This window comes from Heloderma suspectum, chromosome 4 (genome assembly GCF_057233095.1).
Source record: "Heloderma suspectum isolate Gila_16-S chromosome 4, 16-S_ref, whole genome shotgun sequence".
Lineage (NCBI taxonomy): Eukaryota > Metazoa > Chordata > Lepidosauria > Squamata > Helodermatidae > Heloderma > Heloderma suspectum.
This window is the reverse complement of record NC_139461.1, coordinates 100,545,555-100,689,733: the sequence shown is the minus strand read 5'-3', so window position 1 is coordinate 100,689,733 and position 144,179 is coordinate 100,545,555. Positions and strand designations below refer to the sequence as shown.

The window sequence follows — 144,179 nt, the reverse complement described above, 5'->3', positions numbered from 1 at the left end:
CCCTCCTCCTATTTTCATAGAATCATAGAATAGTAGAATCATTTCCCCCCTCCCCAACTTGGTTTTTGTAACATTTTGCCTGATGAAGAGATCTGGAGATCTTGGAAGCTTACAAAGTTTTGTGGCCTTTGAGTTCACCAAATAAGGGTGCAATCCTATGCAAGTTTAGACAGAGAAAAGGCCTACAACTCCTGGCTGCAAACATACATAGGATTGTGCCCTAAAGGTCATAGATCATAGAATCATAGGGTTGGAAGTGTCCTACAAGACTATCGAGTCCAACCCCCTGCTCAGTGCAAGAAGCCTGATTCCCAGGCGGGCTCTCATCCAAGCACTAACCAGGGCTGACCCTGCATAGTTTCCGAGATCAGGCGCATCCAGATTACACTAATGTGGATTTGGGAATTTTCATTTGACTCCTCATTTCCTCTAGCTACTGATTCATACTCAACTCAGACTGCATTTCATTGCAGTGTGAAAATCTATAGACTCAATATATCTAATATATCCATATATCATAAAGTACCTGTGGTGGTATATTGCAGAAAATTCTTAATAGTTGGAATGTATGAGCGTATGAAGTTTTGGCCATTTTCTAGCAAACCATTACTTTCATTTTACAAACTTTTTGTGTGTGATTTTGATCTAGACATCTTTTACTGTGCATTTACATTTACTATAGGTTTGCCTGCTCCAGTCCTGTCTCGACAGCTGATCAGAGCTAATGGAGGTTTCCTTCCAAGCTATATGCCTCTGTCAGAAACACAAAAGCAGGTTTGCAGCTTTTTGACATAACCTGTGGCTGTCTGGAACAGAATCAGTATGCTTAGGATCAGGATTTCCAGAGCAATCCTACTTGGGGCAGAAGGGAAAATCTGCTGCTGCGCCATCACAGCATCCAGAATCCTGCTGGCACACAACCAGCCAGGGCAGGAGTTGGGACAGTGCTTTCCTGCCATGCTTCCCTCCCAGTGGTTCTCCTTTTTAAATGTGTTCCCCTTCCATTGAAATCAGTGGGAGAGAAAGGGTAAAATCCAACGAGTCCTACTTAGAGTACACCCATTGAAATGAATGGGATTTGTATGACTAACTTAAGTCCCATTCATTTCAATGGGTCTATTCTAAGTCGGACTTACATTGGATGATTGGACTTACATTGAATCCTCAAAAACCTAGGATAGCCTGAGGCTGGCATTGGTAAGCCACCTGATTTTGAGGCTCTACGGGGAAAGAGGAGCTTTAGGTCCATTGGATCCGAAGCTGTCTCTGTTCCACCAAGGAATGCCCTGTTTCAGAGCCTACTGTAGGTGATATATTCACACAGGAAAAGCTTTCCATGGCTATAACTGGGGCCTCTAAGGTGGACATGCCCACACTGATAGCGCTCCTGTCCTCTAGCAGAGGGGCACCTCCACCCCACTGTAACCCCTCTTGGATGGCTGTCTGAGGGGCTTAAGATTGCTCTGCTTGTTCCATTATTAATATCACTGGATTGCTTTGGATTGTTCCATCAGTTTCAACAATTTAACTAGTTTGTTTGGAAGAAGGAAGGATTGTATTGATAATATACATGAAGATTATAATGATGAAGTGCATTTGTAGTTCTCAGTTTATATGGGGTATAATCCCACTTTAATCCTCACAACAATCCTGTGAGGTAGGCCAGACAGAGATAGTTATTGGCTGAAAGTCATCCAGGCTTCGTAGCTGAGGGGAGATTTTAACCTGAAATGCCAGTCATCTTTCAGGAAAGCATTTGAGTTCAGAACCTCCTTTTAAAGAAATGGAAGAGTTGACTGAAACACACCTGTTCAAACAACCTGGATGTGTACACCCATTATCCTTCTGTCAAAGGAAATGTATGGTGTTGTTCTATGCTGATCCAACCAAAGGAGAGATGCCTGGGTTAGTTAGATAGACAAAATGGCTCCTGTTTTGAGCTCTCAAGTCCATGTACACAAGAAACATAAGTAAATCAATTCAAGCTTGTTTCTAGAACCAGAGTGGGTTTTTTTCATGTCATGTTAACTGGGTCAGTGCCCTGTGGAGATTCCTCTGACAGACCAGAGACTAAACTTAAAGTTGTCAGAGAAATTCAAAATGGATTCAAATTACTTTGGATTTCTATGGATCTGACCTATGGATTCCACAGTGGAATGGAATTTTCCAAGTTAAGTGGATTCCACAGACTTGTGGACCATTTCTTTACTTTCTAGAATTACATGCAAATTTAGTCATATGGAAATATGAAAGTTGCTGGAAAATACACTAATATATATGCAATTAAAAACACATACAATGCAGTTTTATACATCTCTTATCTCTCTTCAGCCTCTGCTATGTAACAGTTTCTTTGTGTGTGTTCTGCTCGTTGATTATACACTAAGCTAAGAACAATATGCAGAATGTTACATGCCAGCGAAATGTCTGTAAATTGTGGCACATTTTTTGCGTACTTTTCCAAAGAGGTAAAAAACTGATTTCGTCAATGAGCAGATGCCAGAACAAAGACACCTGACAACCTGCAAAACACAGATGGAACAGATTAAACAAAATCCATACATCCCTAAGCACAGGTAGCACTGACAAAAAGACTGGCTTCCACAAAATACCCTAGCTCAGTGATGGGCCCTCCAGATGTTGTTGAACTGCAGTTTCCATCAGCCTTAGCTAGCATAGCTAATGGTGAAGGATGCTTGGGAGCTGCAGCCCAATAATATCTGGAGGGCCACACATTCCCCACCCCTGCTCTATGTAGTGAGCAAGGAATTGATGCCCCTTTCTTGTAGCAGCTCCCACATAGTCACACTTCTGATTTACAGCTATAAATCAGAAGGCACTGTGGGGAAAAAGGAGTTTGGCATATGGCACAAATGAGCCAAGCAAAAGCTGTTGCCTCAAAAAACTCAGAAAGGAATTCTGGATGTGTGTGCCTGTGTGTGGACACGAAGATTGTAGCTGCTAATTGGACTAATTTGTTGGTGCTCACAAAGTTTTCCTTCAGGCTAAAATGGAATAGTCAGAGCAAACATTCAAAACTCTAAAAAAGAGGGGGAAAGGAAGGGTGCGGGAGACTGAGCTGAGTTGCACTGTGTGGCAAGCCCATTAATATTTCAAAGCTACAGGCACACATAGGGTGTTAGTTTGAGGAGTTTCAATCGTAACATAATTAGAAGCAATAGGTTTTGTTAGGCTGCATCAACATAGTTAAGTTACATTACTGTGGCTGCTTTTATTATTGTTGTAGATTTAATGTAAAAATGCTGCTATGCATGACGAGGAAGCTGATTTTGCATGCCACTTAAAAGGTTTCTAAAGCAGGTTAACTGGCGGCACATGAAACCATGGTTTGTGTTTACATTAAAGTGCCCAGTCGGCTCATCAGGAGCACATTTTGGGCATAGATTTGGAAATCAGATTTCTTTGACATTTTTTTCTCATGAGAAAGCATTGTTCAGCTCGAGGCAGACAGCCACATGGAATCAATTCTTGTGGATATGTTTATTACTGTTTCACTGCCCCCCCATTTGTTTATTTGTGTATTTATCATTTATTTACATCATTTTTAACATCCCAAAGTGGTTTACAAATTAATAAACCTACATAAACCAACTAAACACACCAGATTTAAATAATGGAAAATAACTGAACAAATCAACTACAAATGGCAGAACAACAACAAAGAAGTTTTGAGCTGCTTTTGAAAGGAAGGTAAGAACAGGGCCATATGAATCTCCTGATGAAAGGCATTCCAAAGTTCTGAGGATGCAACACAGAAGGCCCTGTTTCTTGCAGAGGCTAATGCAGCTTCCACCTGTGATGGAGTCTACAGAAGAGTCTCATTAGTAAATCTCAGTTGTCTGTGGAGTGGACTTATACAAGAGGATGCGTTGCCTGTGATAATCCAGTTCCAGACCATTTAAATCTTTGAAGTGGAAAAAAAACCCAGCAGCTTGCATTGGGCTTGGAAATACATCGGTAGCTAATGCAGCTGTTTCAAATAGGTGTTATATGAAAAAAGGGGCTTGATCCCACTAACAATCAACTCTCTGGATTGCGCACCAGCTGAAGTTTCCAAATTGTCTTCCATAGAGAATGAAGGGCAGTTCAATGAACAGTGTATTATAGTAACCCAATCTAAAGGTCTCTAAATCATGAAAACCTGTTGCCAGGTTTCCTTGTACTGCAACGCGTGTGTAAAATCAGATCACAGTAAGAGTGACTTGTCAACTCACTCCCAGATATCTCAGATTTTTTTTTTATTATTACATTTATATCTCACCTTTTTTCCTTCAAGGAACCCAAGGTGGTTTACATAATCCTTCTCTCAATTTTATCCTCACAACAACCCTGTGAGGTAGGTTAGGCTGAGAGTCAGTGACTGGCCCAAAGTCACCCATTGAGCTTCATGGCTGAGTGGGGTCTAGAACCAAGTCCCAGTCCAACACTCTAACCACTACACCACACTGGCTCTCAAAGAAACAAGGGAAAATATGGTGTTTTTTTTTAAATGATAAGCAGTCTAGAAATTATGTTAAATAAATAATGTCAGCAATGTGTCCAGGCTGGTAACTGTGGACAGCAGATACACCTTAACAGGCTGGATTAGGAGGTCCGTGGTCGCTGACTTCTAACCTATGGCCATGCTTTGATCAGTTTCACCCTCTGGATTTCCAAATGATCCCTCCCATTTCCAACATTTAAAGAACTCTTTCTAAGAGCTGAGCTTGACAGGTCAAAGCAAAGAAAGATGCAACAAGCTAGCTTTTGTGCAAGTTATTTAATGCAAGTTTTGCAACACCTGAACTGTTATTAGTGCTTGTAATGTTAATACAAATAAACTTGGCTAATCCTAATGTGCTACATAGCTCTGTTTGAAGGCCATTGAAAACCTGCTGCCAGCAAGCTAAATGGGAAATTGCTATATGAGAATGAAGGCAGCAGAATAATGAAGACTGAAGTTTATTGTTCAGCCGTAAAGCGTGGCAATGCTTGAAAAATGTTTTATGTTAGTTTTGTATTTAGCAAAATCTAAATGAATAAAAGTAATAAAATACCACCCACCCTGGTGGTTTTGTTGTTGTTTTTTTACTATGGTTTTATAATGGACCAAGCAGAAAGGTCACTTGGGGGATACAGGAATGCCTTCCTGGCCTGTCTTCTTCCTTTGGATTTAAAAAAGTTGGTATTTAAATGTAAGGACTGAACTTTATGCAGTAAGCAACAAGATACTATTTTATGAGGCTGGACCCAAAGCTAGGGAACCTTTGATTGAAGAAGTCTTCCTCCAATAGAAGGAGTCTTTCCATCATTTGCAGGAGTCCTTCTATCAGAGGAGGGAACCTTTAAATCCAACACATAGTGCTTTTCTGCAAGAGGCATTTATTGCGTAGTCATCATTCTCTACTCTACTTTGACTTAGATTCCTGTATTGAGCAGGGGGTTGGACTCGATGGTCTTATAGGCCCTTTCCAACCCTACTATTCTATGATTCAAGGTTGTTTGAGGGTTCTTGAGACAACATCATGACCCTCCAGTTTCACTTCTGTGTCTAACCAGCACGTTTGATGAGGTTTTTTTAGAGCAGGAAAAATGCAACATTTAATTGTGAAAGCAAAAGAAAGTGTGATTTCTTCTTGTGTATTTGTGCTATTTTGCTATGCCACAGTGCCACCTAGAGCGGAAAAGCAGAAGGGAAACACTCATTGTGTAGTGCTTGGATCTCAATTCTGTGACAAAACCCGAAAGTAGATACAGCAGATGAACAGCCTCGATAGTCTTTAAGAGAGAATTGGCACGACACTCATGATAGAAGAGATTGCTTTCGCATGGAAACTTTAAAATGATGAGGAGAGAAATGACAGGAGTCAGAACAAGTAAGGAGAAAATTGCAGCAGTCATTGTAAGAGACAGCAATCATATAGACCAGCTTTCTCCAACCTGGTGCCCTCCAGATGTGTTGGACTATACCTCCCATCATCCCAGGCCAGCATGCTGCTGAGTGGGCATGATGGGAGGTGCAGTCCAACACATCTGGAGGGAACCAGGTTGAGGGAAGCTGGCATAGACTAAGATTTTATAATATTCCTAATTTGAAGTGAGTTCTTGAAGGATACTTTTAATTCACTTCAGTGAGAATAGAGCAGGTGAACCATGAATACATTTGCAACTTCTGAATCTAGAAGATAATACAATTGAAACTAGAAGTGCAGAGACTAAGCTAGAAGATAAGCCAGGATAAGGATCTCCTTGGAGCGTTTTCTGAATTAAAAGATGCATGTATGAAATCATCTCTGTGCTAAAAATTATTCCATTTTTAAGATAGGTTGGCTGAGAAGGAGATATAATTTCCATACTTTCAAACTGCATAGTACATTGGTCCTCCAGAATTCTTTTGGATTTCACCATTTATTTTAGTATAGTTAACGGTGTCAGCTTCCTGGTCTAAGTCCAAAACAAATTGGGGGTGATAAAATTGGAAAACATTCTGGATTTTGTAGAAACTAGACCACCTTGAAGATCACACACTATTACATCTTAGGACTCAAGTTAACACTCACCAGTCTTTAAAAGCTAAAAAAAGTGTTAGGATAATTGTGCTCTGTGACAATTACAACTAATTATCTTTGTTGTCGTTTTAGGAAAGAACGTCTCGAACTTCATTGTAACTGTATGTAGAAACACAGAAATAATACATTTGAGTAAAATTAACTACTCTAAGTGTTGCTGTTAAGAACTCAGAATGACTCTTTTTTTTAATGCACCAAGACAGAGTAGATTATAAACTAACAAAAGGAAGAGCCACATGAGACAGTGAGCTAAGAAAAAAGATAGGTTCTCTAAAATAACATTGCTTGTAATAGGAAGGTCTATAAATATTGTTAATAAATAACATTATAAATAAATAAATAATGGTGCAATCCTAATGAGATAGGCGGCCACCTCCGAACGCAGAGGGGACCGCCTATCCAAATTTGTATTTGGGCAGAGGGGCAGAGGAGAGAGAGAATGATGGATAAGAATGTCTTGCTGGAGATAGCTGAAATAATGGTGCAGTAGTCTTTGGGGCCGCCAACAGTGTTCTGGGACAGCATCTGTTTGCCACTGGTGATGCTTTGTTTGTATAATGGCAAATAAAGCAAATATTTCAAGATGCTTTGAGTCTCCAATGCTCTCTTATCCAAAGGAAACATACCCAATAGTGGTGCACCAAGGAATATTTCACCTCTTGGGGATGTGACAATGTGATGATTGTAACAATACATCAAATCAGGGGTAGCGAACCTCTGGTTCCAGATGGTCAGAAATGATGGGAGTTGTAGTCCAGCAACATCTGGTGGGCCCCAGGTTCCTGACCCCTGAATTAAACAAACCACCACCACCACCACCACCACCAAGAATCAATATGTTCCAGTGATTAGAGTGTTTGACTTGGACTTTGGAATCTGGTTTAACGCCCTCCTCAGCCAGGAATAGAAGGGGCATCGTCCAGCCAAAGTTAAGCACTTTTACTGCACAATCCTATACGTGATTACTTAGAAGTACGTCCCACATAGTTAAATGGTGCTTACTCCTGGCTAAGCGGATAAGATTGTAGCGTTAGGGCACATCCTATGCATGTTTAGGCAGAAAAAAGCCATACAACTCCCAGCATCCCACCAGCCAGCCATTTCAAAAGCTCTCTTATGCCACTAGAGCTGTCAGAGTATCCCCATCCTAGTTTAGTGCCAGCACAACTTTGCACAGGAATACAATACATGAGAATGGGTGGTGCTTTTCAGGGCTTCTACAGGATATTGCTCTGTCCCTGTTTCTCTTCCCTACAGTGCTGCTGCAGCTGGAGCTTCATGTTGCTGCTATGCCATTGCAGCAGTGTAGGATTGAGCTACCTGTCCAGTTCACATTTTTAAGAAGATGAAAGATCCATGGGATACGGAGGGAGGGGCAAGAAGGTGTGGTGCAGTTGGGTAATTTTAATACTCTGGATTTAATAGTTTTATGGGGGTGGGGTGGCATCTTTAGATGGCAATGTGTATTTCTTCACCTATTTCAAAATGTTGCAAGCCAGTCCCATGTCTGGGGCCCTCCTGCTCATTCTGTTGAGTGGGGCCCTGGACCTCTGCCCCAAAGTCCTGCCCTGACAGCACCACAGACAAGAGGATGTGGATTCAGACCTCCATCCGTTGCCCAAATAACTAGGCTGGCCTTGACTGACAACCAGCACTAAACAAGTATTTGTAGTAAAAATTCCTTTTTTAGTTGAACATGGTCATTATCCAAACCTAAACAAACAGGATGGCTATCAAAACCTGAACTTAATGTAATATATTTTATTTATTTATTTATTTATTTATTTCATTTCTATATTGCCCCATAGCCAAAGCTCTCTGGGCAGTTTACAGAAGTTAAAACATTAAATAGAATATAAAGAGCTTAAAAGCCATTTACGTAAAAGTACACAGACAATATACACAAACAGCATATAACTAAAATAATGGTTCACAATAGGCTGAGGCAAAAAAGTCATCTGCTTATTTCCTCCAAACATTAAGAATATTTCCCCAAGCAATCGTTCTGGCTCTAATTGCTGTGAGGTGATTTTAAATTTAGTCTTACACAAATGAATTCAAGGTGGGGCTGAGAAGTGTGCTTTTAGCCCCCTGCCTTTCAAGTGTTGAAAAGAATCTGTTCGCTGTGCTATAACTTTTTATTAGCACAACATGCTTTGTTCTCTATAGAGGTTTTTAAAGAGCAGAATATTCTAGAAATCCAGCTGACCAACGATACAACAAGATTTCTAAAAGCACTGTGTACAGGAGATTTGGTTTAATCCTGAATGGAAACCATAATAATCAGGTTGCTATACAGAAATTGCCCTGTTTGTTATACAGAACATAAGATTACTGCTCTGGTTGGGGGCTGAAGAATGAAATTAAGGTAGGAAAAGTCATCACATGGCTGAATGGCTGGTATTGCTGAAGTCTGACAATGTTCATTTCAGGCCTACCATTAATGACCCAAATAGCATTTAAACCACAGAGGAGTAGTTGGTTGTTAGCTATAATGTTCGGTCTGTTCAGCAACTTGCCCTTTCCTGGTTTTTATTATATTAGGATTTTTGCCTACCACTATAACAGGGCCAAGAGCATTACATTAAATTGGACTAGTGACAGGAAATATAGCATATAATGCGGGGACATACTCATAATTCCACCCACCCCCTCAGTAAACTCTCCTTTTTGTGTGGGACCATTGGAAAATATTTTGTACTTCATTAGGCCTATTATTAACACACTGCTGGCCAACTCTGCATAACTGCTACTACTGAGTTAATAACTATAACCATATTCTGTTTAATGACATAAGTACTTTGGGCATTTATGTGTGGGCTGAGAGCAGGAGGGCAAACTGGCCGGACATTTTAAATTATTAGCTGTAGGCTTATGAATCCATTAGAGAGCCTCTACCACAGAGTACTGAAATATAACTCTACAAAAAGTCAGTTTCAGTAAGTTTTTAAAGTAACAATGAAACGGAATTGAACAATTTGAATGGTTAAACTGTATAGAGGATAATTAAAAAGAAAAAGAAATGGAAATGATAAAAGAGGAAAACGACATCTGGCACTGGATGCATACTTGTACAAACAAAAGCAGGGAAATGTGTTGTTGTTGTTGTTGTTGTTGTCGTCGGGAACCACTTGCCTTTATGTATGGTTTCACATAGTACAATGAAGCCACGAATAGCTCTTCCATCGTCTGGCTCTAAGGATGACTCCCCTGCAGCTTCTCCTATCTGTCAGCCATGCAAGAAGCCATGAGACTGAAGAAACAGACACTGGCTCTTTAATAGCTACAGTCAGCATCCAGTGGAGATCAGAAAGACCAGGTTCTGTCGGCCTTCTTAAGGACTCAGTTGACTGCAGTCATTTGCTGGGTTTGATATGAAATCAAACTGGATTGGCAGAAATGATGGGAGAATAGGCTTGTTGGGGGGAAAGACTTTTCTTTCTCTCCAGCCCTGGATGTTTTTAGGATTTTTGATCAACATGGTCTGATCCAGTAGGTGGTGGTTATAGGGCCTTTTGGGCCTTGATCCACCCTTAAATCCCAAAATAAGTTCTCTGTCTGGGACAGCATCTCCTTATGGAAAAATACTCTAGTTAGCACTTTATGCAGTGTACTATCCAAGGTTCTGCGTTGCCTGATGTCAGTATTGCCTTGCTTAGTGTGACTGATGTGCAGTCCGCTGCCCCTGGACCTTACACCCAGCCAGGATATCAATAAACTGAAACTCGACCCCATGATTCTGTGGATAGTTGGTTCATCTCTTCAGATAAATGGCATTCAGTGTGCTCTGGATAGGTTTGCACTCCCCATAAAGGTATAAGTTTATAGTCCGTAACATCTCCTAGGTCCAGATTTGTCACTGGAGGCCCAGGTAACTTCATTGGCAAAGAGTCACTTTCATCAGCTTAGACTGATGCATTGGCTGTAGCATCTCCTAGACAGAGATAGCCCAGCCACCATGGGCATATTAATAAGAGGCACACATGAGCATGTGCCCTGGATATTCTGGGCTGTGCTTTGGATCTTTAGACCTGTCCCAATGCTATCATCTGCCTTAATAGAATTGTACTTCTTCCCTCTCAGTAGCCTTGCAGTTACTAGGAGACCTTCGGACTCACTTCTTTAGCAGACAGATAGGGAGTGTAGCATGAAGGCATAAGTCTTTTAAACTAGAATGGAGAAATTTTGAAGAGGAAAGGGGAAGGGCAGGAAGAGCTCCCTATGAAATATTGGTATCTGATTTAACTGCCCCAAACTGGAAACTTTGGCTTCTGCAGAAGTTCTGTAGCTTCAGCACAGCAAATGATTTAATCGGCCCCCATAAACTTCTTTCTCCCCTTTCAGGCAGCAGATTATACCGAAAGGAGGGTTAGGACTATGTGTGATTTCATGATCCAGGAAGTGCTGGCGCTTTTACATAGGTTTCACCATTTAAAAAAACAAACCAACCCCCGCCCCAAGAAAAAGCCCTCAGTCACCTCACCTCACAGAGTTAATATTACTATGTGCAACCCTCCACACCCTCCTGTCCTAAATTCCTCTGAAGTGCTACCCCTCTGAAAAGAGCCACTTGGCTTGGGGAATTCTTCTCTCTTCCCTCTCCATTTCCAATCACCATTCTTCTTTTCCTCTTCTCCCCTCCCCTATCTTGTTTTTTCTATTCTTTATTCCATCCAGAGCATGTTTTGGGGAATTCTCAAGAGGGGAGGGTTGTGGGCAAGAGAAGTTCTAAACTGTATTTGACTTTATACAAACAGACAAGAGGATTTGTTTTTCTCCTTCTCACCCCGGTCTTTGAGAAAAGTGGACTCATATGACTGCAAAGGAAGGAGTCTTGGGTTTTTGTTTGTTAGTTATCATGATCCAGCAGTAGGAAGGCTGTAGCTCAGTGGTAAAGCACATGCTTTCCATGCAGAAGGTCTCCGGTGCAATCCTTGGAATCTCCATGTAGGGCTAGGAAAGAATCCTGCCTGAAACACTGGAGAGCCACTGCCAGTCAGTGTCAACAATAATAGGCTAGATGGACCAAGGGTCTAATTCAGTATAAGGCAATTCTCTATGTTCCTTTGAACAGAATACTGGAATAAAAACAGGAGTTAAATGTATGGGGTGGAGGCGGGGGGGGGAATTAATGCTGCTCGTTTATACAAAACTTTCTATGTCTACTCAGAAGTAATCCAATTATGTTCAATGTGGCTTACTCCCAGGAAAGTGTACATAGGATTCCAGCACAAATTACTTTTGCGGGGAAGTTTGCAGCCTCATCTTCTGCATGTTTACTTAGAAATGAGTCCTGAGTTGTGACATGGTATGGCAGGCTTAGTAAACTTTTCAACCAGTTCCAATCCACTGAATTGACTACACTTTCAGGCAAATCCTATGCATGTTTTGTCATTTGTGTTTTTTCTTTTTTGCATGGATTCTAGCTTCAGTGGTGATGGAAAGTCACTTAGTATGCACTCAGAGATTCTCCATAAGTTAGCCCTAGTTTTGAAAATAGATTCCTTGGCTGAATCCTGGTGAAGCCTTGGCACAAATGAAGTTATGAGGAGACAGCAAAAGCTTGTGCATCATAAGGATGAGGTAGAGGAGAGCTGCACAAAACAAAAACATAACATCTGTTTTTATTAAGAGTTGCTGGAGGACAGAAGAATGAGAAGGACTTGTTGTGTGGAGGGGAACAGAATGGGGAGGAGAAGGCTGTAAGTGCTCAGTGGGGAGAGGAAGGCATTCTGCTTATTCTCAGAGGCACTCTTTGTTTCACTGTTAATATTGATGAAATGTAAATAAATTCTAGTAATTCTAAATGTGCATGCATATATATAATGTGCACTGAATTCGGATAATTCAATTGGGTACTTTGTCTCAAAATAACATAATTTGGTTTAGTTTCTCTAATGCTCCAGGAGGATGGAGGGAGTGTGGTTGAGTGACTGACAGGTCCAGCTTCTAATCCTTGGGCACATTTTACCATGGGCTCCCATCACTGTATTTCAGGGGTGGGCAAAGATGGGACCATGAGATGACCAGTCCCCCAATGCCACCACACTTCACTAATGAAAAAGCCTTAAACTAGATTTCAAGCATCATAATTCCCTAGTCCCTGCTTCTATCCTTCTGCACCTTTGCAGATTTCTTGCTTGGGGACACCTCTATGACATGTAGCATTTTTATACAAATTTACCAAAACAACAACAACCATGGGGTGGGGGTTCAAAGGGAAGGGGAAACAAACCAATTCACCCCAAATTGGAGAACTCCCCTTCTACATGAACTGCTGTACTTATCCTTCTGAAACTTTGTTGGTTTCTTACTTAGGGACACCTCTGAGAAACCTATAATTTTCAAAACATTGGTCCACAAGGAACATAGGGAGATAAGTATGTCCTCAAAATATCAAGGCTATTTTTGGACAAAAAAATCCTGTGGTTATCATTCAAAATTTGGCGGACACAATCCCCTCAGATGGGCAACTAATCCTGAAATTTTCATCCAATTCTGCAAAGAAATGTAAAAAGTCATTGACAGTTCCCTTTAAAGAAAAAGAAAATATAAAGGGACGTAACACAAAACCCCTGCACCTATTTTTCTGACACTGAGGAGGTGCAATCCCTCCTAAAAGCTACTATGCCTGCACCTATCACCCAGTTCTGGCAAAAAGAAAAAAAAGTTATAGTGTTGTTGTTTTTTAATTTCCCATGATAGTCAACAGGAAGTACAAAGCCTCAGTTTTCTGAACCTTGACTTGCATTAGATACCAAGTCAAAGTGGACCAACTCTAAATTGGACTGAGCAGAAGTGGGATGTTTTCTGAAGTGCCAAATCAGGGTCTGAGTGAATGGCAGGGGGGGGGGAGTGCACACCTCTTCTCTCTCTCTCTCTCTCTCTCTCTCTGCACACACGCACGCACGCGCACACACACACACACACACACTTGAATTATGGGCCTGTACCCAGATCTGTTAAGAACCTAGCAATTCCCCTGCTGGTCACAGTTACACATGCTCTGGTAACATCTAGGACTGACTGTTCTAATGCTTTGCTGTACATGGGGGCTGCCTTTGAAGGTTCTTCAGAAATGGCAGTATGTTCAAAATAAAGCTGCTAGGCTGTTAACTGGGACCAGTCAATGGGAACATATCTCCCCAGTACTGAAAGACATTCAGTGGGTTCTGGGCTGTTTCCAAGCACAAACACAAAGTGTTTGTGTTTACCGTCAAAACTAGTATGGGTTGGGACCCAGGTACCTGAAGGAATCCTTGCTCCCAAAACAACCTACCTATGCACTGTGGTTATATTTGGAGACTCTCCTCCAGGTATCCTTGTCATCCAAAGTAAGGCTGGTAGTGATGAGACGGAGAGAGCACCTTTTCAATGGCAGCAGTCCATTTGTAGAACCCCGCCCCGCCCCGAGAGGCTTGTCTGGCAATAACATTGTTATCCTTACTGTGCTCAGCAAAGACATTTTTATTCTCCCAGTTTTTAAAAGATTTTTTTTCATTTATTTTAACATAATTTATGTATGTTTTTTATCTTGGAGCAGAATCCAGTGGGGTGCTTACACCCCCACCTGTTCTTTTCCACCCCACCAATTCCCTTCTGCAAGTGGTGGGTCCTGCCAATTCCATTGCACAAGTGGGACACACCATTTACACAAGGGAGATTTATCTCCGAAACAAAGGCCTGAACTGAGTGGAAACACTCATTTCTGGAAGGAGGCAGGTTGGTGGAACTCACTTAGGCGAGCTCCACTGACCTGCCTCCTTCTAGAAATGTGCATTTCTGCTCGTTTTGGGTTGCCCTGGAAGCACTAAATCGCTGTTGTGCAAGCAGCGGGGGCTGCATGCAAAACACAATTGGCGGGGTATAACAGAATTGGTGGCATGTAAGAGAATCGGCGGGGGTGTAAGCGCCCTGTTGAATATTGCCCTCTGTTTTGGAAACTGCCCTGAAAGCTTTCTAGAAATCTTTTTAGCAAGCAGACAAAACAAACAAACAATTTCTGCATGTGATGCTGCTCTTTTAGTGTGTGGGGGTTAAATTCGGTTTTTAATGTTTTATGATAGATGTCAGTGTTTTAATATGTTATAATTTTGTTTTTAACCTGCTTTTCAGGGTGCACTGCCTTCAAAGTATAGAAATACTTTAAAAAAATAAATGTAAAAATGCAGGACCAGGAAAGAAGTTGGCAATCTGAATGTTAAAGGGCTTGGAAATGTTCTGTTAAAGCAGGTTGGTAGAGTTTGCTGTCAGGCTACAACTGATGTAGGGCCAGGGAGAAATTTTCCCTGATAAAATGGGTTAGCATAGTCTGTCCATCCATCCGTCCATCCGTTCCTCTCTCTCTTTTAATGGGGAATACTATAGAGGTAGGAGAGTGGTGCTTTTTGCTTTCTATAGTTGGCTCGCTTGTGTAAGTTGCATGGATTTGCCCTGGCACATTTTGTCCACAACTGGTCTTTGGCTGTGGCACTCCATCCTTCAAATTATTAGGGATATTCCCATAGCCAAACTAATGCGCTTTTAGTATGGACATGGATTAGGCCACAACCACACAAACACTCCATTTCACAAACTTTAGTATGCTTGTTTTCATTGATTATATGGCCAGCACTTGGAACACATGCTCTAGCCATCCAGTACAGAAGCTTCAGATTCAATTTCTCTCAGTATTATCCTCCAGACATCTCAAGCTCCTGCATAAATCGACATAGTAGTCAATCTTATCTGTGCAGAGCTCCATATTTGAAGGCATCCATCACATTTATTTCTGATAACTTTACTAGTCAGATAATAGCAACATGGGGTATTTGTGGAGGAGGAAATCCTTCCAGTTCTGATGCATATCAAATAATAATGTTATATGTCAGATAGGAAGGGATATTTAAAGAGGCTGTGATGACTAAGAGAAAAAGATAACATCTTTAAAAAAGAAAAGAAGAAGCATAGCACAAAGTTTTAAAGACGTCTGTCAGAATAAAGCAGTTGATATAACATTTGATACCATGAATACAGTTTGATCCACAATTCTGTTAAGCTGAAAAACTAGAATTAAAGTTTGCCTATAAATCAAATTCTCTTAAAACCAAGATGGATTGTGGATCAGCATGTTATACAGTGGAATAAGCAGATGAATCTGATTTCTTCATCTAAAATATTTCAGCACTTGCCTCTAAAAACTAAGACAAACAATGAAAAAGGCACCACTGAGTCTAAATAGCAGCATATATTTAACATTAGCCATAAAAATAAGGGCAAAGTGTTATTTTCATGCTTTTGCTGCTGGCTGATTAAGGCAGCCAAGATTGGGTTTCACCAGTTGGATTGTGGAGATTACTAATAGTTCCTTGAGAGCAGAGATGCTTCTAGATGAGGCCTTTATCATGCAATTGCCCAGCCTCATTCACAGAACAATGAGCATGTATATTTGAACATATTTTTTGAACTGTTTAATAATTGAACAATAACTGGAGAGCTTCTGTGCCTCTTCAGTTTGGGATGGAACTTTTGCTACCATGATATATGTTATAGTCTTCCACTTCATGGGGGCTTGTTGACCCAGCATCCCCACATTCGGATGTCACTGCTTGCTACATAAAAATATTAGGGAGCTTTCCTAACCACTAAGCAAATAATCACAGAGCTAACATATACAGACATGTGCTATGTAGTACAGACATGTACTACATGCCACAGAAAAGAAAAACTGTCTTAAAAAAATTTAGTGGTATGTTTCTCAGGAGTAGAACACATGAGCTAGTGAGTCTTTTTAATGTTTTGATATGCAGTACTTTTTTTTAAAAAAAGAGGGATGCTTGAAGTAGTTATTGAAGTTATCCTATTGTTTGGAGGCATGGGGAGGCTGGCTTTAAAAGCTTCGGTTTTGCCCAGTAGTGTTGCTTTTTTGTCAAAACAGAAAGAGATGTAATAATGCAATGCAATCCATAGAAGTGGTTCTGTGGTTCCCAGTGCTCAAGAATTACAGCACCCAGAATAGAATCAGCAATAGCAATCTTGTTATTTCTTTACAGCCTGGAAAATAAGTGTCTTGATTAATTTACAGTTGCCTACATGTGTGTAGCACTTACTGAGGGAAAGAAACTGAGGTACTAAAATCATATTTTGTTCAGAACATGTATAGGTAAGTGACAGATCTCTTCAGGTACAGCGTGCTGTAGCCTAGACTGAGCTCTGGTCAGTTTTTAGATACTTGAACCAATGAAATTCCTTTTGTTTGTGGCAACTTTCACAACTAATGGTGAAACTGTTGGGACTACGGTTTTGAATCGAGGCACCAGCACGGGCCTGTTCCTAGGAAAGCTCTGGACATAGGAAGCTGCCTTACATCAGCTCAAACTCTTTTTCCCAATCTTATCTATGACTAGCAGTAACTCTCCTGGGTCTCAGCCAGAGTCTGTATTTCCCATCATTTGCTACCTGAGCACTTTTCTTTACTGGAGAGATAACTGGGATCTTCCAAATCTTAAATAGGAGCCTATGTTCATAATAGCACATGCCAAAAAGAGTTTCATGATCTATAAAACAGAAATGTATTATTTTCTGACATTGTACCCTTTTGTAGAGAGTGAAATTGTAACCCATGGATGGCACTGGCACCAGCCATGTTGGACAGCCTAGATCATTGCCTAGATAGTTCGATGTTTGAAGGCCCCACTCATCTCCACACCTGGAATGAACTATAGTATAAGCTTTTCTCTGCCTCCATTCTCTCTTGGCACGCAGGAGATGAGAAGGGTCAGTGGCTTCAAAACACCAGCAGTGATACAAGTAAAGCAATGTTTCTAAATGCATTGATTCCTTGTGTCCAAGCAGTGGGTGCCTATGTACCCTGTAAAAGCACAGTACTTGTGGTACATCCACAAATTTATTTATTTATTTAAAATATTTATTGGCCGCCTCTCGGGGCAGAATCCCTCCCAAGGCGGCTCACAGCAACAAAACACATAAAAACAGTTAAAATATTTAAAGTGATAAAAATATAAAAACAATAAAAACAACAATAAAGGCCAATAATAAAACCAGCAACAATGTTAACATTTAATAACATTAAATCTCTAATTAACGCTCCTTGCTACTCTTTATTTACTTGGGACACCAGCAGGGAGGGTGGATTAAGGGCTACAGAACCAAAGAAAGGGTGAAGTCCTGTGGGGGAACGAAATGGACCCTAGCTTGGAGTAGGTCCCACTACAGGCCTCTTACCCAATAGCCCACAAAATATCTAGAGCAGGTTGAAAGTTGATCCAACTTGGAGACAAAGGAAAGGATCCATTGGTGTCTGTACACTAGCACTCTTGCTGTTGCGTTAACATTAATCAATACTTGTGCAATGTTAATAACACTTGCTAGCGCAATTGGAAATTAGCCACCACCAGCAACAAAAGGGGCTATTTTTGTTTAAAACAAGGCATGTATGCAATGTGTTTTTCCAGCAAAATCATGCACCTGGAAGCCTCCCTTGTTTTCAAGGAAAATAGCTCCTTTTTTGCTGCTGCTGTGTTGCCAAATTTCCTTTTGTGCTAGTATGCAGTACTGATGCTGCACAAGCATTGGTTTGCACTAGCACTAGGGTGGGCAGCTTTGGGAGTATGGGGGTCATTTTTGCCCTCTGAACCCCCCTTGGTGGGTGCCAAAATCTGGACAAAAATATTAATTAAAAATTAAAAATGGTATCCAGAGCTGTTACAGAGCCCACAAACAGTCAAAATTACCTTGTTGGCACTCCATAGAAACTTGGAGTGCCATTTTGTTTGCATACACACACACACACACACACACACACACACTTATATATATTGGGGGTCCCCCTGAATTCGGGATGTGGCAGGGGTATTTTAATATTTTTACTGTTCACTGCTTGAGAATTTTTCAAATATAGAGCTGTCTGTAAATACAATGAATGAATGAATGAATGAATGAATGAATGAATGCATCGTTCTCATTATAGTATAATTCCAACCATGGTATTGTCACAAAAATTATAGTTTCCATTAAACAGCAGCATTACCATAATCAAGGAAAGCAATACTCACTCCCCATGAACCCAGGGCAAGAATTATGAGGCTCCTTTGTGACATTATAGTGGAGAAGCATGAATGTGACGTTTAGCATGAGAAGTGGCAAGTATGGGGATGTCATAAGATCTGGATATCCTGAGAGTAGCATCCATTCATGGTGATGTAATGAAGCATTTACTTTTGGGCACGATAATTTGGAATCTGGACATTTTGGACACATCAGGGGAAAAAACTTGAAACTAAAAGAAAATTATCTTGCCGGTTACTGAGCAGGACTTAACTGATCTTGGCGATGTCATTTCAAAACTGAAGTGGATTGATAAGTATTACAGTAAATCTATCTGGGCTGTTTATTATTTTTACCTCACCCTTGCTCCAAGCTGCTCAGAGCAGCATTTTAGCTTCACAACCATAGACCAAGGGATAGAAATTTACCCAAGGCCAGACAATGGGCATCACAGCAGAGTGGGGAATTTGAACCTGCACCAACACTCTGGGCACCTCACGGTATGCTCCATTACACCCTGCTTCACTCTGTGCCATAATCTACCCAGATTGATTCAACAAACTTTCTCAACACTTTCTCAGTTTGGCAAATTGGTCCTTAGACCAGAAAGGTACAGGGTTCTATCCCAGCTCAAATATAGGCCCGCTTCATGTGTAACTCTAAGCCATCCTGGAGGATAAGCCATAATAGGTTGGTTGTTCACTCACCAACCCACATTATTCCCAACAGATGATCGGGTGTGCAGCAGCTCAGCATGGTTTGTTTCCCCCTCAGTCCCCCAGCCTGCTCCCCACACATATCCCAGTGTCCTTTGTGGCACAACCAGTCTTGTCTCCTTGTCCTGGCCCCCTCCTCGCTCCAGTCACACTCACAACCCCTTTTCAGAGCTACCTTTTTTCGTTCACCACCTTTTTTCTTTTTTTTTCTTTTGGTGCCTCAGAATTGTGCAAATGGGTTATATTTATTATTATTATTATTATTATTATTATTATTATTATTATTATTATTAGTCTTTCACAGGTATGCAGGAGTGCAGGTTCGGCTGTCCAATATGTGTAGTCTTACCTGGTCAATTTCCTTGTATTTTTCAGCTGTGGAAGGGAGTGCTGAAGGGGAGTAGGTAACGTACAAGGAAATTGACAAAATGAGATTGCATATAGGCTAATCTGCACAGAGTTGTAAAGGACTGGGGGAGAAACAATAGTAAGAGAAAGGAGGAGCCCATTAGCACAATTCAGAAGCACTGAAAATGGAGAAAAAAACATGAAGGAAGTGCACCAAACAGATCGGGGGACAATATCTCCCACTTGGCAATGACATCTTCTCACTTTTAAGTCTTGAACTGACACTTGTCAGTGTTCTTGGCACTTTCAACACTACCCCGAGTCCCCATCTAGTCCAGAAATGGGAGTCCCCACCTTTTCGTGACTCTTTTTTGGAACTATAGCTGTGGAAATTTTTCACAGCTATATAATACTTACTATAGCTGTGGAAATTTCAGCTCCATTTAGTTCCAAGCCACACTTTATGCAAATATTCATGACAGTTAGAAAACAAAACAAAAAAACAACTCTTGCAGGGTGGCTGAATGTGACAGAGGAAATGTGGCCCCCACAACAGCAGTACTTACACCTGCCCCCCCCACCCCATGGGGCCCCATTGACTCCATCTCATGCAGCCACCATCTAAGTTTTTTTTTTAAAAAAAAACAACTGTCAGGGAGATTTGCACAAATCCACTGAAGCACAGTAACTGCTTCAAAAAGGAGATGTGAAAAGTGGGGGAAGCCAATAACGCCCACTTCTGGGCTACCTGGAGACTTGGGGAAGTGTTGAAAGGGCAGGGAACACTGATAAGTGTAAGTTCAAGGCATAAAAGCAAGGTGCTGATGTCACAGTAAGCCATGCTGACACTAACGTGGCTCATAAACCACTATGGCTTATCATGACATATGAGCCCAGGCATAGGCTCTCTCTACACCAGCCTAAAATCCTGCATTTAAAACGGGGCTTTCTACTTCTGTTTTAAATGCAGGATCACGACGACTCCCTTTTTCATGTGCTTCCTTTTCCCTCACCCCTTCCCCTTCCTTCTCCCTGTATCTGACTCTTCCATTATCTTTCATTGATCTCACTCCTCTTCTTGTTGCTTTTCCCCTTTTCACAGTGGAAACTAAAGCGGAACACAATGGGGTAATTTGATAGCTCATTATCTACAATCTATTTAAAAATGGAACAAAGGGCATTTAGTGCAGGAGACGCCTTGAATGATCGCGGCGTCATGTAAAGAGCCCGCAAACTTCCATGAAGGAGCAACCTCAATCACAGGATAAAAGCTCAGTGTGAAGGAGCCCATAGATTTACTGAATGAAAATGCCGTCATTTCTCAGGCTCAGCTCCCCAAATCTAAAGCATGGGTAGCGTGATTTAATTACCATGCAGGGTGGCTGAGGGAAAGAATGAGGCAAACACTGAAGAAAAGTCATTTGCTTGATTAAAGTCTATAAATGATTCATACAAATTAATGTAGAATGTAATGGCTCCCAATTAGCTCCTAAAATATTTGCTGCTGTAAATTAGCAGCATTTTACAGCTGCTTTGTAAGTATGTTTAACCAAAGAGTCTAGTGCTGAAATACATGCTGTGGAATTTTTTTTTTAATAAGAGAAGTCTGCTGCAGAGCAATTCCTGAAAAAAGGGCTTGCCGGCGTAAACGCCAGGCGGTTTGGCTCTTGTTGCAATGTCAGACAGCTCCACTTGCTGTGCCTTTTGGAAATGGCGTACGTTAGACAACAAAGCAGTCTTCCTCTCAGGGGGTATTCAGAGAAATTACGAACATGTCCTGATGACTGAGCAGCACAGTCTATGACTCTCCTAAACCCATTTCTATGTTCATATGTAGGGCAGTAGAAACAATTAGCCTTAAAAAGCAAAAGCCACTACCTGGCCAACATCCCTTGGTATACTCCATTGTTTTTGCTGCTGGCTTCCTTGTCTAGCCCTCTTGTTTGGCCTGCCAGTTCGTTTACATTTTTAGAAGTGCTGCATAATGCTAGAATGATGAATAGCTTATGAGGTCTACCTTGACTTTCACTATTAAGCACTCTGAACAAAAGTTAAAGGGCATAGCTGTGAGGACGGTTGCTAAATTACTTGATCAAAACAACGAACAGTGCAATCATATATATGTCTGTTCAGAAGTAACCCCACTGAGTTCATGGGACTTACTCCCAGGTAAGTGTGAACATGATTGCAGAAGAGTCTTGTGGCACCTTGTGTTTTTGCTGCAACAAGCAAACACAGATACTCTTCTGTAAATATTCTATGAAGCAAACTGAGGCAAATATGTGGCAAATGGAACTGGGTAACAGCTGATGCTTACAATTATGTCACTGTGATCACAACAGAGCCAAGTGGAACAAATTATACTTTATGTTATACAAAGGATCAGAAAATGTATCTCATAAGCAGATCTTGAAAAAAGTTAGATTCTAGTTTGAATCTACAATGGGATTATGGAAGATTACTTACCTTACACCTTGAGGTGTTGTCTGTTCATCCACATAAAGATTAAGAAGGGTGTATCTGCATCAAGCAAGCATTCATCTCCTAAAAAACTATGTCTTTTGATCACATTCCTACTTGTTGATCACAAGCATTGGTCATGTGAAATGGCTCTGAGAAGGATCAACAGGCATAAGGTCTTCTGTCAGAGATTTTTTTTAACAGTAAAATGGCCACTTTAAAAAATCATATGGACCACTATTTTGCAATCCTAATTGTAGGCATGGGCCCCTGATCTAGATTGGGCCCATAGCTGGGTGAAGGGGCTAAAGACCCCTACCTCCCACACTCAGGTCCTGATCCAGGCTGGGCCCCTTAACATTCACAAGCTACAGTCATTCAAAATACCTTCATAAATCAATGGGAAGATGTCAGTGGATCCCATGTAAAAAAAGCATATTGGGCTATGGCACTTGGCCACCAAATGCCTTATTGTGCAAATTAGGATAAATCATGATGTCAGTCTGGAAGTGAAAGAAAACAAAAGCTGACAGACAAACTGTAGTAAGCTGCCTCAATTACCTAGAAAAGTTATTTCACCAGAAGACAGTGTCTGCTGCAATATTCTGCAGCAAACTGGAAAATATCAGTGAAAAATACCCTGGAGGTAGCTTTGTATAGGTAGACAGAAGCAACATTATGGCTTCAACCCTATACCCACTTACCTGGGAATAAGCCCTGTTGAACTTAGTGGGACTTACTTCTGAGTAGGCATGGACAGGATTGTGCTGTATGTCAAAACATTTGTTTGATTAATCAGTTAAGAACCTTTTGCTGAGTTAAAAGGTTGTTCCTGATTAATTGGCCTGCAGATTTTTTTTTTCTAATTAAGGCATGTCAAAAGTAGTAATTTCAAAAGCGGGGGTGTGTGTGTTGCCATCATAGAAGAGATAATTCTTTTGTGAACAGCAGAGAAATGCTTCTTTTAAAATGGTGCCTACTGCAATAGATGTGCTTGTTCTTTTCTTCAGAGCTACAGTTATGCATATGGGAGCCAGTGTGGTGTAGTGATCAGAGTGTTGGACTGGAACTCGGAAATTCTGTGTCATAGTTGCTACTCGGGCATGAAGCTCACTTTGGGCCAGTCACTGACTCGCAGTCTAACCTACCTCATAGGCTTGTTTGAGGATGAAATGGAGAGAAGGAGGACTCTGTAAGCTGCCTTGGGTTCCTTGCAAGAGGAGGGCGGGGAAGGTGAGATATAAATGTAATAGTAACAATAAAAACATGAGTAAAATTATAGTTCTGAAGAAAAGTGCATATTTAGATTTAATCAATTAATCAATTAACTCATTAAGGGCACAATCCTATGGTCTCTGGAAAGGTGTCCCAGGAGCCATTCCATAATGTAGACCTTCCTTTCCATGAGCAAAGAGGGAGATTTCTGGGCAGTGGAGGGAAGGAAGAGAAGGGACTCTGCTGTCAGAAGCCTCCTCATTCAGTTGTTGGAATGATCCACCTCCATCACTTCTCTACCACCATTGCTCCCTGTCTGCCATTGCTCCTCCAGGCTCTGACGGTGGTAGGGGCTGAAAAGGGATGTGTAGGGGGAAGAGAAAACTCTCTGGAAAAGACCCTGATGCCTGGAAAGACTGAAGGCAAAAGGAGAAGGGGACGGCAGAGGATGAGATGGCTGGATAGCGTCACCGATGCAATGAATATGAACTTGAGCACACTCCGGGAGAGAGCGCAGGACAGGAAGGCCTGGCGTGCTGTGGTCCAGGGGGTCACGAAGAGTCGGACACGACTGAACGACTGAACAACAACAACAACAAGGAGGAAGTTATCCATGCTCTGATAACTTCTTGTCTGGATTACTGCAATGCTTTATAAATGGGGCTGCCTTTGAAAATGGTCTGGAAACTTCAGCTAGTCCAAATTAGGGCAGCAAGATGGTTAACAGGGACTGGACAACAAGATCATGTCACACTAGTATTTTTCCAGCTGCACTGGCTCCCAGTCCATTTCTGGCCCGATTCAAAGTGCTGGTGTTAACATTCAAAGCCCTTAACAGCTTGGGGCCAGGTTATCTGAAGGATCGCCTCCTCCCATATGTGCCTGCCCAGACCCGAAGACCATCCTCAATGGTCCTTCTCCATGAGCCCCTGCCAAAGGAAGTGAGGCGGGTGGCTACCAGGAGGAGGGCCTTTTCTGCTGTGGCACCCCGGCTGTGGCATGAGCTCCCTAGAGAGGCTTGTATGGCACCTACGCTGTATTCCTTCCAGCGCCACATGAAGACCTTTTTATTCTCCCAGGCATTTTAGCATTTTAGCTTCCTAGTCTTTTAGCTTTGGTGTTTTAAATCTGTATTTTAAATCTCTGCATTGCTACAAGGTTTTATTCTGGTTGTATCATTATATTGTGGTTTTAATGCTTTTATATTTTATATTGTTTTATCCTGCTTTTCTTGGAACTGCCCAGAGAACTTCGGCAATTGGGTGGTACAGAAATAAATAAATAAATAAATAAATGAATGAATGTTCAGGAAAGACTTTGGGTCTGCTGGATCCAATCCCATCCCACCCACATGCCCTGGATAAGGGGGTGGGGGAACTTTGCCAACTCATTTTCCCTCTCATTGGAAACAATGGGATGGAAAATTTAAGAAAAGCCAGCCACAGCTGACAAAAAGGGTTAAAAAAAGTCCTGCCTTAGCCAGTGCAAGCCTTATAGAGCAATGTATTTGGTGGTTCTTCTGCCTCTCCTGCCTTAGTAGAATTGCTCCTAGAATGAATCGATTATGAGTTCTTTAATTGGGAAATAGCAGTCATTGTCTGCTAAGATGTGAAAGCGCTTGATTAGATTATATATAAACCATTTATTTTACTATTATTTTCTATAAGTCTGGAATTGTTTTTAAAATATGGATGCTATTGGCTAGCATGGATGCTTTAAGTAAGCTGGATTGTCATTCTACAGCAGCCTCCCCAAACCTGGTGCTCTCCACATATTTTGGACTACAACTCCCAGCATTCTTGGCCACTGGCCATGCTGGCTGGTGCTGATGGGAACTGAAGTCCAAAACATCTGGAGGGTACCAGATTTGGGAAAGCTGTTCTACAGCATTATGAGGTGTTTCATAGCAACAGCACACCGTTTTAGCAGCCCTCCAAACAAATGCTTGTGTTAGCTGCAATGTTTTGTGAAAGAGATGGGTCTTTGTTATAGCTAGTACAAATCAATGAGGGAATATAGAGGAGCACACAGAAGCAATTTAAAAATTAAAAAGGGGAATCTTAATATGCAACAGAATTACTCTGGGAAAGTCAGTCCTCTGAAAGTACACCCAAATGCTTTGCTGAATCTTGCATTTTAAGTAAAATGGAATGGGCACTTAGATTCAAATTAATTATATAGTTTGAAGTCAAGGACTGTTCAAACCAATCAGATTATGATGTAACTGTCTTTGTACAAGGCCCAGAGGGTGAAACATCATTGCAAAGCTGTGGTTTGGAGAATTACTTCTAATAGATGAAAGTATCATGAATTACTTCTGGTAGAAGATACTGTTACTGTAACAATTTACAAAGAAAACACATTACAAATCACTCTTGGAATGTTATACATCAGTGGGTCTGAAACTTTAATCTGATGTCCCTTTCAGGTGGCCTCCAAGACCACAATGACAGTTAAATGCTGAATAAGCAGAGGCCTCTTGTGCATGTTCACCTCATGCTGAAGAGGCAAGCCTTTTTTATTTTAAATTTTAAATTGAAAAGCTGCTTGCCTGTTCATGAGTGCAAGGAGCTACAACGGAAACCCCAACGAAACTACCTGTTGTGGGCTTGTTTACCTCTCATATTGGTTTGTCAGACCACAGTCACAAATGACAAATGTAGCAACTGACTAAGCCTTTCAAGCATCTACCCATGTGATGATTGTAAGGCAAGAAAATGTGGTGGTCCTCAAAATGAAAGCAAACCAGATCAGTGGTCTTTTACCTGAAGAATAACTGCTACACATCATAAAGTTATTACTCATACTAGGCCCCAATAAGGATAAAAGGAAAATATTTTTGATGTTGTTTAAAATGACATCTTCTGAATAAGTGTGTAGTGCTTAAATAAATCATTCCACAAACATTTTCAAGAACAGCCTGCCCTCATGATTTCCTTCTCTGTCATGTGGGCTGATGAAAAAAATCTAAGGCTGATCTACACTTACATTACGCTTCCAATGAGGTTTCATTCACCATCTTTCACATTATGCCGTCCCCGCTTCGTATTGGAACCGCAACTTCCTGCTTCCCTGCTACCGCTTTCAATACCCTGATATTGAGTACTCTGGTATTTCCCACCCATGTGCTCTGCTCTTCCATGTTTGTCACCATATAAGGTCATAGTCCCCTCCCACTCCTGCCCATATATGGCAGTGTTTGTATTTCCCTCCTGTCCAATCACAGCTCTCAACGCCCCCATGAGGTCTTCCAGCTACTGATTGCATAGCTTCCTCAGCACGCAAAATTTCATCACCAACAAGCAAAGGGCTGGATGTACGTGCACTTGTCTGATCTCGGAAGCCTAGCAGGGTCAGCCCTTGTCAGTACTTCAATGGGAGACTGCCTGGGAATCAGGCTTCCTGCATGGAGCAGTGGGTTGTTCTATGCCTTCAAATGACACAAAGTTTTACCTCCTTCTAAAGCCGGCTTTGGCTTAAAAAAAAAAAAAAAATTAGGGCATTATCTTCAAATCTTCAAAGAATCGTAGCTTCTCCAGCCTAATTTCTCTGCACACTTGCCCAGGCAAGCGTAATTTTTTTCAAAGTCCCCTCCATGCTCGAAGCATGGAAAGAAACACACACACATATCCAGGCAGGCAATCATCACTATTCACGGACTAACATTAATAAAAATGTCAGTGGACAATTTTAACGTCATCTCATGCGCGGTGGACAAAAACAGGGCAGTCTTCGAAGCTTCAAAGATGCTAGCAGTCCCCCCCCAAACCCAAGCGCTGGGTGCTGCCGCCGCTACCCCTCTTCCTCACGCTGGCTGTCAAGGGCTGGCATGGGGAAAAGAGCATGGGGAGACACCCCCCAGCCTCTCGCCCTGGCCTCCAGCAGGTGGGGGCAGGAAAAGAGGATAGGTGCCTCCTTCTTCCCTCCACCCCCACTTTCTACAGTGGCAGCAGCAAGGGACTAGCTGGTCGTTTTCCCTAAGGCCAGGAGAACTTATGGAAAATGACCAGCCTCTCTTGCGCCACTGCCACTGTAGCAATGATGGGGGGGAGGACAAGAGGCGCTGCCTTCTTCCCCTCTTCTTGCTGAGGAAACTGGTGTCCGGGGCAGGGGGGGCAGAATGGCAACTTCTTGCTGGGCTTCGAGCCCCAACAGGATGCTCGCACCATCCCTACACACACAGGGATAGAGGAAGAGAGGGACGGTGGGCGGGGAATCAGCAGAAACAGGAAGAGTTTCTGCTCTTCCAATGAGAGCCACCTTCTTTAAGAGCAGGAAAACAGCACAGTGCTTAAGTGTGACCTGTGCTTGCGCATTTGATGAAGTACTGGAACAGGGAAACAGGGTGAGTGTGAATAATCACGTTTTAATGCGATGGCATTTAACTCGCCAGCCTACCTAATTCAACGTGCTAGCAGACACAATGTAGATTCTTCCTTATTTTTACATTTCAGAATGTAGGTTCCAATCTCCTTGGTTTTATTAACTTCAATGCATCAAGACATATAGCCAGGTTTACAAAGGGAGCTCTAATTTCTGCCCCCCCCCCCAAGCTGCTGCACAAAGAAAATTATAACTTGTGGGATACGTCTGTTCTTGCTACTTTTCTCATAATTTGTGCATGAATACCTTGTACAAGCTGCATCTTATCCTTTCTACTCTATGTATTCCCATTCTGTTTCTGGGTATTACTGCTAAGATAAGAATCCAGGTCTTCCTGCATGCACTGTCTTCCATATCTGTGTAGGTTAAGGTTACATCTTACAGTTCCCTCATCTTAGTCATGGCCAAATGGCTTCCCTTCCACTAGTTTTGCCTTGCTTAAAATAATGCTTAATATTCACTTTCCTATCTTTACTCATTTACACGAACAGACACCACATTCTTCTCGTCATTGCTGCTTTTCACATATTTTATACAGCCCCATCCGTTTCTGAATCCTACAGAGGTGATCACCTTTTTTTGGTTGCATATATTCAGCACCATTAAAGGCTGGGTTAATGTTCTATGCAACCTTTCCCAATGTGGTGCCATCCAGATGTGTTAGATGGGAGTTGTAATCTAACATATCTGGAGGGCATCTGGTTGGGGAAGGCTGTACTAAGACTTAGGGCCAGTTTACATAGGTTGCATATTTTCTTCAGGTTATATTTCCCATAGATTTAGGGTGGCCAGATGTCCTACCTTACAGAGGACAGTCCTTGATTTTGGAGAGATCCTCTCTTTGAAGGTGTCCTCTTTTTGAAAAAATGGTCCATTCCAAGTCTGGTTTAAAGTCAAAGAACCCTAAGGAGGGGGAGTACTTGCCTCAAGGTTGTCCAGCAACTGTTGTTATTGTTGCTATTATTATTTTATTTATTTCATTTCTATACCGCCCCATAGCTGAAGCTCTTTCAGCAGTTTACAGCTGTTAGCACCTGGACTGAGGTTGAGCAGGCATACAAAGGTCATCTAGTCAGTTCTCTCTCAATGGTGAGAAGTATTGTATTTCCATTTAAATTATAGGTTTTTTTCCTTCTAAATTTGCACCTATACATAGATATTTGCATATGAAATTTTATGTAAATTGATGTCCTCTTTTTTTGGTGAAGACTTTCCTCTTTTTAAGCTAAGCTTAAGTGGCCACCATACATGGATGGGATCACATGGGGAACTTCAATGGGAAAGGCATGTCCCTTCTGGCAATGCCAAGGTAGCTAAGGTAAGTGTTTAATTTTTAAAATCTAAATAGCAGCAGTGGGGGCTGCGGGATTGCAGGATTGGGACCATGTGTGCAGGGAGGGGGAATCATCTCAATTGCAGTCCTGATGGAAATTGCCCTTCCATCTGAAGCTTCCCAATGGAAGCTTCCCTTCTGGGGCTAATAGCAGCCTTCGTTGTGTGTGGGATTGCAGAGTGGAAGGAAAGGGTTAAACTCCTCCCCATATGACATGATCCCAGTTCTGATCCCCCTATAGCTGCTGTTTAGACTGTAAAAGCTAAGAATACTAATTGCATTTGCATAATTTACATATAACATGACCCTTTATTTGTGGTCCTGGAGAATCTCCCCTTTGTATTCTATCTGTTAATTGTCCTATTGCGGTGAATGTCTGGAAAACATTTTTCTGGTGTTACTGAAAGATTGCAGCTCTGTTACTGAAAGATTGCAGCTCTTGGTCTATGTTACAAAAAGACAGGACTATTTGTTTGCTAGCAATAACGAGCATGTTATGCAGATACTGGCTTCTCTTTGTCTTAGCTCTGGTTAAAATACAATAGACTTTTATTCAAAGTCATGTGCTTGACTGCCACTTCAATTTGTCTTGAGTATACTGTTATGTTCATCCCACTTCTCTGAGTGGTGAGACATTCCAGGGCCCAACTCTTACCCAGGTTTGGTTTCCTTTGGAAGGAGGCTTTTTGATGTTTTGTAACATTTGTGCTGGTTGTTTGTTGTTGCTGGGGGGTGGTTGTTTTGTTTTTACAAACATATCGGTTAAGCATAGGTGGAAGCACAGCTTAAACACACCATCAGATAGCCAAAGTCCACTGCTCCCACGTCAGATCTTCAGGGGAGGCAGCCAGCCCCCCAAGATGCTTATAGAACCCAAATTGCAGGTTCACACAGTCATGGAGGGAAAACAAGCCAGGGTGGTTTATTTTCCTTCCCCATGTATGCCAGTTGTGAGCCCCCTCATTAGCATAATTTCCCTTACCAAACATGGATTATTGCAACGTCTAAAACTGGCAAGGGTGGGTGGCTGCGATTGTTTACAAACCACCCTGAAACTCATGGCTTATTTTAGGGGTTTCTAGGTGGCTTGCAACGGCACCCATCAAGGCTTATTTTCCCTTTGTGACTGTGTGAACCCACCCTGTGTCTTTCTCAGTGACCTGGTTTGCATGGGTTGTTTTAGGGTTACAGGTGACTTATCAACTACCCCAACAACCCACCCTCGACAGCTTTGCATGTAACAAGAAGCTATAATGCACCCTGCTGCACCCTGAATATTCAAATTGGCGTCTGCTGCGAGGAAAAGCCCTGTGGGGAAATTCACCAATGGTGTTTTTTTGTTATATGTGAACTGGGCCACTCTCTCTGACCTGGTTCAGATGACAAGACAGCCCACCATGGATTAATTAACCCCCCAGGTGTTCATGGCTCTCTCAAACTGCAGGCTATTGTCCTTTTCCCACACAGGCACCTTGTCCCTGTCCCCTCCCCCTAGCTAGAGGGAGGGAGGGAGAAACCAGATGAGTAATCTCTTCTGATCATCACCTAGTTTTCTACACTCCCATGGCAATACAGCATAGAAACATAATGGACTATCAACACTCTTTCGTGAAGTCTGAAATGTTAGCCAGGTGTTGCCTCAGGACAACTCACACTGATAGTTCTTCTCACAGAAATCTGATTAGAAACCCATAAATAGGCCTGACCTTATGAAGAGTAGTGCCCTGGGCAAGGAGCACTTTTGCTACTGCCCCCCCCCCATCAGCTTACAGTTTTCTGTTGTTGTTGTTGTTGTTGTTAGCGTTTATAGTACTTGTAGCACTCATAGTGCTTGGTAATGTCTCAGAGTAAAGTTGTGTTCTGCTGATTTTTATTTAGAACAAATGATATCCAACTTGGAATTGAAAAAGGAACATACTTTAAAGCGAATGGATGGCAATTCATGTATATACAGTACCAGAACCTCCTGTAGAACATTTTAAAAGGTTAAATATACTTACTGCTTTTCTTTGTCTTGGCTCCCTGCTAGGGATGTATGAAACGACTTACCTGTTTCATTTCGTACATCCGCGGTGGGGGGGAGGCGCTCCATCCCTCCCCCCCGAAATCCTTGATGGCCGGCTCCACTCCGCGGAGCCGCCGGCTGGGGCAGCCTGCAGTGACATCCGGCCACTGCTGGGCTGCGCAGGGACACAAATAGCAGCCGCTGTAGCCGCCCCCATTTGCGTCCCTTTTTTTTTGCCGTGATAGGCTATGTAAATATTTACGTAGCCTATCAGCGCCTCCACAGGGACACAAATGGCGTCCCTGCATTAGCCGTGATAGGCTATGTAAGTATTTACGTAGCCTATCATGGCTAAAATAGTGAAGCGAATGGCGGCTGCAGACGCAGACGCCATTTGCACAGCAGCGCGAACGGCAGCAGGTGAGTGCTCCATTTCGCGGGCCTTTCGCAGGGGTGGGGGGTGGGCTTCATTCAGCCATGGGTTTCGGGGGGCCGAATGCACTGGCATTTGGAATCACTGAGATCCGTGGCGGAATTCTCCGCCATCCCTACTCACTGCAGACAGTACACTCAACGATCACTGAAGCTCAGCTCAGTGCCCCCTTCAGCTTGGTGCCTAGGATGACTGCCCAGCTCGCCCATCCCTAGGGTCAACCCAGCCCAGCCCATAACAATACTTACCAGAGTTTACAAAATTGGAAGGAAGGTTTATGCTGTTGTCTTCTTTTAATTACATGGCACTTTTGTTATGGGACATGATAAAGTGCCGTATGTTCATGAAAATGATGTCGTTTGAAGGTTCCAAGTTCTGCTACTGTTATTTCGGAAGCTGAACCATCTGCCTTGAAGTTGGAAGCAGCCAGAGTTCCCAGTGCTTCATGACCTCATCCTTTATTACAGAAACCTTGTCTTTGGGCAAAACAGTGCAATGAGTTCTCATTTTAGCTCAAAGAAAGAACCTGCCAAGACACTGAAAGCACTGAAAGCTGAGGAAGTATGAGAAACAGCAGAAGTGCAAATGAGAAAAGATTGTTTATGGGAAATGAACACTATGCTTTGTTTTCTAGACCTGTTTATGAGTGGCAGAAATACAATTTTACTTCTCTTGAAAAAGGAGGCAGAGCTCTCTTCATTGCAAACAGAATATAAATGCTAACCTTCGCACCACATTCTGCTTATTGTCATCCAGTGTGATATAGCCATCTGCTGATTTGGTTAGAATCTCCTCACATGTTATAACTTGTGGGAAAAGAGACAACGGGAAATTGCTTATCCCCACAAGCTATAATGAAGAAACTAGTCCTTAATCTTTATTTATTTCATTCATATCCTGTCTTTTCTAGAAGGAGCTCAAGGTGGCATACATGGTTCCCTCTTCCTATTTCATCCTCATGATAATCCTGTGAGGTAGGTTAGGGTTAGGTTAACTGGCTCAAGGCCAACCAGTAAGCTTCACAGCAGAATTGCGATTTGAACCTGTCTCCCCACTCTAACTACCACACCATATGGCTCACCAACAACTAACTTTCCTTGCATATTAATGATGTTACACAGATTTAATAACCCACCATTTAGAGTGAATACCCTAAACACCACAGTGAATACCAGGGTGGCCTACTATAACCAATACCAATTAAAACACCAAAACAATCCAATGTAAAATATATACTCATATAAAATAATACCAGCACAAAATATGATTTTTTTAAAAGTCTTGAGAGTCCTCCTAAAACATAATAGAGAGGGGGCCATGTGTATCTCTCTGAGAAGTGTGTTCCAAAGTGACAGGTCCAACTCTATATTTCTTTCATATTGTTCCAGATGTCAAAAAGAGAAATAAAATAGGGGGCAAGAAGATATAATGCATTTCCCTTAGACAGGATAGGATGTTCTAAACAGCTTTTGGCTGACAAAACGAATGGCCAGTACAAGGCAACTGTCTGCCAATGTTTGACTTGAGTTAGCAGCTATAAATAGTGAAGATGTACAGTTGGGGCGCTGGTCACTGAAAACTGAAGGGCAAGCACAGGAATATTAGGTGGGTGACAGGAGCTCTGCTCCAGGGTGAGGCAGCTGCCTCAGATAGCAGACGTTGGGAAGCAGTGGCAAGGTGTTGGAGGGCAGAGCTGTGCATGCCAAAATCCACGCCCTGGACCACCTAAACTAGCCTGCTGCCCTCAGGCACAGTGGAGGACAGGCACTGTCCCATCGCTGGTGCTGAACTAAGATTCAAATACCAGTTAGGTTGGCTTTTGTACACGGAAGTGTGTGTGTGTGTGTGATTTTGTCTTTCACCTCAGTCAGCAGGCTGTCCCTTTTCTGCTCCATAGAGCGGCTACTTTAATCTCCAGCTTTAATTTTCTGATAGTTCACTGCAGGAGGTGTATCTAATTCTTCCCCGAGGTGTACATTCAAGACTTCAGATTCAAGCTTTCCATCTTTGTTACTATTTTGCTTGGTTGCTCAAAACACGGACATTCCCCTGGTTATTTTTGCTGCAAACCATAATAGCAAATATGGAAAAAGCTGTGTGCAACATTGTTGTTGAATTCAGTCTCCTTGGTGAGGTAAAGTAGTTGGGAGTTTTTATTTCTTTTTTATATTAAATGCATCAATATAGCTGAAGTCTACCTAATAACACATAATAAAACATGCTTAATAGGAAAATACTTTGCAGAATTAAGCAAACAGAAAATAAAACTTAGTACATGAAAACTATTAGAACAGACCCCTGCCTTCACTAGGGGGCACATTTGTGCCTGGCATGGATGTGTGTGTATGTGGGGGAGGGGGGTTGAAGTGGTTCGCAGTGCAGCTGGTGGATGGTCTGTCAGGAAGTTGGGCTCTGTAGGCCTGAAGTACTGCTAGCTTAGAGAAACCCCCTCTGACAAATCAGGTCAGTGCTGGGTTGCTTAGGGGTGGGACACCAGAGTGGACTGGATTGAGGAGACTTCTCTCTGGTCTGCACCTAGAAGATAATAAGGGGGCAATCTAGATAAAGACACCATGGTAATTTTGCCTTCCCTCTCACCTGTCAATATGACTTGAATGTGTGGGTATATTTGCTGTGGACTTTGATTGGCTCCTGTTTGATGGGGCTGGGAGGGATTTAAAAAAAAAATTGCTCTCCAGTTGACAGCTGGAAGTATGAGTACTTTCTCATAGCAATGGATTCCTCTTCTGGTTATATGGTTGTTGTCATGGTGATTTGTTCTTGGATTTTCTCTATCAAAATTGTGTTTTGGCAGTGGGCAGAGATTAAAATAATCCTGTGAGAGGCCAACGTGAGGGGCCAAGGTGACTTGGGGCTACCAGGGTAATCCACCAGAGAAATGGTTGGTCAGCTGCCCCCTCCATCTGCCCCCTCAAGCCATTGTTCCTTCTGGGTCACTGAGTGGTCAAAGTTGTGGTATGTTCCAAGTCAGTCCTGTGTGTGGTTCTTGTTCTTCCTCTTCCTGTGCACCTTCACCCCCCCGCCCCCCCAGCCCAGCACCTTACTTCAGGCAAAACGAGATAATGAGGGAGTGGCTAGGAAAGGAGATAACATGTTAGTGCAGCCATTAGTGAGTAAACGTTTATGGAAAACGCCAGTGGAGATGTATTCTCAGTAAGATGCTGAAAGTAACTTAAATTGCTCTCCAGGAGATATTATATTGGCAGTTGTGCACTAAGAACAGAAATTTAGTAGGCACAAGATACAAGATTTGGAAGTCATTCTATTATTTTTATTATTATTATTATTATTATTATTATTATTATTATTATTATTATTATTATTATTATTATTATTTTAACTAGTTATATGCTGCCCCCCAAGGCAGATTACAACAAATGATAATTAGTTTTATATACATAGCAGGATGAAATGCCTTCATATAAGTAGCAGGGACATGATGCTTCCAAATGATTTACAGTGCAAGCCACTTGCAATACTTCCAGCCCAGCCCCACAATATTCCACTTACCCATTCATCTTGGTTGTGCTTATCTACCCAAGTTGCTACCAGCCTTGATGCCTTTGCCACCTCGGCCTCCATCTTCCTCCTTGGATGGTCTGATGCCACATGCTGTGAAACATTCTAATGACAGATAACTTTCAAGTTCAGACTCTCTTGACTTTCTGTTCTCCAAAACCCTTCACATCTGCATGCCAGGCAGTAATTCAGCAGGTCATGGAGATGGAGCTAAATACAATGGAGAAGCTGCTGCTGCTTCTCCCTCTGGTGGTCTCAGCAATAATTCCCATTGATAAGGAAAAAATGCTAGAGAAGAAAACAAGATATTGGCATTTCTTCTTCTTTTAGCATCCAGGCCAATATTAAAATACAAGCAAATCATATTTATTGATGGATCCCCCCTGCCTCCCTCACCCCGCCAAGAGTGTGACATTTTAAACTCTAGCTTTAGCCAACATGTTAGCATAATAGCTTGACCTTGGAGGTGGATATGGGCTGCAGTGTTATGTATCCTTACATGGGAGTAAGCTCCATTGAACACAGGACTTGATTCTGAGTAGACATTTATAGGTTTACACTGTAAGGCACCATAGTAAACATACTTATCAGAGGCATTGCTAGGTACTTAAAGACTGAGAACACACATTTTCATAAAACATTTATATGCTAATATGCATATACATGCAAATTTGGGCTGCCTTGATTCCAGGTCCTTTCTCCTCTCCCTGCAGTTTCTTCTTCCTCTTTTGCTGAGCTGTGTAACCTGCAAACTCTTCCCAAAAACTGCCAGTTCCCAAGTAAAGAAGTCTCCCTTTCTTCCCTCCTAAACATTCGCTTCTAGATCCTCAGCTCCAGACTTATTTTAGCAAGTGCTTCACAGATCTGTCTAGTAAACACTCAATGCTGTCCTTTCTCTCCCATGCGTCCCCCACCCCCGGCCCAGTGCTCTTCTCTCCCTGCTCAGATGGGAGAGCCTTTGGGCCCCTGACAGATGCCAGGCTGCTTTTGGCATCATGAACTAGTTTGGGAGCGTCCTCCCGCCACCCAAACCATGGCAAAAGGTAGGATTATCACATGCTGGGGTGCCTTGTATATGCCACTGCCTCAGCTCTACTTTCCACTCATGGGGCACTCATGACGACATCAGCTGCAGTGCCTGCCTGAGCCTCTACCACCCCATATCTGAATAAGCACGTGGGAGGAGGACGTGGAGGACTGGGCCATCATCACCCCATGCTCAGGGAAGAGCATTCTGGTTGAGGGCTGTCCACCTCCATTTACCTGCTGTTGCCAATACCACCTCCAGAAGCATCAAGGCCAGGGCCGGCGTCAAGGGTAGGCATGGTTGGGCACCTGCTGAGAGCCCACTCCACAGCAACAGCCCACTGACAAGAGCCTCCTGGAGTTGCTCCTCCTCTTCAGTATTGCAACTTGCTTGTTCACCTGCCTCTTGCTTTGGCCCAGACAAAGGTGGAGGTAAGGAGGAGGAGCGGCAGATGCCACGGCCTGCTTGCTCCCTGGCTGTCTGCCTGTCAAGCAAGTGAGTGGTAGCAATGATGAGAAAAACAATGAGGAGCTATAGTAGTGGGCAACAATGGTGGTGAGAAAACTGACTCACTGAGGGAGGGGGTCTTCTGAGGATAAATTGCCCAAGGGCCCTCAAAAACCTGGAACAAGGCCCAGTGCACCTTGGGCACAAATTGCATTATCTCCTCTTCTTCATTTGCCTGGATCCTGGGCAGCAGTGGGACATCCCGATCTCAGTGGGCCCAGCAGCTCAGCTACTGCTGCCATGTGTACCACCATTTGAAGAGAGACTCAGATATTGGTGGGAAACGTCTTTCCATTTCCAGGGACAATGTACGAGAGAAAAAGGCTGTCCCTATAGATCCATAGGGGCAGCCATTTTCCCCCTGTACAGTGATACAGAAACCCTGGAAACAGAAATAAGAGTTTCCCTGGGGCATTTGAGGCCTCTGTTCATGCTGCACGGCAGTGTAGCAGCCTCAGCTTCTCACCTGCTGCACAGGAGATTGGTGGTACTGTGCTGCTCTTGAGCTTGGCTCCCATCACCTGCACAGCTGCCACACAGCTGATTGGTGGTGCTGTGCTGCTTTCTTGTCTTGTGCTTGGTTCCTGTTAGTGCCACCCTGGACAACCACTGCTGGCAGACTCATGGCATGAAGCAACAGACCCAGGTCCCAGGCTCCCTGGGCCCACCCCTAACCAGGCCCTGATACTTACTAGTGAGCTACCTCTATTGAGTTCAAATGTGCTCATGTCTGAGTGCATATGCTATATTGTACTGCAAGTTTCTTCCTTCCTTTATGCACACAACTTAATAGTTGAAGTGTAAATTTATTTTCTTCGTTTCAGAATTGGTATGCAGCATTTCAGGGTAAACCCTCTCAAGCTAGCTCACATAAAAACAGAACATAAAAGCAATACTACAAAATTAATCATATATCAATAAAAAACACAAAGCCAAAAATCAAACATTAAAGCATTAAAAAGCAGTAAAAATGATACAGAGCACTACACATATTAATTAAAAGCAGCTTAAAATATAAATGTCTTTAAAGTCCATTTAAAAGCCACTTAAGTGCGGGCCATATGTACCTCCCTAGGCAGGGAATTCCATAGCTAAGGGGGCCACCACAAAAAAAGGTCCTTTCTCTAATGCCTGCCAATCTGATAGATCTTGATGATGGGCCCACAAGCAGGGCCTCTGAGGCCCATCTTAAGGCCTAGACAGGTTTATATGGGTGCAGGCAGTCCTTCAAATAACCTGGTCCAAACCATAAATTAGCTGTAAGTTTTCTGCGACGCACAGGAGTTTTTGCAGTTATAATTAGGTCTTGCCCTCCTGTGTCATGGTGATGCTGTGGTTCATCTACTCTCTTCGTTCTTCACTACCTCCTGCTTGAAAAGGGCTTACAAAAGGCAAGGGAAGAAGCTAGGTGGACAATGCACAGCAGTGCCAGGCCTCCCCCCACCCCCATCCTAGAGTGTTTTTCAGAACAGCATACCTTCATGTCTGGCAGCCCTCCTGCTCACTACAGGCCAGAGATATTTTCAAGGCATTGAAAGGAGGTGTTGCCACGATTAAATTGTTCTGTTTCAATAATATCTCATATCAGAGGCTCTCTTCCTAATCTAGGCATGAAACAGCATGGAGAAAGTTCATAGGGATTGCATTGCTTACACCAAACAGAAACATCCTCAAAGAGCAAAGTTGACAAAAGCAACTGCAGTTTAAGTATTCCGTGTACAAATCTGAATACAACCACAGGAAAAAAGAGCCTGTGTTGTGCTGGTATTTGGTTCATTCACCTTTATCACATGCCGAAGGAGGAACTGTTTGGAGTTCCCACTTTTAAAAATGTATCTGGCCAATCTTAAAATGTTAAAAGTAAAGAACTGTGGATGGTACCATTTTCAGCCTGAAAAGTATTTCAGCCACAAAGGGTTGAATAAAAATATGTCTTTGCTGAGGTAGCTGGTTCAGTTTACGGACGCTGCTTCTTTTTTGCTGGCAGTTACAGCTCTGGCTCCAGTCAACATAGTCAAGCCCACCACTGTTTTCTAGGACAGCAACTCAAGTCACAGCCCAGGAGAATGTTAGCTGAATAACCTTATAGTGTTGAGCCAACAGAAAGTTTCTGTATCAAGGGATGGCACCATGGGGGCTCCCTTGTGAGCAGGCACAGTGTGCATCCAGGCACAAGGACAGAAAGGGGAGATTGTACAGACAATTTCCCCCACAACTGCCGCTGATTGCTGCCGAGCATAAAGCCAGCACTGTGCTGCAGTGCCTTGCAGCGGTGAAAGTTGGAGAGGGCAATGTTGAATTAGGCAACCTTTATTAATGCATGCGCATGGCTTCCAGATTTCAGCCACTCAATTAAAACTGTCGGTTTAATGTTGAAGATGCTTCAGTGGCACATTTATTTCTTGTGTCTTGGAAAGAAGCTGTATTTCCTTTGTGGTCAATCTGGGCTCTCAAAGTATTTTTTTTAATGTTCTTTCAAAAAGCCTTCTCCAACCTGTTGCACCACAGATGTGCCAGACTATAATTCTCATCGTCCTCAGCCACCATGGCCAATGGCTGTGCTGACTGGGGCCGATGGGAGTTATAGCGAGACATCTAGAGGGCACCAGGTTGGGGAAGGCTGATTTAGGGTTTGGATTGGAAATCTTCAGTGGGAAGCAGCATGGTGGGGGCAAAATGCTAAATACCCATCCAACAAGACTTTCCTCACAGAAAACAGAAGCGTAGTGTAACTCTTGTGTCATATCCTCTTTACGTTTATATCTTCTTTACATGTCTTATGGGTCTTTCAGAGGTAGCTCTTGCTTCTGCTCACAATTAATCAGGCTTTTTCTTTGTTTTATAATCAGTTGTCTCATAAACATACCTCTGGTATGATGCATCTTCCTTGCTTCTGTTTGGGACTAGTCCAATAGCATCTGGGCATTTAGAGGGTCCTGCAAAAATACAGTGGATCAGAAAATATGGTTTCCAGGTACAATGCTATCCTGTGTTTAAAGTACTGTTAAGTTCATCTGGTTAAGAGCTGTGACCTTGGGGAAGGAGGATACCCTCCAACTACAAAAACTCAGTTGGGTCCTAGGGAAAATCACGTGTCCATTCTCCATGTGGATTCCATGAGGTGGGGCTTACAAAAGTTACTAACAGAGGAAAGGGAAAGTCGTCCTTTGGCAGTGGCTTTCAGTCAGTTTCCAGGCCCAGTTCAAAGTGTGGAATTAACTTTCAAAGTCCTTAAGAGCTTAGGGCCAAGTTACCTGAAAGCTCTCCCATATATACTTGCCCAGACCTTAAAATCATCTTGAGAGGGCCTCCTCCAGGGACCACTCTAAACGGAAACATTTTGTGACATGATTTGGGCAAAATCCGCATTTTCACATAATCGGATTAGCTCTTTCCACGGTACATGCGGTGCTGTATTCCTCTGCTTTTGAAGGGTATACGGGAACTGAAGCCACATTAGTTGGGGTGGGGTGGATGAGTCCTGGTGCAACTAGAAATGAACGTCAGCAATTGCGTAGGTGTGGAGCAGCCAATGAGCGGAGGGTTGCTCCCCCTCCCTCGTGTGTTCAATGCAGTGCAATGCAGGACTTGCTAATGAGTAGATGTTCATGACAAACCCTATATACCCCACATACACACACACACATTTATGAGGCGGGCAGGCAAGCAGGCAGCTGTTGCTGCCCGGAGGCTCAGCAGAATGAGCAAGAGTGCAAGAGGCGCAGAGAGCATGGAGCTGGCAAGGTGGGAGAGTGACTAGCACATTGTCTTTGATGTATATTAACCGCCCAATCAACAGGCTTCCCCCCACACACACATGGGCTCAATGTAGTGCTTCTGAGTTCATGAAAATCATCTGCCCTGGCATCCACGCTTTCTTAGCTGCACAGCTTCAAATCAACAGGCATCCACCGTTTCTCAGCTGCGCTCCTTCATAGCTGCACAGGTTCAAAACAGCAGGGCTGGCTCCCCCACCCCCAACTATTTAAAGTGAGAGACAGCAATGTGGAACTGAAGGCAATGAGTTACTTCCATGTAGATATGTTTACCCCTCTGCTCTCCTCATGCCCCCACCCCACACTACTTTCCCTTCTGCCAATCAGCACCGCTTCCACCAGCCCATGCCAAAGCCAGCTGAGGTCACACAGACTCCTGAACAGCACTGAAGCTGCTGTGACAGGAAAATCCAATACAAAATGAGTTTGGGAAAAAAAAGGGATTTAGGGCAAGAAATGCCGGGCTAGCTATGGAGAGCAGTGTGTGTCATCTGACACTATCGATTTGGGGGTGGAGTAGAACCAGAGTAAAAGCCCTATGTAGATGGGGTCCAAGTGCCCTACCAAACGAGGTGAGGTAGGTAGCTACTAAGGAGAGGCCTTTTTTTGTGGTGGCACCCCAATTCTGGAAAGCCCTTTCCAGAGAGGCTCACCTGGTGCCTATATTGTGGTCTTTTCACAGGTGAAGACCTTCTTATTCTCCCAGGCATTATAGTTCTTTAGTTTGGTTGTTTTAAATTTGTTATTGTAGATAACAAATTTTTTTAGACCTTTTAGCTGGTTTTTACTTTGATTTTATACTGTAGTTTTAAATTTGAAAAAAATATTTTCTATTTTATCATGCTGTATTTTATGGTTTTAATTGTTGTGAATTACCAAGAAAGTTTTGGCTATTGAGCGGTATAGAAGTAAAGTAACTAAATAAATAAATAAACAAACTCAGTGACATGTTTTAGTGGAGAACACAGAATGTTTTACTATAAACAGAACTTACCTTCTGAGTGAAGGAGTGTCCTATATATATACGGTATTTCACCAATGAGGTCAAACCTGGAGGGTAGCTTCTTGGATGGCTTTGGACAAGTCATCATTTTTCAAAACAACTTACCCCAAAGCAGAATGGGCAACTTGGTGCCCTGCAGATGTTTTGGACTATAATTCCAACCAGCCCGCTGTCAAGGCTAGTGGTCATGGATGATGGGAGCTGCAGTCCAAAACATCTGGTTCCCTGCCCCTGCTCTAAAAGGTTGTAGTGAAGTTAAAACACCACCCTAAGGTCACAGGAGAAAAAGTATAAACTATTTTCCAATCTTTTATTTAGGGGCTCATAACATCTAGGGTTGTAAGATTCATAGCAGAGAATGGACCTTGTTCCACCTTATAATTCAAAGGAAATATAACAGTCATGACATAAACATAGGGATTTATATTCCGCATTTGACAGAATTATTTTATTAGAAGAGAGGATCATAGAAACATAGAATTGTAGAATAGTAGGGTTGGAAGGGGCCTACAAGGCCATCGAGTCCAACCCCCTGCTCAATGCAGGAATCCAAGTCAGATGGCTGTCCAGCCTTGTCTTGAATGCCTCCAGTGTGAGAGAGTCCACTACCTCCCTAGGTAATTGGTTCCATTGTCGTATTGCTCTAACAGTCAGGAAGTTTTTCCGGATGAAATCCTGAAGTTTCCAGAGGACATCCATGAATCCAGATATATGGAGAACATCACCACCAACAAAAATAGATCAAAATTTGGAAGTAGTTCAGGCTCAAAGGTTTTTGCAAAGTTAAGCACAGATGTAAACTGAAAAGGCTTCCAGAAAGACTCCCTACTGCAGAAATGGCTCCCCATGGCAGAAATTCAGCCCCCAACACATGTAAAGTCGCAGGCTCAGGGTAGTACGGGATGGGGCATTGCTAATAGGCTCATCCCATTCACCCTGTCACGGGATAGTGATCAGATGGGACAGGGGAGCACAACTGAATAGGGCAACAGTGAATTAAAATAGGGTAGTACTCAGATTAAAATTTGTGTTTCAGCCCGCAATCATACCTCACTGTATTTCTAAAGGGGCAACTATTTAAGGCCTTCTACAACAAGAATTTAGGTTCTTTTAAAAGCAGAATGAGTGTATAAATACCTCACTGGAGCATCAAAAGCACCAGATGATGAAAAGATGATAGTGATGCACCTCTACCTTTAAGTTATGAACATGAATGACTTCTGGACATAAACATTAGACTCTGAACCACAGACTGATGAACAACTAAAGCAAAACAAACTTCAAAAACATTTAGCTGCTGTATGTTTTCTGTGAGCGGACGATCAAAAGGATCTTTGATCAGTGCTCAGAAGGAAGACAATTTTAGTCCCATACATAGTGGGACCTCCAGCAAAGGAGATCATTACCTTGTCATGGTGCTGGAGCTTGAGCACCTCAATGACGCCATGAGCTAAACCGTGAAGGGACACCCAAGACGGGAAGCTCATGGCAGAGAGGTCAGACTAAATATGATCCCTGGGGAAGGTAATGGCAACCCACCCCAGTATGCTTGCCGTGAAAATTAAATGGATCAGTACAACCAGAGATATGTCAGGATACCATTGGAAGATGGGCCTCCCAGGTCGGAAGATGATCAAAATGCTACTGGGGAGGAATAGAGGATAAGATCAACTAGCCCCAGATGTGATGACGCAGCTAGCTCAAAGCTGAAAGGACGGCTAGCAGCCGATGGTGCTGGTGGTGAACGACGAATCTAATGTTCTAAAGATCAACACACCATAGGAACCTGGAATGTAAGATCTATGAGCCAGGGAAAATTGGATGTGGTAATTGGGGAGATGTCAAGATTAAATATAGACATTTTGGGTGTCAGTGAACTGAAATGGACTGGAATGGGCCACTTCACATCAGATGACCACCAGATCTACTACTGTGGACAAGAGGGCCACAGAAGAAATGGAGTAGCCGTCATAATTAATAATAAAGTGGCTAGAGCAGTGCTTGGATACAATCCAAAAAATGACAGAATGACCTCAATTCAAATTCAGGGTAAGCCATTTAACATCACAGTGATCCAAATATATGCCCCAACCACAGATGCTGAAGAAGCAGAAGTAGATCAGTTCTATGAGGATGTGCAGCACCTACTGGATAATACGCCAAAAAGAGATGTTATTTTCATTACAGGAGACTGGAATGCTAAAGTGGGTAGTCAAACGACACCTGGAATTACAGGCAAGCATGGTCTGGGATAACAAAATGAAGGGGGACATAGGCTGATAGAATTTTGCCAAGACAACTCACTGTGCATAACAAACACTCTCTTCCAACAACCTAAAAGATGACTTTATACATGGACTTCACCAGATGGTTGACACCGAAATCAGATTGACTACATCTTTTGTAGCCAAAGGTGGCAGACATCTATACAGTCAGTAAAAACAAGACCTGGAGCTGATTGTAGTTCAGATCACGAACTTCTTATTGCACAATTTAGAATCAGACTAAAGAGAATAGGGAAGACCCATAGATCAGTTAGATATGAGCTCACTAATATTCCTAATGAATATACAGTGGAGGTGAAGAATAGATTTAAGGGACTAGATTTAGAAGATAGGGTCCAGGAAGAACTATGGACAGAAGTTTGCAACATTGTACAGGAGGCAGCAACAAAAAACATCCCAAAGAAAAAGAAAACCAAGAAGGCAAGATGGCTGTCTGCTGAGACACTGGAAGTAGCCCAAGAAAGAAGGAAAGCAAAAGGCAACAGTGATAGGGGGAGATATGCCCAATTAAATGCAAAATTCCAGAGGTTAGCCAGAAGAGATAAGGAATTATTTTTAAAGAAGCAATGCGCAGAAGCAGAAGCAGATAATAGAATAGGAAGGACAAGAGACCTCTTCCAGAAAATTAGAAACATTGGCGGTAAATTCCAGGCAAAAATGGGTATGATCAAAAATAAAGATGGCAAGGACCTAAAAAAAGCAGAAGAGATCAAGAAAAGGTGGCAAGAATATATGGAAGATCTGTATAGGAAGGATAATAATATCGGGGATAGATTTGGCAGTGTGGTCAGTGAGTTAGAGCCAGACATCCTGAAGAGTGAGGTTGAATGGGCCTTAAGAAGCATTGCTAATAACAAGGCAGCAGGAGACGATGGTATCTCAGCTGAACTGTTTAAAATCTTGCAAGATGATGCTGTCAAGATGATGCATGCCATATGCCAGCAAATTTGGAAAACACAAGAATGGCCATCAGATTGGAAAAAATCAACTTATATTCCCATACCAAAAAAGGGAAACACTAAAGAATGTTCAAACTATCGAACAGTGGCAATTATTTCACATGCCAGTAAGGTAATGTTCAAGATCTTGCAAGGTAGACTCCGGCAATTCATGGAACGAGAATTGCCAGATGTACAAGCTGGGTTTAGAAAAGGCAGAGGAACTAGAGACCAAATTGCCAATATCCACTGGATAATGGAGAAAGCCAGGGAGTTTCAGAAAATATCTATTTCTGTTTTATTGATTATTCTAAAGCCTTTGACTGTGTGGATCATAACAAATTGTGGCAAGTTCTTGGTGGAATGGGGATACCAAGTCATCTTGTCTGCCTCCTGAGGAATCTGTATAACAACCAAGTAGCAACGGTAAGAACAGACCACGGAACAACGGACTGGTTTAAGATCGGGAAAGGAGTACGGCAGGGTTGTATACTCTCACCCTACCTATTCAACTTGTACGCAGAACACATCATGCAATGTGCTGGGCTTGATGAAGCCAAGGCTGGAGTTAAAATTGCTGGAAGAAACATTAACAATCTCAGATATGCAGATGATACCACTTTGATGGCTGAAAGCAAGGAGGAGCTGAGGAACCTTCTGACGAAGGTGAAAGAAGAAAGTGCAAAAGCTGGGTTGCAGTTCAACCTCAAAAAAACCAAGATTATGGCAACCAGCTTGATTGATAACTGGCAAATAGAGGGAGAAAATGTGGAGGCAGTGACAGACTTTGTATTTCTAGGTGCAAAGATGACTGCACATGCTCACTGCAGCCAGGAAATCAGAAGACGTTTACTTCTTGGGAGGAGAGCAATGACAAATCTTGATAAAATAGTTAAGAGCAGAGACATCACACTGACAACAAAGGTCCGAGAGCTGGACCATAAAAAAGGCTGAGCGAAGGAAGATAGATGCTTTTGAACTGTGGTGTTGGAGGAAAATTCTGAGAGTGCCTTGGACTGCAAGAAGATCAAACCAGCCCATACTCCAGGAAATAAAGCCAGACTGCTCACTTGAAGGAGTGATATTAAAGGCAAAACTGAAGTATTTTGGCCACATAATGAGAAGACAGGATACCCTGTAGAAGATGCTGATGCTAGGGAAAGTGGAAGGCAAAAGGAAGAGGGGCCGACCAAGGGCAAGATGGTTGAATGATATTCTGGAGGTGACGGACTCAACCTTGGGGGAGCTGGGGGTGGTGACGGCTGACAGGAAGCTCTGGTGTGGGCTGGTTCATGAAGTCACGAAGAATTGGAAGCGACTGAATGAATAAACAACAACAAAACATAGTGGGACAGATAAAGAAATGCAGGTTGCTTACCTGTAACTGTAGTTCTTTGAGTGGTCATCTGTGCATTCACACATATGGTCTCTGTGCCTGTGCTGAGCCTCATTCGGGAAGCTTCTATAGCTGAGGAACATTTTGGCGGGAACCCTCTCCCCACCATCTACTGCACATATCCCAGCAGGTTGCCACCCATTCCCTCAGTTCCTTGAGACCGCTTAGTGTGGCCTCAGATCTGAGGGAAAAACAATCATGCCTCAGTACCAACATCTAGTCCAACATTGACACCAAAACAGGGATGGTGGGTGGGTTGTGTGAATGCACAGTTGACCATTCGAAGAACTACAGTTACAGGTAAGCAACCTGCATTTCTTCATGGTCTCTGTGCATCACACATATGGGCGATTAACAAGCTCACTTACCAGTGGTGGGTAGGTGTCTTACACCAAGACTGATAACAGCTTGGCTCACCCAAAAGCAGTCTGAACATGTGTTGACATCGAGTTTTGTAGTGCTTCACAAACATTGATGGTTTCGACCACATCGCTGCCCTGCATAAATCTGACAGCGGTAAGCTTTTGGTAAAAGCTGTAGACGTTGCTACTCCATGAGTGGAGTGCACTTCGATGTGAGGAGGGCATTCCAAGCCAGAAAAATCATAGGTCAGACCAATGGTTTGCATGATCCAAGAAGCCAGTCTTTGGGAGGAGACAGGAGAGCCCTTCTTGGGACCACCATAACAAATGAAAAGGTGCTGTGTGGTATAGAATGGTGCTGTCCTGGATTTGTAAAAATCCAATGCCCTCTTGACATTGAGAGAATGCATCTGATCTCTCCAGGTCAGAAGAAGGGTCCTGGAAGAAAGCTGGTAATTATATGGTTTGGTTGACATGAAAATCAGAGACCACCTTCAGTAGAAAGTCAATGTCCGGTCTCAGGTCAACCTTGTCCTTGTGGAAAATCATGTAAGGATGATCCAGTCGTAAGGCACCAATTTCACTAACATGCCTAGAGGACGTGATAGCAACGAAGAAGGCAACTTTCCATGACAGCAGGCAAAGGTCTGTCATGGCCAGAGGCTTGAAGGGTTTCGAGAGGAGGGCGTGCAAGACAACAGAGAGACTCCATTGAGGAACCAGAGTTGTACTGGAGGTGTCGAGTTCTTTAGACCCCACAGAAACTGGCAAGTAGTAGGGTGAGTAAAGAGGGGAAAACCTTGAAATGACCCCCTGTAACAAGAAAGAGCCACCAAATAAACTCTTATGGGTGAAAGTTTTAAACCTTTTTGAAACAAACTATGCAAGAAAAGAACATTTCCAACCGATGCCTGAAGAGGACCGAAAGCATGAAGATTAGCAAATGTCAGAAAAGACAACCACTTTGCAGCATAGGACCACCGTGTAGCTGGCTTCCGAGCCGCATCCAGAACTGCCTGAATTCCGAGTGGAACTCGAGGAATGGTATTCATTGCCAAATCCTCGAAGCCGTGAGCTTCAGAGTGTTGAGATCCAGGTGTTAAATCCTGTCTCGGTCCTGAGAGATCAGGTCTGGAACTTGCAGAAGACGCAAGAACTTCCTAATTGACAGATACAGTAGGGTTGGAAACCATGGCTGCCTTGGCCATCAAGGAGCAATTAGAATGCAGTCCGCCTTGCCATATGCTATCTTCTTCAGCAACTTGGAGAGGAGAGGAAATAGAAGGAACAGATAAAAAGTTCCCCTTGCCACTGTATCTGAAACGCATCGCCCAAAGATGATCGACTGATCCCCGCTCTTGTACAGAAATGACTGCATACCGCATTTGCTGGGGTCGCAAACAAGTCCATTGTGGGACGACCCCATTCCAGGAAAAGACGATCCAAGACACAAGCTGACATCTGCCACTCATGAGATGACTGGTACACCCGATTTAGGGCATCTGCCAAAACATTGTCTTGTCCAGCAATGTGAAGGGTAGTCAAGACAATGTCCTGCTGAATTGTCCATTGGAAAATGTCCAGGGTGAGGTTGACAAGCATGCATGCTACCTTGCTTCTGGATGTGCGCCACAAAACTGCCATATTGTTGGTCAGAATTTGCACATGTTGTCCTTGAAGGTAAGGCTCAAAAGCTCACATCACCTTCCAAACCGCAAGAAACTCTAGGAAGTTTATGTGGCACTTCTTTTCCTTTGCAGACCAGATGCCCTGAGTCGCAACAGGCCACAATCGGCTCCCCATCCCAAGAAAGACACATCTGTCGTCAGGATTCGTGTAGGAGATGGCTGGACAAAGGGGACTCCTCGGTCCAAGTTGGACAGCTGCATCCACCAGAGAAGGGACGTCAACACATCATTTGGGATCATGAGTCGACAACACCAAACATTTGAGGTGGAATCGAAATTTTGGAGCAACCAGTTCTGCAGTGGTTGCATCTGAAGTCTCACCCATTGAACAACTGCGACCGTAGCCGCCATGTTTCAGGAAAACCTGAATGGTGCAGGTGATGACCCATCAATGAAGGAAGACAGTCTCCATGAGAGTAACCAGATGAGCCAGCCGGTTTCAAGGAAGGTAAGCGTGTGCGACTGTCAAGTCTAGACTGTCAAGTCTGATATATTTAAACTATTATTTATTGTTGGCCTTGATATTGTTAGTGATACGCTCCTCAAAATGCTTTTTTTGCATCTCTTATTGTCTGCTTGCATCTCCTTTATGCAAGCTTGTGCTCCATTTTGTTTTCTTAATTTGGGCAAGTCTTCCATTTTCTGAAGGAAGCCTTCTCTGATAGCTTCTTGACTCTGCTCATTAACTATGCTGGTGACCTCTTGGACTTCGTGCTACCCTTCCTAACCTGTGGTATACAATGGATGTTTTGGGAGTCACAATGCTGCAGCTGGGAGAATCTATAGATCACTGCAACCCTATTATCAGTGTAGGGGTTTCACTCCAGCCCTTGGCTATTCGCACAACAGTGGTTGTGGTAAATACTCCTTATTAGTAGTATATTGTATCATAGTCAAGTCTTCCCTACAAGAGATGAAAGAGAATGAGTAGATGGTCCACTTACCATCTGGAGATGCATAGTTACATAATTATAGCTCTTCTTAAAACATAGCTGTGTTAAGCTGCTTCCTGCCCATGATTAAATGGGACAGGAGTCATGGGTGACATCTTTTTGTCATCTTGGCACATGGGAAGGCAAGTGGGTCAAAGTCTGCACAAGCCCATGCCTTGGCCCCAATATTTTCTTCACCTTGGTCTGGAAGGAGGACCATAATGTCTATTTATAATGAGGGTGTGTGTGTGTGTATGTGTGTGTGTGTGTAATGGAATGTGAGTTGTGGAGCCAAATCCATTGACAAAGAATATTTTAATAGCCAAACCATGGGGGAATCTATAGTTGGTTGGGAATAATGGGGCCACAAAATTCTCCCACATACTTCTGCAGATTTATTTTTCAAAAGCACATACTCAGCCTGGGCATACAGCCAAGTGAGCTACAAGAATACAGATACCTTATCTAAAGTTCGGAAGTATATTGGAATCAAGGGTGGTCACCAACCCATTTAAAGTAGAACTTTGGGATGTAGAGCAAATACAGATGACCGGGGCAGGGAAAACATTTCCTTGCTTTTGAACTTCTGAAGAGTCTTTGTACAGCCACTTCCCTTATGGTTTCTTTGGCTGTAACCGAACAGTCCAGTTATTGGTCTGTAATGGGGATTTCTGTAGCCCGTGTACAGTAATCATAACTGAATTATTATAGAGTTGCCTCAGTGCCTTTTAACCTATAATAATGTAAAATGATAAATCTTTTGTGGAGAGCACCTAAAATCCAGATAGACGATTTCACTGCAGGTCAGACTTGCTTTACAAACGTTCCCTTTCAGCATAGTTGAGCTATATATTCAGCCATAAATTATTTTTTAAAGAGAAAACTACATTTCTCTTCATATTAATAAAGCAAGATTGTAATTATTTATATAGTACCATAAGTGTATATGGTGCTTTACAGGGTGCTCACCATCTAAATTTAGATGGGGGAAGGGCAGGTGAGGAAAGGGTGACAAGGAATGAAGGCAAGGACATGTAGTAAGGCTTTATTTCTGTTCGAGACCAGGCATAAGGGCTAATCGAGCTGCTAGACCAGGGGTGGGCAACTTTGGAGGGTTTGTGGGCCAATGTCTGCTCCTTGGAACCCACCATGGACACAGTCCTCCACAGCTGCCAAAGCCCTGGGGGAGCAAAATTTTGCATTAAACCAAGGCATGTGCCCCTGCACACCTTGTTTTAAAATGAGTATGTGCCTTTATTCTACCACCATTATGATGGCAGCCATTTGGAGGTGTCAGGTGCTGCAAAAAAGGACTGGGGGCCGTATGCAGCCTGCTTGTTATCCATCCCTGCGCAAGACAAAACACTTTTTTCAGGCAAGCCTTAGGCATACAAATTGGTCTGCTGAAGGGATTTTTAATTGGTTAGGTGCTGTTTATTTCTTTTAGTGTGTTTTAAATTTGTTTTTATGTTATGTTTTTAATTAATATTTTGTTATAATCTGTATTTTATTGTTAGTCCCCTTGAGTGCCATTTTTTGATGGAAAAGCAGGGTATAAATAAATGAAATAGGCAATACTGATCTAAATAATGAGCTAGAAGTCCCCCACGTCACATGATGAACCGCTTTTGAAACAGAGGGGAAATTTCAAAGGTAGTATGTGTCACAGCATGTGGACCAGTTGTTTAAACATTCTACTGGGCTAGTGCAGGCCCCTTGCATAAAGGTAAGTACGAATTTGGGCCCCACCAATAGCTGACCCATTGCTGACCTACATTAATAAAACAAAGTTATTCTCCCACCCAAGTGTTGCTTGAATCGTACCGTTGAAAATAATAAAACAAAATCTGTTCAAACACATTAGATAAGAATCCTGTGATAAAACCGGTTTATAAGTATTCCCTGTCAATTCACATAGCAAACTTTACAGGAGGAATAGTTATAAGCTTGGAATGAGTAAATTTCCATCAAAGACATTTTGGTCTCATTCCAAAAGATGTTGTTAATTATATTCATTAGAAGTGCAATCCTGGAAAAGGTACATATCTTATGAAAGCAACCAAAATAGAAAAATTAGCACTGCTACTGATGAACTGAGAACAGAGCTTACAAAATGTATTTTATTAATGAAAAGAATCTGTTTTGTAGATCAAATATGAAATAGAATGTACAAAAACTTTACATCTGTTCTTTCAAAGAAATAAAATGCTATCTAGAATTAGCTTGTAGCCATTCCTTCCAAACACAACACAAAATGAGTATGTTTTTATGGCAGCACAATAGTGCACGGTGTCCTGTGCTAAAACTGCAATTTTTAGAGAAGTTAAAAATCTAAATGGTCTCCTATATAATACAACTAATCCACAAAGTAACTTAAAACACAGAAGTCAATCATCATATACTCTTTTAGAAGCAAGTGGCAGGTAGGTCAAGTGCAGAGTTCACAAAGCTTGCATATAGCATTCTCAGTTCCTATACAAATATAAATTGTTCTTTATTTTTTTTAAAAAATCTTTCTATTTGATAACATCTCACTGTGAAGAAAACATATCCCGATCAGGATCCTTTTATCTCATCCATGCAATACATTCCTTAGAACTTCTTTCTTTCTTGTACCCAAAGCTGTCATGGCAATATTTTTTTAATGTTCAGCTGCAAATCTTTGCACTATTCTCTTATAGAAGAAGCTTCTGCACAGCTTATAACATCTCTTTGGCATATAACACCAAGTCCCCATTTAATACTTTTCCTTTAAAAAAGTATATATTCTTTTAGTAAAACACCTTAAAAACATCTATTCCAGATTTTGTAAAATAATGCATTATCACCTCCTGTCTTACTTTGCAAAATATGCACCATCTTTTGGAGGGGACAGGAAATGCCCACCACTGGAATTCTGAGTGGTTGCAAAAAGAAATACATAATTACAAATTCCCTCCCTTATGTAGGTTACATAAAGTCATTCAGTTCAGCTTCTAGTGCTGCGGCCATTTCATCTGCCTCTGAGCTGCTGCCCTCCTCATCTTCATTGCTGGACCCTTTACTTGATTCACTGGCACCATCATCTTCATCTAGCTTTCGCTTGTGACCCCTACAAATGTGGACATAGATAACAATCATGATTAAAACACTGTTCTTACCACCTAACAGTATAAATTCTCCAAAGGAAGAAAACAAGCTACCAAAAATATTGTAAAGCTTTTAGAAGATATATAGAACAATATGTTTATTATTATTTAGCATTTATGAACCGTATAAAATTTTCAAATGCTGTAAAGATATTAGAAGACAAGACAGTCCCTGTCTGCAGGCTCACAGTCTAATAGACAAAATTAAAGGAAAAAGAAATGTGAGAGGGAAGAGGAAAGCAAGCAATTCAGGCATCAATTCTAGGACTTTCATAATCCCAGCAGTATCATCTGATCAGGCCTTTAATTGCACATACACACACAACCCAGCATCCCTTAATCTATTGGCCAATGACTGAGATGAGTAAGTGCTTCCCTTCAGCGCTGCAATAGGCAGAGGAGGGAATCTGTGACAAAAGTTTTTGCTGCTTTCTCTGCCCTGCTGGCTCATTGTGGCTAGGGTGGGGGTGACTTTTTTGGCCTTTTCTCCACTGCAGCCCTTTAAAAACACACACTCTCCCTTTGACATCATGAGAAGAAGGATCAACTATGCATCTCCTGGGCTGTCACAATTTCTGGACTACTTTGAGGGAATGGAGTTTGGGTTCCTGCAGTTCCAAGGCTGCCCTCAATCTATCCCTGACATGCCCTGTGTCCCCTTAATGCTGTTGCAGTACCAACAGTGGAGGAACGATGGCAGTGGAGTATTCCGTCACGGCAACAAGGTAACATCTGGCAGCAGATCTCCTTCTCCACCCATGGACCTCCCTCTGTGCTCACAGAGAGGAAGATCTGCAATATCTTAAGACCTCTGGGATGCCCTCTTAGGGACTGTAAAGTAGGGGTGAACGTGCGTGTGAGAGACAGCCCACACAGACATATGAATAAAGGCTGGATTTGACAGCACTACCATGCAGTGGGGGAATTCGTCCTAGTCCCCCGCAGGCAAAGCATCTTCTGCTAAAGCTAGCTGTCAATGAAGGAAGTAACAGGACTATGTTTTCAAGAGATGGGCATCACTTGCAGTATAGTGATATACTTGGAGTTAAACTAAAAAAGAGAAAATATATATTTTTTGGCTTAAAAACTATCATTCTACTTCAGGCTGCTCTTTCATAAAGTGTTGTAGCAAGGTATTTTATTGTCAGATCTTGCCCTATACTGGAGAATTAATATGCTCGGCTTCAGAGAACACTGACCTTGTTCCTTTTGTACATTTGAATTAGTATCTCTACTCTACATTGAACTATTCCCAGATGGTATGAAGCCTAGACTTTTAAGGTCCAACAGCAGCTAGACCAAGTAATACAAAGTATAAAATATATGTATCACCGAAAAACATATGAACGCAACAAGCACAGAGGCAAAATTATAGTAATGAAGCTAAACCCACCCTATCACAGTGCCCCCAGTGAAATGGGGACCTGGCCATTCTTTCCTGCTAGTCTGGGACTCAGGAGATTTGGGTTCTAGTCTCCACTAAGGCCATGAAGCTCACTGGGTAACTTTGAACCTGTCATTGACTCTCTGCCTAACCTATTTCATAGGGTTGTTGTGAGGATAGAACAGAGAGGAGGAGGACCATGTAAACCACTTTGGCTTCATTGCAAGAGGAAAAAAAGGTGGGATATAAATGTAATCATAAATAAATAAATCTCTTATCCCTGGTGCCCACATAAAAATTAAACATTAGTGTCCAATGTTTAAGGATCCAATAGTGCATTACTTTGATATCCTTATAGTATTAAAGTATAGATCCTACAGAACATTAATTTACTTAGAAAATGGACTCATGAAAAAAAAATATCCTTGAATCTAAATATTCTAAGGAGGTGTGTCAGAATTTCAATATCAAATGGCTACAATAACAAATAATAATTTGAGAAATCTTGAAGTTTGTTTTGTTTTCTATGAAAAGAGATTAACTCTAGTTATTTCAATCAAGTTGGTACAGAAAGCCAGTTCCAACTTTACTATTTGAGTGTGAACTGTTTTGGATGGAGCTGTTGTTGTTGTTGTTGTTGTTCAGTCGTGTCCGACTCTTCGTGACCCCATGGACAATAGCACGCCAGGCCTTCCTGTCCTCTGCTCTCTCCCGGAATGTGCTCAAGTTCATGTTCATTGCATTGGTGATGCATTGCATTTGTCACCGTCCCACCCCCAGAACCGCTTCCTTTTCCCTGTCTCTGTACTCCATTTTCAAGTGCAGAGACATAGCTAGCGTGGAGAGAACCATGCCGGCTACAAGGGGGAGGGGAGCGCAGTTTCTGAGGTCCGAGCCCAGAAACCCAAAAATCCTATGTCCCCCAGACGCTGTCTAAGGGACATAGGATTGCTCCCTAAATATACTTGGGGACTTTAGTATGTGGCAGCTTGCAAATTCATCTCTAATATTGAGCCTATTTGTGATTATTGCATTTCATAAGTATACCAAACAGTGTAACTGGATGTGCAAAATTATGCATAATATATATTTATGTCCTTAAAGCAGTAAAGTTTAGGTCTGATAAGACAGTAAGTATTACCTATGCTTCAACTTATTCCAACATTCCTAGGGTTTTTTCCCTCGGGGTGAGTGGAAAGCAGTGCCTTTTTCATCGCTCCAGTTACTGTAAATGTTACATCTCTAGCTGTACTTCCACACTGTTGTTGTTGTTGTTATGTAGCAACTTTGCAACCCATGAGGGAGATCGCCCCCTTTGCTGGTCAAAGCATACTGGGTACTTGTCCCCTGAAGCTTTACTGGAAAATGCTTGGCAGTTTAGTAATCTGAATTTAATGTTCTACACTTATTCAGAACTGTACTGTGCTTGGTTTTATATAAGTTGAAACATGGTTATGTGAAACACGCGGACCACAATACCAAAGTTCAAAGTAGAATCCTACTTTGAATATGTAGATTAGGTTAGTGCCAGTTATCAATTATGCCAGCTTCGGTTGAATTTCTGATGAGCTGCACAGCTTGTGTAAGTGATGGGATAGTAGTGGGATGAATCTAAAAGACAATGGAGCTGTCATACATTGAAGTAAATCAGGACATGGTGAATACACTGTTTCTGGAGAAACAAGTAAAACACAAAGGGAGAAATTATAAGGAGGTAGATCACAATATAAGGAGAAATTAAAGCACTGGAGTTCAGCATAAAAGAAGGCTACATGGAGTGTATATCTTGTTTGCTGAGATTCCGATATAGTTGTTGGATATAAATACTCAAGCACTTATCAGATGTCCTTAACCTGCTGAGCATTTGTTGTTGTTCAGTCGTTAAGTCATGTCTGATTCTTCGTGACCCCATGGACCATAGCACACCAGGCCTTCCTGTCCTCCGCTCTCTCCCGGAGCGTGCTCAAGTTCAGATTCATTGCATCGGTGATGCTATCTAGCCATCTCATCCTCTGCCGTCCCCTTCTCCTTTTGCCTTCAGTCTTTCCCAGCATCAGGGTCTTTTCCAGGGAGTTTTCTCTTCGCATTAGGTGGCCAAAATATTTGAGCTTCAGCTTCAGGATCTGTCCTTCCAATGAGCACTCAGGGTTGATTTCCTTTAGGATTGACTGATTTGACCTCCTTGCAGTCCAGGGGACTCGTAAGAGTCTTCTCCAGCACCACAGTTCGAAGGCATCAATTCTTCGGCGCTCAGCCTTCCTTATAGTCCAGCTCTCACAGCCATATATTACTACTGGGAAAACAATAGCTTTGATAATACGGACCTTTGTCGGCAAGGTGATGTCTCTGCTTCTTACTATGCTGTTTAGGTTTGCCATAGCTTTCCTCCCAAGGAGCAAGCGTCTTTTAATTTCATGGCTACAGTCACTGTCTGCGGTGATCTTGGAGCCCAAGAAAATAAAATCTGTCACTGCTGCCATTTCTTCCCCTTCTATATGCCAGGAAGTAATGGGGCCAGATGCCATGATCTTCGTTTTTTTAATGTTGAGTTTCAAACCAGTTTTTGCACTCTCCACTTTCACCCTCAACAAGAGGCTCTTTAGATCCTCTTTTGCTTTCTGCCATTAGAGTGGTATCGTCTGCATACCTGAGGTTGTTGATAATTCTCCCGGCAATCTTAATTCCGACCTGGGATTCATCCAACTCGGCGTTTCTCATGATGTACTCTGCATATAAGTTAAATAAGCAGGGCGACAATATACAGCCTTGTCGTACTCCTTTCCCAATTTTGAACCAATCGATTGTTCCATGTCCGGTTCTTACTGTTGCTTCTTGACCCTCGTACAGGTTTCTCAGGAGACAGGTAAGGTGGTCTGGTACTCCCATCTCTTTCAGAATTTGCCACAGTTTGTTGTGATCCACACAATCAAAGGCTTTAGCGTAGTCAATGACGCAGAAATAGACGTTTTTCTGGAATTCTCTTGCTTTCTCCATGATCCAGTGAATGTTGGGATTTGATCTCTAGTTCCTCTGCCTCTTCGGAACCCAGCTTGTACTTCCGGTAGTTCTCGGTTCACATACTGCTGAAGCCTAGCTTGTAGGATTTTGAGCATAACCTTGCTGGCATGTGAAATGAGCACAATTGTATGGTAGTTTGAACATTCTTTGGCATTGCCCTTCTTTGGAATTGGAATGTAAACTGACCTTTTCCAGTCTTGTGGCCACTGTTGAGTGTTCCAAATGTGTTGGCATATTGAGTGCAGCACTTTAACAGCATCATCTTTTAGGATTTTAAATAGCTCAGCTGGAATACTGTCATCTCTGCTACCTTTGTTGTTAGTAATGCTTCCTAAGGCCCACTTGACTTCACTCTCGAGGATGTCCGGCTCAAGTTCAGTGACCGCACTATCATGGCTATCAGGGACATTAAGATCTTTCCTGTATAGTTCTTCTGTGTATTCTTTCCACCTCTTCTTAATCTCATCTGCTTCTGTTAGGTCCCTGCCTTCTTTGTCCTTTATCATGCCCGTCTTTGCAAAAAACGTTCCCTTGATATCTCCGATTTTCTTGAAAAGATCTCTAGTCTTTCCGATTCTATTGTTTTCTTCCATTTCTTTGCATTGTTCATTTAAGAAGGGCTTCTTGTCTCTCCTTGCTATTCTCTGGAACTCTGCATTCAGTTGGATATATCTTCCCCTTTCTCCCTTGCTTTTTGCTTCCCTTCTTTCCTCAGCTACTTGTAAAGCCTCATTGGACAGCCACTTGGCTTTCTTGCATTTCTTTTTCTTTGGGATGGATTGAGTTGCTGCCTCCTGAACAATGTTACGGACCTCCGTCCATTGTTCCTCAGGCACTCTGTCTATCAGGTCTAATCCCTGAAATCTATTCCTCACCTCCACTGTATATTCATGAGGGATATGATTTAGGTCATATCTGAATGGTTTAGTGGTTTTCCCTACGTTCTTCAATTTAAGCCAAAATTTTGCAAGAAGGAGCTCATGATCTGAGCCACAGTCAGCTCCAGGTCTTGTTTTTACTGACTGTATGGAGCTTCTCCATCTTTGGCTGCAAAGTACATAATCGATCTGATTTCGATATTGACCATCTGGTGATGTCCATGTGTAGAGTCACCTCTTGCCTTTATGTGGCAGGTAGGAGAGCTTTAACTGTTTCCGCCTGCTATGAAGGACAATCAGGATCAGGGGGCTTGCCTGCAATTTCTGTTGTAAAACAATGATCCATAAAGGAAATTGATGACTATTTTATAATAGAAATTGCAGGTGCAGGGAGGGGTGGCTGATTCTGGATCCATCCCATAGCAGAGGAGGGGAAGATTAAAGCCCTCCTACTCCCCATGCTAGTGTCAGGGTGGACACTGAGTCCATAGAATCCCACAGTAGTTCTGATTCTGAGGAATCGCTCCTGGGAGAGGAGCGTGCTCATCTTTCCCAGGGCCAACAGCTGACAGAGATTCCTCCCACCTACATTCCTAGCTTAGATAGCAGTCCTGGGAGTGACAGAGTGAAGCAGACTGGCTGGACACGTGATGCCAACGCAGGGAGCGGCGCCAAATGGAAGCCGCGGAAAGGAGGCATAGCGCCCGGTTGGCACGCAAACAATGGTTGCGCCCAGAGGATCCAGGGGAAAAGGGGAGGGACTCTCCCTAGCCCTTAAATTCAGGGTCTGCCAGTGATTCCCTTTCAAACGGGGACCAACTGTTCCAACTTAGGGCATAGGTACTCTGCTGCTCATATCTAGTTGCTAACAGCAGAGCTGTTAAGTTGTAAAAGAGGAATAAAGCTTTGGAAAGAATCCCTTTGTCTGTGTCTGGACTTGGCTACTGGATTAGAGAGGCCTCCAAGGAGCCCTTGACAGCTAGGAATCCAGATTGGCGGCTCCTGTGCCTATTCCAGAGTAAAAAGAATAAAAGCTAGCGGCTACATCTTTAAAATAATGTTTGTTTTGGCCCCAAGATAAAAGTGTACAATGGTGCACTTGCCACTTGTTTCCTTTGTGTCTCTTGGAGAACACTAATGGTTGAAGGGAAAATGAGAGGCTGTAAAAACATGGGAAAATGTACTGAGGAGCCATGACTGGCTGCAGACCCTGATACATATTTACAGATAACAATTTCATTTTCAACATTACAGGTATTCACTGAGGCACTGTGTAGACAAGCACCAAACCTGTCTGTTACAATTCCGCCTTGTAGTGGTTGGCTACTCATCAGCATGGGGTGGGAGGAGTCCCATGTTGCACTGTGGGCTGTGTTTTCTCTTCAGAGATCTATCTCCATTAAGAAGCTCTATATCATCTCTTAATTGATAGTGACCTGGTTTGGATGACATGCTGTGGCTCGTCGTGGGTTAACACACGACAAGCTGCAGGTGCCAAGTTGAATATGCAACCCCTGCTTAGGGGTTGTCATGTCATGTGAACCCAGTGAGCATGGGTTATGTGAGGGTTAAGCAACCCTCGCATAACCCTAAAACATATTTTAAATAACCCATGGTGGGCTGTTGTGTTGTGTAAACAGTCCCACTGGGAAAATGAAAGCTGGAAAGCTTTCCCTGCTTTTCCTACCTCGTTATCTCTGTTACCCTTGTGCCAAGTATGACAGTAATCAATGAAGGGAGGGGTACATATGATGGTATACATTTTCTAAGGCTGATAAAATACATGGTAATTATAGTTAAACATTTTCTTGGGATATCTAAAGGAAAATATTATCTCCTGATGCAAATTTGCAATTACCTAGGGGCATGACCTTATTACGTAAGTGGGTAGATGCTAAAAAATCTCTAACATCAGTTATTTTATCACTGTGTAGGAATTAATGGCATTATCACACATCTGAAATACCCAGTGCAAGGAATGCAATTAACACCTATACAAAGATCCTTTAATATTTTGCTCATAAAACTTATCACCATCAGTTCTTCCATATCAACCACTCTCTTCCTTTTGACTGCCCACAAAAAACAACATACCGGTGAAATGGCAATCAAAATTTTACTTATAAATATATGAATTTAAACTATCCCAAGGGCATTATAGGAAGAAAAATTATAGGCCATGGTCTATTAAAATGGCACTTTCACCCCCTCCTTGTATAGCATTATATCAAGAGGCTTAAGATCAAGGCTAGCCTAATTTCAAGTTTTTAAAGGATCCTGGAGAAGTGACCTGTGTGTGTGTCAGGAGAGAGGAGAGAGAGGAGAGAGAGAGGAGAGAGAGAGGAGAGAGAGAGGAGAGAGAGAGGGGAGAGAGAGGGGAGAGAGAGGGGAGAGAGAGGGGAGAGAGAGGGGAGAGAGGGAGAGGGGGAGAGGGGGGAGAGAGGGGAGGGGAGAGAGGGGAGGGGAGAGAGGGGAGAGAGGAGAGGGGAGAGAGAGGGGGGAGAGAGAGGGGGGAGAGAGAGGGGGGAGAGAGGGGGGGAGAGAGCGGAGAGAGGGGGGAGAGAGCGGAGAGAGGAGAGGGGGGAGAGAGGGGAGAGAGAGGGGGGAGAGGGGGGAGAGAGGGGGAGAGAGGGGGAGAGGGGGAGGGAGGGGGAGAGGGGGAGGGAGGGGGAGAGAGGGGGAGAGAGGGGGAGAGAGGGGGAGGGGAGGGGGAGGGGGAGGGGGAGGGGGAGAGGGGAGAGGGGGGAGAGAGAGGGGGGAGAGAGAGGGGAGAGAGAGGGGGGGAGAGAGAGGGGAGAGAGAGAGGGGAGAGAGAGAGGGGAGAGAGAGAGGGGAGAGAGAGAGAGGGGAGAGAGAGAGAGGGGAGGGGGGAGAGAGAGAGAGGGGGGAGAGAGAGGGGGGAGAGAGAGGGGGGAGAGAGAGGGGGGAGAGAGAGGGGGGAGAGAGAGGGGAGGGGAGAGGGGGAGGGGGAGAGGGGGGAGGGGAGAGGGGGAGGGGGAGAGGGGGGAGAGAGAGGGGGAGGGGGGGAGAGAGAGGGGGAGGGGGAGAGGGGGAGGGGGAGAGGGGGAGGGGGAGGGGGAGAGGGGGGAGAGAGAGGGGGAGGGGGAGGGGGGAGAGGGGAGGGAAAACTCTGCATGCACAGGAGAGTGCAGGTGTGTGCGTGGGGGGGTGTGCGTGGGGGGGTGTGCGTGGGGGGAATGTGTGCGTGGGGGGAATGTGTGTGTACTGTGCATGCGCGTGCACATGCGAGGAAGGACAGAGGCAAGAAGTTGCCCACCCTTGACTTAACACCCTCTCTGCTGTGTTATGCTTTAAAAGTTTCTAGCAGTTATAGATTTAGAACCTCTCTCCTGCTTATTGTAACACTGCCTGTTAGAAGTAATTTAATTTCTTGGGTTTCTCAGAACTTTTCACATTAAAATCTCTTACTCTCTCACTTTTTTCTTATGTGTGTGTTTTGATGTATTACTCAAGACTCTTATGTTTTTATTACATAAACTTTTATAAGAATTCCTTACTTGTGCATGGATTCACTTCAGTCAGTCCCTATAGTACAATTCAGTACATATTATAGTGAAAACAACTTGTTCAGCAGCAGTTTGTGCAGATGTTTTTAAGAGTTTACATTGTGCCAAAGAGCCATTAAATATTACAGTGGTATAGATTAATGCACTTCAGTTGTTACAAACAGCTGAATGGTACTTTTAGAGTTCATTAGGGAAACCAGAGAACACTAGATTAGATGCATTTCTGATTTGCTGAACTATTTTTGTATTCTGCAGACTGCTGATGCTAGTTTTAAAATCAGGTTGCTATTTTATGCAGATCTAACAGCTTTCCACATTAAATATTACTGTACCCATAGTCTTGTAGCACTTGGAATCAGTATGACACACAGAATCCTAAACAGATTACAACAGGCTACGAAAAGAGAGGGGAAGCAAGGCACATCACAGTAAGGGTCAGTGAACAGGGTGATAGGAATCCAGTAATCTACTTACTGAGATTTCCTGAAAATGTGGATGCCTGTTTCGGACAAACCTTCATTCAAGTGTTTGCTTCTCCGCTGATTTCAAAAGTACTTCCACAAGGCAAACAATAGGTGTGATCTGTCTATAACACATTCAGATGTCTCTAGCGACGTATGCCACACAGTAGAGAAAAAAGGTGATACCCCCTACACCAATCCTACTCTTAAACTGAACTAGCAATTTTACCTTGAGGTCACATTATCGTGATATATTTTCCTTGTAATATAACCTTCTGCAAGAGTATCCACGCTTATGTGATTATAATGTGGAAAGAAGGGTGCTATGATCACCCTACCATAGCAGATAAGAGTTTACTCATTGCGTTTCTTATTTAATATGGTTGTGATCAAATTATATTAGATATGAAGAATGTTTCTTAGCCACACTCAAGAATGATCAAGAGATGGGGAGGGTCATAGAAATAGCAGGGATACTGCTGCCAACACAAAACATGATGGTAGAAGTACCTTGAATAAATACTGTGGGACTAACAGGTGAGGGGAGCTGTCCTCAACATCCCACTCCACAATCTTAATCCAAGGTGCAATATGAGCTCATATTTAAGGTTTATTTTGAGTCAGCAGGTCTGAAAAGATTCTAGCACAACCATGGCTGAATATCAGATGAGCCAAGATCTTTATGGTGAGGTTGGAATATTGATGCATATTCTACGGCATCTTGTATGTATTTTTCATTACATTTATGAAGTATCTAGGCTTTTTTTTATTGTATCGCCACCCGCTAGAAATGATTTCTTCAAAAAATTCACTTGTCCATCTCTACTGATTTTTATTTAGGTGTGCATTTGAGCGTATTGTGATGTTTTTGGTTTTATCACTGTAAATTTGGTTTTTAATACCTGTGAATCAACTGTAAATTGCCTAGAGTCATACAAGACATGCAGGTTAATTTTTAAACACATTTAATAAAAGTGTTTTTGGACTAGTATTCCAGATGGGGGGAAAACCCTCTAGAAGTAATTCTAAAAGTTATATATTTTCTGTCAAAATCACAGGATTAGTTTAACATACGTCTACTGCCACTATCCCCTTCATGGATCACTGCCTTGTTGTGGCGAAGGGGCTTGCGTAACTCAGTGAAGCCATAAGCTATGCCGTGCAGGGCCACCCAAGACCAACAGGTCATGGCAGAGAGTACTGACAAAATGTGGTCCACTGGAGAAGGAAATGGTAACCCACTCCAGTATTCTTGCCAAGAAAACCCCATGGAACGTATCACAAGGCGAAAAGATATGACGCCGGAAGATGAGCCCCTCAGGTCAGAAGGTGTCCAATATACTACTGGGGAAGAGCAGAGGGAATTTCCAAGTAGCGCCAGAAAGAGTGAAGTGGCTGGGCCAAAGCTGAAAGGATACTCAGCTGTGGATGTGTCTGGTGGTGAAAAGAAAGTCCAATGCTGTAAAGAACAATATTGTTTAGGAACCTGGAATGTAAGATCAATGAATCAAGGTAAGCTGGAGGTGGTCAAACATGAGATGGAAAGATTGAACATGGACATCGTGGGAATCAGCAAACTAAAATGGACAAGCATGGGCGAATTTAATTCAGGTGACCATTATATCTACTACTATGGGCAAGAATCCCTTAGAAGAAATGGAGTAGCACTCATAGTCAACAAAAGGGTGGGAAAAGCAGTACTGGGGTACAATCTCAAAAACGATAGAATGATCTCAGTACGAATCCAAGGCAAACCATTCAACATCACAGTAATTCAAGTCTATGCCCCAACCACTGAGGCCGAAGAAGCTGAGGTTGATCGGTTCTGTGAAGACCTACAACACCTTCTAGAACTAACACCAAAAAAAGGTGTCCTTTTCATCATAGGGGACTGGAATGCTAAAGTAGGAAGTCAAGAAATAACTGGGATAACAGGCAAGCATGGCCTTGGTGTACAAAATGAAGCAGGACAAAGGCTAATAGGATTTGACAAAGGACAAAGGTTTTGCCAAGAGAACACACTGATCATAGCAAACACTCTTTTCCAACAGCACAAGAGGCGACTCTACACATGGACATCACCAGATGGGAAATCAACCCTGAGTGCTCATTGGAAGGACAGATCCTGAAGCTTAAGCTCAAATATTTTGGCCACCTAATGCGAAGAGAAAACTCCCTGGAAAAGACCCTGATGCTGGGAAAGACTGAAGGCAAAAGGAGAAGGGGACGGCAGAGGATGAGATGGCTAGATAGCATCACCGATGCAATGAATCTGAACTTGAGCACGCTCCAGGAGAGAGCGGAGGACAGGAAGGCCTGGTGTGCTATGGTCCATGGGGTCACGAAGAATCAGACATGACTTAACGACTGAACAACAACAAATGCTCAGCAGGTTAAGGACATCTGATAAGTGCTTGAGTATTTATATCCAACAACTATATCGGAATCTCAGCAAACAAGATTTACACTCCATGTAGTCTTCTTTTATGCTGAACTCCAGTGCTTTAATTTCTCCTTATATTGTGATCTACCTCCTTATAATTTCTCCCTTTGTGTTTTACTTGTTTCTCCAGAAACAGTGTATTCACCATGTCCTGATTTACTTCAATGTATGACAGCTCCATTGTCTTTTAGATTCATCCCACTACTATCCCATCACTTACACAAGCTGTGCAGCTCATCAGAAATTCAACCGAAGCTGGCATAATTGATAACTGGCACTAACCTAATCTACATATTCAAAGTAGGATTCTACTTTGAACTTTGGTATTGTGGTCCGCGTGTTTCACATAACCATGTTTCAACTTATATAAAACCAAGCACAGTACAGTTCTGAATAAGTGTAGAACATTAAATTCAGATTACTAAACTGCCAAGCATTTTCCAGTAAAGCTTCAGGGGACAAGTACCCAGTATGCTTTGACCAGCAAAGGAGGCGACCTCCCTCATGGGTTGCAAAGTTGCTACATAACAACAACAACAACAGTGTGGAAGTACAGCTAGAGATGTAACATTTACAGTAACTGGAGCGATGAAAAAGGCACTGCTTTCCACTCACCCCGAGGGAAAAAACCCTAGGAATGTTGGAATAAGTTGAAGCATAGGTAATACTTACTGTCTTATCAGACCTAAACTTTACTGCTTTAAGGACATAAATATATATTATGCATAATTTTGCACATCCAGTTACACTGTTTGGTATACTTATGAAATGCAATAATCACAAATAGGCTCAATATTAGAGATGAATTTGCAAGCTGCCACATACTAAAGTCCCCAAGTATATTTAGGGAGCAATCCTAAACAGCGTCTGGGGGACATAGGATTTTTGGGTTTCTGGGCTCGGACCTCAGAAACTGCGCTCCCCTCCCCCTTGTAGCCGGCATGGTTCTCTCCACGCTAGCTATGTCTCTGCACTTGAAAATGGAGTACAGAGACAGGGAAAAGGAAGCGGTTCTGGGGGCGGGATGGTGACCGTGGAAGTTGCATTACACAGCTTCCTATGCACTGTGTGGCCTCCCCCACCCCCTGCTCCAAAGCTCCCCAGCCAGAAAGGCAAAATTGCCTGTCTAGCCAGAAATGTAGGGCAGTCGGAGGCCGCCCTGCACTGGATAGGTGACAGCCTTCAAGTTCAGAGGCTCATGATTATCTCCATATGATTACGACCTTATTCATTCAAAGTATTCCTATCCTGCTCCTCAGCCAAAAAGGTTGCTGGTGCTGCTTGCATAAGTAATTCAAGACAAGACACAAGACTATATCTTAGTTTTTGAACAGAAACTATGAACATTGTTATTAAACAAACAGAAGGCTTTATTATCTAGGAATCAAAACAGCATTTCATTCTGCATCAACATTTTCATGCAGAAACAAAAGAAACCAATTTTTAGAGAAGTTAAAAAAATAAACATTTTTTAAGAGAAATTTCTAAAAATGTAATTCAGGAGTAGCAATAAATGTATAATACTTTTAAAGAATTCAATGTTATTTCATCATCATGCACAGCATATGTCATACATAATAAGTGTAGGCAGACAGGATTAGCCATTTTTTCATTAAATATATATCTTGTTCCAGTCCAGTAAATATATTCTTGAAAAGAATAGCATATTTCTGGTCTAGTCAGTGATCGCTTTCATGTGTAACAATCCCGATTCAATAAACCATGGTTCATCAGCTCGGGAGCAAACTGTATACCCACATACTTCCTCTTTGGCCCTCCCCTTAGGCCCCTGACTTCAGCAAAGCTATCTTACAGTGCAATCCTATTTATGTCTACTCAGAATTAAATCTCACTGAGCTCAATGGGACTTACTCTTGGGTAAGTCTGTAAGTGCTTGTAAGATTGCAGCTCTAGTTTCTTAAGTACAGCTTCCTGTGTTGTCTAAATGGGGATACGAAACCAGGTATCCTGGGATGGAGGCCTCATGACCTGGGCCTGACAAAATGTTAATAGAATTTATTGTCATAAGCGTGATGATCAGATATTAAGTAGAGGTCTCTCTTAGTTTTCACTGATTGGAAAGCTAAAGTGTGAATGATTAAACTCTTAACAATAAAACAATAATAAAGCCCTTAACAACAGTTGCATCACAGGATGTACTTTGCTAGTTTTGATACGTAAAAATCACAATCTATGGGTGGAATCCAATGGGGTGCTTCCGTCCCTGCCAATTCTCTTCTATTCTTCTGACTGCGTTGTACAAGTGCTTCCAGACAGTGCAACCTGAAACTAGTGTAAATACTCATTTCTGGAAGGAGGCAAGTCGGTGAAGCTTGCACAAGGGAGCTCTGCAGATCTGCCTCCTTCTAGAAAGTAACGATTCCACTAATTTTGGGGCTTCCCCTAGGAAGTTCTAAATCTCCCTTGCATAAGCGGTAGGTCCCCTGGCACAACACAGACAGCGGGACCCACTGCTTGCACAATGGAATCACTAAGGTGGAAAAAAATAGGTGGGGGCATAAGAGCCCTGTTGGATACTGCCCATTCATGGTAATTGTAAAAAGTATGCAAGCAATGGTTCTGTAAGAAGAAGAAAGCCATGTTACTATCATATTTAGGGTGAGGGATTAATGCATCTTAGCTATATTCAAATTTTGGATGGGGAAACTGCTTAAGATGAACACATCTGAGGGCCAAAGTAGATGTTATCATGGCACAACGTGTCACAAAGTCAGTACTATCAATTTCTTCTACGGTGAGGTGGGGACAAAGGCTACTTAACAGTGCAGAGTAGGTGGGTGGAAAAGGTGCACTGATCACTTCACCTCTCCTCACTTCTCCCCATCACTTCTCTCCCAATGGGGTAATTTCTGATCTTGGAGGCCTACTGGAGAAAAATGGCTGGAGGCAAGGAAAAATAGACTGATGGGGGAACAGTTTAGCACCCTCTCCTTCCCACCCATGCTGCACTTTAAACTGTTTATCTATTTATAGGATACCAGCATAACCTGCACTGCAACATGAGTTGTGCCACCACAACATGCAGCTTGGTTCATAATTTCTGCAAAACTGGAACTATCAAACATGTGCTAAGACAGAAGTTTTGGAAAAGACTGAAGCTGCTATTTTGTACAGCCATCTTACCTGGATCATGTTAGAAAACTAGAAAACAGTTTTTCCATTCCCAATGTGAACTGTAAAATTATTTGAATTTGTGCATCCATTAAAATTTCATACAGGGTTCATAATCCTTGCACTACAAACATACACATAGATATTCTGTAGTTCTATTGCCTTCATGTAGGGGCTTATGTATATAGTACTGTTGACAAATTTTCTCGTGCAATAAAGTTTGTGCTAGCAAATTCCATACTTAATTTTTCTGTAGAAAGCAAACATGCAATTTATCAGAGGCTCTTCTAGTTGTACCAAATTCCCAGGCTAATTAGAAGTAGTCATTTAAGGCCCAGAAAAAGCAAAATTTTCATGAAAGGGAATTATAAACTAAAAAAGGGAATTAGTTTAGATAATGTACAATATTGCTAAATACAGGCCATAATTATAGTTCAACAGATTTCATATACACATCCAATACATTGGCAGGAAGGGAAGCAAATTAGAAGTTTGGTTCAGTTTTCAATTCACTGCAGTTTATTATTATATCTGAACCTGGACAAACTGTGCTTATTCTTAACTATGTTTTATTGAAACAAACCAGCTTCATAAACCATGGTTTGAAGCTGGCTTGTTTTAAGCAAACCATAGCTGAGACAGTTTGTTCAGGTTTGGATATAATGCTAAACTGCAGATAGAAATGGAACTGAAAGCTTCCAATCTTCTCACAGACATGCTAGAGGAGGAGAGGGGAGGACATGAGCCCAAGCATTGCTCACATAACACTAAACCATTGTGTGAATATAACATAACACAGGATTGTTTTCTTATCTTGTGCATTCTCCGTTTCAAGTTGCTAACTACAAGCCAGTTTTATGAACAATAACGAAATGTTCAAGCCAAAGAACATTGCATTTGTTGTTGTATCTACAGTTCTCCAATTAATTAGCTTATAAAAACTTGCATGCTACATCCACTTATTTATTTGATTTGTACCCCACCTTTCTACCAAGAAAAATGGCACTCAAGGTAGCTTACAACCATAAATAAAACTTGATTAAAACAGTACTAAAACAATACATTAAAATAAAATAAAAACACAGCAACGACAGAAAGAAACAGCACCTAAACCAACAGACCCACTTACATGCCAAAGGCCTCCTGGAATAAAGTGCTCTGTGCCTCTTGGCAAAAGAAAAGCAGAGAGGGAGCGAACCCAACTTGGCAGGGAGTTCCACAGCCTGAGAGCATCACCACCAAATGGGCTTCTGAAGGTGGCAGTGTCAAAAGAAGGGCCTGAAGATCTTAAGACCCAGGCAGGCTCATATGGGGGAAGGCAGTCTTTAAGGTAGCCTGGTCCCAAGCTGTATAGGGCTTTGTAGGTCATAACCAGCACTTTGAATTCTGCCTGGAAACAGACTGGTAGCCAGTGAAGCTGTTGTAACAAGCGAGTGATGTGCTCCTTGTAACTGGGCTCAGCCAACAGTCTGGCTGCAGCAGCTGAAGTTTCTGAACAGTTTTCAAAGGCAGCCCCATATAATGCCCGTTACAATATTCCAAACGGGATGTAACTAAGGTATGTGTGACCGTGGCCAGATCAGACGTTCCTAGGAATAGGTGCAGTTAGTGTACTAGCCTCAGCTGTGCAAGTGCACTCCTGGTCACTGTCAGAACCTGGGCATCCAGGTTCAGGGCTGAGTCGAGAAGTATACTCAAACTGCGAACCTGAATGTTCAAGGGGTTTAGCACAGGTTAAATCTTTATTCCCTGACCAGGAGCACCTCTGTCTTGTCTGGATTAAGCTTCAATTTGTTTGCCCTCAATCTATCTATTACTGACATCAGACACCGATTTAGACCTAGAACGGCTTCCTTGGATTTATCTGGGAAGGAGAGATAGAGTTGGGTGTCATCTGTATACTGGTGGCACCGAACCCCAAAACCCCAATCTCTTTCAGCAGTTTCATGTATATGTTAAATAGCATGGGGGATAAGATGGAACCCTGAGAAAAGCCACAGGCATCAAACAGGCGTCCATGATGATGAACAGGAATCCTCCAACACCACCTTCTGAAATCACCCCTCCAAGGACCAGAGCCACTGTACAACAGTGCCTCCCAGTCCTATCTCAGACAGATGCCCCAGAAGGATACCAATGTTTGATGGTATCGAAAGCCTCTGAGAGGTCCAGTAGAACCAAGAAGGACATGCCCCTCTGTAGAGTTCCCAGTACAGACTGTCCACCAAGGTGACCAAAACAGTTCCGACCATAACCAGGCCGGAAGCCAGATTGAAATGGATCTAGATAACTGAAATCATGCATCTGTGAAACTGGAGGTGTCTCTAAAAGGTCAACTGGAACATACCACTTCACTAGGTTTTATTGTATTAAATGCTCATTGAAGGATAATTAAGGTACTCTTTAAGTGTTACAGGCACACCTTGGGTTCTAGTTTGCTGTGGGTTCAATAGCACTCCTGCAACATTTTAAGGTGTACAACCATAAGGGTAGAACCAATTAAGTGGGTCTTTCCCATAGAATAGGCACCCAACCAGAAGGCTGGGCTGATCCTAGGGGAAAGATCCATGGCTATGGGCATTTAAACATTACACGGTCATGATAAGATACATCCAGAGTAACTCCAATGGCACTCCTACAATTTTGGGAAACTCAAACACTGTTACAGTTAAGGAGACATCACAACAGTCTTAATCACATAATGAAAGATGCCATATTGCTATTGGAGATCTTAAAGCACTAGACAAATTCATTAGTTTGCAAATCTCATTCCTGCAAAGACTTGCCTGTTATTATTTTAAAATTTTATATCCCATTTTCTTCTACTAGAGAGGCTCAAAGCAGCTAATGCTACATAAATTTAGAATACAATCAATAAAACAAAGGAACAATTAAAAGTAAATATTGTAAGCACCAATCAGAAAAAAACAGCAGTCAGAAACTATCCCCCTCCATCATGCATGGTATGATTTCCCAGTCAGGAATTCGCTTCCCCCAAAGGCCTCTTTAAAAAGCCACAGCTTTATCATATAGTGGTAAAATGATGGGGTCAGGTGGGCTACGCTGGGGGGGGGGGTGTATTTTAGAGATTCAGCCCCAGGATTAAAAAGGCTCTACTTCTTTTATTCACCAGCCACACCTCAGGTGGCGGAGGTAGGGAGGGAGCTATACAAAACAGGACCTCAGATGATCAGAATGCATCAGAGGGAAAAACACATGAGAAACAGTCCATAAAATAATATTAGCAGTCACACAGAAGCACTATCTGCATGAACTGCTGCCTCCAGATGGAACTGTGTATGTGAAAACTGAGAACTGTTCACAATGGCTCGAAAAACGTGCCAATGCAATCGCAGAAATAACTGTGACCATATTTAGCAGGGGTGTGGAACCTCAGGTCTGGGGGCCAAACCTAGCTTACCTGGTGTCTCAATCCAGCCCTCTGGGGTTCTCCAGATGGCCACACCCCCTTCCTTGGTCCCATCCACTTGGCCCTGACCACCAATCATTTGGTTGCTTCCTGGCTTTTGTGCAATTTTCCCCCATTCTAAAAGGTTGAAATGCCTCTACTAAGGCTTAGTTACTGACAGCAAGAGCTTTAAGCTCAAATAAGCTAGTATTTTGGAAATGTTTGGCCTCAACCCTTTTGCCCCACCTGCCACTGGAATGACCCCACTTGCCACTAAAAGGAATTCAGCCCTCAGTCTGAAAGAGGTTCAGCACCCCTGATATATAGCCTGAATGTATGGGTATTAATTCACACAGACACCAATGAGTGTGAGCACAAGTCCAGCAGCAGTTTCATTCCCCTTTAGTTTGTGTAAGAACTGAACTGACCCTTGCAATTTTTGGTCACACCTGAAAAAAAAATGTTTTAAGAATTTGGGAAGCATGGACAAAACTCCATTTAAGTGTATTCTGTATTATACAAGTATACAGAACATAGTTTTCCAGCTGTACTATTTTTCTCATAATAAAAGGAACAAGTGAAAGAAAGATGAAAGCGTATTTAAATCTACCATTTGAGGATCATGCATACTTTAACTGTTCCATTCTCTGCCAAGTTACATCAATGAACTCAATAATGTAGGAGAATTCAAAAGGCTAGGTATTTGTACAGATAATGAAAAGCTCCGAGGATAAAGTCATTATGCCCACGTTCATGGCCTAGAAAGAAAAATAAAGCAGGGTTTTCTCAGCTATCCAAATGCAACTAGCATGGTTTCAGAATATTTCAATGGGGAGTAATAATTGGATATCTATCCACCATTTGGTCTGTGCGCCTTTTTCCTTTTGAAATTTTTTCAACTAAAGAGGTATTTATATAGGAAATCATTTTCTTTTCACATAGCCACTCTGTCTGGGTTGAGCTCTAGGACTGGTGATTTGAGCTCCTTTCTAGCTACAAGAACATGATACAAATACTGATTAATAAAAGCGTTTCCAGAGTATTGGTGCATACATGCACTTTTAGAATCTAGTCATCATCCATCCATTATTGTAACATGAGAAACTTAATCTGAAAATTAAGAATCTTTCATCCATACCATATCTACCATAAAGGAAAATAAGCGTGCATTTTTCCTCTTAATACAATTACTGCTTTCCCCCTTTAAACAAAATTCATGTAAGCCATGAATGTAATGAATTATAGTTTGCATCCTATATACTCACCTATTCTCCCATCATTCCTCCTGCACCCAGAATTTATTTAGCTACTTGAAAGTAATAAGGAAGAGCAGCAGATTGGTGGTGAATATCTCACTATTGTGAAGCTTCTCCATCTCTCCTAACAAATCTTCACTTGTCTGGCTCCACCACTTTCAGCTGTCCAATCACCTCTCTAAATTATTCCTGTTCCCCCAATGTCTCTGTTCTTTCTTCCATGCTGCTTCTTATTTCTGGAACTGTCTCTAGAATGCCTTTGTGAGGACAATGCTCACTTCCTTCAAGTCCCTTCTCAAAATCGCTTTTTTCATGAATCCTTGAAACAACCTCCTAGTCCCAATACCCTACTGTATCTATGCCTAAGTACATGTAACTGTAATAATCATATATTTTTGCCTTGATTACTGCTTCTTCCATTTCTCTCCCTTTCCTCTGTTATCTTCCTTGCATCTACTTTTAGACTGAAGCTCCTTGGAGCAGGGATCTATCTTCCATTTATTTGAGAAGTGCCACATACATAAATGGTGCTAAAGTGAATAAAATGCTAGTTGCCTGGGTGGCCTTGGCTAACTCTAGTGGTTACACTGTAAAACCCACTACTTCATTAAGATCATTTGAAGGCCTGGGCTCAGAGGATATAATTTGGGTCTAATTTTTGAATAACATTGTACTTTCAGTATTGAATTGGCCTACTTTTTTGTGCACAGGATAAATGTCAGCTATTCTTAAACCATCAGTCTGCTATGTACTGTTTCATGTTTACCTGCAACAGGCTTTGTATGAACTACCCATTCATATTCCTTACCACTTTACTGTAGACTAACATACACACACACACACACACACACATATTAACTTCAAGGTGAATTAGTGAAATTTTAGGTATAAATCAATGCCTTGAATCTAGAGGGCTACTCTGGGCACACGGAAGGGCTTGGGCACGCTCAGTAGGATGTTTAACTTTTTCCTTTCAAAAGCAGACCACATGCTATATCACGAAGTATTTTGGAAAGGCCCCTCAGTTTCCAAAGTGGCTTGCTAGAGCACTATTCAGAAGCATTGCTCACACATTAGACCAATGCATGACTGGAGCCACGCTGACTAGTCCTGCCCCCAACCTTGCATGCACCAACTAATTCCGCTCCAGGTGTCCACGTGTGCAATGTGCACATCTGCAGGGAGGGATGCTTTGTATATATTGCTGTACATATAAAGACTTCCATACGATCTGAAACCCTGCACAACTGGGGTTCCAGATTACACAGAAGTGCACCTGTGTGTGCAAAGGCTCCCTGCCTGCAGTCATTTGCACTTTAAGCATGGATGCCACAGAGCAGGTCAATTGGTACATGTGATGTCGGGGAGGGTGCTAGTCATTGTGGCCCAACTCACATATTGGTTTTATGTGGACTAATGCATGCAGTACTGACGTTTGAGAAACACAAAACCCTCTGGTAAGAAATGAAACGTAAGGCCAGTACTGTGAACTCTGGTCCTCACACCTCTTCATGTCAGTATTATCTGCAATGAAGCCTGCCAACCAATCACTGGACATTTCTCATACTGAAGCCTTCAAATGTAAGGGTTTAATTGATAATGGCTATACACCCATCTGATATAGCAATGGGGAGAGGGAGTGAACACTCTGTATCCTGAGTAACATTTAAAAATTATTTTAAAAACAAGACGTTAGCATTGATGGGTTTTGGTGCCGAAAAAGTTTAAGAAAGCAGCTATTCCTGAAAGATCATTTACACACACACACACACACACACACACACACAGCCACTGCTTCAAGAGTTTCATGTAGGGACCTAAAGTTTACTAGGTGACACTGGATCAGTTATACTCTTTCAAAGTTAAACTAGATGTGACATTTGATGTATATTTGAATTTTGTGCTCACGGCTTTCCTCCTTTTAAAAACAAGGAAGCAAACAAAAAACTAACTGTAACTATCCACGAGTCCACAGTGTGGGGGAGGGGGGCTTACCCCTTTTCCCTATACCATTTTCCCACGAAAAATACCTCCCAAGCTGCTATTTGCAACAAATTATTTTGGAGGGGGATACTCACTGGGAAAAGAGTATGGAAAACAGGTTTCCCCACCCCCACTCCCATCCATATACCAAAGTCACAATGCAGATCAGGGTCTGCACCTGCTGTTAGTTTATCAAAATAAGGAGAACACCAAGGATGAGATTCATGTTTAATATCAAATCTAGTTTAATCTTTAGCCTATCCTACCTGACAGGGTTGTTGTGATGGTAGAAAATGGGGAGAGAGCAACAATAATGTAAACTGCCCTGAGCTCCTTGGAGGAAAGGTGGGATAAAAACATCCCTATCCTAAATAGTTTCCTGTCCTTTTTCCAGGATGCAAAGTATTAAACTATTTAAAACTTAGAGAATTAGCCTTTGGGATTAGTATTTTATTCCTGCCATCTCTTTGAATAACTACAATTGAGATATATTGTTAAACCTTCTTGTTCCCAAGTTAGTGCCACTCCATTCTGTTTAGATTTGAGAATCATTTCAAACTAGTTGTCCCCAACTTGGTGCCCTCCAGATGCTTTGGACTATGATTCCCATCATTCCTGATCATTGGCTGGGCCGGCTGGGTCGATGGGAGCTGTAGTCCAAAACAATTAGAGGGCACTACATTGGGGAAGGCTGCATTAAACCTTTTGCAAAATGAAACATACAACCAATGTTGTCTTGACTGCACAGTATGTTTGTAAAAATAGAGTCTGGTGCAGTATGGTATGTAGGACAATGACCTAAGAGTACTTTTGTTGTTGAGAAGGGTGCTATAAAACATATTGTCCAAACTGAGGGTTTGCAGCTTGATGCTCAGTAAATCATAACAGTATTATTCATGAGCTTGTGTTCTATCAAGTTCTTGTAGATTTATGAAAACTGTCAAGTGAAAGAAAGAAAAATGGACAGACAACAGACTTGGTGAAGTTAATAAATTGTTCTGGTGGAGGATATTTGTCTTCTTTGAAGTGGCCTTTAGAGGATATATAGTAGCCTCTTGGGATAAGCACATTGGAATAGAAATGCATAAGAGGATCTCATCTGTCTTGTCTTTTTCATCCACTTCTTTGACCTTTTTGACAAAGAGAGTCCCTTTTAATGTACTACTCATGATCTGATTAGTTACTACTTACTGTAACTGTAAACATTTTAAAATCTTTATGTGACAACTGAAACTGCATGCATACATAATTGTGTGGAACACTTGTGTGGTTCTCATGAGGCAATCTCCTTTTCACCTGACATCAGTCTCTTTCATTCTGTATACAAATTGTGTAAGAATACCCACTCAAATGTGTTGGTTTGTGCTGAGAAGAATTCTAAATATTTTCCATCACCTTGACCTTCTAGAAATTTCAGATGCACATGTGGAATTTACATGTTCCCATATATCTTAAATATCCACCACAAATTGTCTGTTTTCTTAAGATACTGCTTACAGATCGGTTAGCAAACTCTGACCTGGGTTAGATTTATAATTAGTACATATATATATAGAAGTTCAATACTGAGCACATATACCTAAATGTACACATTCCAATATGCAAGTATTTCATGCTGTTACTTGAACAACTGGTTTTTAGGGTGGGCATCTTAAAAACTGAGTCAAATAGATAAGAGAGGATGTTATAGGGCTGACAAATTAGAAATTAACAAGTCACTGGGTCTGGACAGCATACAACCATGAGTTCTTAAAGAACTCAAATGTGAAATTGCACCTTTAACACTAAAATCAGACTCCTTACTAGAGGATTGGAAAATATTCAAGGTAATGCCAATTTTTAAAATGCATATGATGTGCTTTGAACCTTTAAAATGCACTATACACATGCAGATGATCATCATCATCATCATTAGAAACATAGGAAGCTACCTTATACCAAGTCAGACCCTTGGTCCATCTAGCCCAGTATTGTCGACACTGACTGGCAGCGGCTCTCCAGGTTTTCCAGCAGGAATCATTGACTTCAACGGGACTAAGCAATCTTACATCAGCCCAGGAACGCAGATTAATTTCCATGTTTATATGGACAATACAAAAGGTGGCTGAATGTGATCTAAAACTAACAATATTCCATGACAAATCTTTAGATTAACATGGTGAGTTTGTAGGTACTATAGAATCCAACATTAATTTTAGAAGACATTATGTTTTGTTATATAATATTATTGTCTTTGTTATGAATTTTGTACAAGCTGCCATGGAATTTGTTTTTGAAGAGTGGAATATAAATTATAAATAAGCATATGTTTTAATCTCATGAAATCACTTTCTTTTTTAGCTCTAGTCTTTAGAAGAGGACATACTAAATACTGTGGAGTGCAGGGCAGAACTCTGATGGGTGGGGAATATTTCGATAAGAAAATTATGCATTTTGGTATGACTGCCACACATTCTGTTTCATCCAATCTCCAGGTCCTGCAGACTTTCATATGCAAATTAGCAAGAGTGCTTTAGGATTCCATAACAAATTGAGGAAATTCTTTAGGGAGGTCTCTAAAAAGACACTTTTCAAAACTGTATTAAGTTGCTTTCTATCTCTATGTATGTATGTATACATACCCCCCGCCACCATTAATGCATTACTGGCAAACTTTTATATCCACTTTAAAGAGGTGGTTGGTGAATAAAATAAAATGCACTGACACTATTCATTTTATAAGCCAAAAAACATATACCTGGGTATGCTGCCTGTCAAACTTCTTTCACTTGATGATGTTGAAACAGGCCTCTCTTCTATTTTTATATTTAAAGTCTCTTTTGAATTACTCTGCGGTGCTTCCATTCCTTCTCCTACTTTCTTTTTCTCACTGTCGCTGTCATCACTGCCTTCTCCTAATATGTCATCAACCTGCCAAATGAGCGAGAATTAGTAGTGACACTGAACAGTTCAGCAGAACAATTCCATAATGACTGCATACCAATTTAAATATCAATGATTTTCTGCTACATCTTTTTAAGTTAAGTATTCAAAACATATTTACATATTTGAACATTTGTTATTGCCTTTTATCATATGAAGAGCCATGCTGGATCAGACCAAAGGCCTGTCTAGTCCAGTATAATGTTCTCACAGTGGCCAGCCAGATGCCTATGGGAAGCCCACAAGCATTTTGGTCATTTGGTTGTCCTTCTCTGCACCTTTTCCAGCTCTACAATATCCTTTTTGAGGTGAAGTGACTGTAACTGTATACAGTCCTCCAAGTATGGTCACCATATTTTTGTATAAGGGCAGTATGATATTAACAGTTTTATTTTTGATTCCTTTCCTAACAATTCCCAACATGGAATCTGCCTTTCTTACAGCAGCCACACACTAGGTCAACTTTTTCAATGAACTATCCACCATAACCTCAAGATTTTCTTCTTTGGCAGTCCCTGCCAGCTCAGACCGACCATGCCACATCCCTCAAGTGTACACGTGAAGTTAGGATTTTTTGCCCCCACTTGTGCATCTCTTTAACCTTCTTACAGAATTGTATTACCATTATAATGCCTATTCCCCAGTTTGAAAACATCATTTTGGAGCTCTTTGCAACCCCTTTTTGTTTTAATCACCTTAAATAATTTGATGTTGTCAGCAAATCAAAGCCTTCTCTCAAGCATCTCTGAGCAGCATAATGCAGAACATAAATGAATGTAACGGTCACATGAAAATACTAGAACATTCACCACTTATATCTGTACAAAGAAAGAGTATCTGAGCTTTCATTTAACATATCAAATTAAATGAAGTTTAAATAAGTTAAATTAAAGTTTTTTTCTGATACTACGTATGGAAAATAAACTATAGGAAATGCTTCAATATGCCCATAATCTTGTTAATTTGTGAGGTTTCAATAAATAGCTACTGAAGAGAACATGTACTGGGTTATCTCAGTAACTCCCAAGTCATAAATGAGAAGGGGTAGAGGATAATGTTATTTGGAACACAGAAGCAGCAAACATATCCACTTTGTCTTATCTCTTGGGTGAAGGCAGGGATAGGCTGACAAAGCTCTGAAAAAAGCTTATCCTTCAGCACTTCTAAAGTATCCTTTTCTTTCAAGTTGTAGGAATGATTGAATCAAAAAGTCAGAAAAGTTCAAAGCACCATCTTTTGGGATTGACAAAGCAAACTACCACAGCAATAAGTAAAGGATATTTGTCTAAATTAGTATCCCATTGAGGATGCAACCATAAATACATATATTACAAAGTAAATTTCCTTTGAGTTCAGTGAGATTTATTTCAAAGTAAGTGTGTTTAGGATTGGACTGTTGATATTAAAATCTGTGTTTACATTCTGCTTGTATTCCATCACAACAGAAGGGCAAACATATTTTCTGATACGTAATAAAATAATCCAATATTATTTGGTGGCAAAACTGATGGAACACAGATATAAAGACAGGTTGCTACCTGTCACTGTAGTTCTTCGAGTTGTCATCTGCGCATCACAGATATGGGCTCTGCGCCTGAGCGGAGCTCGTATTGGGAAACTTCTAAAGCTGAGGAGTTTTAGGCGGGGACCCTTTCCCCACCTTCCTGTAGCAGGTTCCTGCCTCTTCCCTCAGTTTCTTGAGACTGACATTGTGACCTCGTAACCGAGCGAAGTAAACACCTTCAGTGCCCAACACTGAACTAGAGTATGAGACCAAAGTGGGGAAGGTGGGTGGGTTATGTGAATACACAGATGACCACCTGAAGAACTACAGTTACGGGTAGCAGCTTGTCTTTCTTCTTCGTGGTCTCTGTGCATCACACATATGGGTGATTAGCAAGCTAACTTACAACCGAAGTGGGTCAGGGTCCTACTAAAATACAGAGGATAGGACGGCACAACCAAAAGCACAGTCAGCTCTCACCCAAGTGTCCACTCTGTAGTGCTTTGCTTCACAAAGGTGGATGGTGTCGACCAGGTGGCTGCGCGGCACAGTTCAGGGATGGAGACCCCTCTGCTGAATGTGACAAACGTCGCTACTGCACGAGTAGAATGAGCTCTAACTGGGGCAGACAGTTCATGCCCAGCTAGCTCATATGACAGAGCAACAGTCTTAACAATACATGAAACAAGGCACTGAGTGGACAGAGGCTGGCCCTTCCGTTTACTGCCATAGCAGGCAAAGGGGCAAAGTGACAAACAAAATTGTTCAGTTCTCGCTTTGTAAAAAGCCAGGGCATGGCATACGTCAAGCTTGTGCAGGGTTGACTCCAAAGGTGTAGATGGGAGGCAAAGGAAAACTGAGATATGGCTGGTTTATCCTGAACGCACTGAGCTCGCTGGCACAATGTACAGATGTTATGGCCACTAGAAATACTACTTTCCAGGAAAGGAGGCGTAGTCCACAGTGGCAAGCAGCTCAAAGGGCTTTGATGAAAGTGCTTTTAGCACAACAGAAAGGCTCCAGCTTTGTACTGTAAAGCAGAAGTGCCAAATTCCTGATCCCTTTTAGAAATCTTTTCGCTGTCGGATGTGAGAAGACTGAACATCCCTCAACTGGAGGGTGAAGCATTGAAATGGCAGACAGGTAAACTCTGAGGGAGGAGTGTTTGAATATTTTCTCAGAGAGGGATAGGAGGAACTGGAGAATCTGGTGCATGGAGCACCCTCTTGGATGGAAACTCTGCTGATGAGCAAACGTCACAAATGCAGTCCACTTCCTTGAGTAAGAGCGCTGCATGGAAGGCTTATATATAGTGCCTAATATTCTCTGAACCCTAGCCAAGGCTGCAGGACTGTCAATCACCCAATCCTCCATGCTGTCATGCAGAGAGTCGACAGATCTGAGCGCCGAATCCAGGCGTCCAATCCAACCGTTATCCTGGTGAGGAGAGATGGGAGTTGATGGGAGCCGTTGGTACTGACCTTGCGCCATCTGCATTAAAGAAGCGAACTAAGGCTGGCACGGCCACCAAGGTGTTACCAGTATGCAGTCGGTACTATCCATCACAATATTTGCCAGGACTCGGGTCATTAATGGGAAGGGAGGAAAGATGTAAAATAGAGTTCGTTCCCACTGAAAAACAAAGGCATCCCCCATCAAGCCTGGACCTTGTCCTGCTCTAATGCAGAAAATGTGACAGATGGCATTGTTTGCCATGGCAAGTAGGTCGACCCCTGTGTTCCCCACAGCCTGAAGACATTGCTCAGAACAGACCTGTCCATCTCCCATTTGTGGGATGTCAGCACTGTCTGACTGAGCTGATCGACCAGAATGTCGTCCACACCTGCTACGTGAATCGCCACTAAACCTATCCAGTGGGGTATGCACCAGTTGAAGATATTGAGTGTAAGGGTTAATAGTGGAAGCAACCTGGAAGCAACTACAAAATGTAGTCTAAGAAGCATAGTCAAGTAGAATCCAAGGTCAGTAGCATGGAGGTTCAATCACAAGGCCAGGTAAGGAAAACAGGAAAGAAGGCACTAGAAGCTGGTAGAAGATGCTGTTTCCAGCAATGGCTAGATTAAATGGCAGGTTTATATTGCCAGAGCTACCTGAGCCTCACCCAGGGCTCAGCTAGAGTTTGTTACAGGCCTTGCTCTTGAGGAGTCCCTTCTTCTTGAGGAGTCCTTTCTAAATGAGCACTTCTCCCTAAAGCGGCTCTACTGGCCTGCCTCATAAGGCAATGATGCTCTTGGGGGCACTCAGCCTTTGCCTCAGAGGCAGAATTCCCCTCCTCTTATGGGGACGGAAACATGGTCATCTCCCCTAAGGACCCAGGCTCCCCTAGGTGTCCTGCCATGGGTAGCTCCTTGGTTTTGGCTGCCTCTGGTAGCTCTAGCTTCTCCTCAGCACAGGAATCCTCCAGTGGGGGCATGACACCAGGGTTCAGCAGATACAACAAGCCATGCCCGGATGGTGATTATGGAAATTGTGCTCTGTATGCGCCATGATTTAAATAAGCTACTGTACTTAAATAAGGCTTAAATAGCGACACCCTCTGTACCAAAATGTTCAAGTTCCTTGCCCCTATGGATCCAGCACTCCTCCTCTCAATTTCATTGTGGGGTGCTTCATTAATGCAAATGGCAGTAATTCAGTGCTAAGACAAATATACAGATTACAGAGCCACGCCTGCACAGTAGTAGAACATTAAAGAAATGCATGAACAAGTTCCCCATTGAAACAAATAGCCCTAATTGGAGATTTTTGCTGTTAGCCTCTTAAGAATTAATCATAGCAATGAACATACAATACACTCTTGAAAATTCCATTCCTAATATAATGGTAGTATACTTGTAGTGAGATAAATCTAGAAACTAGAAAGCGACAGTGTAAGGCTGTGATACATTTATTCAGACTCCATATTATCTCACTGGGCCTTTTCAGATGTAATATTCCTGGCTTAGAATCATAGAACAGTAGGGTTGGAAGGGGCCTACAAGACCATCAAGTCCAACCCCCTGCTCGATGCCAGAATCCAAGTCAGAGCATCCCTGACAGATGGCTGTCCAGCCTCATCTTGAATGCCTCCAGTGTGGGAGAGCCCACTATCTCCCTAGGGAATTGGTTCCATTGTCATATTGCTCTAACACTCAGGAAGTTTTTCCTGATCTTCAGCCAGAATTTGGCTTCCTGTCACTTGAGCCCATTATTCCGTGTCCTGCATTCTGGGATGATGGAGAAGAGATGCTGGCCTTCCTCTCTGTGACAACCTTTCAAGTACTTGAAGAGCGCTATCATATCTCCCCTCAGTCTTCTTTCTCAAGGCTAAACATGCCCAGTTCTTTCATTCTCTCTCCATAGGGCTTTGTTTCCAGTCCCCTGATCATCCTTGTTGCCCTCCTCTGAACCCTCTCCAGCTTGTCTGCATCCTTCTTAAAGTGCGGTGCCCAGAACTGGACACGGTAGTCCAGATGAGGCCTAACCAATGTTGAGTAGAGGGGAAATGGTACTTCCTGGGATTTGGAAGCTATGTTTCTATTAATGCAGCCCAAAAGAGCATTTGGCAAAGGGGCTGCCTTTGAAAACGGTCCGGAAACTTCAGCTGGTCCAAAATAGGGCAGCAAGATTGTTAACAGGGACTGGCCTGCGAGCTCATATTACGCCAGTACTTTTCCAGCTGCACTGGCTGCCAGTCCATTTCCGGGCCCGATTCAAAGTGCTGGTGTTAACATTCAAAGCCCTTAACGGCTTGGGGCCAGGTTACCTGAAGGATCGCCTCCTCCCATATGTGCCTGCCCGGACCTTAAGATCATCATCAGCGGCCCTTCTCCGTGAGCCCCTGCCAAAGGAAGTGAGGCGGGTGGCTACTAGGAGGAGGGCTTTTTCTGTTGTGGCACCCCGGCTCTGGAATGAGCTCCCTAGTGAGGTTCGCCTGGCGCCTACATTGTACTCCTTTCGGCGCCAGGTGAAGACCTTTTTATTTTCCCAGGCTTTTTAGCTTTCTAAATTTTTATCTTTGCTGTTTTAAATCTGTATTTTAAATTCCTGTACTGCTGCTAGGTTTTATTGTGGTTGTATTGTTAATATTGTGGTTTTAACGTTCTATATATTTTAAATTGTTTTATTGTGTGTTGTTTGGTTTTAATTTTTGTGAACCGCCCAGAGAGCTTCGGCTATTGGGCGGTATAGAAATGAAATGAATAAATAAATAAATAAATAAATAAAACATCACATGGTTGGCTCATATTCAGCTTGTGATCTACAATAATTCCAAGATCCTTCTCACTTGTAGTGTTATTGAGCCACGTATCCCCCATCTTGTAATTATGCAATTGGTTTCTTTTTCCCAGGTGCAGAACTTGGCATTTATTCCTATTAAATTTCATTCTGTTGTTTTCTGCCCAGAGCTTTGAATTCACTTTGAATTTTGTTTCTGTCTTCCAGTATTAGCTATCCCGCCCAGTTTTGTGTCATCTGCAAATCTGATCAGCATTCCCTGCACCTCCTCCTCCAAGTCATTAACAAAAATGTTGAAGAGCACTGGGCCCAGGACTGAGCCCTGCAGTACCCCACTCGTTACCTCTCCCCAGTTGGAGAAGATCCCATTGATAAGCACTCTTTGAGTCCGATTCTGTAGCCAACTGTGGATCCACCGGATCGTTGTTTCATCTAGCCCACTTTGAGCTAGTTTGCTCATCAGAATATCATGGGGCACTTTGTTGAAAGCTTTGCTGAAGTCGAGGTATATTATGTCAACAGCATTCCCACAGTCCACAAGGGAGGTGACTTGATCAAAAAATGAGATCAGATTCGTCTGGCAGGACTTGTTCTTGACAAATCCATGTTGGCTTCGAGTAATCATTGCTTTCAAAGTGCTTCCAGATGGATTGCTTTATCATCTGGTCCAGAATTTTCCCAGGGATTGATATCAGACTGACTGGTCTGTAGTTCCCAGGTTCCTCCTTTTTACCCTTTTTGAAGATAGGGACAACGTTAGCCCTCCTCCAGTCATCTGGCACTTCACAGGTCCTCCATGATTTCTCTAGGATAATAGACAGTGGTTCTGAGAGTTCTTCTGCCAGGTCCTTTATTACTCTAGGGTGCAATTCATCTGGCCCTGGAGATTTGAACTCATTCAAAGTAATTAGGTGTTCCTTGACCATATGCCTATCGATCTCAAGCTGCAATCCTGCTTCATCAGCCTGTACTTTGCCTTTGCCAGGGGCGTCATAGACCCCCTTTTGGGAGAAGACTGAGCCAAAGTAGGAATTGAGCACCTCTGCCTTTTCTTTGTCATCTGTTATAATTTTGCCATCCTTATTTAATAACTGAACCACCATTTCTATCCTCTGCCTTTTACTATGCATGTAGCTGAAGAAAGCCTTTTTGTTGCTTTTAGCATCCCTTGCTAACCTCAGCTTGTTCTCAGCTTTAGCCTTCCTGACACCATCTCTGCAATTCTGTGCTACCTGCCTGTACTCTTCCTTTGTTGCTTGGCCTTCCTTCCACTTCCTATATGTGTCCTTTTTTGTTTTCAGGTCATCTCTAAGCTTTCTGTGAAGCCACATTGGCTTCTTCTGTTGTCTTCCACCTTTTCTTCTTGTTGGAATTGTTTGTAATTGTGCCTTAATTACAATTATTAAGTTTGTAATAATAATTGCAAAGAATTGAGAATTTCCTTTTTTAAAAACTCCCACCCATCTTGGACTCCTTTTCTCATTACAATCGCTTGCCATGGGACCTTACTTATCATTGTTCTGAGTTTATTAAAATCAGCTTTCCTAAAATCCAGGGTATGGGTTTGGCTACACTCGGCTTTTGCTTCCTTCAGAACCAAGAACTCAAGTACAACATGGTCGCTTTCCCCCAGAGTTCCTGTTACTGCTACTTTACCCACTAAGTCATCTCTGCTGGTTAGGATCAAGTCAAGAATAGCCAATCTTCTAGTTCTTTCCTCTACTTTCTCTATGAGGAAGTTATCCACCACACAAGTCAGGAATTTCCTGGAGGGGCCATGTTTTGCAAAACTTGTCTCCCAACAAATATTGGGGAAATTGAAGTCCCCCATTACTACTACATCATGCTTCCTTGAAACATTGGCTATTTGCTTTTCAAAAGTTTCATCCTCGTCTTCTCCTTGATTGGGTGGCCGGTAGTAGACTCCGACCACCAGGTTCCTTTTATTCTTTGCTCCATTTATTTTACCCCAGATGCTCTTGATGGGGCTACCAAGCTCATCCTCCTGTATTTCTGTGCAGAGATATGTATTTTTCACATATACTGCAACCCCACCTCCCTTTCTGTTCCTCCTGTTCTTTTTGAATAAGTTATATCCTTCAATTGCCAGTCATGAGAGTCATCCCACTAGTCTCAGTTATACCTATCAAGTCATAATTTCCCTCAAGTTCGTTCTGTTTGTTTCCCATGATCTGGGCATTAGTATATAGACATCGAAGACCATGTGGTTCATGGTCTGGCTTTCTTCCTACATGTTTGTGAAGACTATTATTGGGCGCTATTAGAGCTGTTCTCTCTGTTGCAGTGCACAAGCCTTTGTCTATTGTTATCCCCAGCTTTACATCTCCCTTCCCCGTAGGATTCAGTTTAAAGCCCTCCTGATAAAGTTCTTCATGCTGTGGCCAAACACATTCTTCCCAGCCTTTGTGAGGTGCAACCCGTCCCTTGCCAACAGTCCATCTTCCAGGAAATATAGCCTGTGGTCCCAGAATCCAAATCTCTCTCATTGGCACCACCTTCGTAGCCAGTCATTCACCCAGAGTATTTTTCTTTCCCTTTCTATTCCTCTTCTAACTACTGGAAGGATGGATGAGAAAACTATCCAGGCCCCAAAGTTCTTGAGTTCCTTTCCCAAAGTTTCAAAGTCTGACGTGATTTCTTCGTAGCTCCACTTGGCGGTATCATTTGTTCCCACATGGATGAGAAGAAAAGGAGACCTGTCAGTGGGCTTTATGAGCGCAGGCAACCCTTCAGTCACGTCTCTAATCCGTCCTCCTGGGAGACAGCATACCTGGCGAGTCCACGGGTCTTCATGACATACTTGAGTTTCGATCCCACGCAGCAAGGAGTCTCCCGCTACTACTACTCTTCTCTTTCTGTTGTTGTAGGCCTTGGTTTCATTACCTCTGCTTGGCTGACCTTCAGCCTCTTGCTCGCTCTCATGCTGGTTCCCCTGTAATTCTTCCTCTGCAGGCTGTCCTCCAGTCTCATCCTCAAGTACCTGGAAACGGTTCTCTAGTTCCACTGCCTCCACAGGTGCCGAGTGTCTTCTAGTTGTTCTGCTCCTGTCATCCTTTTCCAAGGAGTATCCTCTACTACATTTTTCCTCACCTCAGCAGTTTCCTCTTCTGCCTCAGCTTGCTGTTGCTCTTTTAACTCCTATACTTTTCTGTAGTTCCACCGTTCTGTCCAAGAACTCTTCGTGTTCTCTTATTCCCTGGAGGGTCGACACTCGCCGCTCCAGTCCTCTTACTTTTTCTTCCAGCAGTGTGATCAACTTGCACTTGTTGCATGTGTAGGCTATGTTGTTCTCAGGCAAGAAAACAAACATGGCACACACCTTGCATGTCACCACCACTGGGGAGTCTTGTCCTTCCATAGTCTCTTCCCTCTTTGTGTCCAGCTTAGTGGTTATTCAAGAGTAACCTGTGTCTGGTCCTCTACTCACTGAAGGTTAAAAACAGAGTCCCACTGGTATGGAAGTGTGTGTAACAAGACAAATACATTTTTAAAAAATGAAAAAAAAGTTTAAAAATATATAAAAAACCACCCCCCAAACAAAAAAATATCAATCAATCAAAATTTTAAAAAAAATGTTAGGGGCCTCCCTCTTGACCTCCCCTGCTGAACTCCCCTGGCCAACTCCTATTTGCTCTCCCTGTCGCTCTGATCGCTTGCTCTTTGGGAGCTTGCCTGCTTCTATAGTCCTTAGACCAGCTGGAGTAGCTTCCTCTGCTCTGCTCAGCTGGGAGGCAGGAAACAGACTGAAGCTTCCTGCCCACACAGCTGCTGGGAGTACTCAGGCCACCCCCCCCCCAAATTCAGTTGGAGCTCTCAGGAGCACCTGGTGAGCTCACAGCCACTCAGGAGGAGAAGGAGGAGAAGGAAAAGGACAGCCCCCTGGGCTTCCTCCAGCCCACTAACCTCTTTGCCTTTGTCTCCTTTGTCTCTTCTCCCACTGCAACTCCCCTGGCCAACCCCTGTTTGCTCCCCCTGTTTGCTCATTCTCTGGGAGTTTGCTTGCTTCTATAGTCCCTAGACCAGCTGGAGCTGCTTCCTCTGCTCTGCTCTGCTCAGCTGGGAGGTGGGAAACTGTGGTATATGAAATGCCTTGGTTGGGGCAGCTTTCTGGCCTCCAGCCAATCTCTTGACTGGGGAAGCTTTGGGGAGGATGTGGGGCGGGTGAAACTAGCAGGGAAAAGAATCTGTTGTCTCTGATCGCTAATTGGAGATAACAGTGGGGATTCCCCTGCACACCATTTCCCCTCCCAATTGGCCTATCCTGCATACCCCTCCACAGTGCTTTGGGGAGGAGCCTTCTCAGGGGCCCCATGAGCCAGCCTGGTGGGCCAAATTGGCCTGCAGGCTGGAGGTGACCCATTCCTTGGCTAACAGGTCCCTTCTAAACAAGTAATGCTTGGCTCCTTCCATGTATGGGCCTTAAACACATCAGTGATGTGGGTTTCTGAAAATATTTGAAAAATTTCCTATACAAATTAGGCTGATTTATATAGATTAATTTGCACTGGAAAATATTCAGATGCCCTAGGAAGTGATCTAATTTAGCATGCTTTTTTTGGACTTGCATTTAGTAAACAAAGTACTCCGTGTTATTTTTTTTGCCCCAATACACCACAAGTTTGACCCAATATATTTGAGGGGAAACGTTAAAGTGCACTTAATGTGATTTAAATGTTCTACTATGTAGAAATTTTTATTGAAATACTTGTAAAAATTCAAAGACAATAGCATGCACTTCCCTTACAGTGTTTAAATGTAAGAAAAAAGCAAAGGTACTAAAAAAATTTGACACGCTAAATTGGCCTTCCCCAATCTGATGCCTTCCACATGTGTTGGACCACAACTCCCAGCTGGGAGCTGTAGTTCAACGCATTTGGAAGGTACAGGTTGTGAAGTAATTTATTTTAGCAATCCAAAGGACTGTGCATGATATGCTGAAAACCACTCATCTATTTTAGCAGAGTTCAACTCTCTTCCACTAAGTTTCCTGGGGCACCTTCAGTTCCACTGTCACCACTTACTAATTCTATTGCACATTGTGACATACATGCGTGTGATACATACACACACACACACACACACACACACTCACACTCATTTATTTCCAGCAGGCTGTACTGAGGGGAGAGGGAGAGCAGGGCCATTTCACCAGCGCTGCTGAAGACCTCCCTCATGGGGGCTCCTCCTCCCTCAACTGTCGCCACCAGCAGCCATTCCAGCAGGCTGCATGGAGATGAAAAGCAGGGGCATTTCACCAAACCTGCTAAAATAATTAGTTATTCACGTCTTTCCTACCCATTCCTTTTTCCTTTTGTTGTGTCTTGTTAGATTGTAAGCCTGAGGGCAGGGATTGAATTTGACTGTGGAGCAGCATACTTCAAATAAATAAAATGTCAATGACATATATGTATTCTCTCACATACTTGCTAGGGATAATCACGTGAAAAACATGGAAGTACAACTTTGAAACTGCCAAGCTTGCCTAATATTGCATTTGCAATTGGGATCCATTCATTGTTACTAATGAACTTATGAAATGGAAAAAAGAAGCACTGGAAAACTTTCCACCACGCATCACTGAAACACATATCTCTTTCAGGCCTTTCCTTAATGTGTTCTTGCCTATGTGATTCTGAGCTGTTTTGATTTTGAAATCTTAAAGTTTTGTCAGACCAAGGTGGCGCTTTGTGATAATTTATACCACCTGATGTGTCTACCTTATCTATTTATTGTCCACTGCATGCACAGCTTTATGAGGGCATGGCTCTGAAAGGAAGCCAATAAATCCATTGAACAGCTAAATAAATACACAGTTCATACTGAGCTAATGACTGACAGTGATTTCAAATGAAAGAAAACCAGTTTAATAAAATGTCCCATGTTAAATCAACAAGTTGTGGCTGTTTGCACGTAATGACAACTCATCGATTTAAAAACCAATGGCTTGCTGTGCGCCAGCAGACGCACTGCCTGTAGTGCATCTGCCTCTTTTGCTTTAGTGCACAACTCACCATCAGCTCCTTCATAGGTTATGCAACATGATGTGTGAACCTGGACTGCTAACCACTAGGTTGTTTAACCCCTAAACAACCCAGCAGTCCAGATTTACACAAGCTGCACAATCTCAAAGGAGCCGATTGTGGGTTGTGTGCTAAAGCGGAAGAGGAGGGTGTGATGCAGGCAGTTTGTCTGCACATCCCCAACAATTCATTGTTTTTTAAACCTATGAGTTGTTGATATGTGCAAACCAGGTCTTTGTGTTGTTACTTGTCACCCACACTATGGCTTCATTTGATAAATATTTTCAAAATGTTTCCTTATTTTATTTTCACACTGTGATGGGGGGGGAAAGGTTATTATAGCAGTATGCAGCCAATAGAGAAGGTGCAGCAGAAGATAATTAATATTGCTTGAAGCTGTAAAGATCTATATTTTCTGCCTTTCACTGAATAATACTCCAGAAGTATTTATTATAAACAGGGACAGATTTAATGTTAATGTGCACATAACTGAGTTATAGCTAGTTACAAGACATGCTGGCGCCCAGTGTATTCCTCTGGTATTTGAACCACTTCAAATAAAAGTACAGAAATAACTAGGCAAGACTGTTAACCTCCCTGAGGTGAACTGATTTATAAATAAAGGGTAACAGTGTCTTCTTGCTTGTGCCGAATTGGCTCTTACTGTCTCTCTTGTATGCATTCTCAGGATATAAAGAGACTCAATTGTTTTGCCATTTTAAAGATGAATGAGGTGGTACCACTGTTTTCTGTATGTGGTTTCAGAATTAAGGGCCAAGATCCTTTCCCCTATCAAAAAGAGAGTATATTCTGGACAGTATATTCTCTAGTATCAGAAAGAAGTATATCCTCTTAGAGGGTGGGGATAGATTGCAACCATTTGTTGCAGATCACTCTTATTTCCTCTCTTCTCCAGAGGAAGACAGTCAACAGCCAGAATATACTCTCTTTTTGATTCTGGGGAAAGGATCTTGACTAGAAGGAATACGGGCACACTGACAGCCTCGACCTTTGTAGGGTACAGACTCGGTTGACCTAGAGTGACCTAATCCGAGGTCCCTTTATTTATTTCCCACTCTATATCATTAGGATCTCAGGGCAGCATACAGATAAAATCAATTTAAACAGTGTAAAACAATAACTAATTTAAATAGCTAAAACATATTAAATAATTAAGCTAGCTAATACCAATTTAAAATCTAAAACTATAAAACACTTAAAACAGTGTACGAACTCAGAGAATCCAATTACCCCTCAAAACCTTTGGTAAAAAGCCACGTTTTAACTTGGTGCTGAAATGAAACTAGTGCCTGTGCCTATCAGGCCTCCAAGGGGAGGGCATTCCACAACCAGGGTGCCACAGCAGAAAAAGCTCTCTCCCATGTCCTACCATAGTGTATGTCTCGCACTGGTGGGATGAAGAGGAGGGCTCCTCCAACAGAACTCAATCCTCGGGCAGGCATATATAGGGGGAGGTGGTCCCTTAAGTATCAAGGTCCCAAGCTGTTTAGGGCTTTAAATGTCATCACTTGCACCTTGAATTCTGACCCGAAACATATTGGCAGCCAGTGCAATTCCTTTAAACCAGCGTTATGTAATCTCTACATGATGTCCCAGTCAACAGTCTAGCTGCTGCATTTTGCACTAGCTGCAACTTCCGAGTCGTCTTCAAGGGCAGCCCCATGTAAAGTGCACTGCAGTAGTCTAATCGGGAAGTTACCAGCGCGTGCACTACAGTGGCTAGGTTATCTCTGTCCAGGAAAGGCCGTAGCTGGCGGAGCAGCCAAAGCTGGCCCCAAGTATTCTGGGCCACGGAGTCCACCTGCGGCTCCAGTGACAGGGAGGGATCTAGGAGTACTCCAAAGCTATGCACCTGCTCGTTCAGGGGGAGTGCAACCCCATCCAGGACAGGTCACTTACCCAATTCCTGGACTTGGGAACCACCAATCCACAGAGCTTCCATCTTGCCAGGATTCAGCTTCAGCTCATTGGCCCTCATCCCGCCCATTACAGCCCCTAGGCACTAGTCCAGCACTTTCACCGCCCCAGCTGACTCTGACAAGGAGAAGCAGAGCTGAGCATAATCAGTGTACTGGTGACACCCCACCTCCAATCTCCTAATGACCTCACCCAAGGGCTTCATAGAATTATATAATATAATCCTTTTCCTTTACTACAACTATTCCAGTTTCATTCCATCTTGGGAAATGTCTGTATCATGGCAGCCACTATACATCTTCAGCAAACACATAAGAATATGAGCTATGTTCTAAGTAAGGGCAGATAGCTTTCCCCTCAGGACATCCTTGCACTCATTCTGAGACACCAGCCACGTGGCTCACAAGCCCATTCTGCCTCCAACTGAAGCAGCACCGGGAGACCAACACAGGCTAAAGTAACGCAGCACATGTGGGCTGTTAACATAGGAATTGCTGAAGCAGTGCTTTTGACTGCTGGAAGGGTTGCGCTGATAACCATTTGTGGGGAATTTTTATTCCACTGTTAAAATTAAGTGTACTTGCTAGGGAAGCTATTCATTTTCAGATTACCAGTTGCTAGCAGTTTCTCCATAGCAGTGGGGGTTCCAGACTCAACCTATTTATTTAAAAAATGCCTATGCAAACTATAAGTATTCTTGGTAATTGCCTATACAGGCCAGCATTTCTGCAATCCATACATAGAAATAAAAGCTGAGTAGCTGGAAGTCAGTGAAATATTAATACTCTGAACATGCAATTTTCACAAACATCCCCCCCCCCCCGAAACAAATGAATGTTAGCTAAAGAAACAAGGAAGAAGAAAAAATCAGTTTTCCTGTATCATCCAAATAAAAATGTTTTACTCCTTGTTCATGTCCAATCATACAGCTGAAAGGATTTGAAGGTCATGCTCCATAAGGGCACTGCATGAGTTATGTGGCACTGAGGTTCTTTTCTGTCTGCCGAGATTCATGAGTGTCCCTGGGTTTCATTTTTAATTGTGTTTAGACTTCATGCGTTTCTGTGATAAGTTCTGACGTATGAGGTAAAAACACTTGCGTTCTTCTACAGCCTCAGAAAGAGATAAAAAGCAGTATACAGTAATGTAAGGATCATTTCAACAAATGTCTTGAATATAATGTATACGGGAGAATGCAGCAGAATATCTGGCAACCAGCATCCATATTTTAGCAGAATTAGAACCTATATGCAAAATGGACTTATAAAAACATGTTACCATGTCTTTAAATGTACTAGTACTCAACACCTCTAACAGCCACTTGCCATACCATTTCTGTGCACGCCAGCATCTTTAAATGTGTGAAAATAATGTGCTAATTGATTTAAGCAACTTTTTCTGAGATAATGTGTTGTGATCAAACCTCTAGAAGACAGTCTGAAAGCAGAATCTTCACTCAGAAATGGGGAAATGTACTAACTTCCTTATTCTTCATTAGCTGCATTCAAAGGTGACTTTAAGCCATGAATTACAGCTTAATAAACCAGAATGTGAACAAGCAGCATTCTGGTACATACAGCCCATTCGCTCCCACTTTGTGTGAGCAGGTAAACAAACCAGGAAAGGGAGAGCTTTGCATGACACCCCAAACTGGGATTATGGGTTATTGTGCTCAAACAGAACGAAGTGTAAAAATTACAGACCCTGGCTGAAAGGTAGCTGAAAATTCTAACCTGTTTGGGCGCAATAAACCATAACCCCAGGTTTGAATGTCATGCAAAGACCCCCTTTGCTGATTTAACTTCTAGCCCCAAATGGGATGTCTGTACTAGCATGCTGCTCATTCACATTCTAGTTTGTCAATCCATAATTCATGGCTTAAAGTGACATATGAACATTGCCATTGTGTCTGTATGTACTAAGACACAGGTATATGTACCAATGTTTTCTGAAAGTAATATGGTAAGTGGCCCTAAGCATAATGGAAAACATACTCTTATTTAGATATGACTAAAACCTAGGCATGATGCTGGCCAAGAGAATGAATGCAGCAGCTGCACCTTAGTTTGAAACTTTGTTCATTCTTCAGAGTTCTGTCTTGTCAAAGGGAATCTTAAGGGGTGCTGGACTCGTTTGATCTAGTTCCATATATATTTCACCATAATGCAGTGTTCATTTTTAGCTATCACAGACAGTTACTTTGGAGCCAAATGATCTGAAATTGCTTTGGTCCCACTTCTATTAACAACATAATTAGAAAGAAAGCTTACAAGGGCAGGAATGTGCTCCTTAAAGAAGGAATATACAGCCTTTCACTTTACCCATATTTCACTTTACCCTCAAGCCAGGTTAACTTTAGAGAAGCATAAACCCCAGAACCCAGACCATACACATTTATCTCGGAATAGGTCCCACTGGCATCAGTGGGATTTCTTTGTAAACATCCATAGGACTGGCTTCAAAATAGGGTTCTAAAAGCAGGTTTCTGAGCATCCCCAGGCAGTCACTCCCTTAACTCCTTTTAACATTATAACATTACGCACACACTGGCCCTAAAGATTTAGATTGCATTTGTCACTAAACAAGAACACGGACATCTTGTTCATTCATGCAATCGTCTTAAACCAATGGACATGTTGTTGTTTTTAAAAAACTATATAATTAAATGAAATAATGCTTTAAAACACACACATTGTGTACAAATGAAGTACAAAAATAAATAATGATAAATTATTTATCTTGCTAGTATGACTAAAAGTGAATGATAAGACATGGGGTCAATAGTGGCTTGGATCCTAAGTTGCTCTTCCATTCATATAAGGGAGGGTGCAATTTCCACCTGCTTCCCCCTTTCATTTGTAGCCTTCTGGACCATATCTCACACCATTCCCAAGCGTCTCCCAACCTGAAGGAGCAGACTTTCTCGGGGCTGTAATGGGAAGGAGGAGGCAGGAAAATCTTGTTCTGTGAACATGAACTTTGTTCTGTTCATGGAAGAAAACTGAGGTTCTAAAACGATGTAAATTACATAAAGAAAGAAGGTTCACTAGGATAAAACAGTAGGAGACAGTAAGATAAAATAAGGATTGGCAAAAGAAAACACCTACTATGCAATAGACAATATACTTGAAGAATCCAAGCATATGAAAACATAGAAAAGTACTCAGGCACATAGAAGAACCAACTTTCAACTGCTGAAACTAAGGAATAATGAGGTTCATGAAAAGTTAAATCGCTGACCCAAATACAGTGGCTGTATTTGGTATGCTCCACTTCTTTATTCTACCTGAATTAAATGCTTAACTGTAACACTTAATGTGTTAAAAATAAAGACAATAGTCTTTGTTCATAAACAAAGGATTAGGACACTAGTCACCCACAGACTAGCAACACCACCAGTCTTCAAATACTTAAGTTGGAGCATACCAAATACAGCCACTAGCACATGGTTGTAAACAAAGATGAAATTATTTAGACATAGCTGGCAAATATGATGTTACATACTGGGTGTGAACATCTTACAGATAAGGAAATGCAGAATTTCCAGTTCCTCATTTGTCACTTCCCAGGCCGACCAGCCCTGCACATAACCTTTGGTAAATTATGCACTTCTTTCTCTAATCATTTTAATAACAATTATTATATACAGGAGATTAATAACCCAAAATGTTGGAGAGGTGGTTCTCTCCCTCATGCCTCCCCTGCATCTTCAATACCACACTGGAATTAAAAATCCAAGAGATGTCACATGTTTAAAGTTACACATTACGCTAAGAAGCAGACAAATATATTGCACAGCTCATACGAGTGAGTTCCCAGCTGAAGCATTATGACAACCTACTTTATCACTGGAAGCTAAAAAGCTTATCTTTGAGCTTAATCCTCACTCTTCATCTGACCTCTTCCCATAACTTAGAGGTTAGTGCTTAAGCTACCTTTATCACATTAAAATGTGTCATGTGAACACATTACTGTCAGGAGCGCTCTGGCGGCTTCTCCCAGTATATTCCAATAGCCAACTCAAGACACAGACCAAAGGATTTCTTTTCAAAGCTTTAATCCTTTTACAACTTAATGACTCTTTCAGATGCTAATCACCAGCGACTAAAGCAAGGAACAGCAGGGTAGCCTAAGCTTCAAGTAGTCAGTTGATCCCTGTTTGAAAGAGAGTCACTTGAAGACCCAGAACTTATGGGCTAGGGAGAGATCCTCCCTCTTCCCCTTGGGTCCATGGGAGGCGGCTGTTGCTTGCAGGCCAAACGGGCGCTACGCCTCCTTTCCGCGCCCTCCATCGCTCGTCGCTCTTTGCATCTGCGTCGAGCGTCTAAGAAGCCCCCCTCCTGCATTCCCTCACTACCCAGGTCGCTATCTATCTCTGGAATGCTGGCAGGAGGAATCTCTGCCAGTTGCTGAGCCTGTGAGGGATGAGCTGGCCCCTCTCCCATGGACAGCTGTTCCTCCTCAGAATCCGAACTGCTCTGAGGCTCTCTGGGCTCAGTTTCCACCCTGACAATTACTCGGTCACAGTCTGAATCTTAAAACATTAAATTAACTCACCTCTTTATCCATACTTTCTAAATCCTCTTTACACATGGTGTACAGCGGCATTGTCTCAGACATACTTGGCTGGCGTTTCCGTTTGGATGGTCCAGGTTCTTCATTCTCACTTGCTGGCATCTCCTCTTCATCAAAAAGCTGTTGATGTGGTTGAACAACTCTGAAATATTTTAAAAATTCTGTATTACAAAGGCACTATGACTACAACTTACCATAATTTCAGATTCAGCATGGGATACATATCCATTTCAAAACTCATACAAAAGAAAAAAAAAAGTGCTCTCATTAATCATGTTGCTCAATTTCAATTGTCCTCTGCCCCATTTAAAAGAATTCTGATGGCAATATCATAGTTTTGTCAATTAGAAAAGCAAGACTCACCCATAACCCCAATCCCTCTAGCACTGTTTGTTCCACCAGGAACAAAAGCTACAGTAAGATAAAAGTCTGAGAACTGTCCACTTTTAATGTGCACAAAGATTAAAAACTAGAGGATTCTGAACAAAAGTCTTTACAGAAGATTCTAGCTTGTGTGTACGCATGCGCACATGTACATATGTGTTTTGCGCCCCTATAAACTCACTTGGACATATGATTGACTTGCACCTCATCAGACAATGCTACCCAAATGTAAAGCATGTGTGAACAAAGAGACCCATGATAAAGCCTATGATGTTTTGCCACTAAAAATGGATCCAAGTGTTCTGTGGCATTAGAACAGCACATTATTTTTTAAAAAGTTATTAAAGGGCAGTATCCTATATTGCTGCTGTGCGCTCGCTAGTTCTGTTATGCTACATAATGGACCACTAGTGCAACAGGAATTAGCATTTCCTAAAACAAGCTTTTCACAGAGGAATTTACTAAGAGAGAAAGTTCTGAAGGGTCACCTGCTGCAGAAATCAAGCTGCAACTGAGTGAGAAGGCAGGGACCATGCCCCTTTGAGCATGCACCAAGAGGGGTGGGGGCAAGTCTTGCGTTAATAACTTTTCACCACTGAGCTCTATAAGGTTCCAAACATTGCTCTGCATAGGTGTAGAACCCATATGTGGGACTGCACAGAGGCCATGAAGAATCACCTCTTATTCAATAAAATATCTTTGCGATCTTCTGAAGTATTTATTTTTAAATGAGTTTCTTCAACACATTCATCTTTTTATGTGTAATTCAAAATAGCACCCTTGGAGTGCCCAAATGAGCAAGCAGACTGCTTTCCCTCCTGATATGTCATTCAGACTGCATTCATCAAGTACTGCAAACGTTATTCTGATCCAAAAGATTCTTATGTACTGGCATGCAGGTTCCTCTATTCAGAATACACAGATCCCTCAATACTCGACTGGACACTGATAATGCCAACTATGTTGAACATTTGTTTGGCTCTTTGTAAACAATCTAATTAGCGCAGGAGGATTATATGTACAACCCTGGATGCTGGATATGGGGATTATGTGAAGCAAATGCACAATACTCTTTGTGTAAAGCAAGAACAGATGCAGAAGGATCATCCTTGAAAGACTGGTGTTAACTCTGGAAAGTATTTTATAGAGTACCAAATGCAGATTGATATATTGCTCATAATGTTTGCAACCCAAAGAAACAATTTATGTACAAGAAATTGTGTGCAGAGCCTAAACCTTGTTTGAAGTTTTTTTTCTCTCCATTACGTTAGAGGAGGAAAGCTCTTCTTCAGCTTAAATGGCTGCTTACCCCTTTGGCAATGAAAGCTGCTGTAGAGAAAATGTAGAAAGAAGTGCTGTCTGTGTGTGAAGTGTATTTATATATTTCCCACTTTCCTACATATAGCACCCAAGGCATTATACAATAGTTATAATAAAAATGCAACAAAATAAATCAAAAGTTTTAAGAAATCAACAATAAGACAGCATTCTAACTAACCATCTTTTTGATCATGGGTAATTTTCTACAATCTTCTGTTCACTTCTTGTAACCTGGTATTTTCAAAATATAGCTAGAGCATTAAATTGGATGGGGGAAGGTTTCAACTGGAGGCAGTTTAAAACATGGATGAATCATGTGAAGAGTGGATAGAATATAGCACCTAAAAGATGACAAAGTTGGTACCAGGTAAGCTTCCCTGGGGAGAATTATAACTTAAACTATGGTGATCTGCTCTGTTTTGACAGCATTCCTCATAGCAGTTGCTTGAGATGGGCCCTTCTCCCTCACCTCCTGATTTTCCGTCCTCAGCAACAAGAGCTCTAGATCGTCAGGTGCTGCTGATACTGAAGGACAGAGCAGCAGCAGCAAAGGATTTTTAGGGAAAATGGAAGATGTTATACATTGGGCAGAATCCTGGGCTCTGACAGTACAGCCTGCCCTGCAATGTCACACAATAAGAGATCTGGAGTTCCTCTACAGCAGCAAGGCTTAGTCCATCTTGAATGCAGTCTAAACTGGATGCCATCAATATGGTACCCCAGTTATATACCAAGTATGAGCGATGCCACAGATCACAGCAATGATAACACATACAGTCTGTCATTGCTAGTGTCTGGTGGCAGAGAAAGCTTGATTATCTCTCTGCTTCCAGTGTCACAGCAGTCCTTTGGCTAATGACAGTTGTTGAGCCCTATCTGGGATGTTATTCTTATTGCTTTGCCTCCAAACACTGCTTATGAACCTAGTCAGAGATCAAAAGAATATATTCTGTATCATTCATGCTGCAGGCCTGAAGCAAAAAGAATGCATCCCCAAGAGATCCCTCTGGACCTGGGAAACAAATAGTGTGAATGGGACTTCAGAACTCTGGTGTGGGATTTTGGCTACAGATGTAGTTCTTTGTGGGCGTATAATCATTCTCTGTATTCTGGTCTTATAGTGAAATAAGACATCAGTTAATCTTGTTAACAAAATGTGACTAGTTTAAGCCTCAAAGATATCCCCCTGCCCACCCCACTGTAGGAATAGGAGCATTTATACTAGGCAGACAGGAGTAAGCCATCCTACTCTTTCCATGTCATTTATACTGCTTATAAATCCTCAATTTCCAGCTGTAAATGGAAACAATTGCAACATAATACAACTGCTAGAGAGCCAGATAAACTCTAATATTCTGAAGTTACCCTTCCTTCCTACTTGCACAAAAAAATCCCTATGCATGGCATATCCAACCCTATCAGGGGCTTGGAGCATGAGTTAAATCTAAGAAATATACCACTCAAAATATCCATTTAAAATATTTCTAGGCTACCTTTCAGGGCAGAAGCCCTCCCAAGGTGGCTTACAACAATAAGAGTCTTCTACGAGTCCTGTCCAAGATATATGGAAATTCAATAATCAAAACAATAGTTAAAGCAGGAACAAAAGCCAATGCCTCCATTTAGACCATTCCAGATTCACACTATTGTACAATATTTTGAGTTTTATATTTTTTCTCTCTCAGGTATTATGTATGGGAGACAGAGATGTTTGTAAAGGTCATGGTGCTGACCTCTGTCTGCAGTTTAAGATGGTGATGGAGAAGGCCGCAGAAAAACAAATTAGGTTAAGACCTGAGCCTTAGGCAAAAGGGTATTGAATGAAACAGACGCATGCTACAATACAGAAACAATGCTGACTCTCACTTTGAAAAGATGTACATATTTTTTAAAATCAGCAATTATCAGAATCTGTCTCTGGCATTAATCGGAACTCACAGTTCTCTTGGAAAGCAGAAAAAAGGAAAAAAGATGTGATAGCCCTTACCTGGAGATTAATTTGTTATAACCACTAGATACAGAGAAAAGAGAAATCAAATTGGGTAATATTATCTAGTAGAGCGAGGGCTGGATATAGCTCTTCCTTAGGAAAAAAAAATCTGTATGTAGAAGAAAATCTCAATGGCATATTCTTATCTGTCTCTCTCCACCAGTTCTATGATTTCCCTTCTGGGCAGCTAAATACTATGTCCTCTGTAGTAGCTTTAAAAATTCACTATGGTAGTTAGAACATAACATAAGAAGAGCCATGCTGGATCAGACCAAGGATCCATCTAGTCCAGCATTCTGTTCACACAGTGGCCAACCAGCTATCAACCAGGAAGCCACAAGCAGGGCATGAGCACAACAGCACCCTCCCACCCATGTTCCCCAGTATCTGGTGTACATAGGCTCACTGCCTCTGGTACTAGAGGTAGCACATAGCCATCAAGACTAGCAGCCACTGATAGCCTTTCCCTCCAGGAATTTGTCTAACCCCCTTTTAAAGCCATTCAAACTGGTGGCCATCACTACTTCCTGTGGTAGCAAATGCCACAGTTTAACTATGTGCTGTGTAAATAAGTACTTCCTTTTATCTGTCCTGAATCTCCCACCGATCAGCTTCATTGGATGACCCCAAGTTCTAGTATTTTGAGAGAGGGAGAAAAATGTCTCGCTATCCACATTCTCCACACCATGCATAATTTTGTAGACCCCTGTCATGTCTCCCTTTACCCTCCTTTTTTCCAAGCCAAACAATCCCAGCTGTTGTAACCTTCTCTCATAGGGGAGATGCTCCAGCCCCTTGATCATTTTAGTTGCCCTTTTCTGCACCTTTTCCAGCTCTAAAATATCTTTTTTGAGGTGTGGTGACCAGAGCTGTACACAGTATTCCAACTGTGGTCGCACCATAGATTTGTATAGGGGCAGTATGACGTTGGCAGTTTTATTCTCAATCCCTTTTCTAATCAGACCTAACATGGAGTTTGCCTTTTTTAGAGCGGCTGCACACTGGGTTGACACCTTCATTGAGCTGTCCACCACAACCTCAAGATCTCTTTCTTAGTCACTGCATGCTCAGATCCCATCAGGTTATACTTGAGGTTGGGAATTTTTGCCCCAATGTGCATCACTTTACACTTGCGTACATTGAACAGCATTTGCCATTTAGACGCCCATTCTCCCAGTTTGGAGAGATCCTTTTGGAGCGCTTCACGACCCCTTTTTGTTTTAACCATCCTAAATAATTTGGTGTCATCTGCAAACTTGGGCACTTCACTGCTCACTCCTAATTCTAGGTAATTTATGAAGAGGTTGAAGAGCATTGGTCCTAATACAGATCCCTGTGGGACCCCACTATTTACTTCCCTCCATTGGGAGAATTTACCATTTATTCCTACTCTCTGGTTTCTGTTCTTTAAGCAGTTACTGATCCATAAGAAGACCTGTCCTCTTATTCCATGACTGCTAAGTTTGCTCAGGATTCTTTGGTGAGAGACTTTGTCAAAGACCTTTTGGAAGTCCAAGTAAACAATGTCTACCGGATCACCCCTGTCTACATGTTTAATGACACTCTCAACTATCTCTAAAAGGCTAGTGAGACAGGACTTACCTTTGCAGAAGCAGTGTTGATTCTTTTTGAGCAAGGCTTGTCCTTCTTTGTGTGTACTAATTTTATCTTTAATAATGCCTTCAACCAATTTACCTGGAACAGACATTTAGCTAACCAGCCTGTAATTTCCCGGATCCCCTCTGGATCCCTTTCTGAGAATTAGTGTTACGTTGGCCATCTTCCAGTTCTCTGGTATAAAAGCTGATCTTAGGGACATGTTGCATATTTTGGTTAGAAGATCAGCAATTTCATATTTGAGTTCTTTGAGAACTCTAGTATGGATAGCACCTGGGCCCGGTGATTTATTTGCTTTCAATTTATCAATAAGGTTGAGAACTTCCTCTTTTGTCACCACTATTTGCCTTAGTTCCTCAGACTCCCTTCCTGAAAACATCAGTTCAGGCATAGGTATCTGTCCTATATCTTCTGCAGTGAAGACAGATGAAAAGAATTCATTCAGCTTCTCTGCAATTGTGTGCTTTAAAATGAAAATAGGTACACACAAGTCTTTAATAGATCAATGACTGGGCAAAAAGAAAACTTAGTTAATAGTACGCACTTAAAGTGCATATGAAACTGTAATTTTGAAATCTGTCTTGAAATAAAACAGAAAATTGTATGGTTACAAGTAACAAACAAAAGAAAATATTCAAAATGAACACTGCTTGCTGAATTGTACTTGAAAGCCATAGCATTTCATACGTATTATTGAAACCTGACATTCATGTTTAAAACTGTTTGGTCTGGAAGAGAAATACAAAAAGTAGAAAACTGTGGGCAGTGCCCAATTCGACATTAACACTAATGTAAATTACGTTGTACAAGCATAAGTGACCTCCAGCACAACCCCAACAGCATTTGCTGGCATGACGGGTTTTCTGGGGAAATCCGTCGCACTAGCAAACACTATTGGTGTTGCACTAGAAGTCACTTACACTACTGCAACATAATTTACATTAGTGACAATGTTAAAGTGGATACATTTTAAGTTTTTTGTATGTAAGTTATTATGAATGTTTTAATAAATATTAGGAATTAAAAGTGACATTCCGCTGCATTTCAGCCTTTCAAGTATAGCATCTATAAAAATAATTTGGCACCAAGAGGAAAATTTATTTTGGATTATTTGTACAGAACCTTGTTCACATCTCAGTGTCACACAAAACTTGAAAGTCATTTGAATGCTATCTGTTCACGTACCTGAATAAGGAATGCTCCCCATGGACTGGTAGAGTAAGGGGAGGAGCTGGTGGCTGAATATACAGTGACTGGCTGGAATTCTGAGATCCTTTCCTAATTAGTTTTCCAGTGTTGGGATCATAAAGCCGAACGTCAGGACCAGGCTGACACTTTGGATGAATGGGAGTTGGATGGAAAAGAGCAGTCTGGAAAGCACTGTGTATATCTGGAAACATGGCAGGACTGTTCTCTCTGTTAGATGAAATATTTAAAAGATTTAAGTTAGTAATCCACTTTTTCCATTCCATAAAAAATGCATAAACAGGATCCATACTGGACCCTTCCAACGGTGACTGCAAGACAGATGGTCCTACTCCAGAAGTGCTTCAGTACTCTAACCTGCTTGAGATTAATTCTGAGCTGGATGGATTGTTAGACAACTGGTGGTTCAAACTCTCCAAACAAGAAGTGAAAAATTCCTAATTCATCAGCCCACCAGTCTAATGCATCTATCTTTCCTGCACTCCTCTCTCCACCCTGCAGTGCAAATTTCCGTTCCAGAGTGCAATGCCTTTAAATTCCTCATCCATTCAACTTGTTGGGTTGGGCTCCAACAGTTATCAGGGCTGCTTAGTTCATTTAAAGAAGGGGTGCACAACCTGAAGCCCCATGGGTACCCTGACCCTCCTGCTGCCACCACTACTAGTGGCAGAAAAATAGCGATCTATGAGGACATCAGTGGGGCTGGGAGAGGTGAAAGCCTCTCCTAACCCCCCTCCCCCAATCTTACTTCCAAGATTGCTGTTTTCCTGCTGCTAGCAGCAGCAGAGAAACAGCAGTCTCCAAAGAGATAGCCAGGGGATGGGAGAGGCTGTCATCCCCACCCCCTGCCAGCAATCCCTAAATCTCAGCACGTAAGGAGGGGAGGTTTAAACTTCCCATTCCTGCACGCTGAGGGATGTATGTCATGGTACTCATCCCTTGAGTAACTATTACCTTGCTTCCTAGTTCCTCAGTGTGACAACTCTAGTAACCCTGATGGGCACCTTCTATTTGTTGCTCTGGGATCCCACCTCAAATGTTACATTTATTATTTAATAACTTGTATTCCACTTTTCTCCATCACAGATGGAGTCAAAACAGCTCACACAATTAAAATAAATTCAAGTACAAAATACAAAAAAGCAGCAGCATCAAGAAAGCCATGTCAGCTACATGACACTACCATTCTGCACCCATTCTCCAAGTTATCGTGCCATTATTGCTATAATTACCAAATCACATTTTGGCAACAACTGCAAGGCAATCCTATTCACAATCAAAGAGACAAATCAGTTTAATTCAAGCAAGATTAAGAACAAAACAATAATTAATGAAAACCACACAAACAAGGCAGCCAGGAACACAGCAAAAAACCAGTTCATTAAAACTCCTCTCTTTCCCCCTCCCGCCCCTCCACACTCACTCACCTATCCCTCAAACCCTAAAATAGAATGTTCTTCACAACCTCCCAGAGTACAGGCCAAATAAGCCTCATGGGGGAGGGCATTCCACAGGGAGGGTGTCATGACAGACAGCACCCTGCTCACTGTCACCAGCCAAAACTCTGGAAAAACTGAGTCACTTTGAGCAGGGCCTCATTAGCTATTCTAAGATTAAAAGGGAGGTAGATTCCCATGGTGTGTCCTGTATGGTATCCTGGGCCTAGAGGATAAAGGTTTTTCAAAAGGCAAGTATCAGCATTTTCAAGTGTGCCTAGAAACTAATTTGGAGCCATGGAAGCTTTTAACACAGGTTTAAATGTGGCCTGTCCGAGGCAGCTATATAAAACAGAAAGGACAAGGTCCCAATAACAATTTCACTACAAACACTCCAGGTGTAAGAGACATACGCAACTGCACCAGAGCAGATAACTACAGAATTTATACTGATTGGTGGTACAATTATGCCAACTGATTTTTAAAAACAACCATTATAAACAGTCAGTCAACATTTCACAACAACTGTATCAGTTATGCTCGTCAGTCTATGGAACCCTGGCACCCCAGCTGTCTACTGCATCTACTGTCTACTGTCTGTTTGGTGACTGGTCTTGAGAGTATCTATACATTCTGGGGTGAGCTGGAAAAAATAAGAGGGATTACCTCACTCTTAACCCACAAATAAAGGAGGCTATTTTGCCTTTATTAATCAGTATACCACTGAAAGAATTAGTCCACTCAGGAAGTGAAATTCTTCTTCTTCAATGCTATCAGTTACTGCAATTTGTTATTGAACATGTTATATCTACAGGAGTACCTGATGAAGACTTTATAGAGTCAGAACGGAGACACACAGGGGTTCCGTAGACTGATGAGGATAACTGATATAGTTGTTTTCAAATTTTGACTGTTTATAATTGTTATTGTGTAAAATCAATTGGCATAATTGTTCCGCTAATCACTATAAATTTTCTAATTATCTGGTCTGGTGCAGTTGTGTAGGTCTCTTACACCTGGAGTGTTTGCACTGAAACTGTCCCAGGCAGCTGCATTTCAAATCAATTTCTGAACAGTCTTCAAAAGGTAGCTTCACCTAAAGTTAATTGGAGATGAACAGGACATAAACAATGGCTAGGTCGCCTTCACAAGAGAAGCCAGTTTGTATACTAGCTGAAGCTCTTAAAAGTAATTCCTGACCACAGATGCCATCTGAACCTCCAGGAGCAGAACTGGGTCCAGGAGCACCAACCCTCCATACAGGAAGGGTCCTGAGGAATCATTTTTACCATTTTGCCAAGTCTAATCCTGAAGGAAGCTTCCCATGGAATTATTTTATAACTAAAGAATTTCAGTTAGTGGTTAGAGTGTTGGACTCTGACTTGGTAGATCCAGGTTCTAGTCCCCACTTGTCTATGAAGCTCACTGGGTGACTTTGGGCCAGTCACTGACTCTCAGCCTAATCTACCTCACAGGCTTGTTGTGAGGATAAAATGGAGAGAAGGAGGACCATGTAAGCCAACTTGAGTTCCCTGAAAGAGGAAAAAAAGGTGAGATATGAACATTAATAATAACAATGCTGCACTTTTCAAATTGGTACAGTGGGAGGGAAAAGCAACTCATATTGCTCCATTTGCTGTGCTTTATAATTTATAATTTTTTCTTCTAGTATTCCTTTTGAAAGCCAGGACATCAAGTTGCATGCACAGGTCTGATTATTTAAGCAAGGTCAAGAATGAACAAGCCAGCCCTATGTAAATTTAGGTTCAGGTTAAGTTAAAGCATTTTTTACCTTTGTGTTTTAAGGTAATCGTCCTTCAAAGGAAAAAGCTGTTCTTCTACTTTGTCCCAACGTTCCAAGCAGCTCCACAACCAATCTGGATTTACAATATGGAGGTTTTTACAGTTCTGAGCTTGCCGGACCTTTTCTGTGCCTATTTAAACAACCAAAGGTTAGTGCTCATGATGCTCTTTGCAATAAATCAGTCTATGAATGAGGTTTATAGGGGATGCTTAAGTTCTACTATGATTTCAGCACAGCTTAAGAACACATTTAAAATAACATGGATTTCAATTCAACTTGGATGTTCCAAACTTTCTCAGGGCTGTTCCTCATTCTTTTAAAAATCCCCTTTAAAAGCAATTCGCCTTTAATGTAGTAATTACTAGATTTGGAGCCTTAACAGCATTAAATCTTTTAAATATCAAGATCCAATTGCAACACAATTCTTAATGCAGCCTTACCCATCCTAGTGCCCTCCAGATGTCTGTCTGGACCACAACCTGCCTCAGCCACAATAGTAAATCGTCAGGGATGGTGGCAGTTGTAGTCCAAAACATCTGGGGGGGCATCAGGTTGGGGAAGGCTGCTTTAGTGCAACAGAGGCATACAGCATTCTTATTTTTCTGATGAATCTAGCCATTTGTTCAGATAAACTACTTACACAATTCCAGGTAGCACTTCAAGAAAGAAATACAGCCCAGGCTAAAGGAGGAATGCCCTCAAAATGGGTCTCTAACATCTTTCAAGACCTTTCCAGTCATTGAATATTGGACTTTTCTTAAAATATTCATGCACAGAAATATCTGAATAGTAGTTCTGAAAGTTTAATGCATTGCTGGAAGCTTCAGATGACCATCTATTCACACAAATCTATGAATCTGAATCTATGGTTATTATAGTTTGGTTTGGATCCACTCTGTATTACACTTACCAGCTCGTGCTGCGATAAGGTGGGTTGGCTTATTGGGGTCATCTTCATTCAATACTAGGTTTTTTGCAATCTTAGCTCCAAGTGCAGTGGCATGATAATGCTCACGTGTTTTTTCTATGGGAAAATTTGTTGGGTATAGTCCACTAAATAATATTGTAACATCTGACAATACTTTTTGTTTCAGTTCTGGCACTATTTCTCTTATATCTGGAATTTGTTCCGTTTCTTTTCTGACATATTTGTCATACTTTGAATAATAATCCGTGTGCACCCGAACAAGAATCTCTTCAAGATATATTAAATGGTCATCATGGTCTGTGTCATCATCTTCCTCTTCCTCCATGCTTTGATCTAAAGATTCTCCCACAGTAATCCCAGATTGCTCACTGTTTTGAGACTCTGTCTCAGCCTCTTTCTTGTCAACACAACCATTTCCTAAACTACAAAGGCTATCTTGTTCATTCTCTTCATGCGCTTCCAGATCAAATGCCTTGGAGTGGGGATTGATGCTGGGTGAGGATATTGGGTCTCCAGAATGGTTTGACTGTCCATCCTTTTCTACATTAGTATCAGTTCCCAGAAGCACTGTATTTTCTTCCTGTACAGGCTGTTTTGATTTTCTCCAGCTTCTTTTCCCTTCATTTTCACTATCCGAAGCAGAAGAGGATGATGATTTCCTAGCATCTAACCCACTGTCACTGTCACTATCACTAGACAATTCAAAGTCCAAATAATTTGTTGCCTTGTTTTGAATCTGCCGCTTGCCTATAACTGTCCTATTATCATGGTCTGAAGACACATGGGATTCCTTGGCACTCGTCAGATCATTTATACTAGTAACATCAGTTAGATGATCAGGATCACTTGCGGAGTCTTTTACTTTAACTTTATTATTAGAGTTCAAATCCCAGCATGAGGTCTCATTGCCAATAGAGTTATTGCCATTTACTTCCTTTGTAGATTTTCCAATACCATTGCTTTGTTCTTCCATGTTTTCAGCATTCGTTACTTCTTCAGATTCTCTTGTGACTACTGCTGGATCAGATGCCTCAGTTAATTTTGAGGAATGATTTGCTAAATTTAAAAATAACCACACATATTAAAAAATCAATATTTGAAGGCTGCTAAAATGCTTAGGAACAAAGAAGAAAACAGAAAATGTATCCCTTGTTGCCCAACAGTGTAATCCTATACATTTCTACTCAGAAGTAATCCCATTGAGTATAGGTTAATCCTATACCCAGGTAAGTCGGTATAAGATTGCAGCCTAAGAGTTAAAACACAATCCAATTATGTTTATCCTTATTTAAGCCAAAAGCCTCAGTAAATACCTCAATGAAACTTTAACTTTCACTAACAGCACCTTCTGTTTCACTATCACTGTTCCCACAGAAAAATGGAAAATTTTCTATTTTTCATAACTTGCTGCAACAGAGTACTTCACAGAAGTAATCAAGATGGAGGAGATCTACCAGGATGGAGGAGTTCATTTCTCAAAGCAACAAGCCTCAATCCCCTGCCCCCCAACTAGGCACCCAAGATAGGTATACAGAACAAATAGCCATGGCCATAGGTGTCCTTCTTCCTCCCTTGGAATATAGGGGAACTGTGCTGCTTGACTTTCACATTCAGTAGGTAATACGACTATCTTCCATGAAAGGACTCAGGGTAACTTTGCTGTTCGCAATAAGGAGGGGCCTGTTGCCAAACCACAGGGCATGGTGGGGGCTTGCCTGGAAAGACAATGGACAGTATAGTCACCTTTATTGGTGAACCAAACAATATACAGTATTCCACCTGTCAATACAATGGGAAACACCCCTGACTCATTCCTTTTTGCAGGAGGACAGCCACGGCATATGGAGAAGAATCAATATTCTAACACATATCTTTCCACTGGATCACAAGTACTGTCTTAACAACTGTTGAATTCCAAAACAAATTATGTCCAGGCAAAGAGCACCAGGTAGTAGGGCCTTCTGCCAAATACACATTCCCTGCCCAACCTTCACTTCAGTTGTCTTCAAAATGGGAAGGGTGGTATATTGTGGCGGATTACTCACCACACATCCCATAAGACCTATCTTACCCATGGATTTGTCACTAGGGTGACAGGGCAGGGCCCAACAGCTCAATGTCTTCCCAACGCCATCCATGGTTATTGCTGATGTAATAAAGGAGTAGAGAAGCAATGAAGAGAGAATGGTGCATCTGATATCACGGCTTGCTGGACAAAGCAGCCAGGATGCTGGCAAGCAACCAAATGAAGATGTGTGAGTGTGAGGACTGTGGCTGGATGGGAAGAAGGAAGCTGAGCAAAATGAAGTTAGACATTTTAGGGTTTGCTTGCTTGCCTATTTATTTCTATACTGCCCAATAGCCGAAGCATAAATAAAGCCCTACAATATATTTCAGTCACTCTTTGTCTATATCTCTAGAGAGTGTGTGCGCGAAGCTGACCTGGGAGCTCTTGTATGCCAAGTCTCTGTTGTTGCACTGAGTAATGGCTTCAAATAAGGTCCCCTCACTAGTGAGCTATATGGCTGAGTGCCTTGGGTTCCATGCATGGAGTGGGGAGAAGAGACGGAGTGTCACAGGCTAGACCCCTGGGAAAGAAGACCCCCCAGGACTGAAGACCCCCTTGAGAGTTTATCTTCTACTTGCTTCTGTGGTTTGGATTTTGCTCTCTGGAGTAAAAGTTCTGGATGCTAGTTTCTCTGCTTGTTCCTTGTCTACCTAAAATTACTGGCGCCAGCAGGACACCCAGATACAAGCCTTGTACAGATCACTATAACAATTTCCAAGAGTGGGAATCATACACCTAATCTCCAATGCAACCCTCTTTCCCATGATACTAGCTCATAACGATCCTACCTACGGCGACTTCTGTCTTGTAGCATCTATTCTTCCTTGTTCTTTTTGCCTCCATTCCACTCCCTTGAAAAATGCTTGTCCCTTTAACACAGATGCCAATACAAATCTGCAGTGCTGGAGGGACTGTGGACCTTCTTCCCATCAGACTGATTGTGCATTGTGTGTAGGACAGTACAGAATGGGTCAAGTGACACCATCTCATTGTTGCTGGGTGTTAATTGGTGCCTTCTGTACATAGGTAATGTGGGGTCATTGTCAGTGAGTTTCACCATGATTGGTGGGTGGTGACAGTTTCCAAGGACTCTGTGAGAGTGGCTGTTATTGTTGTTACTTTAGCTCTTTTTTCTTTTCTTAATGTTACTGCTGTGCTTTTGACTTTACTGATGGGGGAGCATAGGATCCCAACTTTTTACACAGGTGAAAGCTCTGGTGTAGTACTAACAGAGCAATAGCGTGAGGATATAAGCCAGTTTTGATTTCATTTATGTTAAGATTTCTACATAAATACTTGACAGCCTTTCACCCCTCACTTCCTAAAATCTGCCTAGATAGCTTAAACCTCAGAGAATGCTATATTTTTCCAACACATACTTTCTCTTATGTAGTAGATTTGATTTTGTGTACAGGTGAATCCACAGTTGAGCATACTGCTCTTAGTACTGTGCAGGAACCCCCCCCCCCCCCCGGTATGTTAAATAACTGCAGTCTAAGAATATTTGTACATGATCAGATCAGATCCACTAGAAACATAACAATTTTCAACCTACATTCTTATTAGTTTTTCAAACTAGCAATTTCCTTTTAACAAACTGTATTTTGTTTTGATTTTTCAACTATCATGTCAAGATGTTCTCTAGGTTACCAGGATTTCTGTACAGTATGTTTGTATTGCTGAGGAACAAGCTATTAAGCAATGCTGTGTTCCAATTTTGTTCAAAACATGAACTATGTTTGGAGGACTCAACTCTTGGTATTCATATCTGTTTGCTTTGAGCCTGAGGACACAGGCTAGGTGCACAAGTTGCCTTAACACCATCTAATAAAGTCCTTGCAAATGCTGGATAATGATGCAGACAAATTCTGTGGATCCATCAGGAGGTCCAGTATTCTGGTAGCTATTCTGAAAAGTAAGTAATATTTCATTTGCCTAGCAGAGTTAGGTAACAGATTAGGAAGCTACAATTCCTATTCTATTGGTTTTCAAACCTTTTTTTCAAATGAAGATTCTCATGGTATAGATGATACTAGTGCAAATGAGAACACACACACACACACACACACACCTATGTACGTATTAACACATAGTTACCTTTCTTTCTCATTTGAGCTTCCCTTGATCCAGGTGGTGCATTAATATCTCCTGTGCCCTGAAAGTATACGTATTTCTTCACAGTTATCAAATTAGGTGCAAATTTCCAGACATCCTCTCTGTCATCAATAATACAAACCATTGAATCTCCACAAGGAAATAAGTTTCTAGAAAAAGAAGAAAGAATCAATAAAATGGACTAATCAGATAACTACTTAAAATGATTACTAGTAAGATGAGTCAACTTGGGACAGATGTAAAACAGGAATTCATTTTAAATTCACCTATTTATTATAGTCTTTAACATTATCAGTTTGTTTTCTTGAAGCAACTACCATTCATCTGTACCTTCATAATGATAAATATCAATGTGTTTTGCTTAAAACCTTTCAGAAGCTGATAGAAGGGGATAACAAATCATAATATAAATTGACAGCAATATAACTGTATATATACATATCCTTCCATTTTAAATCCAGATTCACCAAGAGCATCCTTTTTGTTATACTAAACTTGTATATTTAAACATGTAAGCTGATAAATCAAAACATAGGAGAGCAAAAGTGAAAATGTAAAACACTGACTCTCCGGATGCTTATTTAGCAATATATGTAAGTATCATAGTTATATAAATCTACTGTAAATCTGATTTTGTTTTAAAAGAAATTGTCCTCATATCTATGATGGGAGGAATCCAATTAGCTCATCCCACTGACAGAACAACTTCCGTCAGCAGAAGAAGGAGGGAGTGATTCCCCCAAATCCCTCCTGTGCACCCTCAAAATGCTCCTGAGGGTTGAGGGATCCCCTGGAGCAGATTCTGGGAGGGCGGAGGGGGAGGAAAGGAGATCATTTCATCATGCAATTGAAAGTCTGCTGACAAGCTGTTAGATTCTGCCCAATCATTGTAGCAGAAATGTTTACTCCTACAAATAATTCTAATATCCATTCTTGCCACCTAAAAATCACTTCAGAAGGGAATACTTAGGCAAAACAGTTGTTATGGCAATTGAACTTGCATTAGATTTCTGTCAACCTAGTTAGGATATAATCCCCATTTATTTACAATAGACAGGTACTGAGTTAAATATATTTGTGTGTAAGACCATGGGTGGCAGGCTGGGAAAGCATCATGTTCTTGTGTTATCCAAATTAATTTTTTAATTCATTGTTTCCAGCAGTATCCCTCCAGGTATTCCACAAGCAACACAGTACTCCCAATACATACCTAAGATTCCCAGTTTTAGAATATGGATCAATACATTCATCCCTTGACAATATTCGATGAGAGAAAAGCTTCTTTTCGGAGTCCAAGAATGCTTTTAAGGGAAAAAAAAGTCTGGAGTTAATATTTTTAGAATATTGTTTTATGTATTTTCCACAAGCATCATCATAATTTGTACTGTTCTCTCTCTGGAATACTAAGCGATCAATCCTTTCAGCCACAAATATATTTCAATCTGAATTATTGTTCATAAACTGAATGTATTAATGAGATCCCCAAATATATTCATCTACTACATAAATACTAAATATTATGAACTAAGTTACTGTGCATAATTCAAGAAACTGGTTTGAAGACATTAACAGATGTGTAATAAACACTGACCAACATAAGCTGGAACATGACTGAATAAATTCAGTAAGATAAGTGAGATTTTGTGGGATGAAAACAAAAGGTTTGAAGCTTACGTATATATAGCCGTATAGTCAGTTCTTTATGAGCAAATACCCAAATCCTTAATTTTTGAGCCAGCATTTCTGCTTGTCCAGCATTACATTGTGTTTTGTGATGTTAACAGTATGCCCATCTTAAACACTCATGTGCTTTCATATCATGTCTCAGGATTGAACCATTTTCCTCATTTGTTCAATGCTATGCCTTGGGACTGTAAATAGCTGAAGCAGTGGAAAATATGCTACAATGCTTAAGCAAAATGGGCAAGTTAAGGGAAAGTTTAAACAGACATTCTTGCAGTTGCAGGTTTTAAGTTATACTTGTAAGATTTCTACATAAATACTTCTGAGCTATCTTGAAAGAGTGTTATTATTTTTGGAATGACTTTTTGCCAATTGCCCTGAGAAAACTGAAGGACTACAATCAGTTTGTCACAATAGCAGGAATGATGCATTTGATTTGTAAACCACCCAGAGAGCTTCAGCTATGGGGCAGTACAGAAATGTAATAAATAATAATGATTTGTTTGTCATACAAAGTACAGTTTCATCAAAGTTTTGGGGAGGGATCAGGTTTTCTATTGCATTAAATAAGCCTACATAACTTCACCAATCATTTATGGCAGCTGATAAGCCTCCTGGTTTTGCTACTTGCAAAAATTGAAGTGTTGTCAAGCACTTGGAAGGCCAGGATATGTCTGGTGGGCTGCATTCAACTTCGTTGGTCAAAAGTTGCATTATTATACATCCTGGAGATGACCAATGCAAACTTGCTTTTCAAACAGACACTGTCAAAATTCCTTATTTTAAAATTGTGACATGTGCTGTGTTGTACAGATTCCATTTTCAAACGCGACAAATGATTCAGTGATGCAAGGGATCTGGATAATCAGAGGTAACTATGTAGCACTTTCAAGAAGTCCCTCTAAAAAAGGTGTATTGATATGCCTCGTGGTATCACTGGTCATTTATTAAAATTGATACATGAAGGCCAAAACTCTTGTCTTTTACATGAATAACTTAAAACCCATGAAAGCAAGAAAATTTGAGAGTTAAGGATAGAAGTTCAACCTTAACTCACCCGACTATGCTTAAGAATTTCAGCAAATTCATGTAGGATCATCCCTGTTGTGAGACCCTTGCAGTACCTAGGCATAATGAATTGAAAGAATTAGCTAGAGAGAACCATCACCAAGTAAACTTAGAAAGATGCATAGGCTTACTAAGGTGAAATAAGCTACTTAATTTGGAAAATGAAAATGGGCTATAATTTAAAAAATGCATTACAATAACAAAAGATTTCCATACATGGTTTGCTGTTCTTCAATATTCATTATCTGCACAAGCAACATCAAATAATATTTGCCGCCAAGACTGATCAGTGGCTAAATCTAGCCCAACTTTTGTTCCCTCCCTTTGTTGCTGCAGAGTTTCTCAGAACTGACTGGGTTCACGTTATGTACTTTCGTGCAGGTACAGACAGGATCTTTGGCAACAGCAACATGAGAGGAAAATAGTTACTGTTTGCATACCTGGTCATCCATGTGGTGGATATGGCAATGAACTACCATTTATCAGTCTGCATGTATTAACACAGGGTTACTTAAATTACTATGCTTAGGGCTAAGGAGAAAGTGAAAATTATCAAATGCTTTCTTCTTATTACACTAGATCTGAAAATCCGATGTTCAGAAGTCCAATCAGTGGGAATAACAGATAGTTTAGAACCAAGTCTTAGTTGAGGAAATTTTGGAAACAGTTTATCCTTGGCTTGAACCAATTATTGCTAAACCACATAAAATAATAATATAAAAATACACATTATTATATAAGTGTCAACTTCCCTAAGAATTCCTCTTATTTGTGGGTGAATTACATTTCCATGCACGAACTGCAACACATAATGGCTTCATCAGCAACAGACTCAAGAGTACCGGTTATGTGATGGATAACGGAATTTCCTCCATTTCATAACTAAATGAAAAAAGCTATATAGGAGCTTCTTCCTAAATGGAAACATTTTAAAGACTTGAAAACATTAAGACAAATCAAATAAATAGTGGCATAAATTGCTTTCCTTTCAACACAACTAAGGTAAATCCTATTTCCTTTTCACTGGTATCTAAAATCTCATATTTTTAACCAACCTGCCAACTTCTGCCAAAGTCCTAGTATGTAAAAGCTGTCCTAAGTCCTACTACTATCAGTTTGCTAAGCTGAAAGGTCCAATCACTTCATCAAATATTCAAAAACTGAAATTGTGTTTGGGGGAAATTCGATACATGAGATCGAACTGGTTAAAACATATTGTTATTTAGGCATACAATTCTCTGCATCTGAAAATAACAAAGAGCCTATCTGCCAAACTGAAAGCCTACCTATCATCCTCAAAGTAATCTAAACTTTAATCCTGGGCACAGTATGGAGGAAGACGAGTCTGTCTTATTCCTAAGATTCTGGAGACAAAGAAGTACCTAAGAGGTTTTGTTTCCAGCTGAAATATGGCAGCTTGAGATGGTTCAGAATAAGTTACTGAAATTAATACTGTATAGATCCAAAGGTAGATCTGCAAGGTTTTTTTTCCCCAAGAGTAGGAGTCTAGCCAATAGTAATGGTAACCCATCTCTCATAATTCTAAATTAACTCATGGTCCTCTCAGTGGAGGGAGGCATTGTCTCCAAACGATACTGCGGAATAGGCTTTAAGATGTTTCTCATATCACAAAATAGCAAATCCAGTTCTGTGGCTTTTCACGAGCTATTTTCATGGTTCTAGGATTGCAAGTGCTGAGATGTGTACATGCAAAGTGATCCATTGGCAGACATGAAAATGGCTCTTGGTTTACCGTGAAAAGACTAACCATATGTTTCACAATTCTCTATTCTTATATCTTGCAAGATGAGACTTCACCTTACTTAGGTACCAAGCAATGATAGCACAGCAGTTTTAGAAGGCCAGTTCAGAAATATACCCTATGCAACAAGACACTGACCTCATTTGCATGATTAACACCCACAGTTTATTAACTGTGGGTTGTTTAGGAACGAGACAGCTGGCTCACAGCCACTTGACTGCTTCTGGTGTGCTAAAGAATCCAGGGATTCTGGGTTGCTCTCCATGACATCCAAACCCGGAACTCTGGGCTGCTGAGGGAAAAACAACCCAGAGTTATAACCCAAGAAGAAACCATGGGTTATAACTCTGGGTTGTTTCTCCCAACCCAGAGTATTAAGATTTTAATATTTTTGTTACATATAACACCGTAATAAATATATGTTTTAGTGATTAATTGCATCCTTCCAGGATCCAGAATAAACTTGTCTGAATAGCTCAGCCAAATTTATTTTTGATTTTTTTTCATATATTTTATTTATTTATTACATTTGTATCCCACTCTATATCATTAAGATCTCAGAGCAGCATACAGATAAAATCAATTTAAATAGAGTAAAATAATTTAAATAGCTAAAAACATATTAAATCATTAAGCTAGCTAATACCAATTTAAAATCTAAAACTATAAAACACTTAAAACAGTGTACGAACTCAGAGAATCCAATTACCCCTCAAAGCCTTTGGTAAAAAGCCATGTTTTAACTTGGCATCGAAATGAAACCAGTGTCTGCGCCAATCAGGCCTCCAAGGGGAGGGCATTCGACGAGCAGGGTGCCACAGCAGAAAAAGCTCTCTCCCATGTCCCACCATAGTGTATGTCTTGCACTGGTGGGATGAAGAGGAGGGCTTCTCCAACAGAACTCAATCCTCGGGCAGGCATATGTAGGGGGAGGTGCTCCCTCAAATACTGAGGTCCCAAGCCGCTTAGGGCTTTATGTCATCACTAGGACCTTGAATTCTGACTGGAAATGTATCGGCAGCCAGTGCAATTCCTTTAAGATCGGTGTTATGTGATCTTTACGTGATGTTCCAGTCAACAGTCTAGCTGCTGCATTTTGCACTAGCTGCAACTTCCGAGTCGTCTTCAAGGGCAGCCCCATGTAAAGTGCATTGCAGTAGTCTAATTGGGAAGTTACCAGTGCATGCACTACAGTGGCTAGGTAATCCCTGTCCAGGAAAGGCCGTAGCTGGTGGATCAGCCAAAGCTGGTCCCAAGTATTCTGGGCCACAGAGTCCACCTGCGGCTCCAGTGACAGGGAGGGATCTAGGAGTACTCCCAAGGTATGCATCTGCTCCTTCAGGGGGAGTGCAACCCCATCCAGGACAGGTCACTTACCCAATTCCCAGACTTGGGAACCACCAATCTACAGAGCTTCCGTCTTGCCAGGATTCAGCTTCAGTTTTTTGGCCCTCATCCAGCCTATTACAGCCCCTAGGCACTGGTCCAGCACCTTCACCGCCCCAGCTGACTCCGACAACAAGGAGAAGTAGAGCTGAGCATCATCAGTGTACTGGTGACACCCCACCCAAAACTCCTAATGGCCTCACCCAACAGCTTCATATAGATAGTGAACAGCATGGGGGATAGAATAAAACCCTGTGGCACCCCACAGTTTAACAGTCATGGGTAGAACAGGAATCCCCGAATACCACTCTCTAGAATTGGCCCTACAGGTAAGAGCGGAACCACTGTAGCACAGTGCCCCCAACTCCCATCCTGCAGAGCTGATCTAGTAAGATACCATGATCAATGGTATCAAAAGCTGCTGAGAGGTCCAGGAAAATCAACAGGGTAGCACTCCCCCTGTCTTTCACCCAGAGTAGGTCATCAGTCACAGCAACCAAGGCCGTTTCAGTGCTGTACCCTGGCCTGAAACCAGACTGAAATGGGTCCAGATAATCAGTTTCCTCCAAGAATGTCTGAAGCTGCCAAGCCACCACACACTCAAGCACCTTGCCCCAAAAAGGGGTATTAGTGATTGGGTGATAGTTCTCATACACCTCTGGGTCCAGGGAGGTCCTCTTCAGGAGAGGTCGCACTACAGCCTCTTTCAAGGTGGCAGGAACCACCCCGACAGAGCGAAGCATTTATCACTCCCTGGACTCACCCAGCCAATCCACCCATGCTAGATTGTATTAGCCAAGATGGGCAACGCACAAGCTGACATGTGGTGGGACAGACTGATTCAAGCAGCTTGTCCACATCATCAGGCTGCAACAACTGAAACTGATCCCAGGAAACACAACCAGATGGAGTACTAAGACACTTCCCCAGACTCTGCAATCACTGTGGCGTCAAGTCCTGAGCGCATACGAGTGATTTTCTCCTCGAAATGCCTAGCAAATTTATTACAGCAAATGACTAAGCCCAAGCCAGATCCCAGGCTTTTCACCACTCAGAACAACTCTGCTGGGCGACATTCCAAGGATGAAATAGAGGTGTAATAAGATATATAATAAGAAATAATAGAGGTGTAATAAGGCCATCTTTACTGCTGCATAATGGACACAATGAAGAGTCTTTGCTAATCTTCAATCGTACTTGCTCTGAGACCTGCGCTATCTGCACTCTAGCCATCATCCAGCCTGTTTCATTGCCCGTAGATCTTCTGTAAACAAAGGTGAATTACAGGCTCCACACCACAGAAGTGGGTGCTTAGGAGCGACTGTATCAATGGCCTTTCCCATCTCACCATTCCATAGTGAGACCAAAGCCTCGACCAAATCACCAGCCCTATCAGCTGGAAAATCTCCCAGAATCCATTGGATTGCGTAAGTCTCCGGGGTTGGACCATCTTAATCGGTCCCCTACCCTGCAGGGAGGATCTGCTACCGCCAAACCAAACTTCACAAGGAAATGATCTGATCATGTTGAAACCCCGCCCCCCAGATCATCCCTCATCCACCCAACAGCAAAAACCAGGTCCAGGGTATGTCCTGCCACATGTGTCGGGCCAAGGATGTGCTGAGGCAGCCCCATGGTTGTCATGAAGTCCTGAGCGGGCCCTGTCAAAATAGCCTCAGCATGGATGTTGAAGTCCCCCAGAACTACAGTCCTAGGGTTCTCCAGCACCACCTCCAAGACCACCACAGCCAGCTCAGGCAGGGAGACTCCTAGGCAGCAGGGTGGATGGTACACCAGCAGCATACCTATTCTGTCTCTTTGGCTCAACACAAGGTACAGACCCTCAAAACCTGTGCTAGGATGGATTGGTTTCCTTGTGAGGGAGATGGAATCCTTATGGATGATAGCAATGCCTCCCCCTCCGACCCTCCAATCTAGATTGGTGCTGCACTGAGTACCCAGGTGGACATAGCTGAGACAGATCCACCCACCCAACTCATCCACCCTGGTCTCAGTAATATACACCAGGTCAGCCCCTTCATCCACAATTGAGTCATGGATAGTAATTGTTTTGTTAAGGACTGATCTGGCATTCAAAAGCAGCACCAATAGATCAGAGGGTGGGTTGATATGGCAACCTAAATTTGAGGTATGGGGGAAGGACTGAAAGATGGGACAGATTTCAAATATCTGTCCTGCCTTTCCCTTACCTGACATGTCCAGCCCCCAACGCCATAACTCCCTCTGCCCAAGATTACTCCAATAGGGGCACCGTGTTCCTCCACCCTCCCCTGGGATTCACCTGAGCACATGTACAACTTTAAAATACTACAAGAGTACTAACAAAAGGCCAGTACAGCCAGGCAAACAACCACGCCAGTAAAAGGCTATAGCAACACCCTAAAATTAAAACAGGCCTATTCTACTTCCCCACTCCAGCACTCCACATTTCTACACTCCCATAAGGCTGTCATCCAGCCTATAGCTAGCCTCTCACCCTAGCCAACTGCCCCCACCCCTCAACTCTCACCTAAAGGATGGTTGGACCTCAGCCTCCCCAGCTGTCCCACGCTCTCACCCTGGGATAGCTCACTCACCCAAAACATGCACATGAGCACACACACATAGTTGCTCAAGGAGGGGGTGGTGCCCTCGCCACACCCTGAAGGAGCGACCCAAAGAGGTGTACCCCCTTTGGAGTTGCCCCCTTCGACAGCGACCCTGCCGGTGTCGGCCTGCCACCTCAGCCAGCCAGCTTATATATTTCCTTCCATGAAGGGGGAGAACATGAACAATAAGCTGACAACAAGGTGGAGGTTTTTAGCTTATTGTTCATTTTATAGGCTTGATAAATTGTAGCATGAGATAAAGTGCCGTATGCAGAATACAAAGTGATAATCGCAAAATTAATTTCCAACTACAAATGTTTTACTAGAATCTCCAAAAGCAAAACAACAACAACCCTACGTGGTAGATTTCTGTTCTCAGTGATAAAAGTGCGTTCAATTCCAGGAAGAGTCTGGGACCAGGAAGGCAAGGCTTAAAACGACTCCTGAAAAGAATGGAATTTCCCCTAACTCCCCAGTCTGGCAAGCAGTTCGACGAAACTTTAAGCTAGAACTGAAGATGACAATGGCCACAAGAAAAACATAAGAAATGAAGAGATCCTGAATACTTCAAATTATAAATACATAGCAGATGCAGGCAAATCTGGCCTTAGTCAGGTAAACCCTTCTCTTTACAAGTTTCAGTTTCTGTTGTTTTAAATCTGTGATTGTATTTTAAATCTTTGCATTGCTGCTAGGTTTTATTTTGGTTTTTATTTTTATTTTATACAGTAGCTTTAAACTTTTATATTGTATTTTATCATGTTGTTTTTTATGTTTTAATTTCTGCAAACCGCCCAGAGAGCTTTGGCTATTGGGCAGTATAGAAATGTAATAAATGGGACGAGATCAGTTACACCACTGCAAAGAGTGGGCAGACAGCCTTGCTGTTTATGAGGACAGAAATTCTCCAGATGAGAATGCAATTCTCTCCTCTTCTGAACAGAAAGGCATCCCTTACTGGAATGTTTAAAATACAGTATGTCCCTGGGTGGATGGCAGTGGACGATGAAAGCATCTGAGCGCACAAAGACCCAAGATGCTGCTAATGAAGGCTCACTGCTTTCTCTAGCCCCTAAAGGTGGAGAAACTTGGTAAAGGTGAATATGAATTTGGGCTTTGTAATCTTCTAGGGAGAACCTGAACCAGGAGTTCATCTAGGGTGTGATCTGACCGTGGTAACTCAGCAGAAAGGTTTCAAGAATCTAGAGAATTGTTTGGCTAGAGAAGCATCCCAGACATGAGTCCATCAACCCTAGCAACTTGCTTAGGGAGGTGAGCCCAACTGACTTATGGTGCTGAAGCACTTCAAGAGAGAGTGGGAGAGGAAAACCATTGGCCAAGGTGTCTAGAGCGGGGAACTTTTCATTCACATAACCAAGAAGCCTTGCCAAACTAGCTATATCTAAAATTGACTGTGCCTGGGAAGGGGACTGAATTGAAGTAAATGTGCACACCATGGGTCCTCAGGTGTAGGGGATAAGGTGGGGGATAAGGTGAGGCTAAACACCAGAGTACAAATGTTGGAGCTGACACTATAGCTCACATATGGGCAAGTCACAGCCCTCAGAAACCTTCTGTGTGGCCTGCCACAGGTGTCCAAGCTGCTGCTACCTTATGACCAAATCTCCCCCCGCCCCATCCCGCCACTGCCACACGGACAGTCATCCTACAAGCCAGTCTTCCCAACCCAATTCCACTCTCACCAAATTGTCAAAAAGCTGTTTGGTGGGCTGTTGGGAATGCAATTTTAAATAGGAAAAACAGCATGTAGGGAGAGCCTTTGCACAGTCTTTTGTTTGTATGCCTTTCCTCCACCCCCACCCAGTTCTTTGGTGCACAGGGGTGTGTGTGTGTGTGTGTAGTGATCTTAGCATGGAGGGAAGGCAGATTTCAACAGAGTATATAAATAATTTTTTAAAAGAGAAGGGGGCAAGGGCTGTGTGCCTGCGTATTCACATGTGTATATGTGTGCATGTGAGTGCAGCCCTTGTCTCACCAGCCTGTAGCCTTTGGGGTGGGGGGGAATGGTTGCCCACCCCTGCTATATCTGAAGCCAAGGAAGTGTCAGGTGATTTCCTGATTGGGAAATGGAGGAAGATGTCCATTAGAATGATGAATTTCAGACAGTCAATCCACTTCAGATATGCTAGGATGCAACAATGGTTTTCATACTGAACTTCTTTTTGGTCAGGAACTTGCTCACCCTTTTTTGCTCACCCTTGAAAGGGGAAAGAGCCCATCTCGTTTCCCTCGTGTGGCTAAAGACTAGCATGGACTGCAAACCAAGGACCAGCACACACATTTCTAACTGAATTCTTCCCCTGCCCCCACCCCACCCCAGAACAACACCTACCTCAGTCTTTTGGCCCACCCATCACTGGCGTAACTCCCATGACCGCTCTAGATCTGCAGTTGTGGGGGTAGTCCACAAGACCTCTACAGCTAGCTCCACTAAACTCTTCCTGAGACATATGAACTGTAAGAACTTGGCTGAAAGGCAGAGTGTTGCAGGGTGGGGTGGGGGATATCCTCGCAGAAAAAGAAGAGAAAAACAGTCTTTGAATTCCCAGCAGCCAGCAACCCACACGCAGAAACACCTAACAACAACACTCTCCACATCTCACTACAATTCATTGCACAGGAAAGGGAAACTGAGGCATGGACATTAGCACAAGATTAGGAGTGCAAAGCCAAGGTTTTGTGGGAGGATTGTAAAAAATTGACCCAGAACTGCATACAAGTCTTAAATAAATTACAGAGCCTGGAGCTGCACCCAAGCCTCACATAAATGATTACAACCTAGTCCTACACCCAAGCCTTACAGAAATTATTACACAGCCCAGAGCTGCACCCAAGCCATAGAACTGAAAAAGCTAGCTACACTCTGGCTGATGATTCAGTCTACTGAGGTCTCTGGAAGGATAGTTCTGGCTGCCTTGCTAGCTGGCTGCCCCCACCCTCTCAAATTTACTCACATACACACATAATTAAATTCACAAACAAAAATTAAATCACATACATTCAGTCACTCTGACTCTGCTCAGCCTTTTCCTATTATGGAGGAACAGACCCTCATTCCAGTTTCCCTCCAACTCTGCTGCTGCCTGCTGCTGAGGTCTCAGTTGCACCAACAGAATTGGTGGCAGAGGAAAAGAGGCCAGATTGTGGAACTCTAAGTTATAGTGGCAGAGAGTTCCTTAGTCCCTGAAATATAAGCATTTGCTATAAATAAGAAACCCCATAGATGAGATTGCCCAGTGAAGGAAGTTTCCCCATAGGTGGTAGCAGTGCTAGGGAGAGGAAATTCCCCATACAGCTCTAAGGCTCATGTTACCAGAGGCTGCTCCGCAGAGCAGAAGCTGTTCAGGGATCTAGTCACTGCAATTCTGGTGGTCCTTTTCCCTTCCAGAAAGGAGAAGACCTCCCAACTATCATATTCCTTTCAGCCTTCAGGCCTTCCTACAGCTACCAAAGCCAATGTGATTCTGAGCCAAAATGGCAGAATAAGCCCAATTACAAGAACTTCTCTGGTAAAAAGCCTTCCACCCACCTCCATCTGACTGAGCCCCGTTCCAATTTTACTCTGCTTATCAGTATGAGGGTGAGGATTTCAAGCTTTTGCCAATGCCTGTAGGGAGATAATACCAGAGATGTGGATCCTGAGGGGTTGATACTGAAGTTCCCCAGCAGCTGCAACGTTTGCTTCCTACCCAAGAAATTGTTGGGAAGAAATGATCTGATGGTCTTTGGGTGTTCCTTTGTTGATTGGGATTAGACTGCCCAACTGAGATAGCAGAAGCCCCAAAACAGGTTGGAGAGAACTGGAGGCCATACTTTCTGCTCAACATTGTGTGGTGGAAGCAGATTAACTGGACTTCTTTAACCAGCCTAGGAGAGGGTGTGTAGGTAAGGAATCCTCTGCTGTAGTGGGTTGACACCAGAAGAATTGGCAAGGAGTCTGAAGTGAACTGACACAGTGTCCCATATGCTGTTTGAATATAAAGAGACATGTTTGGCCTAACCAGCGGCTTTATAGTTAATTAGTGAATTACCAGCCTGTGTGAGAAGCCTTCCTAAAGTGAGACAAAGTCACAGATGTGTCAGATTAACATGTCTTCATTTGCTGCCAGGGGAAGGCAATTGTTACTTCAACTGCAGCCTTCCTTATCCTTCCCACTAACATAATTCAGTGGGAGTGAGGCACAAAGATGTGAGACCTATTGTCTGGCTCTTACTCCTGCTCCTCCTTACTTTAAAATACATAAGCATATCCTCATCCTAGAGTAAGAGCAGCTCTGAGGAAATCCTGTTTCCTTGTCCCAGGCAGATCTTATTTATAAAGCGAAAAATTAATAGCAGAGATTTTTCTTTCCCGATACATTTAATGGAGACCTTGTGTAGTAGTAGTTGTTTGGGGTGGGGTGGGGTGGGGTGGGGTGGGGTGGTAAAGTTTGAGAAACTTTGTCTCAAATACAAATTTAAAGCATGTTTTGCTGAATTTTAGGAAAGTACATTTTTGTTTTACTTTAAAAACAGAAGGGAACCTATAGTATTTGTTATTGAAGTAGCAGCTGCTAAGACTAATATGACAAGAAAGCAGCAAGTATTTTAAACATTCCTAATGAACTCAAATTAAGTCTTAGAGATGGATGAATCTGTCAACCTCAATCTTGCCAAGATTCTTGCTTTTTAAGCTCAAGCTTGTTGTGTCCCATTTCCACATAAGCTTGTGATTTTTAAAAAAAATCAATACAAAACTTTGTATGCATTTTTTGTAATACATACATTTTTGTGCACATTTAGAAACATTTTTCAAATGTATACATGTTTCTTTGCATTTTTTCAAATGTGTGCATATTGAACACATTTTTTGTTTCTGTGGAATGCATTGCAAGCTTGGAAATGTGCAGATTTTCGACCACAAATTACAATCAGGTTTGGGAGGTGCGAACTGGATAAATCCATGATACCCCCACCTTAGAGTGAATTTCTCACACATGCTTATCAAATCTTCATACAAGCATTTCTCTGTAAAATACTGCCACCCAGTGTTCGGAATATGTACTCAGTGCTATAGCAATGCTGCAACTACATCTGTACCTGGAGAGTCAATTTTCTTTGCTGAAGAATTAAATACTTACAAGGCCAGCTATGAGGCTTCCCAGATATATGTGGGGAGAAAAGAGCAGAATCCTTCTTCCCAGATCACATGCTCCTACCTCTTTTTAGGGCAACTGCATCTTATTTGACATTTCTGGCTTCTCATGGAAGGGGCAGAGAGGCGAGTCACACCACTTTCAGAATGTTTACCAAGCGGGGGGGGGGGGGGAGATGGTGGCACCCTTTCTGTTTTTGAAAAGAGGGTGAGCAGTTGTAGGGGAGGCAATGATGATTCTCTGAAGCTGTGTTGTATGTATTTGGGGGGTGAGGGGGCAGAAGGCTAATATATGGTAAACCATCAATGATAACTTCTTCTACAGGCTCCATCCACCTGCCCCTCTCCCAGTTCTTCCTATTTGCCTTTCATCATTAGCTACTATGCCAGAGGTGGGCAGACTTCAGACATGTGGGAACTACTCTGTTTTTACTAGAATCCTTGAGATCCAGCCAGAGACTGGTGCAAAAGAAATACCCTAAGAATTAAAGAATTCTGAGCCTAGGAATTTGTTTTGAGTAGCAGAACTGAATGACGCAAACAGTCCTTCCACACACAAATCCATTCCTGGTTACCTCAAGCTTTCATACTTTCAGCAGCATAATTTAGGGCAATGGGGAAGGTATTAATTTTGTTCCTGCTATTGTTAAACAACTGGGAGTCAGAAATCCTTGCCAATCTACTGCAAATGATCCAGAGTTACCAGTAGATCCAGATCTACCTTCTGCCTACTATGCACATAGAACAACCTCCACATTAATTCCTGAAATTCAAACTATCTGTAAGATAGTCTTTATTCCTACATGTTAAGGATCCTGGCATAACTTCGGGCAGGGAATTAAAACTCAAGTGTATCTGAAGGTCTTTGATTTCACAATTCTCCAGGGCTTTTCAAAGGCTCAACTCTTTGTTCCCCACACCCTCCCACCCAAGTTAGTAAGCGGAAGCTGCATATAGACCACCTCAAATCAAGAAAAAGCCACCAGCACCACACTATCCTCTTCTGAGGTTACACCAATGTATTCTACATATGATGAAACTTCAGTGGTACAGCTCTGGAATGTTTGAAGATAAATTATTGAATATGAATGCCTGTGCTGGCCCTGCTGTTTTCTACCCATCTGTGAACTCTGGCCTTTCAAATAAACAGAAGAACCAAGATAGCATCTTAAATGGCATCTGTTGAGAGTAGGGGTCCTGAATGAGGAAATGGGTATGACATGCCAAACCAAAATACATCTTAGTCATCTCACATTGTATGAAGAAAATTCACGCTACAGTTACAACAGCAATTTAAAGGCAACTTCAAATACATCAAAAAAAGAATGATAAAAAGTTAATAATGAAACAGACAGGAACTTCATGGCCACCCATTTGTTGAACAAGTCAGACACATCCCATCCATTCCTCCAGATTTATTCGTTTTATTATTCTGTTACAGTCACAAATCTAACCTTTCAAAAGTAATTCTCAGAATGTGGGGCAGCCCCAGGGAGGGTGAAGAGACATTCCAGAGAAGAAGAATATCTCAAGGCAGGTAGACCCTTATTCCCTCCCACAAGACAGTATCTAGATGGACTGAAAATGACAACTACGACGACTACGACTTTATAACCCTTTTCCTGTCCAGCAGAGAAACACCTTTGAGTATCTCCGGCAGAGATACTCAAAGCGGCTAACGTACAAAAACAATAATTCAATCATTTGAAAACTAAGTAACACTAAATACACTGAAACCCTACTGGCATAGGACTCTGACTGGTCCACATTGGATTTGTGAGGGCAATTGCATCCCCAATAATTCCAACCTGATTTGGGAAGAAGAGAACACTGTTTCTTTGTTCTAGTTATAGTTCTTTGTGTGTGCGCTTAGGAAGGGCCAGAGATGTCCTCTATTCCTTTTCTAATGATCATATTGGATTATAGTACTCCAGTTCACAGATTCTTTCATGCAGTAGTCTGCATACAAACCACATGAGAGCTTTTTGCACTTTCACTATTGGCACTGTCTTGCAGGAAGGTAGAGCAAGTTTGGAAGAGTGGTGCAAAATAAATAAAATCTGAGGGGAGCACTGCCTTACAGGAATCTGTAATTCTGGCTTGAGAATGGTAGGTTTTTCAACCTTTTCAAAAACGTAGGTTTTTCAACCTTTTAAGTTAAGAACATTTTATAAAATGGAGTGCTTTAAACCGGCTAAAGTCAAAAGAGTTCAGATGAAGCTGAAATGCAATAGGATAAGAATGCTTCCAACACATTTTATTGACATAAGACAGACACAATTAGTTACACAGAACTTTACTAAATATTTCCCATGCTGATGTGTTCCAGTACAGGGTTGTTGGACATTAGCATATACTGCTTTTTGGCTCTTACAGTGCAATTCTATGCACATCTACTGGGAAGTAAGTCCCATGGAGTTCAATGGATTTATGCCAAGGAAAGTGTGTATAGGACTGCAGCCTTAGGGCAGTATCCAACTGTGAACACCTGCAAGTGACCAGGCCCGCCAATTCCACTGTGTACGATGCGTGCACCACTTGCGCAACAGAGATTTAGCGCTTCCAGGGACAATCCTAAATGAGCAGAAACACTAGTTTCTGGAACAGGGCAGGTCAGCAGAGCTCACATAAGGGAGTGTGCTGCCTTGTTTCGGAGCTTGCACCTGGAAGTGCTAAATCTCCATCGCACAAGCTTGCACAATGGAATCAGCGGGGCTGACCGCTTACAGAATGGAAGTGGCGGCAGACCCCATTCGTGGACAGGCAGCATTGGATTCTGCTCTTAGTCTCATAATTTGTGCAAGTTTGTACAAGTAGATTTGAAAAGAAACGAGGAAACAGCCCTACAACCACCCTGTGTTTAGTATTTCGTAGTGTGTTACTTACCTGCAATAGTATGTGCATAAAGTCTGCTCCCAAAGGTGAAAACATGTAGTTCATACAATTTGGCAATCTTTTCTAGGAACTCCTTGCAATGAGGACGCAACCGAGTATGCAGCATAGGTTCGCCTCGACCTAACTGATAATGAAATATTCCCTAAGGGAGAGAAAGAATACTGGTAAGACTTACAGAAGTTAGGCCTCGTACACAAATAAAACATTTTCCAGCTTAGGGAGAATGAGTTCCAGCATGACAGATTTTAGTTTTCAACCATGTACTGACCACTGTAAGTACTAAACAAGGAGCTATTAAATATGAACAGATTGCATATACTTATACAATATACATCATATATTTCACAAAAGGTATCAGTCACATGGCTCTTTTGTCCAATATTTATGTTAATGCCATGAACATCACAGAGTGTCTGAAAATAGTCACTGTATGATGAGAAAGTATCAGCCATTTATCAATGAGATAAATTTAGTGAAGAATATTTGGGAGACATCTAGATAACTTCAGTTTTCTTAGTATCGCTAACAGGGAGAGGCTTGCATACAAGAAGAAAAAGACCATGGCTAGGATCCAGAGAGGCCAGTGTGTGTGTGTGTGTGTCCCTTCCATCTTTATCAAATGCCATTCTGAAGTGTATCCCTATCTTCAGAAGCAGCTTTCAAGGTGGGGTGGTAGGAGGGATTCCTGAAAGCCCCAATTATGCACTTCTGTGTGACAGCAATTTTACTATTTTTACTTTTTCTATTCTGGCGATACAAGCAGATCTAACATTACTGATGTTATCCTGTTCTATCCTGAAGGCTTCAGAAGACAAAGAGTAAACATCATATTAAAGTATTTTTTAAAAAACGATAAAGTTCAAATGTCTGTATATTTTTGGTTGTTCTTGGTGTTTCTATTGATATGTTCATGTGGAATTTATTCCTCACTTGTGAGCAAGAGAATTGTAGAAGAACTTGTGAAGCTCTCCAATTTGCATACGTTCATAAACAAAGACCAGACTACAAACAATGTGGGTGGCAATTATTTTGGAACACATCCATGTGTTGAGAAAAAGATTCTTTTCTAAAGTCAATTTTACTCAAAAGTATTATTTATAAATATTTCAGTCTGAAACATTAAAACTGATCAAAGAGTTTAATAATCAATAATGTTGATTTACTCTGTTAGACATCTGTTGGCAATGTTGTTCTGTGGTATGGATCAACGTCTGGTCCAAATCTACCATTAGCACCAGTTTTCGATTTCGGCGTAGCCTCTCCTGGTCTTCTCTTCCCAACTGTTCTGCTTGCTACAATACAAAGGTATTAACATATTAAGAGCACTTGAGTAAAACCCAAATTTAATATGACTGGTGAACAGATCTCATTAGAAGCACAGTAATTTCAAAGGAGAAAAACTAAATCATTGCCATCCATTGTACCACAACAGATAAAGTAGCTTCTTTCTGCCATTTTGAGGAACTCTGTGTACTGAGAGAAGTGGAGCAATATCTTAAGGTTGCCACTTAGGCCTTCCAAATCCTAGTAATTTATACACAAAACAAATTCATTAGATGAACTTATCTAATTTGTGCAATTTCCAGCAGGTGACTTTATTTCTATTTCTGGTATGTGGCAGATGCAGCATGAAAAAGAGCAAAACAATGAATTCCTACATAATCATTTTGTGCTGTCACAGGAGAAAGCGTGCAACAGAATAGTTTAGGCCATTCCCCGCTTCTGCATCTACTCCAACAATATACAGAAGTAGCTAGCCATCCTAAGTATAACATTTTACTTACACATGAGAAGTGTCTTTGCCAATCTAAAATCCTGCCATAACAGGCTGCATGCAACAAGAATAAATATACTTAAAACATCCCTCTTTTCTGCCACCCTTGACAAAGTAAATAAATAAAGGGGCTTAAGATGCTGGATCCCACTTCTGGTAAGATTTGCTATACAGTCTTAAGTAGATATGCAACCCGATTCTATGCATGTTTACTCAGAAATAAGCCCCACTGATCTGGTTCGCACGATCATCATGGGTTAAACAAGCCATTGTAGCTTGTTTAAGCTGCAGCGTGTACTGGGGGCCATTTGCCTAATCACCTGGCCGGGTGCAGCCTGTCATGTTGTCTAAGCCTGAGTGGAATGGCTTGTTGGAGGGGAAAACAACCCTCAAATAACCCATGGGCTGTTGTTGGTGGCTTGTTTAACCCATAATGGTTAGTGTGAACCAGCCCACTGTGTTCAATGGGACTATGTTCAGTGCGGCTTTCCAAAGAAAGTATGCAAAGGATTGCAGCCTAAGCCTAATGTTCCATTAACTTCTCCATCAACAATTGCGTAAATTTCTTTTGAAAACATACAAACAGAAGGCATTGTACCAGATGGGCATTGTCAAAAAACTATCTCAAAACTGACATCATTTTGGAAGAAAACAGATATCAGTTTTATGTCCAATAGCTGAAAGTTGTCATGAGAAACATATAAGGTTTGGGATTCTATTCATTGCTTTTTGATTCAAATCTGGCTAAGTTAGGCATGCCACATTACATATGTGCATAATGAAGGAATCCCTCAAATTAGATTAGCTGAATTCTGAATGTCTACCAAAAATGTGCGTGGGAGTGTACTTGCCTCAGAGCTAACCATCAATTCTGGGACACTATGAACCATTGATACAGTTGCTGTGGATACTGGCATGTTCTGTTTTCCATTCTTGCTTCGTATTCTAATAATGGAGGGAAAGTAAGCACAGATTTTAGACAAATGTAATGAATAAAAATTCAGGTGGTTAACTGGTTCATTGTGGTATGAATTTTCACCGACAACCACCTTATTAATCACATCAACCAAGCAAGTAGTATACATACATTGACATCATGTTTAATTGGCAGGTAGAATAAATACTCACAATTTGAGAACTGGACAAACAGCATACCTTAGATACTGAGGGCTGAGTCAACGATTTTCACCAGGTAAGAAGTATCCAAGTTTAAACTGCTATACATACACAGAGCACTGTCAGTTGTGAACAGGATACGAGTGTTTGCTGTTCAGGATCCGATTAAGTAAATCGGAAGGAGTGATCAAGGAAGGGTTAGGATCAGTTTCTATGTTTGTTGTGGAGAAAGTTAGGCATTTAACAAGCATTAACCACTTACCACCTAGAAACTTGCATTTTGCTCTGTAAAGTTGGTTATTAATATTTTTTTCTTTACCAAAGCTAAAAAAAAAAAAACAAATTGCCCTCAGAGAGAATGAAACCAGAATACAGAATTACTCAGCTGGGTTCAGTGAATTATTCTGGTAAGCTACAAGTTGGTGTTTTATGGAACCGGGAGGTTAGATCCCAAGAGCTGTAATGATTATTCCCAATATCAAGCACGTAACAATAATTTAGGGAACAATCCTATGGCCACTAGACAGAGTCTGCGGGGCCATAGGATAATTCAGATTCCTGGATCTGAGGTCAGAGATAGCGCTCCGGCTGCAGATCCAGGAATCTGCACTCCCCTCCTCCTCCCTCCCGGCACAGAGAGAACTGCACTGGCTGCCTCTCCAGGGTCACAAAGGCAACCTCAGAGAGGGTGTAAAGGGGACATGCCGGGAGGCAGGGAAGGGACTTGGGAAGCTGGGATATGATGTATCCTGAGGCCTCCCCAGCCTCCTTCCCTCCCACTCTGACATACCCCAGCTAGATGGTTGAAGTAGCGTGTCTAGCCAAAATGCAGAGCGGGAGGAACATGGAGGCGAAGATCGTCTCTGCCACTCGTCCTACTGCCACTCCTCCTGCTCCGCATAGGATGCCTGTAAGCTTCTGAGTTCGAAGGCTTATTGGCATTGCCATAGGTTTGTGCCCTTAAAGTATTTTTACCCCACTCTTCAGCTGAAAAGGATCCCAGGGAAGCTTACAAATCAATTAAAAAAAAACAAAACCAGTCCCTACCCTCTGGTTTATAATCAAAAAGACATGGCATAAAAGGAAAAGGGGATGAGGAAAGTGGAGGAAAAAAGCAAACTTAGGGACCAGTTCTTAAAATTACAAAGTTCTCATAATGACCAGTAGGGATGAAAACAGTTCAAGGACAGGAGAAGCTAAAAGGAGCTGGTCTCTCAGCAAAGCAGAGTGGCTGTGTTTCTCCCATCTCTCCCCTTGTTGCACAGCCTGATGGAATGGCTGCTGCTACGTAACAGATGAGGAAGAGCCAAAGGCAGCTGTAAATACGATACCCAATCTAGTGTGCAATAACGATTGACCTCAAAAGGTTGACTTTTATCGACCCTCTTTCATTTTCACATGACCTGCCATATGACATCCATGGCCAGCAGTTTCTTTTAGTAGTTAAGATAGGGACTACGCTGCTTGGCCTTTGTTAAAACAATGGGGACAAACTGGATATTGATATGGGAATGGTTTTAGAGGCAGCAGCCTTATTCTTCATTTCCACCTCCCTAGAAACTCCCATCAATTATATCAATCAGAACTACTTCAAGGGGTTTAACAAACCTGACAATTTCTGAGGTGTGAACAAGGTTCAGGATATCACTACAAAATTAATTTTTTGGTAGTGGTTCTCTTGGTGAAAAAAATAGTCACCCATTTGATTCAGTATTGTTACATTAATGTCTATTACCCTGGTAATTTGGGTATTTTTACTTTTTACTCTGTTAGCTAGATTTAATATTACTATATCTGTGCTTATACCTATCAAATGCTTGGTCCATCGCATGCATTTCATGCAGAATGCCACACTGCCTATCCTCAAATTACAACTTATTTATATTTTAAATTACAACTTATTTTATATTTATATATTTTAACATTTATATTTATAATGTTATGCTGGTGCAACAGCTAAGTTTGCTGTATCCTGACAATTATTTCTGGCCTTACTGGGGTTACAATAGGCATAAATTGCTCTTAATACATGGGAAGTGCACTATTCCATTGGATTTGTTTTCAACAATCCTCAGTTTTGATCCACTGTAATCAGTAGAAGTCCAGCCCCACACAATAGTACTCACTGTGTCAAATCCTGGCCACATTCTGCACATAAACCTTTCATAACAACAGGATGGCTGCATCCTTCCAGTCTCATTAGAACACCTCTGGAAAGGAAAGGAAAATCTGACTTAGAGAAAAACTGATTTCAAATTCTGTATTGTATCCAATCCACAGCATAACTGTAAACTCTTATTTTCCCTCTTCTCTGATTGTTGCACTGGCCCAGTTTGGACATCATGACAACTCAAGTATTTTTCAAGCCCTGGGTTGTTGTAAGTGAGTCACTACCACTCCAAACGGGAACAGCTAAATAACCCAGGGATGCGTCATTCCTGGGACGTTTAGCATTGTGTTCCAACTGGATCCCAACTATGACTGGGTTCACATGACACACTAACCCACAATGGGTTGTTTTCTGAAACAACCCATCATGGATTGGCATGTCACCTGTGAGTTCTTTTTTATACCCACTATGGCTTGTTTCCCCTCAAACAAACAACCCTGAGAACCCACGGTCTGCAGTGGGGGTTGTTTTACCTATGCTTAACCCAGCTTGTCATCTGGCACCCCAGTGTGGGTTACAGCAATTGCCTTCAGAGCTGCATGGCAAGAACGGTCAAAAATGCTGCCACCACTTGGCTCTTCTCAAGTGATCTCTGAGCAAACTTGTTTTACTGCCACATTCAGCTGTGTCTCTGACTCCAAATCAGCTCCCCAGCCCCACTCCCACACGGTTCCCAAAAGGTTTCACGTGTGGATAAATCCTCACTTTTCCATGAAAATGCGAAGCCTGCGTTTATCCAGCAGTGCATGTGGTCTTTCCCTATAAGAGGAACTTGTATATTAAATTTCATCCCATTTCTGCAACCTTTCAAGGAGTTGGAGCCCCCCACCCCCTTGGTGAAGTGTAATTATCCCTCCATTCTAGTCAGGCCACCCCTTCCCAACTCAACAGATGAGTTCTCCCCTCCTCGCAACCCACGAGACCAAATCCCGCCCACTTTTCACCACCACCATCATCCACCAAGCTAGCCATCCAACCCACCCCCAACCCCAAAGTGATGCTAAATAGTGCCTTAATAGATTCAAAGTAGCATTAACTAAACCCGCATTAAATAAGCCAAATAAGCCATTTCTGCACCAATAAAATGTTTTATTCTGTGTTGTTAGTTTGTTGCTGATGAGGGGGGAGCTGGCAAAGACTTGGAAATTGGGGCAGCAGGTAAGGAACTGGGGAGGAGTGGGAAGGGAAGCAGTTTGTTTCACAGGTGGATAAATCCTCACTTTTCTATGAAAAAGCAAAGTCCCACATTTATCTAGTAGTGCATGTGGTGGCTCTCCATAGGGGAATATATTACACTTCATCCCATTCCTGGAAACTGTCAAGGAGTTGGAGCCACCTCCCTTTTGTTGCACATGGGTGGAGAAAAGGGACCTGGCAAAGGCTTGAAAAGCCAGCTAGGAAATCATAGCGGCAATGCAAAGGAAGGCAGGATATGGTTTCCAATGCAAAGGAAACTGGGATACCTGCCCAACCGGGCAGCAGGATTACAGGGGGTGGGGGGAATAAATTATGCTGCGTAGCTTGTTCGTCAGATCAAGCTGCACTGAGCAGGGGGTTGGACTCAATGGTTTTATAGGTGCCTTCCAACCCTACTATTCTATGATTGTCTGATGGGAGCACAGTAGGTCATTTGCCAGACAACCTACTCTATGTAGCTTGTCACCCACCATTGGTTAGTGTGATGTGCAAATAGGACCTCTGTGTTGTTTCTGATCTGACAAGCCAGAGTTACTGTTTCATGCAAAACACTAAACAACCCATGCTCACAAACCCAGGTTTGTTTGTTTTTTTAAACCCCAGGTTTATCTGTAATGACAGCTGAGCCGGGTATTGAATATTAGGGAGAAAAGCTATATATAGCTTGCAAGTCTAAGCAGTAGATTCTGTGCAGCTCTGTATGACATGAACATAGAAGTAATACATGTTTTTGATTATTTTTAACAATCTTATTTGGTATGACAGAACGCATGATCCTGGAGCTTCATTTTCATCCCTTAATCATGGTTAGCATTACCAACATTCCAACTTGGAATGAGACAGTACATGGGAATTTAACGTAACTGGAATATTCAAGAACAACAGAAGAACACATTCTGGAAAAAATCACTTTTATATGTTAAAATTAAGACCCTGATGAAAAAGATAAATGTCACAATATAATAAGGAATACCATGAAAGAGGAGAACTGAAATTAAAAATTTTACCTCAACTTCACAGTATACCAGGGGAGGGCAGCCTCTGGCCCACAGGCTTAATCCAGTCTGCAGAATTGTCCAATCTGGCCTTCAGCGGGTTGAGCACCCTCTGCGGACTCCTCTCCTCCCTCCCCAAGCCCTGCCCCCTGGCCTGAGGAGAATAATTCCCTTGTTATCTCTCATCAGAGATAATGGGAGGCCCCTGCACTGCAAGCTGTGGCCAAGTCCCTTCCTGTGCTGTTCATACCCTGCTTGGCATGTGGGCAGGGCAGGAAGGAGGTGCCTGACTTGGCCAGGGCTTGCACGACTCAGTTCTACAGTCACTGCCCAAGTCCCTTCATGCAGGAGAACTGAATCAAGATTTCACGAAGGAAAGGAGAACTGAAATTAAACAGATCACCTCAACTTCACAGTACAGTATTACTGAGTATACCTTTGGTGTAATATTAATACCATTATTCCCACTTGAACAGCAGTAACTACTCAAAGTGAAAATTGGATGTTCAAATTGCAACTGGGCTATTTAACTAAATGCAAGGCTCCAAGAACACGCAACTACCACTATCAACATTCATGACTCTTCAATAGCAGTAGTCCTTTCAAGTCAAATAATTCCCAGCACACATGTTACTTTTATTTTTTAATACATTTCATAAAACTAGACATTCTAAGACCACTAACATCACAGGAAGGCAAAGCCATTGTCTTCCATTTGTTGTAATAGGTTATTTACACAATTTCCCAATACTGAAGCACAACTGTTTTTACAGTCATTACGTTTCATTAATATACCACTGGTATATTCAGAGCTGAAACTCTTGAAGGAAAAACTGTTTCTGGAAGCAATACTTCACAGTTGTAATTTTCAATAAAAAAGTAATTAGAGCTTCAAAACTTTGAGGAGATATTGCCATAATATTTTGCTTCATCTTTTTAAGGTGCCATCTCCTATCGGAGGTTAGCTATCGTTACAGCTATTTTTGTTTTTGATGTTGCTGCTCTGAATAGTTGTATAGAAGTACAGCTGAACCATTCCCTCAGATTTTTTAAGCATGATGATCGTCTTCTTCCTATTGATCTTTTTCCTTCCATTTTCCCTTGTATAATGAGTTGGAGTAGGGTGTATTTTTCGCCTCGGATAATATGACCAAGGTATGGTAACTTTCTTCTTTTGATGGTCTTTACCAATTGCTTGTTTGTTTACTCTGTATAGTACGTTCTCATGTGTTACTTGATCGGTCCGTGGTATTTTCAGCATGTGTTGGTATATCCACATTTCAAATGATTCGATTTTCCTCAGATTGTTCTTTTTAAGTGCCCAAACCTCCACTCCATAGAATAATATTGAGAACATGTAGCATCTTACCATCCAAATCCTTACTGCAAAATTTAGGTCCCAATTACATAATAATTGTTTCATTTTAACAAACGCTGCTCTCGCCGTCTCCACTCTTGCGTTTCTCTCTTGTGTTTGGTTCATTTCTTTCTTGAGCCAAGCTGTATTTGTATTTTGTGACTCGCTCAATTGGCGTATTATTTATCGTACTATGAAAAGCAGTAAAAGGTTTTTTGTTTATCACCATATATTTTGTTTTCTTGATAGTTATTTTAAGGCCATACGTATTACTTACTTTATTAATTCGAACCAGTAATTTTTGTAAGTTGGATATATTATCTGTCATTACTAGGTGTCATCAGCATATCAAATTTTGTGAATTATTTTTCCATTGATGTTTATGCCAGCCATTTGTTTGGCAAGTGCTTCATTAAATATAGCTTCAGAATATAAATTGAACAGCATAGGTGATAGGGCACAGCCTTGTCTTACTCCTCTGAATTTCTTCAGATAACTCTCCAGCTATATGAACTGAAGCTGTTTGATTCCAATACAAATTTGGAATCTATAATCCGAATCGCTTGACTATCAATACTGGTTTTTCTCAGTATGTCAATCAATCACTTGTGACGAACTTTATCAAATGCCTTCTCATAGTATTTTGCACTGTTGGCCAAACTGACAGCTTACGATTCATTATAATCATATGCAGTTATAATGGGCCTTAGTGCACAGGCAGACAACTCCAATGCCGCTGTACGTGATTTTATTATGTTAGAATAGAGTAAAATGTACAGTTTGAAAATCCCGGGAACTTGGGGCAGAAGCTCTCTATTCAATGTCATAAAACACTCACTACAAACAAAAATGACATGATACAGATATGAAGCACTGCACAGAATCTAAAGACACATCATTTCCATTTTCAGAGTTTACATATGCCCAGGAAGGGCATTAAACCCTTGAGATGCACTAGCTGCTTTTAGCTAGATTAACACACTGTTCGCAGATCTTCTTTAAGCTGTTGAAATCATTACAGTTTGTTTGTTTAAGAGCCTTCTTTAAGCGTATTTCTGTTGAATATTTCCATCCATTACAAAACTAAATGGAAAGACAGATGCCCAATCCACCAATAGGATTCCACATGCAGAAAGAACTTAGCAGGTAGCAACAGCTGTCTGCGGGCCAACATTAGATCCTGCGGCATGGGGAGGGAAAGGGCTAATCCACACAAGACCATTCACATGCACAACATGGTGGCAGCAAGCTACACATGCAAACCAACAGTGAATCTAGTGCGGATCACTATCTACCCCTGGTATCAACTGCAAATTACTATCCAACCCAGAATCTGGATGGACACAAATATATCTGGACATTTTACTGTAGTACCAACAGTCAGATTTAATCTATACTTATAAAACATTTCCTTACTTTACTATAGCATAAAGTAAAACTACTCAAGAAACTACTATTGCAATTGTTAGTTCTGTCTTTTTTTTTTTTAATTGCTAAAGCAACAAACTGTTCTGAGCTGGTGCGTATTAATAAAGATCAGTAAGTGGCAGACTTATCTAATGGTGTCTTGACTATTGGAGCAGGAGTTACACTTGTAAAACAAATCTGAACTTAAGTGATAAAGTCCAGAATATTTCATTCTAGAATTTCTACTGCCATTTTATCAAACTCTGCTCCTTTAACTGGCTACAGCCAGGACTGCAGCTCAGCCTTAAGGTTAATCCAACACTGTAGTATTTACTCTCTAAACACAGACTGTTTAGCTTGCTCACTTTGAGCTTTTGGGATAGGGTACACCACAAATCTAAATTCACACACACCATATTACTTATCCACCACATTTTTATCCCACACTTCCTCCTCACCTCAACCAGCAGCTGGCTAGAAGTCACCCAATACGCTTTGTAACTGAATGGCAATTTGAAATCAGATCTGCCCAGTCTTTGCCCAACATGCTAACCATGGCATGACACTACCTCTCCTGAAATCTATAGTTCATTTTGCTGTGTTATGGGACTCTGTCATCATTTGTTTTCCTTTCCTTTTTCTTCCATCTCTTTCACCATCAAAGTTTTACTGTAAGATTGTCAGAGAATAAATCTTTTTACACTATTCTGCAAAATGCCATATACATAGATAGCACTATTATTAACTATTATTATTAGGGGGAAGTAGTTCCTACAGGAGGCCAGGACTAACAGGCCTTCTCAATGGTGGCACTCCCGTTGTGAAATGCCCTCCCCCAGAAAGGCCCACCTGGTGCCTTCTTTATAGTAATTTCAGCACCAGGTGAAGATTTTTTTTAAAGTTCTCCCTGGCTTTTTAAAAATCTGTGTTTTAATGTTCAAGAATAAAATTTGTTAATTTTATTCTTCTGTATACTGGAAATGTGTATTTTATGATAATGTGTTTAGTTTTATTTTATGGTTTTATGCTATAAACTGTCCTGAAACAATGTTATTGTCTGTCTTTATAAAATATATTGTAAATAAATAAATGGTATGGCCCATTAATAATCACATACCATAAGCAATAAAATGATCTGTTATTTCCACTGGAATACTCAAACAGCATTCTTCATTTGTAGCCCAAGCTGTGTAGGAAATAGTTATGTGGTTTAATTTAATAGAAGGGCTTACTGATCTTGGAATTCCAAATTCTAAAATCTTCAAAGTCCTTTTTTAAAAACTTGGTTGCCTAGCCTAGTACTTACTAGGCTTTTTGTTGCGTTAGAGCAGGGATAGGAAATCTGGTGCCTTCCAGACTTTTTGGACTACAGCTTTCATAATCCTTGACCATTGGCCATGCTGGCTGGGGCTGACAGGAGTTCTAAGCCAAAACATATGGAGGGTACTATGTAGCCTACCCTTGCATTACAGCAACTAGCTCAACCACCGCTGGAGCAGATATGAAACATCTGCTTGTCAGAGCCTACTGCGACATCAGAACAGATCCCTCAATGACACCATAAGAACTGTACTATGCAGAGTGGTCATTGTAAGGACGGAGAAGTCAGTGAAGTGCAGGTGGAGGCAAATACACCTTGTTATATATTATATATAAACATTTTTATTCCACTTTAGTATTCAATGTAGCTGCAGGTGGCTTACCAGTAACTGTCTAGTTTAGGCTCATATTTGATAACTTTGGCTTCTATTCAATGTTGTATTAGAGGACTTCTGCTAGTGCAGTGGGACTCCCCATATCCCCCCACCCTGGCAACCTTCCAAATCTGCTGGAGGGTTCTCTAACCATTTGGAATTGATTTGGAGCGTGCAGGGGGAGAGGGGGCAGCAGGGGGCACCTGTCTGTCAGCGGAATGAACACAACTAAATACAACCCTTTATGTTTTCCTTAATATAGCTTAGTGTTGAAACTGAAGGTAAACACAAGAAAATTCCTTCAGGCGCGATAAAAAAAAAAAGTACGGTCTAGAACAGCTTTTCCCAGCCTGGTGACCTCCAGTGTGTTGGGTTGCAACTCCTACCGTCCCCAGCCAGCATGGCTAGGAACTTCTGAGTTATGAAGTTGTTTTTTATAGAGGGAAGTGGGAGGAGTGAACAGCAAAACAACTTCATAACTCAGAAGTTCCTAGCCATGCTGGGGGGGGGGGGGGGGAGAGGAGAGAAAAAGTTCTCACTATTGAAGGTGCCCATTAACAAGGCTCATCGCTTGACAGTTTCGCTTTCATTCCGTGCCAGACCCTACACGGCATAATCACACTGCGGTGAGAGGGAACTCTAGGGGCACGGCGCGGTGACGAGTCGCCGGAGACCCAAGGCAGGTGGGCCGACTGGCCGGCCAAAGCACGGCGCTGCGACGCTTGCTGCGGTCTCGGGCTGTAACTGGGGCGGAGGAAGAGGAGGGGCGGCGGAGCTCGGCTGTCACAGGCGCCGCGGCTCGAGAGGGCGGGGAAGGGACGGGCTGCTCCTCGCGCGCTTTCCTGCCTCTCCTCGTCTTACGCCAGACTCTGGCGGACGGAGAGCGGGCGCCGGAGCGCCTCGAGCTGCCGCCGCAGCGGTGGGAGGCGTTCCTAAGTCCCGGCGTGGAAACTGCGGGGCAGAACCCACCTCGCGTCCGGGGGCCCAGCCGGCGCTTCCCGGGGGCCCAGCCGGCGCTTCCCGGGGGCCCAGCCCCACCACCCGCTTCCCCAACCCCGCCGCCGCCGCGGCGCCCTTCTTCCCTTACCCGGGCGGGATGACCTGCCCAAGCTGAGCGCACAGTTCTCGCACCACTCCCGGCCGCTCCGCCTTGATTCTTCGCTCGGCCGCCCGCTGTGAGCTGGTCTCGGTTCCAGGCCGGGCTGGGACCTGGATAGGCGCGCAAACCGCCAACACCGACCCGATTTTCACCGCCGCCCCTGCCGACACTTTCCATTCCAAGAGACGCAGCGGCTGCGGGCCAGAGACCCGGATCTCCGTCACTTCGGACGCGGTGCCGTCCCCTCCTAAAGCGGAGGCGGCTGCTCCCGGTTCCTCCATGGCCTCGGCTACTGGGGCTCTATCCCAGGCCGGGCCGGCCAGGGACAGGTCACTATAGCAACGGCAGCACCGCTACCGGTTCAGTGATAAGAATCGAACGCAAAGCGCTTTTCCCCCTCCCCCACCACCAACTACCAGCTTTAAAAAAACCCAACAACAACAAGAAGTAGTCACGAGCAGCGCCGACTGAGCGCGAGGTCAAGGGTCCGATGCGCAGGCGCGAGACACCCCTTTTTCTCGCGCCCGCGTAGCCTTAAAGGGGCAAGGCAGTCAAGAAGCCTCTCGACACACTCCCAGCAATACGACGGGAAGTGTTAGCCACGCCTCCCCTGTTCCTTCCGGCATCGGGCGCTGCGGCTTCACTAGTGACGCAAGTGCGCGCCCACCCAGCCGCCCCTCCGCGAGGACTGCAGAACATAGGTCCTATGTTATTTGCCTCGGCAAAGGGGATTGTGGGACATAGAGGCAGGTCCGCAAAGTTTGTCTTACGTTGACTACGAGTCCCAGCATGCATTTCTTTGGCGGTTTGGGGCGTGCGCAACAGGCTCCGGCGTACCTTTTTTGGTTCGCTGATCGGGTGTTTAGAATAGTCGTAGTAGTGACAGCTGTCTGCAGGAGACAAAATAGAAATCATGGTTTTATCGCTACAGTGGTTTGGCACCATCATGACCATCAGCAACCCGCCAACGCCACCCTCCCCCCGGAACAAAAACAGAAGTTCATCCTCTATCAAATTTTTTGTGTGGAAAATTATGAGTCTTAGAAAATGACCTATAAGTGCTTCTGTGTCCCAAATGAGCTGACTAATACTATCATCTCCATATTGTAGATGTGGAGAGGAGAGAGATTAAGATGTGCCCAGTGTTGCAGAGGATGCTTGACCTGAGGGAGAGTGGCTTGTGGCAACCCTGGAGAAAGCTCCCTGGAAAAGACCCTGATGCTGAGAAAGATCGAAGGCAAAAGGAGAAGGGGACGGCAGAGGATGAGATGGCTAGATAGCATCACTGATGCAATGAATATGAACTTGAGCACACTCCGGGAGAGAGCGCAGGACAGGAAGGCCTGGCGTGCTATGGTTCATGGGGTCACGAGTCGGACACGACAACGACTGAACAACAACAATTATTCCCATATTGTGTGTTTGTTGTGGGGTGAGGAAAGCTGATGTGACAGCGCTGGCTGGGAAGGATGGGAGTTGTCGTCTGACACATCTGGAGGGCACCAGGTTGAGGAAGGCTGGTTTACAGAAATAATCGCCACCTCCAGGACCAACATAGGAGATGGCTGTGTCCTCACCTGGCACTATGCCAGTGGTTCCCCTCAGCTGAACAGCCATGTTCCAACTTACGCTCAGTGTAAACAAGCTTGCCAAGAACCTAAGGCTTTTCAGCTGTGTGGGAGGTCTTGCATAGTGGGTTCAAGGATGACAGAATACTATTTTGGCCTAAAATAAGGCTCCCATGACATGCTATGTACATTGGGTTTATGGAGGGTGGAGTGGATTATTTTGGAGAATGAAGGAAGGTTTATTAATGGGAGCTGCTGAACTGCCATTTTTCCACACACAAAACATTTTTCTCAAGAGGTGCCTGATCTTTCAGTAAAAGTATTGGGCATTGTGAAACAGTAACTTTCACAACAAAAATCAAACCTTGTAAAAATGTAGCACAGCATGACTCAGTAGTAAAATTATTTATAATGGGACTGTGAAAACTTTCCAATGGGATGATAAGATTTGGCATGAAATACTCAATTATTTAGCAAGTACATTTATATCCCACCTTTCTTCCATCACAGAACTCAAGGCAACGTACATGGAATTCCCAGGCGATTCCCCATCCAGCCATTGACCAGCCCCAGACCAGCAGCAAGGTAGCTACGTCATGTGCCCCCAGACCATGACTTGGAACTACCACCAGTCTCTGTTCATTGGTGCAAATCTTAAAGAATCAGTACATTTATCAGTGGATAGCACATGACATAAAGATGGGGCCAAATAACATGGCATAAATGGGGCCAGGCTATGTTAACTCTACAAGTTTGGAAAGTTGCGAAGGTAAAGGGGTATGTTGGGAAGGATATGAAAGTTAAAAAAAATTAAAATCTGCATGTTCTGAGAGTGCTACATTGCACAATAGAAACAGATCCTTATTATATGGTAAACTAGATCACAGGGATCAACCTACTTATGGACCCTACATATAACTTTCAGCATTATGATGCTAACCATCTAGCCTCAGGAGCTTTGACTTCTGTCATTAACTTCAGCTCAATTAAAACATGCAAAGCACTGGAATAACAATATTTAAGATGCCATCTACTTTGCAGTGGTATTGAGTATGGTATTTTCAGATTGTTGAGAAGACAATCCAGTATTCAAAGTTACAAATGGCAAAATGAAGCTAGAAAATGTCTTGTTCTCTTATGAATTTTGCAATTTGGACCAATGCAAAAACCTATCAAAAAAACAAAACAAGAACAGAACAGCTTCTGTCTATTGGCTTAAATCCAGTGTTGTGTGAACACACTTCCCCTTGCTCTCCTCCCCCTTGCAGTCCCTTGCGCACCTCCCAAATCTGCTCTGGAGGGTCACCTAACCCTCTGGAGCAGATAGGGAGGGCACAGGGGGGCTGGAGGGGGAAACTGTTCCACCAGGCTGCCAGTGGACAGGGTTGGATACAACTCATTGTCATATAAGTTTGCAATCCTGTGCACACTTTCTTCAGAGTAAGCCAATCTAAAATTATTCTATTCTGAAGTCTCAGGATGCATAACAATATTGTCAAATATGAAAAGAGAAGTTCCCTATGCTAAAGGCTTGCCAGCCAAATTAGATGAAGGGCAGTGAATAATAGGAAGACTAAAGTTGAACCAAAGCCAAGCCCATTCCACTTTCACTCCACTAACTCCTACCTAGCAGAGTTCTACTCCACAATGTTATTTTAGGTCATTAAAGAACAAAGGGTTGGATCCAGACCAGGTTATTTGCACTTAGGTCCCATTGAAATCAGTGGGGCTTAAGTTGTCATGACTAACTTTTCACATTGATTTCAAAGGTTTCTAAGTGTGACTAAGGGCACTATTCTACGCAAGTTTAGACACAAAAAAAAGTACTACAACTTCCAGCATTTCCCAGCCAGCATGGCTGACTTGGGAATGCTGGGAGTTGTAGGACCTTTTCCTGTCTGAAACCTGAATAGGATTGCACCGTAACTTGGTCTAGATTTAACTGCATGCCTGTCCTCAAACAACTCAGTTCTTATCCATTTATTTCCCTTATTCTCTTTTATCAGAACAGGTAATCTAAAAATTCATTTCTCTCATATAGAATTATTGTCCTGATCAAGTAGTCCAAATTAAGCCCAGAACATGCATACTTAGACTGATATGTCAGCTCTGTGCAACTGACCATTCTTGGCAGAAAGTGCTATATCTTCATCTATGATAAGATATTGCTAAATAAATATAATGATAGCTTGTCTAGGCTATATATCTGTCTTGACATTGTTGATAATTATTCTGGTTGACCATATGCAGCTCTCTAGGTTTTATTGCATGCAACGTTGGCTGTATATTACCCTTGATAGTAGCATTAGGGAACTCAAATGAAACACAGGCCTCAAATACATGGAGACAGTTTCTGAGGTGTCTTCTGTCTAAATCTGGATTTTCATGAATTCAGATTTGGTCTGCCAGTAGCACACAAAGCCAGAAAAGTAGAGTATACATTGCCCAAAAATCTGCTTTCACAGGGCAGAAACTGCAGTACCTTGGGTTTGGGTAGGCAGAGCAGATCAACAGCATTGTTGTGGCTCAGCAAATGAGTACAGGCTTGCTCTCCACCCCTCCCTTCTCCCCTGCTCAGTGAAGTGCAATACAAGAGATGAATTACGCCTGTGTAGTTTACCCCACATTTCTCCTACGATGTCCGTTTCTCTTTAGAGAGGTGTTATTTACTGCCCTGCTCCTCGCACCCATGGTCAGTGTAATGGTGGAGAATGAGTGACTTTCCAGTACACATGTTTAGACAACACCTCTGCCCATGTCCTTCCTTTCTTCACAGAAATGATACTCAATTAGGCACCAAGTTTAGGGAAACACTATTTGCAGTAACTATGTTTTTATGCAAAATCGCAGACATAAAGAGCGCATTTTGGTTTTTGCACAACATGTGTGGGGATAAAGCTTCTCCCCTTCTCCTAGCCTTGTTGGCTTACTCACTGAAGTGCAATGGAAGAGACTGCTACTTTGAAGTAGACATTTTTCAGTCAAACTTAGTTTATGCCCCTTGTTTATAATCTCCATTGCACCTCCCCTTATTGTGCTACTGTGCAGTAACACAACTACGAAGTTACACAATTGTGGTCCAACATGTATACGGGACATAGTGTTCAGCAGTAAAGGACTGCTGAGTAATCCTTGTCAAAGTTACTTCCAAGTAGACATGTTTTAGATGTTCTTTTCTACACCCTTGGGTTTTTTTTCCATCTTCACAATGTCCATCGTACCTACACAGAGATGTTCCCATTGCTTCTGTAAACAACACCTGCGCCCCCCATGTCCCAAAGTAAAGATAGCAAACAGGGAAAGTGGCAGTTGGGCCCCTTATAACGAAACAGCGCAACTGTGAAATAGTGCAAAGTAAAAATAAAAAGTAAAGAGGGAAAGCACTAGGAAGCCGATATAGAAGCCATGCAACTGCAAAACAGTGAATAGGCAGGGAAAAAAGGACAGGGATGGCCCACCAAAAATGTGTTTTGCTGAAGCAACAGCAAAACACACCTTGACCAGGTCAAAGCCAGGTCATAGACACATCCCTAGGCATGCCCAGTACACAGGATATAATTCGGGGGGATGGGGCATC

At 42.3% G+C, this 144,179-nt stretch overlaps 1 protein-coding gene across 1 annotated transcript; it reads right to left on the bottom strand.

Annotated features, from left to right (window-relative positions):
• Positions 1-46,456: 46,456 nt before the first annotated feature.
• CTDP1 (CTD phosphatase subunit 1) lies at positions 46,457-139,673 on the bottom strand. The gene is made up of 13 exons (XM_084850053.1): positions 139,023-139,673; positions 131,242-131,325; positions 128,851-128,944; positions 127,389-127,517; positions 126,217-126,367; positions 110,878-110,968; positions 109,650-109,816; positions 105,467-106,540; positions 104,545-104,686; positions 101,296-101,526; positions 94,782-94,941; positions 76,318-76,490; positions 46,457-52,052 (listed from the first exon to the last, which is right to left on the bottom strand). The coding sequence occupies exons 1-13, from the start codon at positions 139,313-139,315 to the stop codon at positions 51,911-51,913; spliced, it is 2,931 nt and encodes a 976-aa protein (XP_084706179.1). The 5' UTR covers positions 139,316-139,673; the 3' UTR covers positions 46,457-51,910.
• Positions 139,674-144,179: the final 4,506 nt, after the last annotated feature.

Excerpts from the sequence above, each read along its gene's own strand:
- CTDP1 (XM_084850053.1), bottom strand. The coding sequence starts at position 139,315 with ATGGAGGAACCGGGAGCAGCCGCCTCCGCTTTAGGAGGGGACGGCACC. Across the intron at positions 126,368-127,388 it reads GCCAACAGATGTCTAACAGA|GGAATATTTCATTATCAGTT; the intron begins GTAAATCAACAT and ends TCTCTCCCTTAG. Across the intron at positions 106,541-109,649 it reads AGCTCAAATGAGAAAGAAAG|CAAATCATTCCTCAAAATTA; the intron begins GTAACTATGTGT and ends TTTTAAATTTAG.